At 38.7% G+C, this 123,198-nt stretch overlaps 2 protein-coding genes across 2 annotated transcripts; both read left to right on the forward strand.

Moving 5' to 3' along the window:
- Nucleotides 1–10,120: 10,120 nt before the first annotated feature.
- On the forward strand, nucleotides 10,121–12,242 carry LOC137260698 (THAP domain-containing protein 1-like). Its single transcript, XM_067798287.1, has 3 exons — nucleotides 10,121–10,267; nucleotides 10,676–10,866; nucleotides 11,161–12,242. The coding sequence occupies exons 1-3, from the start codon at nucleotides 10,121–10,123 to the stop codon at nucleotides 11,609–11,611; spliced, it is 789 nt and encodes a 262-aa protein (XP_067654388.1). The 3' UTR covers nucleotides 11,612–12,242.
- Nucleotides 12,243–45,473: 33,231 nt separating this feature from the next.
- On the forward strand, nucleotides 45,474–116,400 carry LOC137260630 (inactive phospholipase C-like protein 2). Its single transcript, XM_067798228.1, has 23 exons — nucleotides 45,474–45,552; nucleotides 47,114–47,259; nucleotides 52,133–52,199; nucleotides 59,433–59,526; nucleotides 76,061–76,178; nucleotides 82,926–83,011; nucleotides 85,617–85,737; nucleotides 95,473–95,641; nucleotides 99,786–99,881; nucleotides 100,914–101,016; nucleotides 102,263–102,442; nucleotides 103,685–103,863; nucleotides 104,310–104,448; nucleotides 104,899–105,045; nucleotides 105,434–105,531; nucleotides 106,193–106,291; nucleotides 106,901–107,083; nucleotides 109,806–109,874; nucleotides 110,040–110,093; nucleotides 111,013–111,105; nucleotides 114,410–114,505; nucleotides 115,039–115,145; nucleotides 116,265–116,400. Exons 3-22 carry the CDS (start codon nucleotides 52,155–52,157, stop codon nucleotides 115,138–115,140), a joined length of 2,271 nt encoding a protein of 756 aa, XP_067654329.1. The 5' UTR covers nucleotides 45,474–45,552; nucleotides 47,114–47,259; nucleotides 52,133–52,154; the 3' UTR covers nucleotides 115,141–115,145; nucleotides 116,265–116,400.
- The last annotated feature ends 6,798 nt before the right edge of the window (nucleotides 116,401–123,198 follow it).

Consider the following 123,198-nt stretch of genomic DNA (forward strand, 5'->3'; position numbering starts at 1 on the left):
AGAGGAATACTGACGGTGAAGGGCAAATAATACTGAAATTGATAATAGTAATTGACTCCAGACTGTCTACCGACTTCCCGCACAGTCCCTATGGCCACCATTTCCGGTACATCAGCTGGAGCGTCTATTACAGTGTGTTTGTGACAGGAATAGGTAGAAAGTGAAAAAAATAGTTAAAACCCGTGAACAAGCCTCCAGCAACCCGGCCATGCTTTCCGTGAAAGGCGATTATGCCATGTAAGAGGCGATCGACTGGGGATCGGATGGTCAGACTGGCTGACTTTGTTGACACGTCATCTGTTCCTATCAAATCGATGCTCCTTCTGTTGATCGACTTGATTCTCTGGTCCTCGATTATTTACAGGCCGCTGCCATATTGCTGGAATATTGCTGAGTGTGGCGTGAAACTAAACTCACGCACTCACTCACCCACCCACCCACCCACTCACTCACTCACTCACTCACTCACTTACTCACTCACTCACTCACTCACTCACTGCTGACGCCCTAATTTGGCGCTAATGAAATACTGTCGTAATGCCTGTCTTTGTGTAGTAGTTGTGAGGGGATTTTTCATATTTACATAAAAACGATAATAGGAAGCAAAACTGTTCCCATTGAATTATTTACAGTTTAATACCTTACAAAATGAAAACCATTATTTCGCAGAGCTTTGACAAATCAACGAACCCTACGAAAATGCGACCTCAGTGCAAGTATAGCTACAATCATTGCAAAGTGTTTTAACTTGTGTCTTAACATAACTGGCAGGAGACAAGTTAAATCTATTTTCATATTAACAACATTCAATAATGTGCTTTAATCCATGTCAAAGTTACTTCTCGTATGTTTGTTTATCTGGGGACAAAGTCTGACGCTAGATCAATACATTTTCTGCAAACAATCGACAAATATCAAAGATTGAATGAGGTTTCATCCAGCTTGTAGCAATATTTCAGTAATACCAGGGTAGGGGACACCATTGTAGCCATGCAGGGAATCGAGCCCGGGTCTTGGGCGTGACAAGCGAATGCCTTAACCACTAGGCCACCCTTACCACCCCAGATAATAAAGATCGTTAATCAGGACATTTGATAATCAGCATGGTTGAAAATTCATCGCAAGAGTCTGTATTAGCGGGTTTTTTTTATCAAATATACTTCCTTAAAGCAACGTTATTCACATGTGTATGGTTTATTGCATATTAAAACAGAAACTGATACTCACATGAGCAGACATATTTAAACAGTTGGAGTACATGATCATTTATATCTATTTTAAACCTGTACAAAACTTGGTACATTACAAGATCAGTGTGTAAGAAGGTATCAACTGGCCTTCGTATAAGATGACCTCGAGGTATATGTATAAATATACATCCAAATATTATTAATACGAGCTTAAGTATGGAATAAATATGTAAATTTCAAAGTGGCCCGTTAGTGAAAGAGAACGATAACCATGTAAAAGACATGTCAAAATGGTGTATTTCGTTTTGAGGTGAAAGATATTATATCTATATGAACATACACAGACACCTAGTCAATGGACGAGCAACTGATATACATACCCGGCTGTCGACAAATACCCTTCGGGGTGTCCAAAGATCGCTTACATGCCTGTGATGGAGCGATGCAGTTAAAAAAATTCCACGTGTTTTTCATTCTTCCATGGGGTCCTACGGCGTGAGTATGGACTGCGTTGCATTTAACCAGATAGCTATCCTGTCAGTGAGCGAGTGGCTGTCTGTCTGTAACAGAAACGTGCACAAACAATAGAAGAGCGAGTGAGTGAGTGAGTGAGTGAGTGAGTGAGTGAGTGCTATTATCAACCTGCTCAGCCATGTTATTGGTACTGCTCTGTTACAGAAGCTTCACTCCAGTCTTAAATAGAGTGAGTGAGTTCCCACTACAGGCGATGCTCTGCTACAGAACCTTGTTCAGACAATACAGTGGTTGATATAATGAGTGAAAATATTTCACCATAATCAACAGGATTGTGTGTACTGTAATTCTTCCATGGGGTATCACGGCGAGAGTATGGACTGCGATGCATTTAACTAGATAGCTATCCTGCCAGTGAGCAAGTGGCTGTCTGTCTGTAACAGTAACGTGCACAAACAATACAAGAGCGAGTGAGTGAGTGAGTGCTATTAACAACCTGTTCAGCCATGTTATTGGTACTGCTCTGTTACAGAAGCTTTAGTCCAGTCTTAAATAGAGTGAGTGAGTGAGTGAGTGATTGAGTTCCCGCTTATACCTTATACAAACAACAACGTGGTCGAGTGTGTGAGTGAGTTAGTGTTTCTGATATTCTGCAGCGTTATAGGCGATGCTCTGCTACAGAACCTTGTTCAGACAATACAGTGGTTGATATAATGAGTGAAAGTTTTTTACCATAATCAACAAGATTGTGTGTACTGTAAGAGTTTATGTATCAAACCAGTTATCAGTCGCTATCTTTCTTCTTTCGTGTAAACCACCGCCTCCTTGGTGTAGTGGTTAGAGCGGCCGCGTCAGATCCAAAGATGTTAAAACGTGGTACTTGTTGTTTCCTGCCTGCTGAAAACTATTTTTCCACAGTGTTAAAGGAAAGTTAACCTAAGTAAAATGCCAAATAAACATGGACGTAACTACAAACGATATAACTGAAATAACATTTGTACTTTCATATCCTAATCAAAACTTTGATTTAAAAAGTATGTGTCCAAGATGCATGTATACCACTGTACAAGTATGAGGAAGAAAATAAATGTAGAACATCTATAAAAAGTGTTAAGGCAGCACCATGCTGTTGTAAACTACATTTATGGCTAAGTCAATCAATACTTTCTACGAAAATAGACTTATGGCTCAGTCTTCTTGTGTCATTCATGCGTCAACTGAATTCGTTGCCGGCTGGCCGTGGCAAGTACATTTTATTTTGGACTTGCAGTTTCAAGTTTGTATGGTCTTAATATCCTGGATCAACGTCTGTTTTTATTCCTCGATACCTCTTATCTACCCTGAAACGTTTGTACAAGTCTAGCAATACTATCATATTGCAAGTATGAAACAACAGCTCAGTTAAACTTCACTACCTCTGTCTTTGCTGGACACCTCTGATCGATGTAGGCTCAAGAAATAATTAAAGTGTTTCTGAATACAGATAGTTAAAATATTATGTATATTTCAAAACACATTTCAAGTCTATGTATACTGGACAAAGTAAGTCAGGGATATTGGTATTTTACCAGTGTGTTAATGAGTAAATAGATCATTGTACAAATTTTCAAAATTTGCCTATATCCCTAACTAGTTTTGTCCAGTATATATCACAAGTGATTCAAAACAATACTAAAAATAGTTGATTTTCCAATCAATAGGGAAAACAGACCCTGTTAAAAAGCCCAACACAATTATGTGAAAAGTCTAAATCTTTCTTGAACCTTACCCCAGATTTCAACATTGAGGGCAAGAGAGAAAACAATGAAATAGCCTCTGAATCTGATGTCCCACATCAGTTATGAGTCCTCTTCTTTCCCAGGCAAGCAGGCCAGATTTACTCCAGTCTAGTGCCAGCGGTTTCTGTAGTGAAACTGACCCGTGAAGGTCCCGGGGTAGAATAGGCCTTCAGCAACCCATGCTTGCCATAAAAGGTGACTATGCTTGTCGTAAGAGGCGACTAACGGGTTCGGGTGGTCAGCCTCGCTGACTTGGTTGACACATGTCATCGGTTCCCAAGTGCGCAGATCGATGCTCATGTTGTTGGTCACTGGATTGTCTGGTCCAGACTCGATTATTTACAGACCGCCGCCATATAGCTGGAATATTGCTGAGTGCGGCGTAAAACTAAACTCACTCACTCACTCACTCTGTAGTGAAACTAACTGCGTAAAAACGGACGTAAACAATATAGAGCTGCACCTACATGGAAACTGTCAGCAGCAAGATAAATTTCTCGTGTGTTTTGTACAACAACGGTGAAGTGCATATGGGACCACTATTTGGGAAGCGACTTTCCTAAAGTGGCTTTTAAGCAACATGAGTATGCAGGATATTAAAATGGAAACTTTTGATTGATTCAGGGGTCATATATATGTTTACAAAGGTAACACGAAAGTAATCAGAAACATCCCTAACAATCTGCGTGTTTGCGGGCTATGACACAGGCCACAATGTTCCGCATCTGTTCAGGGCATTAACATGATGATGATGATGATGATGATGGTGGTGGTGGTGGTGGTGGTGGTGGTGATGATAATGGTGATGGCGGTGATGCTGATGTGGTGATGCTGATGCCGATGCTGCTGCTGCTGCTGCTGCTGCTGATGATGATGATAGAGATGATATTGAGGTGACTGATGGTGCTGCTGATGGTGGTGATGATTATGATGATGACGATGATGGTGATGATGATGTGGTGATGGTGGTGGTGGTGATGGTGATGGTGATGACTGATAGTAATGATGATGGTAATGATGATGATGATGTTGGTGGTGGTCGTGATGATGATGATGGTACTGATGACGATCTTGATGACGATGATGGTGGTGATGATAAGGGATAGTGATAATGATGAGGATGATAATGGTGATGATGATGGTGGTAATGATGATCGTGGTGATGTGGATGATAATGATAGAGGGGATAGTGATGATGGTGGTGATGATGGTTTCAATGATGATGAGGAGGAGGAGGAGGAGGATAATGATGATAAGATCATGGTGATGATAATGATGGTAATGATCAGGATGATGATAATGGTGGTGGTGGTGATGTGGAAGGTGATGATGACGACGACGACGACGATGATGATGATGATGATTGATAATTTGATGTTTCACTGCTCACCGATTCACATTATGAAGCGATACATCTGAAACATCTCGAGTGAGTGGGCATCTCGTCGTTAAGTACGTAAAGGAAGTTGACCTTCATCATAACTGTATTTATGCATTGTGAATGATATGGCAATGCCAAAATTGTGTACTCTAGCCCAGAGGAGCTATTCCAGCTATATGGCGGCGGTCTGTACAGAAATCGCCAAAACCCACCCACAGGACTCCCCCACGTAAGACAACGGTACACATATGCTTAGCAAAAACACTAAAAAATAGCAATGGCGAAAATTCTCGAGCACTCTGAACACAACGGAAAGCAATTCTAAAGCCACGTGGAACAATCTAAATCAAAAACTAAATAAAAATCAACACACATCCATGTGACTATGACAAATTAAAAGCACAACCGTTAGCCAAGCACTTTTAAGAACAGATGTTGTAATCACCTTGCTTCGCTACAACAGAAAATACTCACTACAGCAGTTTATAACATACAGCCGCCCCAAGCCCATAGATCCGACACTGCATCTCTAGCAATACAGAAACATTAGCCCAACACGCCATCATCACCAAGACACAAAAAGTCTCATATATCCAGACCACAGCAAGTTCCCACCAAACAGAACACTAGATCACATCACTGGAATGAATGACACTTATCACCTCCACCTTGTCAACTAGTAATAGTCGCCTTATGTGGCGCTTATATCCAAGCACATTGCCTGCTCACAGCACTACGTAAATTTACATTTCTGTTCCGGGTCATAGGGCACTATCGTACTGTCTGATACTTTTTTCAACTTTCGGGGAATTTGAAACAAACATCACATAAATATAACACCAAACGAAAGGTCCCGAGGCAGAATACCCATGCTTGCCATAAGAGGCACCTGGGCTTGTCGGAAGATGCGACTATAACGGGATCGGGTGGTCAGGCTCGCTGACTTGGCCGACACGTCATCGGTTCCCAATTGCGAAGATCGATGCGCATGTTGTTGATCACTGATTGTCTGGATTACTTACAGACCACCGCGATATAGCTGGAATATTGCTGAGTGTGGCGTAACGCTAAATTCACTCACTCACTCACTCACTCACTCACTCACTCACAACACCCACAACACAAGCAGACCTAACTACTACATCAGCACTCATCCCAGTAACCTTTCTACATGTCCCGAAGGAAAATACGGCGATATCTACCTTTTACAGTCTGCCTTCAAAATGGCAGAAACAACCAAACAGAACAGGCTTGTAGTCATCAAAGACTCGCTCAGCGAATTACAATCCATCAAAAATTTCACAAACAGGCCACATATACTATATTGAATGCAACACTCAACCAAAACACTACAAATCCAAATATACGATAGATATAGTACTCTTTATCACATTTCGGCATCACGGGCAACGAAGACATAGACCAGACGACTATAACAAGTCAGGCTATAACTACCTATTAACACACCGCAAACACAAGCCTGTCATACTTCCCCCTGTCACTTGAACGTATAAAACAGTAAGCTAACACACCTGCTGAAGACACGAGAGTACTGACTGTATGTCAGTGATGTACCGACTGCATGCCAGTGATGTGCTGGCTGTATGTCAGTGATGTACCGACTGTATGCCAGTCATGTACTGACTGTATGTCTGTCATGTACTGACTGTATGTCAGTGATGCACTGACTGTATGCCAGTGATGTACTGACTCTGTGTCGGTGAAGTACTGACTATGCCAGTCATGTACTGATTGTATGTCAGTCATGTACTGACTGTATGTCAGTGATGCACTGACTGTATGCCAGTGATGTACTGACTCTGTGTCGGTGAAGTACTGACTATGTCAGTGATGCACTGACTGTATGCCAGTGATGTACTGACTCTGTGTCGGTGAAGTACTGACTATGTCTGTGACATCCAAGAACATCTAAGAAGTACTTTTGTGACGTGCTTTTGGTGGACCTCCTAATTGGGCTTCAATGTCAGATGGAGTTGAATGGGGTTTGACAGAGGCGAATATGTAGGTCTACGCCCGCTGACTGCCTGACTGCAGTGAGAGTGATCTGTGGCTGGGGCGACCTGTGGCCATGACGTCGGGGTTGATTTTACAGCTGAAAGCTGTTTAACTGTTGGAAACAGACTAACTCTGACTAACTGTCACGACCGCAGACAACGATCCCCTCCCTGTCCAGCGAGCTCTTGCAGATTGGAACAATGGGTTTCACTGCTCATATATGTGAACTTATGTTTCAATGTAATACTAAGTGCATGTAACGGATACTATTACGTTGAAATAACTAATCTATTGACGTATGGAAAGAAACACGTATGTTCTTGCACGTACATGTATTCCCGTCCACACGATGTCAGTTTGAAGTAACAATAATATCCAACTACAGTTGTTTACAGTTTTCACTATACCTCCCTCCCTACACCCCAGCCATCACTAAAACCACTGACTCAACCACATGTTCATTACGGCTTCCTAACATCAAGCGAATAGGTTAGGCGATTTGGGCGGTCATTTCTTTTTCCAATTTTGAAGGTCAAAAACATTTTTTCCAAGTTATTATCCTATGATTTCGTGATCAGCACCTTTTAAAAAGATAGAATTGTCTGACTACCACATCGTACTGAAAAACGCCTCAACTCTTTTCAAGTGAGCCTTTTCCCATTAGCGGCCAAGTCAACTATGTGCAGACGTGTTGTCGGGTACAGAGGCTATGACGTCAGCATCGCCAAATATGACGTCACGCCAGCAAGCCTATCAAGCTGGCTGAGAGAGATGACGTGTCGTCGTGAGGCCTGTGAGGATGGACATGGTATAGCACGTATCTGTGCATGTTGATCTTCAGGCATTACGTCAAGGTAGATGTCATGTTTCATGGTCATGACAGTCTGAAAATGTTTGTTTATATGAAAAGTGTCTTTGAGTCGTTTTAGAAAGCTTATATTTTTAAAATACTTTTTACAAAATGATCTATGCATAGTTAAATTCTTTAAAACCTCTATGAACCATACGAAATCACGTGGTCGTGTTTAGAAGACAGTGACGTAGCACAGTTTGTTTTTGTTTTACTGTGTTGCTTCATGGGGGCTCATTTCCCTTCCATAGTAACCAGGGATGTGATGACTTATTGGCGGTCGGATTTCATAACCCGGGGGTTATATTTATTAGGTTTAGAACAAGTAACTGAGGAAAGTAACTGGCTACATTTACACTAGTGAGTCTAAACTTTTGATGAGTAATATATCAACAACCTCATTAGTGGACGGGCAGACATGCAGTCAAGCACCGATTCTATACTCTGACTGTGGATGAACCCTTCTCTTTCTTAGAGGATCACTGGGGCAGGGCAGGGCAGGGCAGGGCAGGGCAGGGCAGGGCAGGGCAGGGCAGGGCAGGGCAGGGCTGTACTGAAGGTGTTCGAGCCGACTTCACACTTGTCGGATCAACCAATAGGGGTGGGGGTGGCGGGTTGGGGGGACTGTGTGCCCAACTCTCTACCACCCAAACAACAACTGTAGCATTCAACAACATCGAGGAAACAAACGAAACATAATTTTAATATCATCAGACAAAAGTTATCGCAATCAGATCTAGTCAGATTTGAAGGTCTAATCCTACACCAGCACTTGACTTGGAATAAACACACTCCAGTTACGCCTCCCATTTATATCTCCCTTAAAAAGAAAGAATAAGCTCATTTTTTACTCTTTTTACCACTACATATGAAAGACTTCTAGTTAGTCATAAACGGAACACCATTTTGTTGGGTTTTTTTAAAAAAAAAACAACCAACAAACTTGTGGTTAATTAATACCAAGCCCTAAAAGTTGCTAAAAAGCTTCTCTGACGCCCGCAAAAGAAACCAGAGACACGTTACGTAACTCTGTCGCCAGAGCCCTGCAGTGATGTCAGAGAAGGACCTATTTTCACTCAGTTGAATAGAAAATGTGTCGGAAGCTCGTCATTTTGCTGATTTCACGGCGTCACCAAAGACATGCCGAATCGTTATGTTGCCGTCAATTGCTCCATGGGATCGGATGTTGGTGTCACTATGCACAGATTTCCACCGGACCCCATAGTTGTGTTTCGCCCCCTTCCACGCTTCCAAGACAGAACATGGGGTTCAAGTTTCATCGAGTTTATAAAATGAAGACTGCTTACTACACATTGCTGACCAAAAGTATTTTGCATGAACATAAATATAACGCTTTCTTCTTCGGAAGTGACAATATTATCGTAAGTAATATTTTATCGACCCCCGCCTGGCTTCCAATGGTGAAATTGTTATAAGCAATGTCATGTAAAATGTCCATCAATAAAATACATAATTTACAACCAGTGAAAAGTAATTTTGATGTTGTAAGTCGATGAAAACAAACTGAAATAGCATTTATCCTCAGACAGGGCGCCGCCATTTTTGGAAATCGTGATTTGAATTAATGAGATTATGGTTTGTTTTCATCAAGTTAGGAAATCAAAACTACATTTTACTAATAGTTAAATGTGCATTTGAATCATGGCCAAAAGGAGTTTGTATGACACAGCCTGTAACATAACATAAGCGAGGTCGGGTTCGAAGTGAAAATACTGCGCGATAAATTTCTTCGCTTGCCAAATTTACTTGGTTTGTAAACGTTCACTCACTAGTTTGTAGCAAATATTAAAATTAACACAAATTAAAGTTATAGGAGCAATGTAATGCTATTACCTTATTCGAGGAATGTATCCATCAAAAAACGAGTGGTATATAATTCATCTGCAGAGTTCTCAAGTGATGTGTCTTTCAACAATCTAATGTACGAAATGTATCGTGTCAGGTTTTTCACATTGCTGTATAGTTTTATTGGTCACCTAAGATAGCACACCTGGCAACTAATTGCATAATGTGGGTCATTAACACACAGCCAATGTAACACTTAGTGTCACAGAGGCCATGAGAGACCATGACGTCCGAATGGCCAGCTATGACGTCACGCCGCCAACAGAGTCAATCTTGCCGCTGCGTCCGGCTGGGGGAGAGAGACGTTTCCTCTCTAGGCCAACAGTACCGAACGGTGGACGTTGTATCTAGAAGCGTTTGGGGGATGAGGTGTGTGTAGTTTGGTCTCATTAGACGGACATTATTTTGTCATACTGTAATCCTAACGTTTCGATTTATGTTACCTACCGAACTGGCGGCTAATTACCGAACACAATTCCAGAACTTTAGAAAAATCTATAGCCGATTCTTAATATTTATGCATGTGACCTTTGACCGATTCCAAAACGAGGTTATACCCGCAACGATGGCTGCTGACCATTTTTGTGTACCTCTGTGTACATCCGTTGCACGAAACGACGGTTCACTGTCATTTCACACGTTTCCAAAGCCCGAAGCTCTTCGAAAGAGGTGGAAAGTTGCTATTCGACGAGACGAAGGACCCTTCTTTACGGTAGGCTATAATTTTCATTCAGAATTTTCTGAATTAAATCTCGAGTTATTTGAGGCGCCAAATTCAAACTGCAATCAATCTATCGGAGGTGCAGCTGTCAAGCAGCGCATACAACAGAAAAATAATATTTATTCCTTAACAACATGTCATGGTGCCTAAACGATAAATTAAGTTAATTAACAACACATGGTAACGATTGCTCAGTGTGGTGCTGTAATTGAAAAAGTTCAAAAAGTAGCAGATGGACCGCAAGAACAATGATTATATACTCAAAGAAGCAAGTGTGTTGCGTGCGCGAGGTTACAACTATTTATTGTAATCATTCGAAAAAAGACTTGCTTCTTTTTAAAGCTTTGATTTAAATATTTAAAATGGCAATGGGTTCATTTTAACTTCACTTGTATTTAGATAACAAGGAAGAGTGTTGTATGCTCGAAGCATTTCCGGCCCGAGGACTACAAGTACACACCAGTAAGGAGGACCCTCAAGCAAGGATCTGTGCCATCCATATTTCCTTGGACCTTGGAAAATATGAAGTCGAGGAAAGCACCAGCCATCCGTCATCCACTTATGCCGAAAAATTCAAATTCATCAGAAAGGTCGGTTTAAAGTTAGAAACATGTTTGTAGATGAGAAAACATTCTTATTTTAAGCTCTACTTCAGTTCAAATGCTCTTCAAACCAAAGTCTGTTTTTTTAGTAGCATTGTTTAATTTTAAAGCATTAAATCTGATTAGTATCTGCAACACCTCATTGATAATCATAATCATTGATTCCTTTGAAAGAAACATTAATCCGACGTCTGTGTTTCATGATATTCAGAAATGAGCAAACACATAAACATGCACACACACATTTCTTGATTTCCACTGTAAAATTCTTTATTTTTCCAGTCCTACAAGCTCCCTGTTAGACTGTGACCCCCATGAAGAAGAGGAGGACAGTTTGTCAGCTCAGACCCAGACAGATGTCAGCCTGCCAGATACACAGCATCTTCTAAAAAGAATTCTGGAGCTGGAGAAGGAGAAAGATTTGTTAAAACAACAGCTCACCATTGAGAGATTTGGATTAGAAAGATTCGCTGGAAATGATGATCTCATCCAGTACTACACATCATTTCGTTCTTATAAATTGTTCAGACAGTTTTTTGAATTTGTAAAGCCAAGTGCCTCCAATATGTGCAGTATGTATTACGCATGTGCAAATGCCATTTCTCTTGCAGGTAGGCCAAGAAACATGGCCCTTATTGATGAAATGTTCATGTTTTTTGTACGTCTGAGGCTTGGCTTACCAGAGCAGGATCTTGCTGTTCGTTTTAATTGCCACATTTCGACTGCTAGTTGAAAAATTATCACCTGGGCAAATTTTCTGTATTTTGTTCTAGGATCAATTCCTATCTGGCCCTCCAGAGTGCCAGTAGACAGATACATGCCTCCTGAGTTTCAGATAACATACCCATCTACTAGAGTCATTTTAGACTGTACGGAGCTCAGGATCCAAATTCCCTCAGCTTTGGTGTTAAATTCCATGTTTTATTCCCATTACAAAAGCTCCTGCACTCTGAAAGGCTTGATTGGCATTGCTCCAAATGGTGCTATTACCTTTGTATCTAATCTATACACAAGTGTCATGTCAGATGTTGAAATAACAAAATTGTCTGGCATTCTAGATTTGCTGGAGCCAGGGGACAGTGTTATGACTGACAAAGGTTTTACTATTGCCAGTATACTGAGTGAGAGAGGTGTTGGTCTTAACATTCCTCCATTTCTGTATTCCTCTGGGCAGTTCACACCTAGTGAAGTAGAGGAGACCCATTGCATCACTTAGGATTCATGTGGAAAGACTGATCAGAAGAGTTAAAGAGAATCACCTGTTTGATTCTACAGTATCTCTTGCAGAGCTGGGCAGCATCAATCAGCTGTGGACTGTAGCTTGCATTACTTCAAGTTTTCAAGGACCATTGATAAAAAAGAAATGAATGAAAACTGATTGAGTGTTCATGTTCATTAATAGAAATGTGCAATTTATTTTTATGAGATCATAAAATATACATCATATTTACATTAATGCTATAAGAGAGTATTTATGTACAGTGTTAGTTTTCATCAGTCTGTAATAGATTCAGTGCACATAATGAAACTGTAGTGACAGTGGAAATTCTAAACAGAAATTTGTACTTACAGATGATATGCTGTGGTTTTTCATATCTTTTTTCAAACCTTAAAATATGTCATAATTACATTTCATTGAATCAGTGCTGCAGCAATAAAAGAAATTTTTTTTGACAAATGGTGAAATATGTAATATTCATGAAATGTAAAATTTCTGAATATACAGATCTATTAAATTTTATAGGCTTATAGGTGTCGGTATTTTGTACTGGAAACAGAAGATGGAAAAGTAAGGATTGCAACGGATACTCTAAGTGCTGAATATGACATGTATCACAACTATTTGGTAACAAATTATTATTCATGAATGCAATAATTTAGTTAAGCAGGGCTCTAGAAAACTTTTCGGTGTGTGTGTGTAATTACCCCTCATGCTGCAAGTGGAAGTGTACTGAGAGGTTTGAAAGAGTATTGGTATATTTTTGAGTCGGCAAGCCGGAGAAATAGTTTGTTATTTATAATATTAAACAACTTTTCATCTTAAACTTTATTAAACTTCATTTATGTTTGACGTAGAAAGGTATTTATGTGCATACATGATACACTTGAAATCTTATATTATGTCGTATGTCATTGAGTTTTAGGCGTACGTACATTACGCATGTACGCTCCTTATCTGTAGCCCTGATTAAGTGATTAATGAATAATACGGAACCCCAATAGTAATAACCAGTGATCTGACATAGTCCACAGTACTAAGTGCAACAACTGCAAACCAACATAACTTGCACTTCTGCAAGGCTAGTACATATTACATTTTTGCATATTTCACTTTGAAAATAGACATAAGGGCTCAAGTAACACATGCTCCATTAAAACAAATGTAAATCATTCATATTTGGTACTGGGGACTATATAATGAACTGAATTCATGAAAGGCTATGGTTCAATTCACCGGATATGCGAATGCATCATAACAGCTTCAGTAAAAATTCACAAAATTATTTCCTGGAACTGTGATTATCTCCCCTTAGCCCATACCATACTATTGTAAGGTTTTGTTTCAAAAAGGATAAATTACAATATAAATATGAAAAGGTAATATGTCTTATGTATATGTGACATGCTTACCTCAATTAAACAATGAAAGAGGTTTACCTTTGTTGTATTTTTCTGAATGCATTAAACATGATCTAATTTCATCTGTCTTGATGTTGAGAATAATGCTGATTATATAGGTAATTAATAGACAGAGAAATGACTGGTAACAGAGTGATACAGACCCTAAGAGAGAATGTAATCAAAGTAGAATTTATCTGCCTTGTCTTTCACACTTTGCCAACTCTCAGGACAAAAGTCAATTCTCTCAAGATGGTGTTGCCTTTCAGACCATACAAACAAATCACACCACTTCAAACCAGTCACTGCCAGCTGCATCTGGATCTGATGATAGTAGTTTGATGTTATCTTAAGAGCAAGCTGGCCATTGTCTTTCCGGCTGAGGTAGGGCAGATCATGGAGGTCCTTGTTCCGCAGGTCTGGACACTTCACCTCCAGTAGGCCAAAAGGAGGGTTGGACCTGGGGTCTAGCACCTTTCGGTCTGGAGAAGCAGCCATCCATGCTGCTCTGGGATAATTTAACTTGCGAGATGACAAAAACGGTTACAACGGTGCAAGGGCAGACCTAATGGGGTTGTAGAGGGTTGATTTCACAGGCCGGTCCTCTCCATCATTCTTGTAACCAGACACCTTTATCTCTGGTACTGACATACCGGCTATTTTATCCAGCCTAGGGATGTGCCATGTCTGTGGCATGGAGGTCTTGGCAACATCCCGTGGGATGGACTTCAATCCTCGCTGCTTATAGTGGGCCATCAGGTATAAAACACCTGTGGAAGAAAAAACATATTTTCAAACAATAGGAATGACAGAATCAGATCCTGAGTTAAAAATACCCAGACATATATTAATATTATACATAGAACACGAAAGGAAACAGGAGGACCTGATTTCCGTGGAAAATTGCCATCCCTGATAGAAATAGGCGGCTCATGACATATCTGTCACATGACCACAGCACTGGCTCTGACCTGTAGCACAGTTCCAGCTGGTACTGACCACTCTGACCACTGGACTGATCTCTAAGGTGACCTGCATTTAATAGTACATGTACTTGTATGAAATGAATCAACTAGGCTCTAGGCTATCACAATTAATAAACACAAGTGAGACATTTAACAAAATATGCATTCCTAACAATATACATATATAAATATATGTTTTGTTTCCAGACAATATCATGTACCCAACTTACAGTTACTTTATGTGGCGATTCATTTTTCTTCATGGAACGGTGACAGCCAGCTGTTATTACACAAGATGTGTCATCACATGATGCTGCAAGAAAACGATTACAAGTGAAAAAAGATACAAGACAAGAAAATAGAAATTACTTGGAATAATTTTATATGAATTTAACATAATATGATCTGACAATTACTACCTTGATTATTGACATGCTTGAATGTAGGTCACAGTGACATGTGAACATTGTAAATGTCTGTCATTAATCTAACTAAAAGAAGTCACAAAAGAGCTTCTGCGTTGCACATCATAATAATTAGCGTGTCCCGTATTTATATGATAACATGTTATGTGAAAATAAAAACATCTTCAGTCATAAATCGGCAATGACATAATGACATTGACAGCCAGTGCGATAGTTACCATTTACAGATGGAAATTGATGAATGAAACTTACTTCGCAAATTGAAAATGAAACCTTCACTGTAATATTTGAAGCCTTTGTTCAGTTGGGAAGTACCGGCACTTCTGCTGTTCATCTGAATATAAGTCTCCACGAAGGAAAACGTGAGAGACGGTACAGCTGTCAGATCGCTTCCAGATTTCGTCGCCATCACGATTCGCAGATTTCGCGGGTATAACCTCGTTTTGATATCGGTCAAAGGTCACATGCATAAAAATTAAGAATGGTCTATTAAACTGGTTGCCATGATCACAACACGACTGATGTTTCCTTCTCTAAACCACTTATGTGACTCATATAACAGTTTACAAACACAAAGTTTAGGTCCACATGACGTGGATAACACACAACTACACATGTACAAAGGTTGTGCCCCGTTCACACAACTACACGTGACTGTACGTGAACAAAGGGTTTTCACCGTACATCTACTGCACGTGTACAGACGTTCTGCCACGTACACAACTACATGTGTACAGAGGTTGTGAACCCTACACACAACTACACGTGTACAGATGTTCTGCCACGTACACACAACTACACGTGTACAGAAGTACTGTCCGTACACACAACTATACACATGTTCAGAAGTACTGTCCGTACACACAACTACACATGTTCATAGGTTCTGTCCCTTATACAGAACTACATGTACACGTCCAGTATGTGTACATGTAGTTCTGTATAAGGGACAGAAGTTTTTTCCCGTACACATACTGCTCGTGTACAGAGGTTTTCCCCGTACACATACTGAACGTGAATAGAGGTTTTTCCCGAGTTTCAGCCCCGAACACCAACTACACTTTCCTCGTAAACACTTCTACACGATCTTAATTTACTGAATGAGTGGATGAATGAGTTTAGGTTTATGCCGCTTTGAGCAATACTTAAGCACCAAGGGAGATACCAGAAATGGGATTCGGAGATTGTACTCATGTGGGTAATCCAGGTTTTTGGCGTTACGAGTGAGCGCTTTAACCACTAGGCTACCCCACTGCCCCATAATCTACTGAGTCCAGTCAGTATATCACTTGTGGAGAGGCAGACCTCATTGTTCAGTATGTGCTACATCTTAAAACATGTTATATCGGGTTTATCAGAAGTTTTCTAGGAGACCTGGCGGACGGACGGACTGACGGACGGACGGACGGAGGGAGGGAGGGAGGGACTGACGAACGGACGGACGGGCGGACGGACGGACGGAGGGAGGGACGGAAGGACTGGCTGGCAGCGGTTGTGCATCTAATTCTGTTATGCTCTCCACCCATTGAATGAATGTGCAGCTGGTACTCTGCAGTATAGAGGTGTCCAGGATGTGCAGATATTCTGTAGTTATACATTAGAAATATAGGACTAAATCTGGTACACCGGCGCACTGTACAGAAAACCTTAGGAAACAAACGGACCTAAGAAAACAGCTGTTGTTTTAACCCCCTGGATGCCACAGGGACATATATGTCCTTCTTCTACATACCTCACTTGGAAGTCCAATAAAATGCTAAATATACCACGCATATATAAATACTTCACAGTTTTGAATTCTGCGGAAAATTCCCAGTTTCTTGATACCATCCACTATTACATCAGACCAAGCTAAAGTGCTTAAAATCGCCTTTCAAAATAGGCTTCATCGTAAATGTCGCCATTTTCCAAACTGTACAAAATCGAGATTCACAGCGTTATTTGCAGTATGTTTTGAAATGTGAAAATCGGATAATTACTGGGAGTAATGACTTTCAAAAACAGCATATTAATGATTTTCAAACCTTACGAAAATGTGCGCCTGAAAAAAAACTCGGCATCCAGGAGGTTAATCATTATGACACCCACAGTAGGGGTGTATGGATCTGTATCCATTATGACACCTGCAGTAGGGAGGCAATGCATGTATCTGTATCCGTATCCACCATCACATCCACGTGTATGCGACGTGGTCACACGTACCCGGTTTAACGCACCTGCGAACAAACGCTTGCTAGTGGTCATTACAGCTCGGTATGGTTGCAACTACTTTCCAGTACGTGGTTTTCTGCACACATTGTGTAAGTTAAGCCAAACCCTGTGAAAACTGGGAAACCCTGGGCACATTTATTGTATTTTGATAATTAATAAATATGCAATAACTCGATCTAAAACTCGCAAAATGTTATAAGAATTGTTTAAACGTTCGATGTTATTGAGTTTATGTTTTGGTGGTATAAAATGGAAATACCTTTCACCAAATCACCAAGCAATGTGCTACCAGGTGACATTATTACAATATGTATGTATGTATGTATGTATGTATGTATGTATGTATGTATGTATGTATGTATGTATGTATGTATGTATGTATGTATGTATGTATGTATGTATGTATGTATGTATGTATGTATGTATGTATGTATGCATGCATGCATGCATGTATGTATGTGTGTGTGCAATTGGGTGTGGATAATTTCAATCAAAAACTGAAGTTACAGATGAAGTTATAATTGGTCAGGCTTCGACTCGCTACACGTCTAAACATACGTTTGCAGTTTTGTTTAGTTTATACAGTTTGCTTGCACTGATTGTGTTGCTACGCGCTCCTTTTGAGTGATTGCTTACAGGTACAGGAACTATAGGTGTCTCCAAAAAATGAACTGACAATTAGAGAAGTAGAAGGTTTGTTGCCACTGACGGGCAAACTTGAATGTGTGACCATAAGTCTCAAAGCTGTCCATATATAAAGGTGAAACAACAAGGTGGCGAACTTAGTAGTGACACCCCGGACTCACCAAATGAGTTCCTGGGGTTCCTTGATTGGCCAAGTCGGCCAGGTTCGGCACATGGTGGCATGACACGACACGACACGACACGACACGACACGACACGACACGACACGACACGACACGACACGACACGACACGACACGACACGACACGACACGGCGTGGCGTGGCGTGGCGTGGCATGGCGTGGCGTGGCTAAGGTTCCATTCCTGGGGCTTAGTGTCATGTTTGGGTCTCGCGTTTGGGTTATGGCTCTGACTGAGCACGTGAGGTGTGAGAGAGTTATGGTTCGATGTTGGTGTATACACTTGAATGAGTGAGGGTTATCGGGCATGGGTTAGATGTTGGTGTATACAGCTGAATGAGTGAGGGTTATCGGGCATGGGTTAGATGTTGGTGTATACACTTGAATGAGTGAGAGTTATCCGACATGGGTTAGATGTTGGTGTATACACTTGAATGAGTGAGGGTTATCGGGCATGGGTTAGATGTTGGTGTATACACTTGAATGAGTGAGGGTTATCGGGCATGGGTTAGATGTTGGTGTATACACTTGAATGAGTGAGAGTTATCCGACATGGGTTAGATGTTGGTGTATACACTTGAATGAGTGAGAGTTATCCGACATGGGTTAGATGTTGGTGTATACACTTGAATGAGTGAGAGTTATCGGGCATGGGTTAGATGTTGGTGTATACACTTGAATGAGTGAGAGTTATCCGACATGGGTTAGATGTTGGTGTATACAGCTGAATGAGTGAGGGTTATCGGGCATGGGTTAGATGTTGGTGTATACAGCTGAATGAGTGAGGGTTATCGGGCATGGGTTAGATGTTGGTGTATACACTTGAATGAGTGAGAGTTATCCGACATGGGTTAGATGTTGGTGTATACACTTGAATGAGTGAGGGTTGTCCGACATGGGTTAGATGTTGGTGTATACACTTGAATGAATGAGGGTTATCGGGCATGGGTTAGATGTTGGTGTATACACTTGAATGAGTGAGAGTTATCCGACATGGGTTAGATGTTGGTGTATACACTTGAATGAGTGAGGGTTATCCGACATGGGTTAGATGTTGGTGTATACAGCTGAATGAGTGAGGGTTATCGGGCATGGGTTAGATGTTGGTGTATACAGCTGAATGAGTGAGGGTTATCGGGCATGGGTTAGATGTTGGTGTATACACTTGAATGAGTGAGAGTTATCCGACATGGGTTAGATGTTGGTGTATACACTTGAATGAGTGAGGGTTATCGGGCATGGGTTAGATGTTGGTGTATACACTTGAATGAGTGAGGGTTATCGGGCATGGGTTAGATGTTGGTGTATACACTTGAATGAGTGAGAGTTATCCGACATGGGTTAGATGTTGGTGTATACACTTGAATGAGTGAGAGTTATCCGACATGGGTTAGATGTTGGTGTATACACTTGAATGAGTGAGAGTTATCGGGCATGGGTTAGATGTTGGTGTATACACTTGAATGAGTGAGAGTTATCCGACATGGGTTAGATGTTGGTGTATACACTTGAATGAGTGAGAGTTATCCGACATGGGTTAGATGTTGGTGTATACAGCTGAATGAGTGAGGGTTATCGGGCATGGGTTAGATGTTGGTGTATACAGCTGAATGAGTGAGGGTTATCGGGCATGGGTTAGATGTTGGTGTATACACTTGAATGAGTGAGGGTTGTCCGACATGGGTTAGATGTTGGTGTATACACTTGAATGAGTGAGGGTTATCGGGCATGGGTTAGATGTTGGTGTATACACTTGAATGAGTGAGAGTTATCCGACATGGGTTAGATGTTGGTGTATACACTTGAATGAGTGAGGGTTATCGGGCATGGGTTAGATGTTGGTGTATACAGCTGAATGAGTGAGGGTTATCGGGCATGGGTTAGATGTTGGTGTATACACTTGAATGAGTGAGGGTTGTCGAACGTGTCCTTGTGCCTCATTGTCCCTCATTGTGCCTCATTTTAACAACTACCCGCTCTCGTCACTACACTTTTGCTACTGGTAGTAGGAGAAAAGTAATCCGTTTAGCACAGACAATAGCATTCCTAAGAGAACAAAAGCATTCCAGACGAATACAATAGCATTCCAGACGCATACAATAGACATTCCACAGGATTACTCCTTAAAATCCTTAAACTATTCAGGATTGATCCTCCCACAATGCATTCCAGAGCTCAATAACATTCCTGAGCACGCCTCCCTATGAGCACAAAGCATTCCAGAGCACAATAACATTCCTGAGCACAAGACGTCACGGGTGAACAAACATTCCAGAGGAATGAGTCAAAGCATTCAATAGAATACAAAAACATTCCAGAAGACACGAATAAGCATTCTAGTGACGTGTTTCTTAAAGCTTCTGAAAGCATTTAATCTATTGATGTCACGGTGAACAAACATGAATAAAATATTCCACTGATGTAGAGGGTCAACCAACCAAACTGCATGCGCACTACTCTACATCCAATCAGCGCCTACACGCACCTTTAGTATAAGACATTTCAAATCAGTTTCATCGTCATTATCAAGCGAACAAGTTTCAGAAAAACACCTCCGCTCGCAATCCATATGGCACAGAAGATGTTTCACCTTCAACATGTGGACTTTTCAACAGAGCAGTTGCTCTCGAGTATGTTTCAAGAAATGAAGGATATTCTTAACACTCAGCTCCATTTGCACGAAACGATGATGCGAACAAGTGAGTTGTATAAAACCACATACACAGAGATGTTCCAGAGAATGAAGACTCTAGAACAGAAATTCCCCTCGCTATCGCCAGCTCTCATGAGCTTGATGCTGGATTATTCAAAAATTGCTGCCACCTCTGAGGATAGAAATTCAAGTAACAGAAAACGTCAATCACCCAACAAACGTCTTGCTAAGGCTAAGAAGCCAAGGAAAGTGAAGGAACAGAAAAGAGGTCAGAAGCAGAAATCCACTCCTATGCAACCAAAGTAAGCGAATAGTTTATCACTGTGAATATCATTTGGAATAGCTTTTCATTTATGTATATACGTGTTACTGTGTTTGCAGTTCTACATTCTCCAATCTTATTTGTCATGTTCAGGAACAGGGGAGAAGATCATGAAGCAGTGTCAACTCCATCCCTCACGAATCAGTCCATAACACCTACCACAGAACCTACCACAGAACCTACTATAGATGACTGGTGGTTGGATTACACTCAACTCATGGAGGACATAGAACGAAAAGAGAAACAAACCACAGACATAACAGCTGTTGATTCATCCAGTGGAATCACGGACGATCTCTATCAGGAAGACAAACTTACTCCTCTTCAGAAACGTTGCAGTGTATGCCGTTACAACAATAGGTTGCGTTACATGAGCTGTAATAGTGGACAAATTCAGTGTCATGTGTGTTGTATGGATCTCATGAACTGTATGTGCTACTACGATGAAGAGGGAATGATGGAAGACATGGTATCACAGGACTTTGAAGGTCATATTCTATCAGTGTAAAATACAGTAGTGCTTTCATCATGACAGTTATCATTATGTATGGTAACAAACTTTAGTGAATGTTCAAATAAAATGAATAAACCAATGCTGTTTCATGTTATATATTTCTTAGCCAGCCACAGTTTCCACAGTGCAACATGAGTTCGCAGAAGAAGAACAGCATGTTAAAGCAAGAAAAAGCCATAGAAAAGTATTATTTCAATGCTGAAAATCCTGGAGCCAATTTTGGTCCATCAAAACTACGTGATGAATTGAAGAAAAACAGAAAACAACAACATATCAGGTTGAGGAATGTGAAACGATTTGCGAAGAATCAAGACGCCTATAGTTTACATAGACCAGTCAAGCATAGATTTAAAAGGTTAAAAGTAAGGGTGAATTATATGAATGAAATGTTTGATGTGGATCTGGCCGACCTCTCTCGTTATAGCAAAGAGAATGATGGTGTCAGATATTTGCTGGTGGCTATTGATATCTTGAGCAGATATGCTTTTGTGCTACCTTTAGAAAACAAGAAACCTGAATCAGTGTTGAAAGCCTTCAAAGAAATACTGAAAACTAGACAACCAAAGAAGGTTCGCACAGATGCTGGATCAGAATTTCGAGCAGGCTTTGAGTCATATTTGAAAAAGAAAAACATCACTCACACCATTACGCGGAATGAAAACATCAAAAGTAATTATGTAGAACGTTTCAACAGAACACTAAAATCATTGATTACACGCTACATCACTCACAACAATACCAAACATTACATCAATGTTTTACCTAAACTTGTGCACAACTACAATCATACGTTGCATTCCTCTCTACCTAATTTATCACCTGCACAAGTGAATAAGGACAATGAATTGAAAGTTTGGCAACATGTGTATGTCAAACCTTTGTTGAAACACCTCAAAAGCCTGCACCCTAGGAAGAAGTTCAAATATAAAGTAGGAGATCTTGTTCGCATTCCATATCTGAAGAGACCTTTCAACAAAGAACTTGACTTGAAGTGGACACAAGAACTGTTCAAAATAGCTCATCGTTTTAAAAGACAGGAAATTCCACTGTACAAAGTCAAAGATTTTCATGATGAAATGATCCAAGGTACTTTTTATACCAGTGAATTGCAGAAGGTCAGTAAAGCAGAAGATATTGAGTGGCAGGTGGAAAAGATCTTAAAGAAGAAACGTATGAATGGAAAGACTTATGCTTTGGTTCGATGGTTAGGATGGCCCAGTTCCTTTGATTCTTATGTGGAGGAAAGTCAATTGAAAAATCTGTAATGGAGACCTATGTGTTTCTGAAGTCTTCAGACTCGAGGAAAGATTACTTCAAAGGCAACACCCCGTATCATTTTCGTGTGAAACTGAATCAAAGGTTGGTGTTTGATGGCTTCTGGGTAGTCAGCTTGACAGAATTAAACTTTGGAAAGGTGGATCTCACTCATATGAATGATCCTTACATAGATGTGTTGTGTAACCTATGCGACAGTTCATTGGTAGGACAGACTCAATTACCATTGTTGAGACGCATAGACCTGAGGGAGGGACCTAACTTTACATTTGCTAATGAATACAATATCCATGTGATGGTGAAAGAATCTCCTGACATAGAAATTAGTATAAAAGCAAGCGATGGAACTTCACTGTCATTCTTGAAAGAGGAGACTCACCTAACACTTCACTTCAGACGTTACCCTTTTGTTGCCTAAGATGGAGACGTTACCTTTGTATGTACCCGATTACAACAAATGGCAGATTTTTTTCAAAAAACACATGGCAGGTAGTTCTCAACTGGTGAATGGAAAACCACAACCTAAGCTCATTTCATCTGATCAACCTGAGGAAGCATCAAAAGAAGTTAAAGTCAAACTGCAGGTCACTTCCGAACCTCAAAGTGTGGTGGAAAGAGCAGATGCTAAAGAGAAGAGACAGAAATCATTAAAAAGAGCTGCAGGGGAACGAGTGGCCACAACCAAGAGGATACGTCTAACGAGCAACACCCCCTCCAAGACAGCTCGTGTGTTCAAGAGCACACCAGTGAACGAAAACGATATCTTTGGTTAACACCATGTCGCTGCTCACCAGTAAACACTTCGATGAGATAATTCCAGAATCCTTGAATTTGTTCTCACTGCCACCATTTCAGACATGTGTTCAACAACATTACTATGAAAATGTACGTCCAGTGAGTCAAATCAACGACGAAGCGCCTTTGGAATTCAGTATTTCTAACACAGGTAGTGACTACCTTGATTTGAAGAGGACAAGATTGCACGTGAAACTCAAGGTCACTCACAATGATGGGAGCATATTGCTTTCCAAGGAACACGTGGCTCCAGTCAACTTGTTTCTTCAGTCGCTTTTTAGTCAGGTTTCAGTTTATTTGAATGACACACTGGTCTCTTCCACAAACAATCATTATGCTTACAAGAGCATGATGAAAGCATTACTGAATTTTGGAGCCGATGCAAAGACTACTCAGTTAACCTCTCAGTTGTTTTATAAAGATGTAGGACAATCGAACAGTGATATAGAATCAACGGATACAGAAACAGGAAGCAACACGGGCTTGATGGCACGGGGAGCGTTCATTAAATTGAGTCAAGAGATGACCATGTCTGGAAACTTATTTGAAGATGTGTTTGAGATGAATAGATACATGATTAATGGTGTACCTATGACTTTGAAATTGTACAGATCCTCTCCCACCTTCTGTCTCATGAGTGGTGTGGCCAACAAAAAATTCACTATAACACTTCTGGATGCTTATCTCAAAATCTGCAGACTGAATGTCAACCCAGCCCTGATTATAGCTCACAATACTTTGTTTGAGAACAACTCTAATGCCCTCTATCCATTCGTCAAGTCTGAGGTGAAGGTCACTAGCATTCCCGTCTCTCAGTTAACACATACCATTGACAATGTCTCCAATCCCATTGCTAATCGATATATCGTAGCATTTGTTGATAGCAGCAGTTTTAATGGGAAATATGATGGGAATCCTTTCAACTTTCAATCGGGCATGATTAAAACGATCAACCTGTATGTGAATGGAGTCAGTGTCCCAGGGAGAGCTACAAGTGCAGACGATGCAGACACCTATCTCAACCTGTTTGATAGCCAGAAACTTTGGTGTCAAAACCAGGGCAATGGTATTTCAAGACAGGACTTTTTGCTTGGCAGTGCTCTTTTTGTTTACCAACTGGATGAAGTAGATGTCGATTATCTCAATCTTGTGAAATCGGGAAATGTGAGACTTGAAATTGAATTCAAATCTGCTTTGACTAAGACATTGAGTTGTGTTATCATGAGTGAAAGAAATTCCATCATAGAAATTGATAAAGCGCGAAATGTGTACATCAAGTAAAACATGAAAGCTTCGGAATTGAAGTGCTCCATACAGTGCGATCCTGTCTTACAGTGTCACGTCCTGGGAGTGTATGCTAAAGACACTTTGCCTGTACTGACATCTTCCATGATAAGAAGGGGAGTTGGACTAATTGTAAATACAGACTGTAGTCAAAAGAAAGGTCGTCACTGGGTTGCTATGTATTTCAAAGGAAATAGAGCAGAATTGTTTGACAGCCTATCAGAACCCATTGATGCTGTATTTGATAGGTACCTAAAGTCCTATGTTAGATCTTACTTGCACAACAGTGAACAGATACAATCTGTAGATACCAATGTGTGTGGGTTCTATTGTTTGTATTATCTGTTATGTACATTGAAAGCTCACTGGAGTTTTCAGCGTATTGTTCATCAGTTTGATGTAAGGAACTTCCTATGGAATGATACTTTTGTATCACAGTATATATGCAACTATTTCAAATACTGTACTCCTTCCTGTTTTAATTGACAATGATGTACAATGTTTTTTTCCATGTAGAATAAAAAAATAAAAAAATAAATAATTAGATTTAGTTCAAATGATGTTTTGTTATGTATAAATACCCTCTGTGTTGGTGAGTAAGTTCAGTTTCATACTGAACAGCAGACCAAGATACATCATGGATGAAAGTGCTTGTCTGTTGCCTTTTAAAACGCCTACAACCATATCCGTAATAGGTGGATCGTCAAGTGGTAAAACCTTTTGGGTTTCACATCTGTTAAGACATGCCAATGTCATGTTTGATCCTGCACCCAAATTGATTATTTACTGCTATGCTGTGTGGCAGGATGTCTATAGTGAACTCAAGAGAATCATTCCCAATATTCGTTTTCAAGATGTCCTTCCCACAGAACAGGAGTTAAATTCATATTCTTTAGAATCGGATAAACATTGTCTCCTGGTAGTAGATGACTTCATGCAACAAGTGTGTAAAAGTCAGCTGTTTTTACACCTATATACCACATTATCCCACCATCTGGGAATTTCTGTTATCAACATTCTACAATCAGCGTATCCAAAGGGGGAATGTAACAGAACTATGTCACTGAACACACATTATTTTGTGTTATTGTCTAACCCTCGTTCGGCACATGAGTATAAAATTTTAGCATCACAAATATTTCCAGGACAGGCTAAATATTTCACCGAATCTTTTCAAGATGCTGTAAGTAGAAAGAAATATGGTTATCTGGTCATGGATACCTCGCCCTATGCAGATGAACAGTATGGTCGTTTGCGTACAGGTATATTCTCTGATGAGGTGTGTACAGTGTATCTGCCACAGATATAGAGTGACATAACTAAGGTAATATACAGCCACGTCTCATCCTTTTCACTTTCATACCGAACAGAGCCATGGATGTGTGCGGACCGTTTGATAACCTAGTGGCAGACTGTATTGAAATACCATGCAATAATATTAGGTTTGGACAAAAGTTTAGTGACAGACTGAAGTCTTTCAACAGTTGGCCAGTACAAATGAAGCAGCCACCAAAAGTCATGGCAGAAGCAGGATTTATCTATACGGGACAATCTGACAAGGTCTACTGTTTCCAATGCGCACTGAGAGTGCATTCGTGGATAGCCGAAGATGATCCATTAGCAGAACATTTTAGACTGTCTCCACATTGTGCTTATATCCACATGGTGTCTGAACCCAAAACCAACAAGGAAGGTTAGAACACATACAACTTTGAATTAATTTATATAGTCAATATAACAGTCAGTTCACTTCACTTCACTCATTCTACAGTCAGCTCTCTTTGAACGTGGAACAGCTACCCTACAACATCAACATGAGCGGTCTGCTGCAAAAGCATTGGGCTTTTCTTATGATGTTAGAACAAGCTAATTCTGCACAGAGAAAAGCTATGTTGACGCATGCTTCATCTGAACAGTTTAAGTCAGTGATTACACTAGTGTATAATATCCTTGTTGGAAAGATACCACTCACACCAGGTGACAAAAACCGTCTGTCACGTCATAAGTCTGTCATTCGAATCTTAGGCAGTAAGAGTGTCAGCAGACACAGGAAACGTGAGCTCATCGCTGCCTACCATTCAATTGTACCTATTTGCATAAGGAACTACCAAGCCTACTTGTCCTCAGTTCAAAATGAGCAAGCCCATGATTCTTCTGACGAGAGAGAATTATCAGAGATTGATGTCCAAACAAGAAGAAAAAGAAAAGACAGCTCAACAGACAGCTCATCAGACAGCTCTTCAGACAGCTCAGTCACAGAAAGTGAATGAGATAGTTGATGATGATGATGATTCACAAGGGATAGCTAACTCGGAACAACCGGCTGATAATCCTGTATGCAACAAGAAGACAGAACTCCTGTTTCAAGTTCCCGACCAGTTAATCAAGGACATTTCTTCTACCAAAACCATTGGGAAATTGATGTCAATGTGGCTGTTTGTGAAAAACAACATTAAAAAAGGACAATTGTGTGTAGATGAACATTTACAACTTGTGGGAAACAATAATAATGTGCTGCAAAACTCAAACATTGTCAACTTGATTCGTTTTTTTATCCTGTCACCGCGAAGTAGGCGTTCACCAGTGGGTTATAAACAGTTTCTTAAACTATTAAAGCGTTTACATTTGCCCAAACATTTCAGGAAATGTATTGGAAGAAAAAAGAAAGACAAAACCAAGATACATAGAAATGTTTTATTTGTGAAACGTAAAGCTGCCAAAGGTGTTCCAGGGTTGGCAACATTAGAATCGTTTTATTGAAACCTCAAACTCTATGTACTCTATGTATAGTTTGTGACAATAAACAATGTGAGCACAATAGTGTTTATGTTTGTTCTCCTTTTAGTCTTGAAGCAGTCACACATTGTGTTCACTTTGTAGTCTTGAGGCAGTCACACATAGTGTTCACTTTGTAGTCTTGAAGAAGTCACACATAGTGTTCACTTTGTAGTCTTGAAGTAACCACTCATAGTGTTCATGTTTTGCTCTTGCAGCAAAACATAGGATACATTCAGCTCGTCGAAACATAGGATACATTCAGCCAGTCGCTGTCTTGTCAAGTGTAAGTTTGACTTCTGTTAGTCATTATGATGAGTCATTATGATGAATCTTCCCACAAGTGCAAGCATGGGCTGTCTTCAGTTTTGCCTTCCTGACCACACATTTGCCAGTATGCGTCAGGAACCTATGATACGTATATTTTAATTTGGTACCACAGTATACGCAGGTAAAGAGACCCGATCGGTCTTCACCATTTGCGTCCACAGGTAGAAAGCCATCGCAGCTTGTACACATGTAGGCTGGTTTGCTCATCCTGTAAAAATAAATAGAAAATAAATAAAATCAAACACGTCTAGTATTAAAACAAACATAATGACATGACTATACATTTTAAATTTCAATGCGATTCTAAATTTTAATAAAAATTTTTTTTTTCATAATAATCATATAGCTTACCTGTTAGGACTTGTAAAAATCCATATTTCGTGCAGATGCAGTGAGTGAGTAACTATACAGTTGATGAATAACCATAAGGTACACTATGAATCCCATCCTCTAGCACATAACGCTTGTTGTCTATAGAGGTCAAAGCCACTTTGTTTTGTTTCTGTGTGTACAAGACGTTATTGAAAGAGCGAATGAGATGAAAAGAACATGACACAGCTGTTTTGTCAAAAAGACACTCCCTAAACATCTTATGTCTGAGAAATTTCTTGATGACTGTTTTTTTAATACCTTTGGCTGTCTTTTTCTCAATAAGATCCTTATCCGTTTTCATCAAGAAGGAATACATTTTACTTTTTAGTCCACAGAATTCAAGTATGATGTTTCCACCTGCTTCATCCTTCATCTTGCCTGTCACCTTCCTGTTTTGATCGGAATAGAGCCCCTTTGGGTCATTGGGAGCATAATTGGAAGTGTCAAATAAATGGAGATTCTGTTTCATAAACACATAGGGGTCCTGGAGGGGTTTATGTGGAGGGGCATGGACTTGCATAAAGAGACTGTCAGTGTCTGTCATGAGCAAATCTAAATGTTCATGTCCATATTCCTTTTGCATCACATTGTAGTAAAAGTCATAAATTTCATATTTTGCCAAATCCAAAATGCTAAAACCGACAGCAATGGGTTGATCTAAATGCACACTTAAATTTTCCAATTCAACCGCAACCACGTCCTTTGAATAAATTTTAACCTGTTTGAAATTGGTTTTTGAGGCCAGTTTTTGAAGTTTGGGTCTGTGTGTCACCAAGTGTACTCTTATGTGTTTGCGTTTATTCATACAGAAACGACCAAACACACAGTTGTTCATCAATTTGTAACGGTCTTTGTCACAATCATCCTTTGCATTTTTGCGATTTTTCAAGTTGAGTTCCACATAGGATTTTAACCACGGACCCTGGCTAAACTTTAGCACTCTGTGTATGCGATTCAACACTAAACCATGTTTCAAATACAACTGCAAGGTTTTAAAATGAACCACATAATGCGTACGATCTTTCAAGGTACAAAAAAGTTTTCTACCGGATGATTTCTTTGGAAGTTTATCTATGGGTCGATTGTTAAAATGAGCGAGAAGCTCTTTGTGTGTAGGGGATAACTCCTCAAATGGGATATCATCATGCGTTGGAGCCATAGGGAAAGCTGCATGAACGTGGTGCAAATGACTGGGATATAACAAATCGACTTCCAGAATGTACCCATACTCTCCCCCTACCTCGATGCTTGTCCAGTCTATGGTGGTGAACTCTGCAGGTTCAATGAAGTGATAATTTCCTATAGGAAGCGGTTGTAACATGACAGTAGCATACAGCGAGTTCACATCAAAGTAGAGTAGAGTGGACGTGTCTTTCTCTGGAGCATAGTCACTCATATGTTCATTGTTGCTTTCTGCATATTTTTTACCAATGACAGACACACCACCACGAATAGAATGTTCAATAAAATTGTAAGTGTCTACATCTGTGAATAGGTCCAATTTAGCCCCTGTGATTTTCATAGCAGCATCCAAACAGAAACCAGGCATGGAATAGTAGTGACAAATGTCAAGTCCATAGTCAGCTAAACAACCAGTTCTAAAGGTTTCAATAACATCAGTTAACAGCAACACATCTACTGTCACATACAATCTCATGAAGTCGCTCATGGATTGGCATTGAAATGTTTGCCATAACTGATGGGCAAATGCATAGTCATCCTCACTTACACCCTGCTCAGTCAAGGAACTGTAGAATGCTTCCTTTGAAGGCAAACATGTCTCGCTTAGCGTTTCCCAGGAATCCATATGTTCATAGGGAAATGGTAGTTTTCGTGTTAACAAATCTACATGCTGAGGAAATTGCTCTTTCAAATACACAAAAGAATCCGCACCTTTTTTCAACAGATTTTGTGTCAGTGCATCCAAAGAACTTTGTAAAAATTTGTAGGAATCCAAAAACACTAATCTATGGTCTACTGTGAAGGACAGAAATTGCTCAGTGGTATGAGGTATCACTGTGATCTCACGATCGTCAAACTGTTGTGCTACTTCTAACAAAAGATGAGCATCATAATGTTCTAGATTGTGAAACATCACAACTACCTTCTTGCTGAACTGAAAATTTAGGTTACATTTGTTATGCAAGACTTGACGGAACTTCCCCGACAAGTGGTCATGATCCAATACACTGTCTGTTCCTAAGGGCTTTCCACACAACCCACAATGTTCTGTATTAGCTATGACAATTTTATCTTGGTTAGTGAGTTGCATGGGTTTGACAGAATCAAACAGGCACATGATGGCATCATATTCTTCCAAAATGCTGTTGATGAAATGTTCTGCTGCGTTTTCACCTATATAGGTTTGAATGGGTTTGGAATACTGTTCATCGGTACACACCACCTTGTAGGCATAGCCGCATGGGACATGGCGGTTTAAACGTGAAGAATCACCATCTTTAGTCACTAACAAGCTTTCAAAATCGGCTACAATCAAAAACTTGGCTCTTTCAGTTTTGCTTTGTGATCTTAAACCGAATTCATACACTGCTTCCTCTGGTTTAGGTAAAATGACTCTTTGTGCTTTCTTAAAACAATAGTCTTTGTGAGCTTCCAACCTTTCCCGAGATGAGTAAGACCACAAACATTTTCTACAAACAAAACACATGTTTGTGTTACCTTTTCTGTTTCTAACTAATCTGTTCAAGTTGTTAATGAGACAATAATGTGTGTTGGGTATCTTGTCTACATCCATGGCTTCCTCGTGATCTTCTAACCCCAAGACTCCCTCAAAATCATCTGGTTGACTTTCTTGTGACAATAACAATAAATCTACGCACCTATGTTCCTCCACGTTCGACTCATTACTGATGTACATAGGGTACAAGGTACCATCTTCAAAACCGTACACATTGATGCTCAACTGGTTAAGCCGTTCAAAACGAGGAATGTGTTTCAATGTCATAGGAAAAGAAAACCCTTCTAAATTGAGCCTATTCAAATAGGGGAGGTAATGTGTTTCTCTTTCCTTGTTTGATGTGGCTGGGTACAATTTGGCAAGAATGGAGAGAGCAAAACATAAATCATTGTCTTTGTTTTGAATATTTAAAATACAGTGCGCATGTTTAGCCAGAGCTGGAGGAAGTGGAATGTAAGTACCACCGTTCAATGGAGCGAACTTCACCACAGTCAGTTTCAAAAGGACAATGTCAGAAACATTTAATCCTGAATGAACCCCTTCATAATCGTCTAGTGTTTGCAACATTTTGTTCATGGAGGCCAAATATTGTTCAATCAAATCACTCCCTTCCATGGCTATCTGCATGCTGCTTCTAAAGTAGGCTTCGTGATAATTTGAATGAGCATCTTCGCTTGGTTTCTCCATTTTAATGTGTAAACATAAAGACCATTTAATTGCCTTTTCTCACCTATTTCTGATTCAAGGGTTGAAATGACATTACTCTGTTCTCGGACTAGAAATTCTAATGCGTCAGTAGACGTTTGTCCTTCAAAATCATACTCCCTCACATCACCATGTAAAGCCTGACTAGAACATGCCTTTGAATGATCTTTGGGTTGACTAGGATGGCGAGGCGAAGCGGGAGGAGCAGTGGAAACAGGAGGTGAATCAGGGGGTGCTACAGACACTGTTGCTGGCTTAGACTTTGTCTTAGTCCTGCCTTTACCATGCCCTATCATATCATGACCTGATTGACTTTTGTGCAGTCTGAATGCTTTTGAGGTAGGAAAGGATTGGTGACAGGTTCGACAAGTGAGACCAGGAGCTCTACTTGATGCACAGTGATGGTTTAGATAATCAGATTCATTTTGAAAATGTTGAATGCAATGCAGACATTGACGACGATAGGTCACTTTTTGTCGACAGGATTTAGCATGCTGATTCAAATTATCTTTTCGGTTGAAAGTCTTCTGACAAAATTGACAAGAATATAAAGTGTCTACTCTACCACAATGTCTTTGGTGACGTAGTAAATTATGTTTAAGACCAAAGGTTTGCTGACAACGATCACAAACAAACACCGGGCAGGTGCTGAAATTACTCATGGCTAACTAGTGTTAGGCTAACAACAATGTGTAGAACCATTGGCTATTCATCAATTTCTAAGTTACACCCCTTGACGATCTGTAGAGAGAGGAAAAAAATAATAAAAAGTCTCATAGCTCACTCTCAGCATAACGCTCATTTATATTGGCCACAATGTTTCTCTTACTCTACTTATAAACGATCAAGGTAATACAGGAAGTTATAGAAACATTTGCAAATAATGTATAATATCGCATGCAACACGAGCTTATACTTAAAAAAGAACAGACAAAACTATTCAATAAAGTCAGTGAAAATGCTTACCGTTCTGTTGTATGCAAGAACGGATGAAGAATCCTCGGTGTGACAAGGCTAGGCTTTTCACGAATGTGTATGCTTGCCTGATGTCGTGTGAGTGAATGATAGGACAGTCAGATCTTTTTATAGATGAAATATTTTTGCAATATCATGCTCCTTTCACTAAGCACTAGCGGTGTCTGTAAGAGATAAAGAGTTCTATGAAAGTGCCAGGACATTGCAATATCAAATCGTGAGAAATTTCTCTTTGGCAGGTTTCATTTGTCTACATTTTACATTAGATTATAAAAGATGGAGAGAGTCGGCACATTCTTTTGACTTGGGCTGGGTCGCAACGTGATACAGCACTGAATCGGAAAGAAATGATCAATCGGACAGATTACTATGTAGCATGAATAGGTACCAGGATGTCTTTTGGCACATGGGTGTTTCAGGAAGGTGGTGGTGAACACGTAGCGATCGGCTCTGTTCATAATTTTTTTTTACTAATATAACCGGTTATCTCCACAGACGTGGTAAATAACTTAACAGTGAAACTAATTTATGTTTGACATAAAATAATGGTAGTATGAACCAAAAAAAAATGATAAAAGTTGTTTCGTCATTTCCTGATTTGATCTAAAGTAGTTATGAAAATGGAATGGTATGTTCATAAAGAGAAATTTGATGGTTAGGAATAACCAATAAATAATCAAAGCCAAATGTTGCAGGTGAAATCAATAGAACAGGCATGACACTTATAGTCAGAGACCATATAATAAATTTATTAAATGGTCTCTGTTATAATGCATGGGTATTTTTCGTCTTACATACTAAACCTATTGCAAAATCCTGTCCGTGACATTTTGAACAGTACATTTTATTGAAGTTTGTAGTAGAAGTCGTGATATTTGTTGTATAACGCTTATGCGTGTCCGACATTATGGCAAAAACGTGTGATACATTAGTTTATCGGTTAGTATAAAATGCGCAGGGTAGAGGTCGGTTTGTGATAACGGTTACTGCATAAAGCCTGTTGTTTCGGCGAAAGGCTGAAGCAAACGATAAAACCGACCATGCGTGAGATGTCTTATGGTTTTTCACCAGTTGAACCCTGAGTGCGATTCCGCTGAAACGATTTGTAAAACTACTCCACTCACTTCAATCGTGCTCCGAGGGCATCACAGTATTTGAACAATTTGTTTGTATAACTGCTACATGACGCCAAGAAGAAATCTCACTATGTATGTAGCTGATGACTGATATGAAAACTATTTGCGACTTAACGTGTTGAAATGTGTGGGATTGATATCTTAATGACACTTTCTCATGAAAAACGGACTTTTGGTGATTTATAGCGGAAAAACACCTGTTGATTTATTCCAATGGAAATATTGTACCAATCTAAAACTGTAATGTGAATGTGAAACCTGTCCTGAAAAGTGATGTGAAAATTGTGTTTAAAGACCGAATGTTCAGTGAAACTGGAAAGACTAACACTGGAATTAGTTTTATATAAAAAAGAAAGCATCACTGATATGAAAACGGCAGAGTGTGTATGCAAACCCGTTTTTGTTCGAATTTTAGGTAAGTTTTATTCATTTATTTGTTTTGCTGTGAGTAATATGTCTTACATGCGAGGACAAAATGTACCATCACACTTAAAGGTGTTGAACTTTGCTATGATGCGATGTTATTTATGCATTACAATTCCATTTCATAGACCATGAACTGGAAATATTCGCTCGAACGCAACTGCTAATGCATTATGAGGCCAAACCGAACGCCTGACTTCTCCTGTTTCTGCGTTTTGGCGTTCAATTTCGAGAGCGTACGGGAACATTGATTCTCTGCGTATATGCTTCAGCGAGCATGACAAGTTTTTCAAAGCAACGTCTCGTTCATTCATTCATTTATTTGAAAACACATTCCAAACGCCATGAATGAGCACGTTTCATAGAGTTAACCCTTTATCTCCTATCATAGATCTGAATAGTGACAGAAGATTACAAACTTATACAAAAGGATTCCTTTATAAGCTAACAAACTTGTTGGCATGTTTTTTGTCACTAGTGAGAGCTGTGAAACACACGTGTATATAGAACGCTTACGATACTAACCGGATCGAGCTATTCAAGGGTTAATGTATAACTTGTTTGTTCACCATATATCGTTTTCAACGGTTTCAATTGATTCGGGATGCATCTGTGAAATGCTATCATTAAATAGTTTACATACTTTCCGTTAAAGAGCGCTTTGTGGAATGCTGAGGTTAAATAGTTTGCCTAGTTTTAAGGGCGTGAATTGAATTCTCTCGTACAACGAAAAAGGATAACTATAATTTTGATGTTCCACAAGTTTTGAAAAAATAAATCCAAAGGTATCAATCAAATTCTCGAACGAAATAGAACAAAAAGATATACTATGGTTTGCTTTAACTATAGCGAAATCGTATCCCGAAACAGAAGGTGAAATACTTAGATAAGCCATACCGTTTGATTAGTATAAGTTTATACCATCTTATATATATCGCACAGTCGCAGCTTTGAAAACGAGAATCGTGACATAGATTTCAACAAAAACTACAAGTCATGATGGGTGTATTCTTAAAGACAAAAAAGAAATTGTCCACGTTTCAAGAGGTTAGGTACATTCACATAAGCGATATCAAATCTTGCTGACGTTGGCATGACAAATATCAAAACCTTGGTCATGGACGGCTACCACACTTTGTTAACCTAGCTCACGTTCTTTTTGGCAAAGAAGTCCTCCCCTCCGCCCATAAACTCAACCCTCAAATTAACCACAAGGTAGATTGAAATATTTTCAATAGAACACTGTTTTGGTAAATACTGAGTCAAAGACGATGTGAGTGTGTGATGAATATTCTGTACGTTTGGACAGTTTACTGCTGGTATGATGGAAGATTTTTTTTAACGTTCTAGCACACGTGTATATAGAACGCTTACGATACTAACCGGATCGAGCTATTCAAGGGTTAATGTATAACTTGTTTGTTCACCATATATCGTTTTCAACGGTTTCAATTGATTCGGGATGCATCTGTGAAATGCTATCATTAAATAGTTTACATACTTTCCGTTAAAGAGCGCTTTGTGGAATGCTGAGGTTAAATAGTTTGCCTAGTTTTAAGGGCGTGAATTGAATTCTCTCGTACAACGAAAAAGGATAACTATAATTTTGATGTTCCACAAGTTTTGAAAAAATAAATCCAAAGGTATCAATCAAATTCTCGAACGAAATAGAACAAAAAGATATACTATGGTTTGCTTTAACTATAGCGAAATCGTATCCCGAAACAGAAGGTGAAATACTTAGATAAGCCATACCGTTTGATTAGTATAAGTTTATACCATCTTATATATATCGCACAGTCGCAGCTTTGAAAACGAGAATCGTGACATAGATTTCAACAAAAACTACAAGTCATGATGGGTGTATTCTTAAAGACAAAAAAGAAATTGTCCACGTTTCAAGAAGTTAGGTACATTCACATAAGCGATATCAAATCTTGCTGACGTTGGCATGACAAATATCAAAACCTTGGTCATGGACGGCTACCACACTTTGTTAACCTAGCTCACGTTCTTTTTGGCAAAGAAGTCCTCCCCTCCGCCCATAAACTCAACCCTCAAATTAACCACAAGGTAGATTGAAATATTTTCAATAGAACACTGTTTTGGTAAATACTGAGTCAAAGACGATGTGAGTGTGTGATGAATATTCTGTACGTTTGGACAGTTTACTGCTGGTATGATGGAAGATTTTTTTTAACGTTCTAGGATTAAGGAAAGTAAACCAAACATTTACCAAAAAACAGACTCCTACTTTGTTGGATCGTCAAATAGAAATACTAGAAAATCAACCAATAATTAAGGCTTACTGCGAAAAGTTCAAGAGAGAACAGAAACTGAAAAGACTGAAAGAGATAAGACAGAGAGTGAAAGCAATTACGAAAGAACAGAAGACATTGGAAGAGAAAACAATTAAGCAAAGGAGAAAGAAAGAGAAGATAGTGAAGAGGAAGAGAGGAGAGGACAATCTGGAAATATTTAAGGACACAACTAGGAAGAGACCGTGTTTAAATATCAAGTGTATGGTGGAACTACAGGTGTTAACGCTACCATTTTTGAAAAAAAAAATGAACATGACCTGTCTAAAGACGATAACGGAGTGCATCTGCAAACCCTGTTATGTTAAACTTTAGGTAAGTTTCATTCATTTATTGTGTTCCATTGAGTAACAAGTGTTACATGGGTGAACAAAATGTGTCATCACACTTAAATGTGTTGTACTTTACTATGATGCGATGTTATTGATGCATTACAATTCCATTTCATAGACCATGAACCGTAAAACATTCACTCGAACGCAACTGCCAAGGCGTTATGAGGTCAAACCGAACGCGTTACTTCGCCTGTTTCTGCGTTTTGGCGATCAATTTCGAGAGCGTACGGGAACATTGATTCTCTGTGTATATGTCTCAGCGAGCATTTCAAGTTTTTCAAAGCAACGTCTGGTTTATTCATTCATTATTTGATACATTCCGAACTCTATGAATGTTCACGTTTCATAAAGTTAACCTTTACCTTCTATCATAGATCTGAAAAAAATAAAATAAAAAATAAAAAATAAAATAAAAAACAAAAAAACAAAAAAATAAAATAAAAAAACAAACAAACAAAAAAACAACAAAACAAAACAAAACAAAGCAAAAAAAAAAACAAAAAAAAAACCCCTAAAAACAAACACTCTATATAAGCTAACGAGCTGCTCAAAGGTTAATGTATAACTTGGTTGTTCACCGCATATCGTTTGAACGGTTTCAGTTGACTCAGGATGTATCTGTCTAATGCCATCGTTAAATAGTTTGCATACTTTGCGTTAAAGAGCACTTTGTGAAATGCCAAGGTTAAATAGTTTGCCTAGTTTTAAGAGTGTTAAGAGTCGTTCTTGTGGAATGCTATTGTATTTAGGATACATATGTGGAATGATATCGTTAAATAGTTTAAATAGTTTGATTCATCCCTCTGGAATGCTTGTGCTCATAGGGAGGTGTGTTCAGGAATGTCTATTGTTGTGCTCTGGAATGCTTTGTTCTCGAAGGGAGGAGTAATCCTGAATAGTTTAAGGATTTTAAGGAGTAATCCTGTGGAATGTCTATTGTATTCGTTTGGAATGCTATTGTATTCGTCTGGAATGCTTTTGTTCTCTTAGGAATGCTATTGTCTGTGCTAAACGGATTACTTTTCTCCTACTACTGGTTCAGCAACATGAGGATTAAGCATTGTATGACGTGCAACAAAAGATGAAAATAAATAAACCAAATGTATGTCAAATGTGTATAATAGACTGCTACTCAACGCGTTCTGAAATGATAGATCTGGGTAGCTCAAATTTGAATCTGACGAAAAGTGTTTGCTCAAGAGAGTTCACATTGCTGTGATGCCCTGGTCCGACCGAGTGTTGAGCCATTCCTCAATGCAGATTTTGCTTTTGACTCATACGTGCATGTTCATGATTTGTCGCCATAAACCTGGTAGATTCTCTGAAGTGTACATAGAGAAGCTAGGTGTTGGTGCATAATGACTTGGATTGTCATCAGATCAGACAGTGTTTTGATGTCCGTGCTATTGGGTCACGTGAGTCACATGCATGTGTATGTCATTATGCATAGGAATGATTGCACCACTACTGGGCCTGTTCTAAGTACCATATAAATTAATTGCCGAATCCGCAGCCTCAAAGGCATGCCTCACTGTGACTGTGACTGTGACTGTGACTGTGACTCGAACTGACTGTGACTGTGACTGTAACTGTAACTGTGACTGTGACTCGAACTGACTGTGACTGTGACTGTGACTGTGACTCGAACTGACTGTGACTATGACTGTGATTGTGACTCGAACTGACTGTGACTATGACTGTGACGATTACTGTGACTATGACTGTGACTGTGACTGTGACTCGAACTGACTGTGACTGTGACTGTGACTCGAACTGACTGTGACTGTGACTGTGACTGTGACTCGAACTGACTGTGACTGTGACTGTAACTGTAACTGTGACTGTGACTCGAACTGACTGTGACTGTGACTGTGACTGTGACTCGAACTGACTGTGACTATGACTGTGATTGTGACTCGAACTGACTGTGACTATGACTGTGACTGTGACTGTGACTCGAACTGACTGTGACTGTGACTGTGACTCGAACTGACTGTGACTGTGACTATGACTGTGACGCGAACTAACTGTGACAATGACTGTAGCTGTGACTCGAGGTGGAGGTGTAGGTGTAGGTGGAGCTAGAGGTTGATGTAGAGCTAGAGCTGGAGCTAGTATTAGGTTGAGTTTAGGGTTATGGTGAGGTTGAGGGATACATTTATTTTAGGTTTAGGGATTAGTTGTTAAGGATTAAGGGCTTTGACATTTGGAAGTAGGCATCAAAGTTTAGGGTTTAAAGTTAGGAATAATATGTGGTACCAAATTGAGGCCTAAGGCTGGGGGTTATAATTTATTAGGTTAGGTTAGGTTAGGTTAGGTTAGGTTAGGTTAGGTTAGGTTAGGTTAGGTTAGGTTAGGTTAGGTTAGGTTAGGTTAGGGCTAGGGTTAGGGTTAGGGATAGGGATAGGGTGAGGGTTAGGGTTAGGATTTAGGTTTAGGTATAGGTATAGGATTAGGATTTAGGTTTAGAGTTAGGTTTAGGTTTAGAGTTAGGTTTAGGTTAGGGTTAGGGTTAGGGATAGGATTTAGGTTTAGGTATAGGTATAGGATTAGGATTTAGGTTTAGGTTTAGGTTTAGGTTTAGGTTTTAAGGTAAGTTTAGGTTTAGATTGAGGTTTAGGGTTAGGGTTGGGGTTAGATTGGGGTCTAGGATTAGGATATAGGTTTAGGTTTAGGTTTAGAATTATTGTTAGGGTTAGGGTTAGGTTAGGGTTAGGGTTTAGGGTTTAGGATTTAGGATTTAGGATTTAGAATTTAGGATTTAGGTTTAGGTTTAGGTTTATTTTTAGGTTTAGGTTTAGGTTTAGGTTTAGGTTTAGGTTTAGGGTTAGGGTTAGTATTTAGGTTGAGGTTTAGGGTTAAGTTTAGGGTTAGATTGGGGTGTAGGATTAGGATATAGGTTTAGGTTTAGGTTTAGAATTATTGTTAGGGCTAGGATTTAGGATTTAGGATTTAGGATTTAGGACTTAGGTTTAGGTTTATGTTTAGGTTTTAAGGTAGGTTTAGGTTTAGGTTTAGGGTTAGGGTTAGTGTTAGGGTTAGGGTTAGGGTTAGGGTTAGGGTTAGGTTGAGGTCTAGTATTAGGATATAGGTTTAAGATTAGGATTAGGATTAGGACTAGGATTAGGATAAGGATTTAGGTTTAGGTATAGGTTTATATTTAGGCTAAGGTTTAGGGTTATGATATAGGGTTAGGGTTAGGGTTAGGGTTAGGTCTAGGTCTGGGATTAGGACAGAGGTTTAGGTTTAGGTTTCGATTTAGTATTATTGTTAGGCTTAGGGTTAGGATTTAGGATTAGGATTAGGATTAGGATTTAGGATTTAGCATTTAGGATTTAGGTTTAGGTTTAGGTTTAGGTTTATTTTTAGGTTTAGGTTTAGGTTTAGGTTTAGGGTTAGTGTTAGTATTTAGGTTGAGGTTTAGGGTTAAGTTTAGGGTTAGATTGGGGTGTAGGACTAGGATATAGGTTTAGGTTTAGGTTTAGAATTATTGTTAGGATTTAGGATTTAGGATTTAGGATTTAGGATTTAGGATTTAGGTTTAGGGTTAGGGTTAGGGTTAGGGTTAGGGTTAGGTTGAGGTCTAGTATTAGGATATAGGTTTAAGATTAGGATTAGGATTAGGATTAGGATTTAGGTTTAGGTATAGGTTTAGATTTAGGCTTAGGTTTAGGGTTATGATATAGGGTTAGGGTTAGGGTTAGGGTTAGGGTTAGGTCTAGGTCTGGGATTAGGACAGAGGTTTAGGTTTAGGTTTCGATTTAGAATTATTGTTAGGCTTAGGGTTAGGATTTAGGATTAGGATTAGGATTAGGATTAGGATTTAGGATTTAGGATTTAGGATTTAGGATTTAGGTTTAGGTTTAGGTTTATTTTTAGGTTTAGGTTTAGGTTTAGGGTTAGGGTTAGTATTTAGGTTGAGGTTTAGGGTTAAGTTTAGGGTTAGATTGGGGTGTAGGATTAGGATATAGGTTTAGGTTTAGGTTTAGAATTATTGTTAGGGTTAGGGTTAGGGTTAGGATTTAGGATTTAGGATTTAGGATTTAGGATTTAGGCTTAGGCTTAGGGTTAGGGTTAGTATTTAGGTTGAGGTCTAGGATTAGGATGTAAGTTTAGGTTTAGGTTTAGGGTTAGGGGTTATTGTTTAGGGGGCTATTGATTGAGACTTAGGCATTTTAGATTAGGGTTTACAGGTTAGGGATTATTGCGGGGGGTGACGACATTTCTGCACATGACAGAGTTTAAGGCTCTGCGGGAGAACGCGTTATTTCTATCTACTGGCCAGCCACTAACATGAATCAAATCAACCACGCATACTGCAATATTTTGGAGCCAGCCATAAAAACCAAAAATGAAACCCCATCATGAATCGTTATCCAGGATACCTCATATTCTCTGGCCTGTAACCGCTTAATCAACAGCAAATACCAGTATTCCACCCATTCCTCGTTTGCCTATCTGGCTTCCACGCTATCTTTTGTGCAATGTAATCAGAGCCAATCACTCTGTACACTAACTTCTGCTCAAATCACTGATTAAGTATTCAATGTACACAAAAAATCTTATCAGTGTACGACTTTCTGTATATATAAACTCTTGTTTCAGCTCTTTGTATCACTTGCTTGGTAGCGGTGTTACCAAGAAGATCATTGCAATGAAAGAAAGTTGACTATTATATATCCATAGAACTTGCAGGTTTCCCTTCATCGCTTATTCACATGAGGTCCATTAAGTACAGGCAGATGCGGCATTTATCCAGATGACAATTTACTGCAGTAAGCGTGGGTGTGCCATTTACAAGTGAAGCATAAAGAGAATGGCCATCGGAGTTTATACTAGCTGACATATCAATGCTGAGTTTCTGAAAACATTTAATCCTGCCTGAAGCAAGTTGCTAGATGTGAAATGAAAAGGGGTGGAATATTCATGAGCTAATAACATCTGTTACAAGAGTCGTGGGCATTACCACTAAATCTTCCTTGTAAGTTGATCTCTAATCATTTTGGGTGTCAGGTTGTCGTAGGGGTTCAAGTGCGTCAGGGACCCTAGTGACACCATCCCCTCTATTTACTAAACCGTACTGCTAAGGATCTGTTTATATATGGTCACTTCAAACAAATATACCTACACTTCCCCGATGAAGATTACACCCTGTTTCTAAGGCCTCGTATTAGATGCATTTTCACAGTTCAAACATATCGTGTATAACTGGGTCGCAGGCTCTCTAGCCTCTACAGGCTCTTTACTTTCCCTGTGCATTCTAAATGTACAACACATAAAAAAGGAAAAAGAAGTTGCTTGTTGCTTTGGAGTTGACTTACAGGGTTCAGTAAAACCGTCGCTTTACAAATTTCCTAAAACATAATTATCGAGAAAGTGCTTGGTAAAACCATAGAGGTCTATGGGAGGTACTTGGTCAGAGTAAAATGTCAGTATTTAGTGTGATCGCCACCTGGTGACCCAGAGAAAAAAGGAGACGGCAAAGCTCTTGAGGAATGCTTTAGCATTTATTCAGAAGTGCTGTGTGCAATTTTGGTGTAGTGCATTGCACTGGGACAAGCGTCGCTCAAGAGCATCATATAATCGAGAAGGTCAAGCACTTCAATTGCAACTCGTGTAAGGATGAAAATCGCACGCACGCACGCACGCACGCACGCACGCATAAAACACTCATAAACACAAAGAATACACTGGCCGTATTTTCACATGTGATATGTATTTTGATAAATGTCGTGCACCTTCAAGCAGGTCAATTCCACTTCGCCTGGCATGTTTCACACTGTTCCAGGTAGTACAGCGGCACATTTGTCGCATGTATGAGATAGTTAGCAAATGCTTGTCATAAGAGGCCACTGACAGGATCGAATGGTCACGTTGACAGGTATCATCGTATCCCAACAGCGTAAATGAATGTCCATGCTCTTTATGACAGCTTTTCCGTCTTTTCAAAACTCCATTACTTACAGTCCGCTGCGTAGGCCTATCGAAGTATATAGCTGTAATGTTGCTGAGTGCGGCATTTAAGGGTAATCGTTGTACAATGGGAGCGTAGCCGTCACTTCCATTAATGGCGACGAGGTTCATTCTGAAAACACCCTTCTCATACATTATCACCATAGAGTTATGAATAATGATCTATTTATTGATTGACAATCTGATGAAATATCAGTTCTGAAACTACTAATTTCCCTCAGTTATTTCATCCCGTATATTTCCAATGGTGCTCAGTCAATATATACTGGCACACCATCTGATACATAGCTTATTGGAAATACCGAGGCAAAACAGAGAACAGTCATTTCACCTGGAACGTGTGAGCTTCAGATTACTAAAAGTGTACACTCTACCCCACAGCCACAGATGCTTTCTTACATGTAAGTGCAATTTGCATTTATTCATATTTCATCATGGCGTTTTTACAAAACCTTCATCTCTCGAGGCACTTCCCTTCGGCTTCAATGCAGTCGTTGTTAAAAATACTAGTCATGTTGTGCCTCGTAGAATATGGCTAATATCTACACTAATTACCTATAAATTCCGAAATGATTATATTTTACAGAAGTATATATTAAGATCTAATTAAAAGGAAGATCCCATACACATTCTATTTTTTTTTCTGAAAACAGCGATATTCTTTCGGCTACGTGGCCTAGACTTGCTTGGGCTTAAGCTCACATTTGCGTTCCACTGACTTAGCTGTTACATTTAAGTCGTCATGGTGTATATTTTAGTAGATCTGAGAGGAATTTTGTCTGCTGTTACCACACGTACGAAGGTGGCTCCTGAGCTCACTTTTGTTGCCGTTGAAGAAACGACACCTTGCCTCGTTATCTAAGAACAAAACTGCATTCCAATCAAAATAGTTTGCTTAATTTTGCTAGTTCACACACTGAACATTTTAAAATTACAGGTACATAGCCTCATACCTAAACTTTAAGTGTTTAGAATTGCAATACATGTGTCATTATTATGGCTTATTCACCCTCCGTCAGAAAGTAAGTTTCAGTATTAACTTTTACATGTGTCCTCTTGGCTACATTGCTTGCAATAGGGTGGACGTGATAAAGAAGCAGGCGTGTCCTCTCTCTTAAACTGGTGAATCCTGCAGAGTCCTGGGTGGTGGTAATGGCTTCTCAACATCTGACAGACCAGAATCACCAAAGCCTGCCCATACGAAACCAAACTCAACTTCATTTTCACATGAAAACAGTTTACGTAATTTGACCATTTAGTACATGCACATGTAACATGTTTAACTACATGCCACAGAATTCCTTCACATATTTGTATGGTATGAATATCTATACTCATGACATTGTTGTGGTTTATTTAACCATCTTGCACAGTCATGTTCTACGTCATTCACAACATGAAGCTATATGGAGTGACCAATGCAAAGGAAACGTTGTTTAGAAATCCCATGTGATGGCAGGCTGCTTTCAACCAAGGAATGAAATGGAATGGAATGGCACATTTTGATCGCCCTGAACTATAAACGTGTTCTATTTGAAAAATAATTAATAATATAAATACCATCTCCCCCTCCCTCCCCCTCCCTTCAGAATGTGTTTCTCAATTTTCTGACAATCCAAATTAGCACTAAAATTATATTTTCGGAAAATGGGAGGTTTCCCTGTATGGGTTTTTATATCCACTGGTCACTATGCAGTAATAGGTCAGCGTTCATTCACCAAATTCACCCGGAAGCAGTCCTTTTTACCACCGATTCCACTGGGTGACTGCGCTTTCCCCTACCACATATCGAGGTCCAATAATACCATAATTCGAAATCCTGGCCAAAGGCTAGGAGAGATCGCCAGATTGGCATCTACGAATACAGCCATCCAGACTGGACACAGGAGGTGTCGAAATTGGTGCCACATCGGGTCTTTTTGAAAGAACTTCATCACCCCACTCTACACCCTTCCTCGTCGCATGGCTCAAACTACCAATCGCATTCCTTGCTAACCAAGCCTTGCGCCACACATCACCACTTCTTCGCACCAACCATCTTCTTTAATCTTTCCCAGCCAACCAAAACCAACCAGCTATACCAAAACCACAGTCACAGTCACATCAGGCACCAAAGGCTACACAAACAACAAAAACTACAAAAACATCCAAATTGATATATGAACAAACCACCCCATCCCTACATGCGTGTCGGTGTCGCTTTAATTCAGCTTCCATATATGGTCATGTTGTACTACGATACACCTCCATGTGGTCGCCTTATCCTATGCTCTGTACACCTCCATCAAGCCCTGCCCATGCAGTCAATGGCATGTTTTCACAACCTTCACCAAGTACGAGGCCAAAAACTTAACAGGCATATTTACCATTAAATCTGCGCATCTGCACCTCAAAATGATTTCATTTGCATTATTTTTTATTTTTTATTTTCATTAAAACCGTGTATATTTCAGGGGCTCAAGGAGCTCACTTTCCTTGTGGGCGTGGGCGTGGCAATAGCATGTATGCAATTCTCGTCTGAGACTCCATTCTTACAAGAACGGAAAAACCGCCATCAGCCACAGTGCTGCTTTGGCCTTTACGCCATATTTCCTCTCGCCACCCTCATTCTTTTCACCAAACTGGATAGGGAGAGAGCTGTTTTGGTGTGGGACCACAGTGCAGCACGGTTTCCGGGTCACGTGGGCCCGCCATGCAGCTTGTCATTTCAAACAGCTTATAGCTCTTTCCCAACCTCGCTCGACCAGGTAAGTCACCCTTAGGTCTTGTATGGAACGTTTCTAATAGCAATTTACACCAACAAATCTTCCACCATTGGCTTGTACCACTGACACTGCCGTCACAGTCAGGCAAGGCTGTCTTTACGTGCAGCTGCCAGCCTGTCTTTGACTGGCTCTGTATACCATGTCGGCCCAAAACAAGACGTATGTCATTATCATGCTTCTCTACCTGTTTTGTAAAGAGTTCTGCCCTTACCCCGCTTCTTTTTTTTAAAGTAAGAATAGCAATCCCGGTGATTTATTCCCCGATGTAATATTTCAAAAAGGGGCGCTGGTATAAATTTGGGGGTGGGGGAGGGGGGCGGGGGGTGGTTGGGGTGCTTAAGCGTTTAATCGTTTAATGGGGTTTTGTTTAGATGTTTGGGGATAATATTCAAAAAGTGAGGGGAGGGGCAGTGAGAAAACATTGAATGCCTTTCTCCTTCCACTTTGTCTCCTTATTTCTTCATCCAACTCTGCTTCGTCTGCCTCTTCTCGTCACCTGCAACTTCCTGTGAATTAACATGCTACTTTCATGCATCTAATGTTAGCATGGTTAGTGGTGTAAGCATTCAAGTGAACAACATAACTAACAATTTTAACTACGAATCTAACTAAGTCTGAAAGAAATGACGTCGCTTCTGGGAACCGAACCCGGGTGGTCTGGTCAAGAGTCCTCCGTCTTACCTGTACTACTGATATTGGTGACCAACTGAGCGGAACTTATTGTATTTAGCCGTTGGTTTTTAGGCTTACGCTTGGGTTGTATTATATTAATTAACTAGCTCATTGCAATGCAATTCATTGATACTGAGGTGCAGTTCGTAATTAATGGCTTGTGTGTCTTTGTTGTTATTGAGTGAGGCGAGGCAGAAAGTGGATTTTATATCTTAAAAAAAAAGAAAAATCTTCCCAAACGTGCAATGTGAGTGGTAATCTGCCCTCTTACCTCTCTGTCAAGTACCCTTTTAGCATTCTGGTGATTACTGTTAGTAGTCTTTTGAGAGAGAGTAGAGAGAGAAGATATCCATTATTAAGTACATAACAGGCAAAGTACCCTTTTAAATTTACTTTTTTTCATATATATTTGTTGGCATTGGCACACCCCCAGGGTGTCTCTCTACCAGTTGAAATGTAGTCAGAGATTTAAATGTTCGTTTAATCAAAGAAATTTGCTTTCCTCATTTCATTGATGCAGTTCAGGGCTTGCTTGAGCTGATGGTGATTCTGTTTCCCCCTGCCTGCCGTGGTCTGTGACAAGGTGTTGCTGCCATCACTTGGCCCTCTACCCTACTCTTGATTGTTGCATTTGGTTTATAAGTTGGCTGTATCATCAACATTTCTTTTTCTTATATGCCGTCTGTCATAACATGAAACATATTACAATGTTGATATATCTCTTAATTATATATGTGCTTCATATTAAAGTTATTCTGTTTGTAAATACTCACCCCTGTAAGTATCAGAATAATGTTCTTTCAAGTGTTAGAATAAGCCTCTTGCACTCTCAGCCAAATTACATGCACTTAGTAAACAGCCATTGTTGCAGTTTTCACCACCATAATCATGGTTGGAGGCAGGTGCTCCAAGACCACTGCAACATGTGTGCCAACATGTATGGAGTCAGACTCCAACACCGACGGCTCCAACATCATCCGTGCAGACAATCATGACTGACAGCAGGCTGTGACTCAGGTAAGTTTATTTCTGTCAATACACACCTGCAGTCTGTGCCAGAAGTCCCCTGCCCCAACAAGGGACCATCTTCGGTGTTAGAGGTAGATGACATCTGATTTACCCTCTAATGAGAACGCCAGTCAGAAATCCCACCACTACCTTTCAACAATCCCATAATGAGCAACCTTATATAAATCGCCATCAATATCTGTGATCCTAATTGCGGATATCCGCTGCGAAACAGAATTAAACTACCGAGGAAGTTATGAAATATCTTTCGTAATCGGAAGGCTTCATTTGTGCTCATGCTAAGGTTGAGTCCATATGACTCTCCCACCAGCAGTCTGTAGCCGATCAAATTATGTTCTTATGGTAATAGCTCCCACAGGAAATCTGACCACAAGGAGGGGATGAGATTCTATGACCCATGGCCTCAATCAACCAATTATTCAGTCAAAGTGTTTCTGATTTGACTTCATTCAGCTGAAAGACTCATATGGCCTGAGACAATTGTTTTCTTTGGTGATCATTACAAGGAAACTGTTACGAAATATCTGATTGAAAACAAATCAAATCAATTGAAAATCCAAACCAAATTAAAGAAAAATTCTTTAAGAAGAGAATTCTTTGAGTGTCTGATATTCAGTGCCCTGAATATCCAAACCAAATTAAAGAAGAAATCATTAAGAAGAGAATTTTTTGGGTGTCTAATATTCAGTGCCCTGTCCATAAACGCCCAAATGCATAGAATCCCATCTGATTATAGTTATTATAAACTGGGTAGCATGTAATCCATTCTCATCTAGGTACTGCATCAGTTATTGTGCTCTTTCTCTCTTTCTCCTTCTCCCTCTTTCTCACACCCCACCCCCTACAAGTGATGGGCACATGGAATTTACAAGTTCTTGCAGCTTCAGAATGTCGAGACATGAAGGTTGTAACTCACGCATAATCTTGCCACTGAAGACACACAGCAGTGGTTGCTGCAGACAGATGTGTGACTAGTCACCTGATATGTTTGCTAATTGTCTTGTCCAGATTATATATATATATATATATATATATATAGACGAAAGACATCTGTAAGGAGTTGTCGAAGGGTATTGTCAGTATCAGATCACTAAAGTCTGTGATTGGATTGGCAACATGCCAGTGCTCTTCACAATGTTCACAGTAAAAAGTTAAATGGCATTGTACCAATGAAAAGATTTACCTTACCCTAAGAATAATATTATGATGAGGCTTAATTCCCCCACCTTGCACCAGTTACCAGCATGTTTTTGCAGTTGAAGAGTAGATTTACCTTAAACTATCGCCTCTTATTCATATATTCCTACCATCCTACTAGATTTCTGATGGGTTTATTCTCATATCTAGACTAAAGCTAGTCTCTGAATATATTTGATTTTGATAGTAACAAATGACCCGTGACATGATAGATTCTGAACCTGTGGAAACCTGGACTTTCTTCATTTTGATCTTTAGCATTGCAGGGAGGGCAAGTTAGTAGGTGAAAATATGTGGCTCAGGGACTGTGAGACAGACTAACCTACATCCAGCCACAGTCAAAGATGGAGGATGAGGCTAAGGAGGTAGACAGACAATAGGTTCAGCAATAATGAAAATAATAATTCTGTTTATAATGTGCTAGATTCCATTCATCATGTGAATGGTGTTGCACTAGTGTTATCGAGTCTTTGCATCGGTGTGTGATTTGTCTATCAACAAAAAGGACCAATGGGTGAGAAATTTATTCCCTTATTATCCCCCTGCCATGTGATGCGGGGGGATATAGTCGATGCCTCCCTCGTCTGTCTGTCTGTCTGTCTGTCTGTCCATCCGTCCGTCCGTCCGTCCGTCCGTCATCATTTTGTTTCCGGAGCATAACTCAGAAATCGTTCAATATTTTTAGATCAAACTTGATAGATATAATGATCTCAACCTATGGTTGTGCCTTTTGCTATTTACAGAGTTTTGGGCACTTTTATTATTTTTGGTTTTCCATGGAACATTTGGGTGTTAGTCTAATGGTGGGGTGGGCTTCGTTTCCGTTTCAAAAACCGTTAAATATTTTTCTGCAAAACTTTCTAGATATACCAAGGAGAACCTAAAGTGGTGCCTTATGCTGTTTACAGGTTATTGTGATTTATTATTTTTTCGTTTTCCATGGAAACGTTTCAGTCTTAGTCTCAAACGTGAGAGGTGTGTTTCGTTTCTGGAGCACAGCTCAAAAACTTCCCAATATGTGTCAGCAAAACCTGGTAGATATGTGTTGCACACCCTACAGTGGTGCCTTTTGCTATTTCCAGGTTTTTGTGATATATCATTTTCTGGGTTTCCATGGAAACGCTTCGGACTTAGTCTGAAATTGGAGGGATGGGTTTCGTTTCCACAGCAGAACTAAAAAACTTCTTAATATCTTTAGGCAAAGCTTGCCAGATATTTGAGGCAGACCTTAAAGTGGTGCCTTTTGCTGTTTGCAGATTTTTGTGATTTATCATTTTCCCATTTTCCATGGCAATGATTCTGACTTCTATATCTTGGCAGATATATGAGACAGATCTTGAAGTGGTGCCTTTTGATTTTTACAGATATATGGCATTTATATTTTTCATGATTTCCATGGAAACGATTCAAACTTAGTCTGAAAAAATAAACGTTAAGTAACTGTCAGATCATTTGTCCTTTCAAATATTTTGGGAGCCAGGGGGATATGTCATCTTCTGATGACTCCAATTGGTTGAGTCCAATCCAGGATTCGAACTTGCACCCTCAGAGTCTTGCACCTAATCGCCAGCAGGGTTTGAATCCCAGATGGGACTCAACCAAAAAAGTACTAGAAGTTGTACTTTACTAAGAAAGTGAAATCCCAAATATGACATATCTTGCATTTGACCGCTTTCTAAATGGCATTGTGTAGTTGTGCCTATTTGATATAGAGTGAGTGTTTTTAGAACATATTTCAAACAGTATACCCATATGAACAATCATTTTAGAATACAAATGAAGTTCAGTAGAGGATCAGGTAGCGCTGGGGTTGATTGGCTATAGTAATTCTTTAATTTTGGTATCATTGTGGTATTGCTGAAATATCATGTGTGGCAGCTTGTTGCCTCCCCTGCACAGCCTTGAAATATAACAAGCAGTTTCATGGTGATAATCATTTTAATCCACTGAAATACTTTTCATGTTGTTGGATTGACTGGTTAGTTGGTGTTGAGTGAGATTACTCATTTCCCTGGAGGGAAATGTTTTTGAAATATGTTAATGTTGGTTGAAATTTGATTTTTTAAATGTTCCTAATTTGGAAAATTTGGATAAAATGGGATTTTTAAATTCAAGGAAGGAATTTACAGTTTCATATGCTGTAGACTTAAGATCAGCAGATACCATCGTAATAACGTCGTCAGAGTTGTCCTAGGTAAATCCTTTTGGGGATGATCATTTACTGATGGGCCATCTAATTTTGAGTGAGTGGGTTTAGTTTTTCACTGCTATCAGCAAAATTCCAACAGTATCTTTGATATGTTGTGGCATATGCCATATTTCTTTTATTGTGGAAGGGAAGGCTAAACTGGCAGGTCATACATACCAACAGACCAAAGATCATAGTATTTTTCAACCAATGTCAGCAGATCCTGGCATGGCTAGGGAGAGTAATTCTGTACAGTGAATTGTAGTGCCAAATGGGACATTCTTGCACACACAGGAATAGAGAGAGAATGAAAGTGTTGGTTTAATGAGATCACTTTTGGACCAGTGTTGCCATGGAATCACTTTTAGTTGCTTTCACTAGAAACATCAATGACATGGAATTTAACAGATTCACAAAATGACACATTCTGATCCAAAATTCTCAAAATCAACATCATCGTTTCATCGTGCTCAAGCCATGGCTTTGGGAGAATTATGTTTACAGTAAAGTGTTGTAAGTGTAGAGTTGCGAGATATATTTTAAACTGAAGCTTCATTTTTGCTTCATTTAAGTTTGTTTATGAATTCTTTGATTTGTACGGCAGCTGTCTCATGTGTTGAGATAATTGAGTTAAAGAAAATATTTTTTTGTCATGATTTGAGCTTTTTCAGCAGTGTGACCATCACAATTTCTTTGGTGTTAATGTATATACCCAGCTCTGCCAGAAGGCTGTGTAATGAAATGTGGATTATATTCTTGATCAGTCTGTGATTGATTGTTGTAGAGAAAAAACTTTTTCTTTATTACTTGGTTTATGGATTGTTTTCACAACACCGCAGGGTTGATGGTTGACATTGAAATAAAGTAAGATTCGAATAATGTCTCTTCAAAGAAATGTTCGTTTGATGTTAAAAAGAAAGAAGACAAATCTTTTTTTTTTTCGGTATGGAGTCAAAGCCTTCCATCACATTACTTCCCCAAACCGGTTCACTTTTTCCATGATCTAACTGAAAGTCAAGCCAACATTGGTTACAGACTGTGTCCAGTGTAAACAACTCAAAGTAAGTTGTTGAGTGGGTGAAGGAGTTTGATTTTACGCATCTGTTAGCAATATATCAGCAATATCAACGTGGGTGACACCAGAAATGGACTTCACACATTGTACTTTGTGGTGAATTGAACCTAGGTCTTCAGTGAAAACAAGTAACAAGTAAAAGCTTTATCCACGCGGCTGTAACAACCCCAGCTGATGTATGCCATTGCAACCTAGTTGTGTAGATCAGTTACCATGATGTCAACTGGAATCTTCTTCAGACTCAATCATTTACATTCCACCTTCTTATAGCTAGAATATTGCTGTATGCTGCTGAAACAAGGAATCCTGGAATGGTGATTGTTGTCAAACCCCGTGATTAGTGGGATGCATTTGTGTAATATCAGCTGATGTGGAGTAATAATCGCTCTGTTTGTTTTCAGGTATGCAAGCAATGCAGATTACATGTCTACTGATGACCTGTTGCTATTTTTAGAAGCCGAACAAGGGGTAAGTATTTGTCCTGCTATCAGGTCAATGGCCTGGGCCCCTTTTCACAAAACTAGCGTAGCACTTTAACCGTCGTAACTCGTATACATGGCCCCATCTCAAAAAACGATCATTGCTCTAAGGTCATCACAGCCCCTATACTTCGATATGGACTTGTGACAGTTGTAATACTACGATCACTTTGTGAAATGTGCTCAAAATCCCTTAAAGCTATTGTAAGCCTATGTTAGAGTATGGGAAGTCTGATTGCCATTGAGATAGCTTTGTGTAGCAGGGCCCAGTTGTTTGAGTGTGGAGTCATGATGGTCTCTACTGCTGACCACAATGCCATTGGGGCTGTTCCAGAAGCATGGGGGGGCATATTGAAGAATTTCACCAATGTGGCTGAAGTTCTGGACAGTACTGAGCTGACACCTGCATCATCCTGTAAGTGGTCTCTGGCGAACCAGAGCCGGACCTGCTCACTGTGTGTGTGATCTGGCATTAGTGTGTTGCATTGTGTGATGACACCATGTTATTGTCCACAAGGCATGGTCACAATTCCAGTGTACAACTGGGTGGATCAACAACAAGTTACACCTTTTGCTTTGTTTGACAGAAGACATGAAAGTTTGCACCAAATTGCATACAATAAGTTCAGATTCATGCAGGAATTGTTAACATCAGCAATCTCACCAAATGGCCAGCCTGAATCATGCTCATGCAACTTATTGTACAACAATACCGAGATGAAATTTGGAGATCCATGCTGCCTGTACATCTGTGTGTAAACTTATAACTCATAAATGATTTCATTCTCTTTGGATCTCTGCAGAATATCTATACAGGTCATGTGCATGCAGTATGTGGATACAAAAACATTTTCAAAAAAAAGGAAGTATACATTAAGGGAATAATATTTTTTGTTCTCCAAAAGTAAACATGTGTAGGAACTGTATAATTCCGATAGCCAATCAATACTTCTTGAGACAGCTCCCTATTTAACCAGGAACTTGCTGTAGGCATGCGGAGCTGCCAACAGTTCACCACCGTTTGTGTCCAACAGAGTAGTTTTTTTGTAGGAAACCCTCGTTTGGCTGTCTAATGCTGTTTTGAGCTGAGAGACAAACCATGAAACAGAGGAATGTGTTGGGCAGCAGTTACCAGATTATGAATGAAATGAGAAACTACATTTTACCTGTGTTCTTGAGAGTCAGAGACTAAGTCCAAAGTTGTGAGCTTAAGAAATAGTCAGCATTTCATTAAAATGTGAACAGTTGCTGATTTGACACTTTGAGGTGTTTGTGTTTATAGTCAGCCGTTGTTTTTAGCTCTTTGATGTACAGGTTTTATTAATTGAAGGTGTTCCTTCACTACTTCCATAGTTTTCTTTAACATGAATCAGCCATTTATTTTTATTTCCGAGTATGCTCTTCATTGGTTAGTAAGAAAATAATTTTCAGCTATGAGCGAGGACCTTTCAAGGCTGTATTTCCTCTGTGAGTTTCAAGACTACTAAAACATGGCAACTTCCATGCCACTCTTGGCCATACATCATCCACATAACAGAATCTGTATCTCTCATACTACAGTGTATTGATACTTCTTGAAAATGGAATTTGTGAATTAGTGATGTAGTGATTGTCATTTTGCCACCTTAAACAGAATAGATGCTACGCCTCTAACAAATATGGTTTTAATGGAACAAATTTACCATGAATTGCTTTACACATCATGGAATTTGGTCATATGAGGCCCAGTCTTCATCAGCTGAATAATGTCAATAAGTACGACTTTCATTCAGTCCTTGAACGTTTCCTTTTTCTGGATGCTGTTGGAAGTTTACTCATGAAATGCATTCGACCAAGAGAAATATTATTGAATCCATCATGAACCACTATGCCGTGCAGCTATGTGTATCCAAGACTTACTTGTGTACTGTTCCACTCCAACAATCATATCAACCATATTTCTTAAATGAACTCAAGTTTGACATCCTGCATTAGCTGCATCGTCTCCCATCTGATCACTTACAGGACCAAGTGTATTGGAACGTTGTCGGGTAGACCCAATAACTCATTCGTTGTGCAAGTCAGACAAACTGACTGAGCTGTATTGGTTCTTCAGATCAAAGTCTTGCATGTCCTGCAGTCTTCGGTAATACACTTGAGCTGGATAGCTTTAATCAAGGACATGGTTTGGGAGAATAGCTTCCTTCAAACTGGTCACAATCTGCTCATCTTGAGGGCATATTACTTGTACTGTTGGCTTTCATCATCACGCAGACTCATCACTTCTTTTAGTGGAGGAATCTGGAAATTAAACGCCTTGAGTATGTCAAGAATCTTTGAAAATGAAGAGAAATACTTGAAATACGAACTAGTTTGTCGTATGTCTATCATCTATACAATTCTTTTGAGTTTGAGGTGGGGGAGGAAGGGGTCCTGAGAGTAGTTTCTTTGCTGTCCACAGATTATGTCCAAGTGCATTTGCACTATGAATCTAGTGTGACAGTGTGATGTAGAGATACTGGGTTGGAAATAGCTTCAGGAAGTCACGATTGGTGATAGAACATGATTCCAGCAGTGATAATGTGCCTTCGTTTTTGGTAGATGTGTACTTTTGTTTGCTCCAGTTATGCATGTTTTGCATTTGCCAGATGATTCATGAACTGTCATAAAAATTGGATGCATGTGTTTTTCCCATTATTTCAGAATAATTGAAAGACAGGCATACTGCGTTTTCAACACTCACATAGACTACCTGATAACTTAACTGAATTGAACACTTGAGACCTTCCACCTGCATGCAGTTTTAAATGTTTAATTTACTCTACATGTAATCTTGAAATACACTGAAAACACTCCATTCTGCCATGTCTAAATGAACTCACAGGAGTGAAGTGGTTTGTTAAGTGTGGGTGGTTCTGAAATGGTCTGTTTTTCCTCACATGGCTGTACTGTTCCACAGATACAACAAACCATGAAAGTGTTTACTATTCTAATTTTTCAAACGTTTATAAAGAGACGTCAAATGCATCGCTGGAAGGTTTTGTAAAGTGCTCTATGTCACTTTTATGATGTCATGTCACTACTATGACGTCGGGCTGGTGGGGTAGCCTAATGGTTAAGGTGTTAGCTTGGTATGCCGAAGACCCATGTTGATTCCCATCATGGGCACAAGTTGTGAAGACCATTTTTGGTGTGCTCCCACAGTGTTTTGGTGCCTTTTGCTATGTTCAGGTTTTTGCCATATATAATTTTCTGGGTTTCCATGGAAACATTTCGGACTTAGTCTCAAAATGGAGGGATGGGCTTCGTTTCTGGAGCACAACTCAAAACCTTCTAAATATCTTTCTGCAAAACTTGGCAGATATGTAGGGGAGACCCTAAAGTGGTGCCTTTTACTATTTACTGACTTTTGTCTTCACTTTCCAAGTTTCCATGGAAACGATTTTGACTTAGTCTCAAAATGGAGTGATGGACTTTGCTTCAGGAGCACAACTCGAAAACTATTCAATATCTTACAGCAAAACTTGGCAGATATGCAAGGCAGACCACAAAGTGGTGCCTTTTGCTATTTACAATATTTTGGCACTTACATTTTTCCATGTTTCCATGAAACCAATTCTGACTTAGTCTCAAAATGGAGGGATGGGCTTCATTTCCAGAGCACAACTCGAAAACCATTTGATATCTTTCAACAGATCTTGGCAGATATATGAGACAGATCTTGAAGTGGTGCCTATTGCTGTACATCAAGTAACTGTCAGATGATTTGTCCTTTCAAATATGTGGGGGCCGGGGTGATATGCCATCTTCTGATGACTCTTGAGTTCAGTGGATTTATGTGGACCCAATTATGTGTAAATCCTTCAAAGCTGACTCAACGTGAACTGACCGGGTTGACCATTCACTCCAAGGTGGGACTGTCTGCCCACAATAACCAGCTTCACGCAACTGAACAGTCATGCCAATTAATATTGAGAGAGCAGCAAACACGCATGATATTAAAACCTTCTGCAGACATCACCCTTCACTGTTTGATGTCAGCTTTAGCTTCATGTTTTACCAGCAGATATTATTGCAGGAAAACACTGCTGCATTTTAGGGCCAGAAAATACATTGAGGATATATTTAGAAAATCAATTATGAAGCAATGTAGATGAGCTTCATTGAAGACGTCAGTTTTATCTACTTGCAGATGTAGCATGGTGATTAATATAAATGTCGATTCTTCGAATGTCAGGTGATGGAAAAGAGGATCATTTTGTGCTTCTTTACTTTGGCCACAATAAATCACTTGGTAGATTTTCATCCAGTTTGTAGGCATGAGCCCTCATGTTTTTTATGTTTTGCCGTTTTTAAACAAGGTGTTCCCTGTTTCTTTGGACAGTAAGGATGTGATTCGGATACATCTGGAATATTTGATGGTTTTGTTGTCAGGTATGGTGGTTATTAAATTGTGTGAGGTAGAGTGTTTGATAGTCAGGCAGATGAGGATTATTACCATAGTCATCACTGTAATTGCCGTCCACTTGAAAAACATCCACCTGGTGTAGTTTTCCTGTGTTATACCTCAGGTTAACGATAAGTTTAATGTTTCTATATTTATCAAGTAGGAATTTTTTTCAGGATTGACTCTGTCTTACTTAAAAGTAGCAGTAACTTCTCTTATTGAGCAAGATTCTGAGCATCATAGGTCATTGAATCGTATCTGACTTGACTGCCTCCATGGTGTAGTGATTAATAGTCTGTCCGGAGAGGAAGATTGCAGGTTCAGTCCCCAGCCACATGATATCAAAAGATGTTAAAATATGGTACTTGTTGTTTCCTGCTTAGCGCTTGGCATTTATGGATAAAACAAAGTCGGCTCAGTGTCAGCATAATGTGTCTTGAGTGGAATATCCATGTGTAACTGTGGCATGGTTTGTTAGTGATCTAGTGCACGCACACAGACACACACACACAGACACACACACACGCACACACACACACGCACACACACACACACAGCTGAAGTCCTGCCTAGGAGAAAAAGCCACACATATACACATGCATGCATGTTGTCATGTGAGTAAAACATATTCTTAAGTACGATGTTAAACCCCATCAGTCTTTGATGTACTTTGTATAGATTACTTTAGCGATTTAGGAAAAAGAAACAACTAGGAAACTATAGCTAAAGCTCATAGTTCACTTTAAACTATATATTTGTTGAAGACATTGTATACTTTTAAGTCTTCTGTGAACACCTTTCTTTTATATCAGACATCTGTTAACATATTGAATATCTTGAACTTAAAGTAGATCTTTTTACCCTCTTACTTGACTGAACTAAGCAGCCATGTTATTAATGAAATGTAACTATAAATTATGTTGGATATTTTTATCACTTTACCAAAACATTTACTGCTAGTGAAAATCTGTAAGCTATAAATTTGATTGGACTTCAAAGTGAGGGTTGAAGAGAAAGGACATATATGTCCCTGTGGCATCCGGGGGTTCAGCAACACACATTCAACAAAACAAGCAGAACAGCTCTAACTGGACCAAGTATAGGTTTGTCTTGGACCATGTCTCTTTGAAAATACCTTCATTTGTTCTTTGTTGTTAGAGTCCTGAAGATATTTTGATGTTTTGTATAGTGATCCCTAAAATCTCTGTCATTATTTAGGGTGCTGTGATAAGTACTTTTATGCTGAATTTAGGTCACTATGGCGATTTTGAAAATCTTTGAAATATCCAACTGTGTAAAATGGTCAATCTGATTTTTCCAATCACACAAAGTAACCATTTGAAATTCATTCCATTTGTTGGATCGTGATAAATGGAAGCAACCTGCCAAATCTGAAACATTTATCAACTTCGTGATGAGGGTGTAATTTGTTTTTCAATTCACGAACAAAATCTACAGCTGCAGCATCAGCTTCAGTTGATAATGGTCGGTACTCAATATGCCAGTGCTTTGTATTTTAATCCAGAATCGAGGTGTTCCTTAACATTGATGATATGTAAATCAAGAATGTAATTAAGTGTGGCTAGTTTTTATAGCAGCCAAACCCTGTGGTGATAAATAATGCATACAATTAATTGTGTGACTCTGAAATCCTGAAGTGCCATAAAGTGAGAAATGTGCTGGAGAGAATATTTACATTAATGTCTGGCTTAATAGGCAAGGGAAATCATTCTGTTTAATGGGGGTTAATCCCTTGTACTGGCCTCCAAAACCCTTCATAGTTGCTGAAGAATTAATCAGGGCTATTTAAGAAGCAATAAATCACTGGCTTGTAGAAGGTTTAAATTTGATCACAGTGATAGTGTCTGTGTAAAGTCTTTACCATACATTATGTTTTATTTTAGTCATAATTAATGTATTATTGTATCAGTTACACTCATTTCATTTACTATGGCATTTGACATCTTGGGAAGATAGAAGGCAGAGTGGAAGTTTCTGTTCATAATTGGGACATGAGGTAGCCTAGTGGTTCACGTCTTTGCTCTTCATGCCAAAGACCCAGGTTTTATTCCCCTCCCATGGACAGAGTATCAAGCCCATTTCTAGTGTCTCCTGGCATGATATCGCTGGTATCTAAAAGTGGCATAAAATGCAGTTGAGAGTTTCTTTCCATGTTGCCAGGAACTGCTATTCCTGGATGGAATCTGGGTTTGGCCTTGTTTTTGGTCTTTCTGTTTGTCACACCATACACATGTTAAACGGTTTCCTTATGATGATAAACAGCTAAGAGCTGCATCAATTTGATATTTCCTCCCATTTTAATCTTGTGAAATGAGTGAAGTATTGTTTAAAGTGGTGTAGTAACCAAGTGAGTCACTTGCATGTTTCCAGTGAGTCAAAATAGAAAAGGTCTAAGGTCAGAGAAAGAATGCAACTTAACCGGAAACTTAACTAACCCAGATCTTATGGCGAGAAAGAACACTTCCTATTTTGCCAGAAATTCTGCATCCCTTTTTCAAAGCTGGTGTTGTAGTCGAGTGATTAAAGTGTTTGTATCGCTATAGACCCAGGTTCGATGCCCACATGGATGCTATGTGTTAAGCCCATTTCTGGTGTCAGTGTCCCTCACTGTCAAACGCTTATGCTCTGATATCATAAGTTGTATGCCTCTCATGAAGGTTATACGATCTGATGTATGTCTTTTTGTTGCCGTGTTACCGGAGTAGGTAGGTGAGAGATGGTCTTGTAACTCAAGAGCTCTTACACCGACTAAATTTTGTTTTTTTCTTGTTACAGATGCAAAGAGTTACCAAAGATAAATGTCTGGATATCATCAACAAATTTGAACCTTCAAAAGAAGGACGAAGGAAAGGCCAACTTGGCATTGATGGTAAGTCCATTTTCTGATCAGAGTTAGTAGTGATGTGTGGTCCCTGGTATATTGAGACTTCTGAACACATAGCTCAGAAACATCATTTCATCCATCCATCCACACAGACACATCCCACCACCACCACCAATACCACTACACCCTATACTAATAGTCCCAGTAGTTTCTCTCGATGTGTTGTATGGCCACTTTTTGTCAATAAATATTCACAAAGTGGCCAACCATTCCCTAGTTTTTACCAGCATGTTTTCCTTCCACTTGTTGCTAACACAGTCCACACCACCTCCTTGACTCCAGAACCTTGAAGATAATTCTTGCTATGTCACTGCATCAGTTTCACTTCCAACTGAAATAAGATCTGGCAACTTAGCAAGAGACAGTGGCCTTCGCGTTACACAACCAGGGACATTTCTCAGTCCAGGTTATTGCTTCAACCTTTAATGCTACCTTTGCACATTATTTATGGCTGGATCCTGATTCAGTATTTCCTGCGGAATTTAAAACAGTTGTCTTGTACTTGCATCAGAAACTCGCCCCCATAAAGAGAGAGAACAATTGTTCTAGATTCTATGATTCTATGACATGGATGAAGAAGAAAGATTACACAACTTTTTGTTACATGATTCAAATTGTATCTGCCTGTATCTACATCTGTTAATACTGACAAAGTTATGTCACCATTGTTTGTTATCTGTGTAAACGCATTGTGTAAGTCTACGAGCTGATGATCTGTGATAGCTTTGAGCTGTTGGTGATGACAAATTATCACCCTGTAACTGGGTTGCCTCAGTTGGTGATGGCAACATTGTCACTTAGAAGGTCACTGTTGACAGAGCCATGGTGTTCCAAGTGGATGTAGGTGACATTGAGCGACAAGTTGATGTCTTTTTACCAGCCCTTGGTGCCAGAGCTAATTTCAAATGACGTGATGGTGGTATTTTATTGATTCTCTCAGCTAATTTCAGATGCTGAATTATGGTGTTGAGTAGGGTTAGCATTCAGTTGGCGATGATGAAGTTGATATTGAAGGAGATGTAGTCGTCATGGTTGCTGATTTTGGTACCCCACTTTTTTAATATCATAGGTATCTTCTGCAGATTCGCATGTCTGCTTGTATCTGTAATCATCATGTTTTAAGAAAGTTTCTTCAGACTTTATAACTCACATTTACAGTTTATCTTGTCTGCAATTATGTTGGGAGAGAAATTTATTCATTCCAAATTGTTCGTGATCTCTTATCTCAAGTGGCATGCGGTACTAGAAGGACTGGAAATGCTTATCCTTTTGAAGGATTGGGATAGAAAACTTTGACAATGGCCATTTTCAGGATTATTCACCGTTTTTCTGAATATGGCATGGGCCACTGCCCATGTATCAATAGTAAACTTCAGAATTTGAACGGGCCATTTCTTATTCTAATGTGCAAAATGGCCCATGGACCCTGCCTATCCCAATTCCTGCATTCATCTAATTTTCACTTCTCTTTTGCCCTATTGTATTCCCAGTGGATCTGTTTTGCAGGATAAAAGACACTCGGCATTCTCTGGTGTTCTTTTGTGTTTAATATTTTGTTATTCAGATGTATTTAATAATCCTGAAGCCCATTTCTGGTGTCCTTCACTGTGATATTGCTAAAATCGGCATAAAGCCAAACTCGCTCACGTTTAGGAATCTCTTAGAAATATCTGCCAAACGAGCTCCTCTGCCACATCACATCATATTCTCACAGTGATTCTCCTTTGTTCACACGGCTGTTGAACATTTTTCAGTGCCTGGGATAGTCTAGTTGAATGGGATGACATATTTTTGTCAACTTGTACATTTTTTCTCTCATACATATTGTGACAGTGCAAGTGTATGCTAATACTTCATTCAATAAAGCTTGTAGTATGTTATCTGGAACAATTTCAGTGAATCAGATCAATGAAAAAAAAGATATTTCAAGGTTTAGAGGTAGCAATAAGTACAAGACAGTCTGCATACTTTGTGTAAACAGATTTCAGCAAAGTGGGCAAGCCTTTTAAATTGTAAGTTCTGTAAATGCTGATACATTTTGAAGTATAAAAACGTCAACAATAACACATGTGCACAAGATGCCAATTATATATCTCAATAAATGCAAAAACACTTTCAAGTAAACTCCTGCTTGTAAATACTTCAACAATGATACGTCACTAATTTAATGCTTAACACCAGCTACATCATTAGTCGGCATAGCAAGCTTAAAAGCAACACAAAAAGCTTCGCGAGCTGATTAATTGCCTCAAAATTACTTGTGATATATTTGTGCCAGAATAACTGCAATTTTCAGCAATTGATATCAATATGGTTCCATCTACATACAATAACGGCGTCAATATAGGCATCATGTACATTAGTGCCACAACACATCTGAAATGTTTGAGTAAATTTGTTCCAAATGATAACCTCAATCATCTTTAATAAGCTGATGCAGCCGGTGGTGTGCTTACTCTACCTCCTTCACTGGGAAGATGCATCTGATGCATCATCAAATGGATGTTTGATTTCTGTATAGAAAGGGCAAACAACCCAAGAAAGGGCAGTCCACTTTTTCTCTACACCGTCTCTGGTAGAAGCCGCCAATTGAAGACCCATGTGGCTGTCATGATTAGTTCTGTGATGGGATATTGCCATAGGTTCGACATATTTGTGATGAAATGTGTGCTGATATTGGAGCAGGGGTAAATACATCTCAAATAGGTCGTAACAGTCCTTGGAATTGATTTGATGTTGCTGGATGAAAGTTAATGTGCTGTAGATCTCACACTATTGGTTGAACTGTCGTGAAATGTATGAACCAGAGTGTGGAAAGATGGATGGCAGGAGAAGAAGAATCATAGATTGCTTTTCAAATAATTCAGTGGTTGTAATGAAAGGAAAGAACTGTAACGTGAGTTTAACTTTGTTTAGCCGGTGGTGTGGATAAGAGAGGTCCTATTTCTCGATGTGGAAAAGCTGTTCTTAGGTTGAACTTTTGTATGAATAAGAGAAGATGATTTGTGTATAGAAATTGATATGGTGTACATATTTGAACGGGTGCATGACACTCCAAATACACTAAATTTTGTATCCATTTGATAGAAAGAAATTGCAGGATTAAAGTTTTGCGGTAATTGATTTTAGTCAAGAACACTACAGTTCATAAGTCATTAATAGATAGCATGAATGATGTGACTGACAGGGGTTTCGTAATGGCTGAAAACATCAGTTTCAGCTTCAAAGGAACTAATCAACATCAGTTAACCCACATCAGAAAGGTCACTGGGACCAATCATTGTGTGCTGTGACCAAGCCAGACTTCCGGGTAGTGACCAGAATATTCATGAAGCAGGTTTCACGGTTGATGCCATGGTCTGTCTGTTACTGTGGGGAAAGAATGTGTGTGACCTTTGTACTAATCATAAACAATGAAGATTGGTGACATGAAGTTTGTTCTCAACTCTTGTTGCCTCTACCTATGTTGGCTTGTTGAAAGCTTGTTGTCTGCAGGTTTTGGAAATTTATGAAACAGCAGAATTTATAGATCCATTTGGGCAAGTGTGAAAAGTTTGAAGGTAGGAATGTTTTATGTAGAAGGGCATCTGCCTGATGATTTTGATAAGTTAATAGCTGTGCTGGACATGTCCAACATCCCAGATTTCATTTGTGTGGACCGACAACCAGACAGAGCAGTGTAGGACTGGCAGCTGTCAGATATTCGTATCATGTACATGATTGTTGCTGACCCGTTAGAATCACCTGTCTGCCTGGTGCCAGTCTCACTGCTCATGATGTCATGGTCTATCAATATATCTGTTTATTAGGATATGAAGATATGTGTGGTTTGGCATCTTGTGTAAAGGATAAGAGACAGCAAAATATGTGATGTTGATAAATTTCTAAATTTGAACAAGTAAGCTAAATCTTGTCAAACATTAATCCTCAGTGACTGATTAAATTCTAATCCATGTACAGTGAAAAGCACTTCAGTCAGTTACTATTCTCCATGAAAATGTCCAGTTTAAGAAATGTATGGATGTAGCCTGTCATCATGGAAGACAGTGAGGATTCCTGATGAACGGGATTCTGCTGTACGTGTTTCAGTCTGCTGTGTGAGTCCAAGTCTCTCTTGTAGACAGGGTGGTATGTAAGAGTAGCCTAGTGGTTACAGGGATCGCTCATCATGTTGAAGATCCTGTTTAGATTCTCCACGTGGGTACAACATGTGAAATCCATTTTGGTGTCTCCTTCCATGATATTGCTTGAATATTGCAACAAGTGGGATAAAACCATACTCACCCACTTTCTTTGACCACAGAACGTATATTTACAGAGACATTCATTTCAAAAGCAACCCATCTTTCCACTTGTCTGAAATTAGGCAGAGTCTCGTTGTAGTGATCAAAGCTTACAATGCCAGCATGATAATACTGTGCTTACTATAACATAGACGTAAACAATGCTAGTGCTATGATAGCCTTGTGGAAAGTGTCTGATTTAGTCTAACCAGATAAACCAAGCATCTTAATACAGACATCAATCTGCCCAAAGCAGCCCAAATATGAAAAAATGTCTCTGCAGAATCCTAAGAATGTATGTATAATTTTAACACTTAGCACACACCAAACTGTTAATCCAATGTTTTTTCAATGATCGTCAGCTTGAATTCAGGTTTCAGTAGTATGTCAAGTGAGCCCCCACTATCTACACAAGCCAGGCCTCCTGGGAGCCCTGTCAAGGATCAATATGTGATAATTTACTGGACCTCTTCTACAAAATAGGTGACAGCATCTTTTTATAAACTAGCATTCTGTGAGTTCCCAGTGCTACCCCCCTTTCATTCAGCATCCCCCTTGTATAGCATCCCCTCAGTCAATCCTAAACCCAGTTTGCTTTAGGGTTCAGCCTAAGAAAAGGTGAGATCAATAGAGAGTTTGTTGTCAGCCAAATCCAAACGACAAGGAAAATCATCAGGCCCTGCTGTATTTATTGTTTAATGAGACTGGAAATGGTGAAAACTGAAATAGACTTGCCTGCTTTCATATTCAGGTCCTTTGGTAATGCAGTGAGTTTCCATTGCGTGACAGTGCCAAATGGATGCAATTGGAGAGATTGGCATGAAGATTTAATGGACAAGTTGATGCATGCTTGACTAGATGAATGGACAAATGTATGGGTGGAATAAGTGTGAATAACCGAATAGATAAATGAATGGGTGAATGAATAACTAAACTCTGGCAAAGCAAGATTTCATTACCAAACGGACATGGGAAGATTTCTCTGTTAGATACACACTGTATTCATGAGCTGTATTGACTTTATGGTAGTTAAAACTTGATTAAGATGAATATTCACCCTTAGTTTTATAGACAGATGAACCCAGGAGTTCATATGCAAAATAGAACCCCATGTGAGCCTATTAGTATTGTAAAAAGTCAACTAAAACACGGATCAGGGGCTTTATTCTCAAAACGTTCATAGCCCTAAGAATTCTTAACTTTGGTCGTAGCCAATGTGTTAAGAATGGGCTTAAGAACTTCGAAGGGCTACCAACGTTTCGAGAATTGCTAGCCTGGCTGTCACAGTTGCAGCAATAAGGTACAATTACATGATGAAAGTTCCTACTTATTGTGATGGATGATCATTGGTATATGTTTTTGGTCCATGTGGGGATTCTGAGAGCGGTCGGTTTCACTATGTGACCCTGCTGGTGATGGTTTATCTTGGCTAGATTGCATAGATCCATGATGGTTTGGCTGGCTCAGATTTGAGTGTTTAAAGGTTGTTGTGTCATTTTGTCCTGATGACGCTTACATATTGTTGTTTTTTCACGCAAAGAATATGTATATCAAACTCTGCCTGTCTGTAACATCTATACTAGAAAACACAAAAGTGTTGGGCACAGTGCGCTACATTAGGTTTAGTTTTTCTATTTCTCTGCTTTTTCCCTTGGCTGTAATTTTTCAGTTTCTACAGTTCACATTGGCTTTCTCTGACATAGTTGTCTAACTCAGTTTCATTTTGACATCTCTTACTAAAAATCCTTTTAAAAAAACAAAACAAAACAAACAAACAGAAACACTGCCAGATGATCTTTTGTTGTGTAAGAAGTTTCTCCAGTTTTTATCGACTGTGCAGACATTTTCCCTTTAGGAAAGAGAGGAGACCTATCTGGCTATCTCCTGCCTCATAGCTCTGTGTATTCAGTTACATTTACATATTCAAGTGTAGGTTTTAAGGGGCTTCTATCATGGGATCAAGAGCTTTGCCTCCTAATGGCTTTGGGAAGATCCAGTTAACAACGCAGATGAATCATTACCAAATAAGATAACTGTTATCAGTAGTTATCAGAGACAGTTAAGCATTCACAATCAGGCAGGTAGAGCTTCTAAATACAAGACTGTCTCGACTGTGGAGACTTCCACCATAGAAAATGGACTAGTCTTGATAGAGGCATTGGAATAAATACTGGCCAGGATTTTCGTTAGTGGTAGCTATCGTTACAGATCATAGAGAAAGATAATCGTTGACTAAATAGCCATTGTTTGTCCATAACAGTAACTGTTAGCAATAATAAAAAAAATAAAAGCACATACACACAAAAAAAAACCAAACCAAAAACACTGCATGTGTTAACAAGAACCTGAATTTGTGTATTGTTTTAGTTAATCTAAACTTTATCCTATCACCAAAGTGTGTGAACGTCATTGAACGATATTATCAGTGACATTATTTTCATGTCGGTTATCATTCATGGTTTTTGCAGACAGTGATATTTCAAATTATCGATCTTATCAGTCCTAGTTTTGATAATGTTAAAGGTATCCTCTCTGTTGAATACAGTTCCAAACAAGGAATCATTTTGGTTCGCACAGTCAAAGTGAAGACAGTTAAGGAAAGATATCAGAATAGCAAAACATTTCAAGTCATTATATAGATGATGAGGTGTGTTGATCAGAAATGGAATTAGATTTGGCTCCTTTTAATACTGAAGTGTTTAAGATGTATCCGTAAATGTGCCAAACTGTCTGATTTTTGTGTTTTCATGAGGTGTCCTCTATATGTTCTATATCAAAGCATGCACCAATAGGAGTAGGTCCAAGGGCGCAGGTATGCTGAGTGAGTTTGCTTTTCGGCTGCTTTTGGCAAAAAAATGGCAGGGGCGCCAGAAATTACATTTTGTACCCATGTGGGGAATCGAACCAGGATCCTTAGCATGACAAGTGAAGGCTTTAACTACTAGGCTACCGCATGTATGCTGAAATGCTAGTACTAGAGATACAGATGCCACCTGTTGAATGTGTAAGGTTTGCCAGTACCTCTACATGCAGGTATCAACAGCAACTTTGAGGCTGTAGCTATTTCAAACACTAAACATATTGCTCTCCTATTGTCCGTAGCCTCTAATGAACTGATCCACATTATTTGGGTTTAGCTGTTTAAGGTTTGCTGTTGGGAAAATTGGTATTGTATGTTTGTTATACCAAGAAGTCAGTAAGCTGTGCATATTGGCACACTAATGATCGATGAGAACATTTTGTGTGGGGCAATGAACTAAATGACTAAATGGTCCAGAATATACTGAGAGGCAGCCTTGCAGGACTAGAAAAGGCATTATCTCTGTGGCAGGAATGGTTAAGGAACAACCATGAAGTATATGGCTTTGCTGCACTAGACAAGGTCAGGGAACAACTCTGTAAATCTTGGCTTGCCATTCAGAATTCTGTGGTTCAGGGCTATTTCATTGAAAGTTACGTGAGGGAGACTATTTGTGTTGTACGTATTGGTCTGTCTCTGTCTAATTTGGCATTAATTACATAGGGGCCCGAAGGTGCTGTAACTCTGGTCCCACTGAGGCTATGCAGATTATCAGTCAGTCCAGCTGAGTCACTGGATGTAGAATATGGATTTGCAAACCTGAACTTGTTAGACTACATCTTGTATGAACTAGGTGGGGTTGACAAAAACTTAATGTACACAGGTTTGGTGGACCAACACCTTTTGTTTTTTAGTTACATAGGTACGATGGCAGTGTTCATTGAAGGTGAGTCAAAGAAACATGACACTGGGCCCTGTAAGTTTCAGATGTCTGCCTGAAAATTCACAGGACCCACAGAATAAAAGTTCAACACACATTTCAGATTTAGCATTTCTTGTCACTGGCATTGAAATTATAAAGAAACATAAAATTTATAAACAGCAATCAAATGTCATATATCACATACAACAACATCAAAGTCATTGTGAAACAGACTGTCGGATACTGGGTTTGATGGAAGAGAATGTGATGGACCAGGGTATGATGTAACAGGGCAGAAGTAACCATGGTGATGGATGAGGGTGTGAAGGACCAGGATTAGATTGATCAGGGTGTGATGGACCAGGATTAAATTGATCAGGGTTGGATTGGATCGATCAGGGTGTGATGGACAGGGTTGAATCAACCAGGGTGTGATGGAACATGGTTTGATAAGATTCCTGATAAAGGATTAACATGCAGTAGTAGTAAATTTCTTTATACACATTGTATTGCATAAAGTAACACTACTTGTTACACAGACCGGTTCAAAACAGCTCTCTATTTTTGCATGATACAACGATAACAGTGTAACACATCAGACTTTTAACAACAGAAATAATCCAACAATGCCAGAAGTAACTAGTTGCTATAGAAGTGGCGGTTGACCTTTATCGATATTTGAATTGGCAGTGCAGACAGGAAGGACTTCAGTCGAGCATAGACGATGTCACAGTGAAGTGAGATTGTTGCTTATCTTGGACAGACCAGCTTGTCTGGCCTGTGTCACACATGAATGGCAGGGTCAGGAAGGATTGTGCAGCATCTTCAGTCAATAGAGCGTATTCATTAAAAGATGAATTGTAAAAATTGAGGGCTAAATTATTTTTGTTGATATGAAATAAGTTGTCAAATTTTCAATGGAAATATATGATGATGACAATAAGAGGATGGTGGCTAATGAGGCAACAACTGATGGATGAGTCACTCTTGATATTTATGAAGCAATGGGAACACGTTCATAGAAAAATTGATGTAGGATAGATTCCTTGAATTGCTAGGAGATGAATTCAGACCAGGATGCTGGACTTCTTGTGTTAGCATTGGGCTATTTCAGTTGGCCTCACACCACATCGTTATCACTATTAATGTAGATCCTTCTCAGTCTTAACGAAGTACTGTCTGATCAGCCATGTTGGACAACTGACCAGAATTGGAGGAACAAGCTGTCTGGACGAAGGACGTTGCCACTCCATCACTGAATAATGTCACTTCAATGAGAGGACGGCATCTTGGACATCTTGAAAATTGTGAATCTAAAGAGTTCAGTGATGCGATTATGCACTTAAATCAAGTTTATGATCGCGGGAATGTAGTGAGGTTAGGTCAGCGATTTGAATATTCTTGTCTGTTCAATGTGGATAATTTACAACTGCCCTATTTACAGTGACATTGATTTTCTCAAACGATGGGAATCCCATCAATCATTCTCAGCTGTGTAAGGAGGTAACACCGTAGAAAGAGATTTGATAAGAAGTTTCTTGAATTAAACTTTCTAATGTAAGAACCTGGATGTAATTTGTCCGCCTTAATTGTGACAGAGACTTATGTCTCTTCTTGTCTTCCTGTTAGGTTACATTAAAGGATGATGTAATCTGCCTGCTTCATCTTCTCCTTCAGGATCAACCTGAAATATAAAATACGCTTTTAGAGTAATTAACTTCTTTAATGTACTGTGCATGAAGTGTTTGAAGGTTGTTTAATAATTCCAGTCAAACTCCATAGGGACCTAATGCTCTTTTCATTTTCCATCTTTAATGGTACGATTAAATTTCTTCCACAGGGAAACAACAGCATTGGCTTATGTAGCTCTTGGCTGTATCCTAATCCTGTAGCATAGGTCAGTCTTGACCCAGAAATTTATAATACAAGTATGCTTATGTGAATAGTGATTGTGTCTTTGCTACATCAATAACAGGATTTGTTTGTCTGCTTACAATACATGGCTGGGATTTTTTTTTTTTTTGGAAGAGGACAGTTCGTGTACCAAGGCAATGAAGGTCCCCAGGACCATATTCTGTATCCTAGGGCTAGTAGATCTCCTGCACCCAGTGAGACCTCAGTGGGTATGCTGATGCACAGGAAGTGTATATGTTAAGAGAGACTGCAGTTGGCTTTTAAAGGTGGCCCCCTGTCCCATATTCTTGTTCAAAGAGCCTTTTGGGGATATTCCCAATGCTGTGCAGGTCCAAACTATCCATGGTTGGTTGACTGCAGTAGGGATCTGGGTGTAGAGCAGGTGCCATGTGTTCATCCATGCCAGAAGACACCACAGTGGGTATCCCATAGCAGAGTATGTCTACAGTTCCCTATGCTTATTATATGAGACTTCATTTGATGTCTAAGGGCAGATTGGTCCCCAGTGTCACTCGCTTAGAAGAAACTTGATCTTAAGCCTCCCTGAACAGATCAGATGGTGAAGTTCGGATGATTTAGAGTTCTCTTACCCAGATGACATCATCATATCGATCAGTAGACAGTCTTGTCCAGATTTGTCTGTATTTAACCTAGAATATAAAATGCAATGTAACACACAAAGCTGCAGTCACAAGATTTCAGTGACTGACTTCAGCAACCCCTGACATTGTCATTGCTCAAGCTGCCAGTCAGTGATGTGGGCCCAGATGCCTCAACAGGCCTCTGTGATAGAGCTGCAAACAGGTATTCATCCTTGCACTTAGTGAACTGAATTCATCATTCCATCTGCCAATATTTGTGTTAGAAAACATTCTGTTTTTGTGTATCTACTGACTCGCTGGATAATGGAAGATGTTCCTCTCTGCCAAGCTCATAGAACTGGTCAGGTCTTGTGCTTGTGGCAGTTATCAGCAACATTGTACTTTTTCTCATTGTTGTATATGAAATGTGGTATTGGTTCATTTCCTAGAGCTTCCTTGTTCTATGTAAAACAAGTATTGATATTTCTGATGATGGGAAGTCAGTACATACAAAAAGATTGACATCCAACAGCAAGTGCAGTACAAGGGCAGACATCAAAACTGCCTGGCTTTGTTGAAAAACAAACCTATCGCATAAGTGTCTCCCCTTATGTGTGGGGTCTTGGGTGGCTGAATCGTCTGAGGCGCAGCTGTTCACTGTACCCCTGGACAAGGGAGAAACTTGTGATTGCTGATGGTATTCCTGGTTAGCCCAAGTCATGTTTCTGTCAGAACCACCCCTTTTCTCATGGGTTTCAATAAAGTGGTAAACATCTGAGACGGTCACTTCAAGCTTTTCTCCCTCATTATACATCCTTTCCATGATGTGTCTAGAATACTGTTAAAATCAGCTTTACAACCAAACACTCTTCCTAGCAGTACTTGTAAGCAGCAGTCTCTGTGTATTTGTTGGCTGCAAAAGACAAGCTGTTCTTACTTGCATGTTGGTACCGTACATAAAACCTGTTTCTGATGTTGCCTCATTAAAGTTATGATTACATAATGCCATAAGGAAGTGTTTGAAGGTTCTTTTAAAAAATCCAGTCAGATTCTAAAGGGACCTAATACTCTTTTTTCATGCCAGGGGGAATATAGTCTGTCTGTTCAATATTTTTAGACCAATTTTGACAGATATAACAATCTGAACCTATGTTTGTGCCTTTTGCTATTTACAACGTTTTGGCATTTATATTTTTTTGTTTTTCCATGGAACATTTTGGTGTTAGTCTAAGGGTAGCGTGGGCTTCATTTCCGGAGCAGAACTCAAAAACCTTTGAATATTTTCTGCCAAACTTGGTAGATATATCAATCAGAAACTAAAGTCGTGCCTTTTGCTGTGTACAGGGTTTTGTGATTTACGACTTTCTTGGTTTCCATGGAAACGTTTTTGACTTAGTCTCAAAAATGAAAGGTGTGTTTCGTTTCGGGAGCAGAATTCAAAACTTCTCAGTATCTGTCAGTAGAACTTAGATATGTGTGGCAGACCCTAAAATGGTGCCTTTTGCTATTTATGGGTATTTGTGTTTTATTACTTCCTCAGCTTCCATGGAAACGTTTCGGACTTCGTCTAAAAACGGAGTTATGGGCTTCGTTTCCGGAGTAGAATTCAAAAACCTTTCAATATTTTTCTGTAAGACTTGTTAGACTCTAAAGTGTTACCTTTTGTGATTTATTATTTTCTCGGTTTCCATGGAAACGTTTCAGACTTAGTCTAAAAATGGAGTTATGGGCTTCATTTGGAGCACAACTCGAAAACTTTCAGCAAAACCTGGCAGATATGTGAGGCAGACCACAAAGTGGTGCCTTTTGCTATTTACAAAGTTGTGGCATTTCTATTTTTCCTGATTTCCATGGAAACAATTCGGACTTGGCTTCATTTCCAGAGCACAACTCGAAAACCATCTGATATCTTTCAACAGATTTTAGCAGATATATGAGACAGATCTTGAAGTGGTGCCTTTGGCTGTTTACAGATATATGGAATTTATATTTTTAATGATTTCCATGGAAACGCTTCAAACTTAGTCTAAAAAAGTATCAGGTAACCTTCAGATGATTTGTCCTGTCACTTATGTGGGGGATGGGGATATATGTCATCTTCTGATGACTCTTGTTTTCTGTTACCATATTTAATGGTTACTCATTACCATTGCTGAAATTTTGAAAAAGCGGCCATAAAACCTCATGACCAATCTTGGACATCATGATAAGTCAAGGTCAACTGCTGCAGAAGGAAACCCCATTGATAGTGTTCGTGGCATACTAGCACTCTTTGTATCATAGTTTCGTTATCAATTTCCTATAGCTATGAGAGATCTATTCCTCCTTCCTAAAGTGACTTCATGCACAACTCAGCTAAGGCACCACAATTTGCTATGAGTAACATCCCTTGGACTTGTCACTTATGTGGGGGATGGGGATATATGTCATCTTCTGATGACTCTTGTTTTCTGTTACCATATTTAATGGTTACTCATTACCATTGCTGAAATTTTGAAAAAGGGGCCATAAAACCTCATGACCAATCTTGGACATCATGATAAGTCAAGGTCAACTGCTGCAGAAGGAAACCCCATTGATAGTGTTCGTGGCATACTAGCACTCTTTGTATCATAGTTTCGTTATCGATTTCCTATAGCTATGAGAGATCTATTCCTCCTTCCTAAAGTGACTTCATGGACAACTCAGCTAAGGCACCACAATTTGCTGTAAGTAACATCCCTTGGACTTCTTGAATGGTTGGTCCATCTGCTCCATGCCTTGTTTTTCGTCTTCAATAAGGAGGTAAATGTGAACTGAGACATCCATCTGTTTACTTCCCGTAGTGATCTAACAGTGATACGGCAGGATTATCCTTCAAATCAGTTTACGGTACAGATTTTCCGTCCTTAGTGATACAGCCTTTAGCTCATTGTCGGTTTCAGAACCAGATTGACAGTATTCATGACCATTGGTTTGTCAGCTCAATACATATGCTCACAAGCATCAACAATGTGGGTAATGTCATACATATGCTTCATTTTGATTCGTCCAGGTTACGAGAAGTCAATGATGTAACAGAAATATTGTTCAGAATGTCAGGAAATGATTCTTTACCATCTTTCCAACTGAATAACTTCCTGAACATAGTCCAGTTATTGATAGCCCCCGGTGAAGATTCTGAGATAGAATCTGTGGTAGTGATGAAAACAATACATCACATTATTCATGCTGAGACATGGTTGAGTATACAATTAGAGCACCCATACTGTATCCGTCATTGCTCACATTCTGAATCATGGTTTGTATGGTCCAAAACATTATCCAGTAAGTAGTTGGAAAAGTGCTGAGTGCAGCCTTGAACAAGAAAACAATCTGTCTGGTCCGTATCTGCCTTATTCTGCGATGGATCCCAATTGTGTGAAGAGGTCTGGAGTGTAGGGGACTACTTGAGAAGCGTATCACACACCCACAGGCTATGCTGACCAGGGGTTCATCAGTGACTGTCTGGACAGAATTGGTCATGAATGTATTGCCCAGGACACTTGCTTCTGCATTGTGCAGCAGTCAGATGGAGGTATATACCCCACAGATCATTGTGGCATCCCAGACATCACTGTATCAATCTGACTGACTAATGTAATGCATATACTCTTGCTATTTTGGGACATGTAAGGCAAAGTGGCAATCAGTGTTCAGTCTGTGGGTAGGGCTGTGTGGTACATGTGCAGACCATGATGGAATTTGTGTTTCGATCTTTCTTTGGCATGGCAATGATGCTTGCATATATATTAGGAATGACATACCATTGCAAATGAACAATATATCACTGACAGGTTTCATTGTTTTTGAAGATTACTGGCTACTCTACTGAGAATATTTTGTAGGGCCATGGTGACTTGATGACCAGACTCGCATGGTAAATTAGGCAGAATATTCTTATTTCAATCAGACTGTAATTTGAACATCATTGCAATCCTTGAAATACTGACATCAGCCCAAACATTATAATCATTTCAGGCTGTAAATATCCACACTGGCTTCGTGCTTAGTGTTGGGATGTCTGTATGTTAATACGGTCTTACAGTTCTCTTTATTTCAGACTATGAATATTAACACTGATCTTTAAGAAAACTCTGATGATCCTGGTTGACCGGTCGGATGTTGTATTTGAGATTACAAGGGCCTGTCTCAAGTGCCATCATAGTGGGGTTCAGTCTCACTTGGAAAGGACACTAGCAGGCTGACATTTACTAGTAGGCTGAAATGTGGAAATAGACCGATCTGGCATGTGTCTTTGGCTGCGATATCTTTCTGTTTTTGATACCTGAGTTAGTATTTCTTTAGTGTATTCTAAGACTTCATTTCCTGTCATCTTAAATGCCATCTGTTACTCTGATATCCCAAATGGCATATGTTACTCTGAAATCCCAAATGGCGTCTGAAATCCAAAATGTTTGTTTATCCGAAATCTAAAATGTTGTATGTTGTTTGCTGATTGATATGGCACATACCACTCAACATTTGCTAAGGATCAAAACAGTGATGTTTAGTGAAAGCTGTTTACTTTATACATGCTGGGTTTTAGTTAATTTGATCCTATGGGTGTCTGTTATGCAACAGCCTTTCCCATGCCACAGCAGTATGTGAGTTCATATCAATTATCACTCTTTAAAGCTGTCTTGCATACTCAGTGAACGTGACTTTATCTTTCAAAAACAAAACCCACGAAAGTTTCATTGGCTACAGAGCTTTATTTAGAGATTGGCCTCAATCATTTATCAATATTCCATGACTTTTGCATGGATTTCAACAACATACAGCAACTATTGTTTTGCGAAACACCCTCCACTCTGAGGCTGATAATGGGCTACAAATAAGCAGCTGATGTCAGTAAAATTTGCATGAAAGCATTTGCTATTCATGCTGTTGTTCTTTTAACTTATGTAAAGTTTTTGTACCTAGTGACTTCTGACTTTTGAAATAATGAATAACTGGCAGACACTTTAACCCTAAGTTTTACAATTCTGCATTTAGGAATCTTAAAATGAATCCAATTTAGAAAAGGAAATGATGACTGGCATCCTATATGCTTCTGTTTTAGAATCATACACAGATCCTGGCACTATATGTATACATTGTGAACAGATGGATAGTTACGTTGCCAGAAGGTTGCTTTCTTTGTACTGCGAGTTAGTATGATTAGTCTCATTTGAGATGAATGATGGTGGTGTGGTCTTAATTTCCCGGCATCAGTCTCAGTCTCTGGTCACTGACCTTAATGAGGCTAATGAGGTGACATTGGATATGTCGGTGTCCATGTGTATGTTCTCATTGGTAACGTGAAAGATGTTTTCTTGTATTACAATGGTACCGAGATTCTGCAGAATCTATTAATTGGCAGTATCTCAGTGACACTGCCTTGATGTGTGGTGTCATGTACAGGTTAATCTGAACATTTCTTCTTCCAACTGGGAGGCCAGGGTGCAAGTTATAGCAGTTACCCATCAGGCTTATTTAGTCCAGGCTGTGCGTGATGTGCATGTATATTTCAACTTTCTGTAAGCCATCTTATACACTAATCAACTAAAAACACTGTATCTTGTATCACATTAGGCATATCATGATTCATCAGTACAATAATTATGTACCAAAGTGACATGATGCATAACACATACCTTCTTGTGTCAGTCATGTTTTATCCTATATATTGTATCTCCCTTGAACTAATTCATTCGTATTAAACTTAATTATGGATGCATATAGCTGTGGTGTGAACATTTGCTGCTGTGTTTAATCATGCAAACTACTTTCCTTGCTGCTCCTGTTTCATCTCAAAAGTATGACTGATTGAAAAGCGACATTTTAAGATATTTTAAAGAAAGATGATGCCAGACAGAAAGGGACATAAAACAATATTCTTTCATGATAGGAACGAGTGTGTGTAACAAGGCATTTTAAGGTATTAGGGATAAGTTTGTATCTCTGCAGTCTTTGTTAATGTCTCTTATTTATTTATTTTATTTTTTTTGTCTTTCAGGTTTCACGGAATACCTCCTGTCTGACGAATGTGATATTTTTGACCCAATGCATAAAAAAGTCTGCCACGACATGACACAGCCTCTAAGTCATTATTTCATTGCCAGTTCGCATAACACGTGAGTATTTTGGGCCAAAACGACTTAATGTTCTGTGTATATTGCTTGGTCTGAATTAATTTTCACTATAACATGTCTGTGTAAATGACAGTAAGCTGGTCACTATGTTCTGACTGACTTAGCCCACCGTGACCACCATAGTGACCCTTGTCAAATCAAACCTGCTGCAGCTGGTGGCCTTGTCATGCAGGGAAAACATAAATGCCTGAAACAGTGTCATCAACATTTGTCAGCAGTTAATCAAGTCTGGACCCGACTTTCCACTGATGGAAATCGTATACACCAGAAACACTGTCACAAACAGTGGTTGTTAGTGGACTAACACCACACTGAACAATATTACATTATTGACTGCTGTAAATAATCATATTTGGACCAGATTATCCAGTGATGGAAATCATATACACCAGAAACACTGTCATGAACAATGGTTGTTGGTGGATTAACACCACACTGAACAATATTACATTATTGACTGCTGCAAATAATCAGATTTGGACCAGACTATCCAGTGATGGAAATCATATACACCAGAAACACTGTCATGAACAATGGTTGTTGGTGGATTAACACCACACTGAACGATATTACGTTATTGACTGCTGTAAATAATCAGATTTGGACCAGATTATCCAGTGATGGAAATCATATACACCAGAAACACTCATCAGTAGTGGTTGTTGGTGGATTAATGTTACACTTAAACATCTGTCATATTGACTGCAGTTGCAAACAACACTATTACAAATTTGTAAATGCAGTTTTAACCAGATAGTCAGGCCAAGTCTGGACCAGACTGTCCAGTGATTGCATCTTGCACACATATATCAACAACAGTTATTTTTGTGTGCAGATAATCAAGTCCCGACAATCCAGTGATGGTTACAGGCTCTTTATCTGGTCAATAGGACTGACCAGTGATCTTTCACACATTCTGACCTGCATAGTTAAGATCCTATTTGAAATGCCATGGGAATACACTGAGGCTCTATTATTACTGAATGTGCATGTGGGCAACAGGTTGCATGCATGTCTGCCACAAAATAATGGGTGACTTGTTACATATTGATTAAGGTTTCTGTGTCACTTCTAATCAGTGCAGGGACATGTATTAATGCCACAAATGACAACCGTACCCTGCTTCTCATGGCAGATGTAGAAGATGCTGCATTGATTGCAAGATTCGATCAGAATAGGTTTGACATATCAAAATTAGGAATGGATGCATAAAAATTTCCACTACAAGTCACATGTGGTGTACAAGCCATCATTACAGTTCGTTATGGTGTTGTAGAGATAAAGTGTTGTTCATTATGTTCAGTAATGTAAGGGTTGACATTTTTCAGCAGGGAGTTGCTGTAGCTGGTAAAGTAGTAACCCCAAGTGATCCCTGGCCTTGTCATGCACCTCAGTTGTCATGGCTAGAACCTCCATTGCCATGGTTAGGACTTCAGTTACGTCTGTACAGTCACGTCTGAAACCCCTTGCTGTCATATCTTGCACTTTATTGTCATGTCTTGGAACCCTCATTATCATGTCTGTGACTGGTCAACTCATTGTGAACATCGCTGTCAACATCCTTCAGCGTGGAACTAAATATATGAACCATATGACAAACACCTATTTGCAACAAGGCACTGTTTCATGAGCATGTTAAATACTCTCATAATTCATCCCCTGGTAAATATTCTATATCTTTGAAAGGATTAGGAAATAGCTAGAGATAAAATGTTGTGAAATAATTAGTGTTCCGAAACAGGCCAATGTTACACTCCTCTTCAACATTGTGTTTGTGCTGGAGGATGCTGTGCTTCGAGGGTGAGTCTAGTGAGGACCAAGTTTGCCCAGGATAATGGAATCAGCAGGCTCCTCTATATATTCTATGTTGGGTAAATTCAATCAGACTGCTTGATATTGACTGGTGACTGAAAGGACACCATTGTGTCAAGAAGAATCAATTTTAAAATGTCAACGGTGTTTGGAGATGAAAGGCTTGTCAAATCTGATCTAATTTATCTCTTAGGAGGAATAGAGGTGTGAGATTGTGTCCTCTTGACCTGTCTTTATCAAGAAGCCTTCATAATTCCATCAATTATCAAGACTTAGCACAGCTGAAGTATTGAATAGATCAGTCAGTCGTCATATGGTTAGGTTGTGCAGTCATTTAGGAAAATAGTTTGTTGTCAGCAGAGCCTTGCAGGATCTGTTTGCTATGAGTCTGTATGACAGAGTTTTGTCCAGTTATGATCTATTCCCAACCCTTTTTGTTTGAGACTCATCATTTTCAGTCTAAAACAAGGACTGCTAGACATGAATTTGAAGTCAGTATACAGTGATGGCATGTTTTGTCAGTGACCTAGTACTATGAAACCATTGTTAGTCCAGGCTTGAAAAATTAGATTCATACACCCATACATTCAGGCATGAAGCTGTAAAGTGCAATGCTCTTAAAAGCTAAGCCTAACCATATCTCTCTTGATACACTTAGGCTTTCCTGACACAATAGGTCATCTCATTTTGCACTATTGTTCAAAGTGGCACTCATGCTAATTCACACACTACTGTCCAAATAGGACAACAGGATATGAAATCCAGCACATTTACCTGTGTAGCTGTGAAAGCAACTGAAGAAGGAAACACTTACAAATGAGGAAGGAAGGTGTGATATCCAAGTGTACACCTTGCTTTTCATTACATGTATGCCCCTCCCTACCAGAAAAGTGTTGACAGGACTTTCATCAGTGTTTGTACAAGTATAAGGAGTGTAGTAACACATTCATGCTCCTCCTCCACAAGGGGCTGCAGGTATTGACTTCCTATCCTATGCATGTCAGGAATAGTGCTGTGCTGCACCCATCGGATGCTGTCTCAATATTTGATGCATTTTCCTTCAGAAACCCTTTTATACTTGAGGTGGAGTGTACTTTAGCCATTCAAACTTTAGTTCAGTCCTTTTGATTGTAATGTGGTGGGATCTATGTCATCTGTTGCACAGATAACATACATGGTTTAATGGAGAGAAATAATTGTATCTCCTTGTTCAAAGTTTGATTCAGTTCCGTGGATGTTAATAGGTTAAACCTTTGTTGTCTCTTGTACATATCAGCCTACATTATTTTGTGGACCTGGCCAGGCCAGATTTAGTTGATGCAGTTTTTCAGAGGCAACTTGAGGACATTGTTTCTACAAACAACAGTCTCTCATACCTGATGCCTTCCTAAAGAACATGCTGAAAGCCAACATATTGTAACATGGTGATTTTGCAGTTGCTTTCTGATCCATGCTTCAGAGACACTGAACACTACAAAGATGCGTGTAGAATGAGTACCATTTTTATGGATATACAACTGCTTTATTTTGTATAGGCGACGTTTCGACATAGATTCTAATGTCATTATCAAGCACGTGATGATAATATACATAAGGGATTGCAGCCAGATGGAAGTGATGTACATACGTGTTTACATAGCTGATGAAGTACTGTTGGGAAGTAAGTAGTGACACTTGCTCGACTACAACATTATGTCAAAACGTCGCCTGTACAGAATAAAGAAGTTGTATATCCATAAAAATAGTGCTCATCCTTCATCTACCCAACTTCTAGAATGCCAATCGAAGAAAGATGCATGTGTCAGGAGAAATAGAACCTCTAAAGCTTATGTTTGTAAACTAGGAAGAGATTTAACTCTGTGTGTGTAATTTGCTACACTTAAAACCTAAGTACGCGTCAGTAATGTTTTTTAAATAGCATTTAGATATTCTTTTCCCTTGCTGTTTCTTCAAGTTTGTTGAAGAAGACTCTCTGAGCCTCTCTCTCTGCGTGTATCGACTGGAGGTAATGGACCACGAAAAAATGGAATTGATTTGTGCAATTGCCTTGGGCATTGCGCAAACACTGGTAACAAATCTACCAATCTCATTGCTAATTCATTGAAGCACAATTTCAAGTAATGAAGCATTTGTCACAGGAAACTGTTCTAGCAGTTTGAAAGCAACATTGCAAACTGACACATTTCTCAATGTCTTCTACAGCAACTTGTTTAAGTGTTCGTTAAGCATAGAAAGCATATCTGTATTTCCTATGAAGTATTTTAGAACTTGTATTTTGCTATTAGTTCAAGATTTCTTTGTTTTTCTATACCAAAAAGCATACTGGGCACATCATCAGTGCTGTTGCCAATCTAATGAACCATCATCCTGAATTCACTACAGCGTTATTACACTCACTCATTCTGCTTCTTGTTTTGTTTGATGTGATGTCGTTTGAGATTAAGTTTTGTTTTAAGACAGGAAACATTTACTCTAAAGTTTTAAAATGTAGGAAGTTTAGTATTTTTGAGCAGCGTGACATATGCATCTGTCTTCTAATTTGTGTCATCTACAGTGCTGCAATTTGTTGTAACCTAAGTTGTCATCGTATAATCATCCTTTATCTGTTAGCATGACATCGGTTTCACCGAAGTGATAAATGTCACTCAACTCCCACACAAGATGACTTGCTGTGATATAAGTGAAAAACTGTTCAAAGCTGTGAAAAAACATCTCTCCAGCTCCATAGGCAGTTGTATGGATTAATAAGAGACTTTATTAAATTACAGGATTGACACTCTGTTTGATTATAAGATGTTGGAGATCTTATAGTGAAGGTAGTTTTTTTACTCAGTAATCATCTGGAGTTGTTTTGCTGCTTGTGTGTCCTTGTGTGCATGAATTACTTGTATGGAACGGTTAAGAAACAGCTTTGAACATGTCCTGACCTATGAGCTCACTTCACAGAAGCACAGATGTAAAATTTCTGGAAGATGTCAGTCTTGCAGGACATTCAGCTATGGCATTTGATTTCGAATCACCTGCTGTGTCAGTGATCATCATTACAGCCATTTTCTTAAAGAGAAGATTTTCAGTTTTGTCCCCAGTAGGCCAAAGTACTCTGTGTGCATTGTGCAAAACACCACAATAAAACCACCATTTTCAGTCTTGTGCAAATGTTCATTAAACAGAATGGGTCAATTGTGGTCAATCATTTCTGAATGGGTCAGTTGTCAGAGAGTTGTGTCCCTTCCATTGAGAAGTTTTTGTGAAGTTATGTGTTATTGTTGCTTTTGGAGTAGTTGCCACAAAAAAGGATACCTCTTCATCTCTGTTGGATACAGATAGCCCTAATAAAGTTATATTTGTCATAACTGAGACAAGGAATTTTTTTTATCTCTTCCCCCCCACCCCACCCAACATTGTTTACAGGGGTGCATTAAAATGCACCCTGTCCATGCACATTTATCTTTTCCGGAGCAGAACTCTAAAACCGTTCAGAATTTTTTCATTAAACTTGACACATACAATGGTCTAGTGGTGTACTGGTGCCTTTTGATAGTTTTGGAATTCTGAACAAAATATTTTTGGCATTTCCATGGCAACAGGTGTGATGCAGACTGCAATTGGAGGCAATGTGGGTATATATTGATGACTGTGTTTTCTTCTTGTTTTTGTTTTATTATTAGAAAAAGCACGAGTTATATGAAGAGCTGAACTTTGTAGCACTGTCCATGGCTAGGCCATGGTCAAGCACCAAAAACAATGTAATCAACAAACTAAATCTACTTTTGCTTTGTTTGGAGAATTATCATATGGCTAGTTTAGATTAAGTGTTAATGCTTTGAAGAATGTGTCATCACAAACTCATTCACAAAACTTTCACAGCATATTTTCTCCTTTCCACTAAATTGAGTCTGTTTCTGAAGATATGCAGGACAGGGTATTCTTTTGCATGAAATCGATATTCATGGTGCCTATCACTGGACTGTCTGGTCTAGACTGTTTCTGACAACTGTCATTTTGCTAAAATATTGCTTTTTTGAAGCCTTAAAACATAACAAAAAAAACTGTTACAGGGTAAACAAACTATTTAGCTACTGATATCTGCAACATGGCTGATGTGATAGTATGTTGAATTATTGTCCATAGGGTGAAACATAGCCAGTGTCGTATATGTCAAGTGTGCACATATCACTTATATCTAGCAACCATTATTTCTGTATTTCGTCACACTTGCTAATCTCAAATATACATACATAACAGAATTCAAACTATGAAGTGATATGAGATATTTGCTTGTGCAATCGACTCTATTTAAGCAACAACTCTCTTGCCAATATCTATCGGTACTAAGGCTTGAAAATGTGTCCAGGCTTTAGAGGTCAGCCTTTTATTTCAGGCAGCAGCATTTTGTGGTCGTGTATTCACAAAGCTGTCTAAAAACAAACTTGTAAAGTTTTTGTTGCTTCTAAAATTGTAGCCAAGTGTATTCCACCACAAAGTAGCTTGATGTCTTTCAGCTAACCTTCATGTTGGAAGTATAAGATACTGTTATGACAACTTGAAGGTGGGTTAATGGTAAGATTTGTTGAAAGGTGCTTACATTGTCAAAGCTAAGCTGGCTGGTCCTTACTGACTGCCAGACAGCTAATAATTTGCATACCCCTTATAGTCTGTGGATAATTCAGACATATAGCGTTAGGTTACAAACACTTCTCAAACCTATCAAAGCCACACAGTGGTTCAATCTCCTTTATTTCAACTGCCTATTTGTGGCAGACTTTTTCAGCTTGAAGAGGACTTGCAACAAACCAGACATGTAGAATATGCAGATGGCCACTGTTGAATTAGAACTTTTTTGCCAGGACGAAAGCAGAATGTAAAGCGTAATGAATTAGTAGCTTGATACTGATGCTTTTCTACATGTTGTTGCAGGTATCTATTAGAAGATCAGCTGAAGGGACCCTCAAGCGTGGAGGGATATATCCGAGCTTTGGAGAAAGGCTGTCGATGTATTGAACGTAAGTACATTAACAAGATAGATGGGGAAAAAAGGGTGAAATCCAGATGTCCTCTTTCTAGACTGGCGTGATGCTTGTAGAAACTGAGTGAGTGTTGGGTTTGTTTTTTTCTTATATGTCGCTTATAGCAATATTCCACGACAGGGGACACTGGAAATGGGCTTCACACATTTTAACCATTTGTGAAATCGAATCTGGGTCTTCGGTGTGATGAGCGAACACTTTAACCTCCTGCTACCCCCTCTTGAAGAAGCTGAAACATGACAGTCATAGGATACCAGCGTGACCTCTGGACCCTGTACCAGAAACCTATCTGTGCACTAAGATGATCATAATGCGCTTACTTTATCAGAGGTTTACCATAATTGTATCACAACAATCACTTTGAAGGAAGAGGCCTCATGATTGTGAAACACTGACCCCAGTTGTTTTGTTGGGGTTTTTTTTGAGAGATGCTCAGGCTGTCAAACCCTGGTTTTCCCAGTCCAGACTTAATTATTCACAGATTGGTACATTGTAGCAGGTGTCTGCATGTATCCCTGTTACAGTGCATTACAGTCCAAGAGGATTTCGTGTAGAAAGTTCCCAACATGCTTGGTTTGTAATGTCAGTGTATGTTTGTGCAATTAACGCCACAGTATTTCGGTTATATCATGGCATGTGGGCTGAATGTGGGAGGAATGCCCACAGTGATGCAGATCTTATAGATACGTTTGTCACTTTGGTTAGAGGAAATCAATGTGAATAGTGATTGGAAAATATGGTCATGTTTTCACACATCTTATAAGCGTAACTTTGAACAGCAAATCTATGTCTTTCATGATTGGATGACCCATGTCTCTAGTGCGGTCTGTTCTGGCACGGTATCTTGATAGTGTTTGAAGTTTGCCGACAACAGACATAGTGTAAAACAACATTGTACAAGCAGATCATTTGATTTTTGTGCAACAGCGTCTCACCTGTACTGATACAAATATGTTGTGACTGAGCTGATCCAGTGTTTGTGCAGGTCTGTTATGTTTTCATAGGCCAGGTTTTATAGGGAAGGCCCTTGGGAAATAGCCCAAGGAATATTGTGTCATGAAGCCATGAAGTGGTGTCACTGGGGTCAGTGAGCCAAGTCAGTTTATCAACCAAAATATTACATGATTGTGCACGTTAATTTGTGACATTGTCAACTGTTGCAACATGACAAAACTATGTCAAAGAATACCTCTTTATACATCTAGATAAAGATAATGCCATCTGGATATTGTGTTTCCATATAGATATTTGTTTTCATGTACCTATATTTGTAATACATATTACTTTTGTCTCGTAGTGTATTCTTTGAGGCCTGTGAGGTTAATGTTGAGCATCTTGCACTGTTCATTACCAATAAGGCTATGTACACAGGGTGAATGATCTTTCTCCAGCTGCTACTGTGTGTAGAAGCTTCGTCTACAATGTACTGACAAGCTAGCCACAGATAGCAGTGGGACACACAGCATCTATTTTCAGAACAAGAGAGGAAAATGTACTGCATTGTCCAATGCTGAAGAATCACTGTTCAGATTAAATTCAAAGGATGTAAATATCAGCTGTCTGAAAACTGCAGTTCTTAACACGGAAGTTCCCATGTGTGTATCACTGGTATTTGGCATTATCCATTCTGGTCTTTGTGTCATTGTCTAGTGATGTTTACTTAGGAAAGACTGGAGACATTTCATATGTCTTGGCTAGGGAGGGTGTTGTGTCAGGATCGATTAAATTAGAGAGGTGTGTTGTAAAGATGTAGAGCAATGACCATATATTGGGTTTAGGGGGGGAGGGAATCAGTTTTTACCTTCTTGCCATGGTGCAAAGTTTTCAGGGTAATATTATGTTTATATTGACAGTATGCATTAGCGATGAATTGAGATATATATAGTCAGGACTGGAAACAGTGTCTTTTATGTAAAAATTGTTTGCATGTAGAACATTCCCCAGTTTAGATTTTGATATTTTTCTTAAAGTGCTTTTTGCATTTTATATCTTTCTGAAAAAGAGAAGAATAAAATGGTTGAAAAACAATTTAGTCAAAAACATTTTTCTGCTTTGATTTTTGGGAGAGTTGTTACATGACAGAAACATTGTTTTTATTATATTGCACCAGTTTTTGACCATATTGTAAATTGTCTTTGAATGTATTTACATGACATTGTTTCCGGTTTAAGCTTGATATAAGTTGCATCATAATTAAGGTCTTTGGTGGTAGTAGATGTTTTTTACAGTCAGCTGTAAAGTACTAACTTGACAAACATTTCTGTCTGTGTGTCTGTGTGTGTGCACAACCATGAGTGTATGCTCTACAAAGTGGCCAGAGTGATACAACAATAGTACAATAGTAAGCTAATGTTAAGCAATGGTCTTCTTACCACTATGACCAGTTGGTGTCAACATCACCACCTGCACCTAAGAGTTCTTCCGCATTGTTGATGTGGGACAGTGGAGTAGTAAGATGGTGAAGTTTTGCTCATCACACCAAAGACCTGGGTTTGATTCAACACATGGGTACAATGTGGAAATTTAAGTGGCGTAATAATTAAACTCACTCTATCACATGTTGTACTGATGTTGTTTCCAGTTGATTGCTGGGATGGTCCAAACGATGAACCTGTCATCTACCATGGACACACTCTCACTTCCAAGATCTCCTTCAAGGCCGTCATAGAGGCAATACGAGACTACGCATTTGTTAAGTCTGAGTGAGTACTATATTAATGCCCATTTCACTGCACAAACTCAGTGACTTGTGAAACCTTGTAACATCACCGAAGACATGATGGTCCAAAATATCAGTGTTCCCATTCTCTGGTAATTACCAGGTTTTTACCGATAAAAATTGTGATGATCCGTATTTTCATTTGCTGTCTGTAGCTGCTGGTACATTTTGCCTTTCAAAGGTATATTTAATAAAATTGCAGTTAAAAACGTCTTGGCACATCTAAATATAGACTCTAGTACACTGCACATATGCAGATCAAGCCATGCCATGTAATTACCTGATACAGATATTCGCACACTGCCATGCCCTGTTAACTCTTTGTACCCGTAGCACGTGGTAATCATTGGGTGCATAGGGAAAAAAAATGGCTTCCAGTAGTAAAAAATAACAGCATACACTGACAGGGTTCTTTTTGGGGACAAATAAGCAAATATAAGTGAAACATCTAATCCAGTGGTTAAGGATACAGAAAATATGGCGATGTGCTTCCATTTGTGACATGTCTTAATATCCCTGTTCTTTTATATTTTGTCATATTAATGTAATCAGAAAATTATGATTAAAAAGATGCCTTAAATAATATGTATGGTGGCCCATTTTACAATATCGGTGGCTTTCCACTCACTAACATAACACAATAATGGAAAATACCTCCATTTTTTAAGCTTCTTATGAATAACATGTAAGGCGATAGCAGGTATCGTTCAGAAGCTCTGAACATCAACAATATTACTGTACCCTTGCTGAGTATAATTTGACAATTGTAAGAAGCATTTTTTTTATATAAGAATTGGTTTCTAATGAAACTTTTTCGACACAGTCTGCTATAGGAATTTTGATTGGCCAAAAGTAATGGATACTGTCCTCGTAAATGAAAACTTTCAGATTTAGACAAAAGTTTGGGGTGAGATAATGTTATTGTGAACACATTAAGCAAGAAATCACTATCTATTTGTAAATTATTGGACTTATTGGAAGTATTGTGCTATCTTATGACCTGTCACAAATATGCTACATGCATGTTTTTGCATTAAACATCTTGTCTGATAAAGATTGATGTGACAAAAGGCAACATGTCATTTGTCAGTGACTTGACTTACATTACATGATCACACAAAAGTGTGGACATAGTAATTTATATGTACGTTTGACAACTTTTATGAATACTGTTAATGTTATGCATCAGTTTATTCAATTAATTTAATGACATTCTGAACACATTTATTGAATGTAGCTGGACTGCTTGAAATTGTATTTTGATTGTCTCAGCATGGCACCAAATCGAATCAATAATTGTAATGTAGATCCCATGAACATATTCTTGAAAAACAAGCAACACGCAGCACACTTTGCAGCACATTTATTGACAGTATTTCGTCATGAATACTGATTACTTTGTCCGTGTCTAAAAACTAATCCCTCTATAATTTTCGGACTAAGTCGTATAAGCCGCTGGTAAATTTCAAAACCACCAGGAACACTGAATATGTTATGTTGATGAAACCAGATCCTGATAGCTATAGCGCCTCATATTCTGTAGTAACAGTCATTTACTTAGGTATAAACCTGTGTTTTGAAATTCGAGTAAACCTGTTACCTCAGACTCAGTACCTCTTTATTATAACCTGGAACTAAGCTCTTTAGCTTTTTTCATGTATTTTACAATAATTACATCTGAATATATGCAAACAGAATATCAAGCTTTCACCCTCTTGGCCTTCACCACCCTCTCTCTCTATTTGGGTTCATTATGCAACTTCACACTTGTTTTATTCTTTTTGTGTTCATCAGTCATTCATTTAATTTCTACCCATGGAAATCTAGATTACAGTTCTTTTTCAGCCACTCAATTTTGAAAGGTGACTAACGTGATTGGTTGACTTGGCATGCAGACTTGGTTGATGCATGTCATCATATCAACATCGAATAATGCTCGATGCAAATCACTGGACTGACTGACCCAGAACTGTTTATTTACAAAACATCACTTGAGTGTAGCTAGAATACCAGTGCCACATTGATTAACAATGGCAACAAACATTTCAAGTTGCCATTGACAATTATATATTCCTATTACCATTAGGGTACTCTCAGAACTCTGCGCACTAGTCAACAAATATCTACAGTATACATCATATTCAAAAGAAAATATGACACATCTACATTTCACGAGTATGTTAAAGGTTACCATGACATTTTACTTCAATGTGAGTTACCTGAAGAATCGGTTAATGTAAAGTTTCATGACTGAAGAGGAAAGGAAAGCAATCCTCGGTCACAGACTTGACAGTGTTTTCCAAAAAGCTGAACAATGACCATAACTTTAGAGTAACTTTAATTGTATATTTAGAAAAAGTATCTAACAAATTTAATGACAGTGCATCAGTGTATTTCAGGAATTTGTAACCATATGTAACACTTTTTCTGTCTTGTGACATTGACCGTTGATCTTTCCATGATTTATGTAGAATCTAACAGAGCTATGTGGAAGATTTGTGCATAATGTCAGTAGCCTTGGGGTTGTTAGATTCATGAAAACATTTCACAGTTGGGGAAAAGAAAGAACAGTGCTTTCATTACAACTGTTAGATGTCATGACTACAAAATTCAATTACTATCATTTACATTATGTAAACATATGACTCACAGAATTATGTAGGTTCCTATTGAAACATACATGGTGTCTAGTTTGTGTATTTCTGTCACAGTCACTGATCGGTTCTCTCTCTCTCTCTTTCGCGCACGCACGTACGCTCACACACACACACACACACACAGAGAGTTTCATTACTGGAAGATTGCGAAATGTGACATATTAAATGAAAACCTTTGAGTAAAATACCAGATAACCAAGAGCTATCAAAAGCTCTGGATACTGAAAGTTGTCATGGTTGTTCTCTTATGGTTCTCATCAATCAGAAATTAGATTTTGCAATAATGTGGATTTTGGAGATGAAAACGTGGAATTTTGATTATTTCCTATCATTATTGATCTCCAGAATTTACACTCCATGAGAATCCTGCCCGACTTAGTACACCCAGCTGATCTGAAGAATTTACTAGTGGCCAGATTGCGTTACATCCCTCCAAGGCTTGTTCTTGTTGGGAGCAACGTCAATTTCCTTATTTTTCACACCAAAATGAGCAAATTAGTCCTTTTGATGTGACATGGATGCTATGTCATAGCTGCCATTTTGGTTTGATGCCTCTCTTCTGCTAATCAATTCCATTCAGAATTTGTAGAACGTTCCCTACTCCTAAATGCAATTTCTACCTCTCTTGGCAGGATTGGAGCAGACTGCCCAGTTTTTGTTCGATAGTGCAGGCTCATGTGGCTGGTATTTTCAGATGCTGTTCTTTTTAAATAAAAAGAAAGCTAGAAAAAAAGGGAAATTGAACAAATTCCAGCATTATTGAAATGAAAAAAAAGCTTTAATCATTCAAACATGTTTGGGACTCGGAGAATGATTAAGTGTACTATTTTTCATTAAATATTTTAAAATTACGTTGGTGAAGCAGATGGCTTTTTGTTGAAGAGCGAAAAGGATTAATATGTCTCCAGAACTCTTTCCTTTCCAAGAACTTGTCTTCATTAAAACACCTGAATAGGGAGGTACAATGGGTGACAAGTGGTTAAAGCATTTTCTCATCATGCCGAAGATCATTTCTAGTGTCACCTGCTACTATAGCTGGAATGTGCCAAAGGTGGCATTAAACTAAACTCAGTCACTAGCTCTGAATATTAACTGATGTGTGCTAGGTAATATGAGTAAGATGACTTTTAGTGGTAGTGGAATGTGCCAAAGGTGGCGTTAAACTAAACTCAATCACTCGCTCTGAATATTAACTGATGTGTGGTAGGTAATATGAGTAAGATGACTTTTAGTGGTAGTGGAATGTGCCAAAGGTGGCGTTAAACTAAACTCAGTCACTCGCTCTGAGTATTAACTGATGTGTGCTAGGTAATATGAGTAAGATGACTTTTAGTGGTAGTGGCGTCATGATGAATATTGACAGAAATTAAGTATGAAGTGGTTTGAACAGTAATCCAGTTGTACCACTGTATGTCAGAATGTGTGATGACAGACTGAAATGAGAGCATGCAGTGTCTCAGACATTTACCACTTTTGCAAGTGCAGTGTGAGTACAGTCGTATTGCAGACAGACCATGAAGTACCAGTAGGCAAATGGGATTCAAACTCATAATTGTTAGTGCCTGCCAAAAGCATGTAATTCTTCACAGCAAACTGCAGTGCCTTTGATGACCAGGTAGAAACAAATCTACCCAATGTAGCCCATGCAAGTGTAGAATGTATGGCAGATGTATTTGATTATACATACCTGAAACAAATCTACCCAATGTAGCCCATGCAAGTGTAGAATGTATGGCAGGTGTATTTGATTATACATACCCTGAAACAAATCTACCCAATGTAGGTAGTCCATACAAGTCTAGAATGTTTGGCAAGTCTAGTCGGTTATACAAACCCTGAAACAAATCTACCCAATGTAGTCCATGCAAGTCTAGTCACTTGTACAGACCCTGAAACAAATCTACCCAATGTAGTCCATGCAAGTCTAGAATGTTTGGAAAGTCTAGTTGGTGATACAAACCCTGAAACAAATCTACCCAATGTAGTCCATGCAAGTCTAGAATGTTTGGCAAGTCTAGTCGGTTATACAAACCCTGAAACAAATCAACCCAATGTAGTCCATGCAACTCTAGAATGTTTGGCAAGTCTAGTCAGTTATACAAACCCTGAAACAAATCTACCCAATTTAGTCCATGCAAGTCTAGAATGTGGCAAGTTTAGTCAGTTATACAGACCCTGAAACAAATATACCCAATGTGTAGTCCATGCAAGTCTAGAATGTTTGGAAAGTCTAGTCAGTTATACAAACCCTGAAACAAATCTACCCAATGTAGCCCACGCACGTGTAGAATGTTTGGCAAGTCTAGTCAGTTATACAAACCCTGAAACAAATCTACCCAATGTAGTCCATGCAACTCTAGAATGTTTGGCAAGTTATACAGACCCTGACACAAATCTTCCCAATGTGTAGTCCATGCAAGTTAGGAATATGTGTTAAGTCTATTCGGTGATACAAACCCCGAAACAAATCAACCTATGTAAGTATAAAATGTTTGGCAGGTCTAGATTACCACAGTCTCTGAAAATGAAGAAAGTTTCAGGGCTTCTTTTTGTTGTATTTTATGTTAATTAAAAACAATTTTGATAGCGTAACTGTTAGTCAGATGGCCTAGATTTTCGAAGCTCTCTTAGCGCTATGATAGTCAAAACCATGTTAATGTATGGCACTTACGACTGTCTTAGCATTAAAAGAGCTTAAAAAACTACGTCCAGGCTACCTTTTCCCCACTGATATTAAGTTCTGTGTTTGAAATCAATTTTTTACCTGAATAAATGAAGACTGACTGCATGTTTGAGGAAGCTTGATGTGCACATCCGGTCTACGAGTCTGTCGTACAGACCCTGAAGTATAAATATCCAAGAAAGCCCACGCAAGTCTAGAAAATGTGGCAAGTCTAGATTTCCAAATGAAGAAAGTCTCAGGGCTCCATTTCATTATATTATTTTTTTACACTATGGACGTTTTTTCAGTAAAATATGTTCATTTCAGAGACTAGCTGTTAGTCTACCAGTCTACTTGATTGTAGAAGACATTATAGTCTTGCCGTCAGAATACAATGTTAGAGATGAAGCCTTTTCATCTAACTGAATCTGTCCCTTTTTGAAGCCACATGTTTTTGGCTAGATATTACTGTTCTCGACAATGTGAGGGGATTTTTTTTAATCTCTGCGTGTGTGGAAAACAAAATGGGAGAAAAGTTTCCCAGCACTGATGCTACACAAACTCAACACAGACAATGAAACTTATCCCAATAATGTTCAAACTTATCCATATGTAGTGTTGTCACATTTATCTTAACAGAATGTGCAGTTCTGTCCCAGTAGTGTTCACACTTACCAGAATAGTGTTAGAATAAGACGTGCCTCAATAATGTGCAGACTTATCCCATTAAAGTGTTCCGATTTCATAGACTAGTGTGCAGACTTGTCCCAATTGAGTTCAGACTTACCAGAATAGTTTTCACACTTATCGCAATAAAGTGATATATCAGAATAGGGTGTTCAGACATCTCCGTATAGAGTATTTAGATCTATTCAATTGTGTTCAGTTTTCCCAACACCATGTGCTGACTTATCCCAGTAGTGCCCAGACTTATCAAGCTGTTGTGTTCAGATGTATCCCAGTAGAGTGTTCAGATTTATTCTAATAGTTTCAGATTTATCCTGATGTAGTGTTCACGCATGTCCCAGTAGAATGTATAGACGTCTCCCAGTAGTGTTGATTTACCTAGTAATGTTGAAACTTATCAGAATAGAGTGTTTCTACATATCTCATTGTGGTGTTCAGACTTATCCCAGTAAAATGTTCAGAATCTTTTATCCTAGTGTAGTGTTCAGGTTCATTCAAATATTACTGAATTAATATGACCCCATTCTCGAAACAAACTGAAGTCTGAGTTTTGCGCAAATTTTAGCAAAATCAGGAACATACATTTTCCAGAATGAGTGGAAATCGGTATCAAACTTTAACTACGTAAACGATCAGAGTTTGTTCCACAGATTTCTATATTTGCTGTTTGGACTTTTATATTTTAAAAAATGTAGTTGAGTTAAAAATTCAGCAGTTTCAAATTGTCAAACTCAGTTTGAGATTTGAGTAATAACTGAAGTTTGTTTCGAGAAATCAGGGCCTGAGTCTTAGACTCAGGCAACCATTCCCCCACATGATGTGATTCAGCATGGACTGTTTTGTGTCAGCTATTTCCATAATATTCAAATTGTTCCTATGTCAAGTTTCTTCTCTTTTATTTTTTTGAGAGGATATTTCTCAAGGATTTTCCCTTCCCCAGTTCAGATTTTCCGATTTCAGTTTTCTGATCTCTAATATTTTTTCCATGCCATTTCAGAATGCTGCTGCATTTATGTTTTTTTGTACAGGTTTCCTCTTTGTAGGTGGTACCGCAATTACAAACCTACCTCTTTCAATGATTTCCATTTTCTTGGCATTGAAGATTTTCCTTAGATTATTATCACCAAGAATGGCGAGTGTAGTGTCGAATAACATTGACTTCATTCATGCTATGACGCCACGTAACAATTAAACAATCAAACCTGCCACAAATTAGGAAACGTGCCACAGATCTGAGTCCTACATATATGTTGATGACAAATTCATTAGTTTGAGACAAAACAAGCAGTTCCTAATTATGACATATAAAGAGTTGTATAAAGCCAGCAATTGAATGTTATTACATAATTCAAAGGTATATATCCCCCATATTCCTGAAATGACTTGTTCATTTTTTTGAGGATTAGAAATGTTTTCCAGTAAAACAAGGTGGAAACCTACTAGTTCACTGCTTTGTCCATCTGCTCAAGAATGGTTAGCAGTGATTAGATGTGACGTTTTATTATGCCAAGTCAGCAGGTATAAGTTGTATTGCTATTTGATATTGGTGGTGTCATAAAGACTGCCTCAGGAATCAGCCCCCAGACTTCTCTATTATATACTTTGTCAGGCTCACCACCAGTCAAAATACATTCTTGTCTTTTATGTGACCACACAGTATTCTGAAGGATTAGATCAGGCACCTAGATTGCTTTTGGGTCCCAATAATCCCCTATTAATCATCCTATCAGCACCTTCAGCTTTTAAGGACGATAATTTAACAGGGTCAATAAGATCGGTGAAAAGATGAAGCTGTAACAGGTTTCAGGTTGATGTGCACGACATGTGCAGCATAAAATGTGTTTGGAATAATGAGTGTTGCTGATGGCTTGTGAAGAGGTGTGGCCTTTATGGAACTGGCTGACCTGATGGGGCCAGTATCTGTAGTATTTCTTAACCTTTGAGGGGAGCTGGGAGAAGAGTAGGGCATGCCCTTCTATAACCTGTATAGCCTCTATTGTAGTAGAAGTATGCTTCAGTGTTTGTTGGACAATCTATAAATAGCAGAACCAGCAGGAGCCTGCAAGTGAAGAACTGCATATAGTCACGGACTTCACATATATTGGTTTAAGCTTGTGTTGTCGTAGTCATATTTAAGTACTGAAACCTGTGATGGTTTGGGTTAGAATTGATCATCAGCAACCCATGCTTGTCATAAGAGGCAACTAAGTGGATCAGATGGTCAGACTCACTGACTTGACACATGTCATCGTATCCCAATTGAATGCTCATGATCCATATGAAGTGTACAATCCAATATCTATGCTTCAAACAGTTCAAAATTAAAATTAAGGTGTTTGGTAAGTTCAATAAGTTGTTCAATGGTCCATCGGGGTCCATGGTTGATGTACCCTCATGACCAGTGAGCAACTTATTTTGTTCTGGTTACTTCGTGGCTGTTGTAACCCAGGATATAGAACATTTGTTTCACAGAACCAACTTTGTCCATAGTTTGCCCATCCTTGTGATCTTGGCATTGATATTTATGTAACCTAATTCCTGTAACAGAAGAGTTGTAATGAAACAGAAGTAAAGGAATAGGATCTACTATTAAGTTGTATTCTTAGAGGAATATTGATGACACATCATTTTGATCATCTCTTCTTGTAATCCAAAACATGCATCTGTTTTTGTTTTTTGTTCATCTGATGTCACCTTTGAGGATGGAATGATGTCTAATTATCGAGGACAATGAAGAGTCTATAGGGTTTTTTTGTTAGCCTTAGTAATGAACACTGGGAAGATGTAATGAGGACATGATGGACTCAGCTGTAGAGTTTCTCCGTGGCATTGCAATCTGAGGGGAACTAGATTATTGACCATGCTCTATCATGCCCTCCAGTCTCCACATTAAAACAGAGTCTCTAGGAGCATTGACACAAAGAATATACCTCAATCTACACAGCAACATTTTGATTGATATTTGCCAAGGATAAATGAATTCTTGGCAAAACTGACAAGAATACATGCTTCAAAGTGTTTTCATGCTTCAGAGAGAAAACATAGGATCGTGCTTCCCACTTTTCTTCAAAGAAATTGCTTTACTAAGCAGAAATATAGCAAGGATGTATTCAACAAACTTTGATGGTTGAACATAGAAAATGGATTGTTATATATGGATATCTTTGTGGGTGACATTTCGTGTTTTACAACTGAAAAGGTTTAAGGACCTCAAGATTGTGTATATTCTTACAATTAATCTGGTAAGCATTACGGTATAGTAGGGTTAGGAAGAACCTTCAAAGGGGCCTCTTATTTTGGTTCATTATAATGGTAGTGTGTTCAACACATTTTAGCTTGAATGTGAAGCAGGTGTCAGTGACAAAAAACCCAACAGTTCCTTGTATCTGTTAGTTCAGTGTGAGTGTATTCATTATGTATGTTGTTGATTGTATGTATATATGTTGGTTGCTTATTTCTTAAATGCATGAACAAAGATGATTTCAAAGTTTATTTACATACTGAATTCTGTTGATTGAAGAGAGGATAATTATGTTTAGATGTGTATAGATCTTCAGCAATTCTACTTTTATTGATCAAGCATGTTTGCTGCCTGTAAAGTGAAACATCCATGCTCGCTATGATATAACTTGTATTTCAGGTACCCTGTGATATTATCAATAGAAACGACTGCACTGTCAAACAGCTCAATATGATATAACTTGTATTTCAGGTACCCTGTGATATTGTCAATAGAAAACCACTGTACTGTCAAGCAACAGCAAGCTATTGCCCATTACATGAAAACTATACTTGGGGACACGTTGTACACAGAGGCTGCCGATGAAAATCTCGAGCATTTACCTTCACCTGAATTCTTCAAAGGCAAAGTTCTTATCAAAGTAAGTGTGTTAATTATCACTTGGTGGATTTTCTTGAAAGTATATCTGAGGAAAATTACATACTAGTTTCCATTCTGGTATATGTTGGGAAAAAAAATCGAACAGGATATTGTTGATATGTCTCAAGCACATAAGTGCTTCAAAAGAAACTGTAGGAAAAACATCAGTTGAAACTAACTGTGAGAATCCTTCTTTACTTTTTGTGAGCACATAGCATATGGTGATTATGGTCAAGGGTAAGATGCACTGCAACTGTTTGGAGCTGTTGACGTTTATGGGTAATGCGAAACCTCTATTTGGAAACACTTAAACTGTACCTAGATAATCCTGAGGGTCACATTTAGAAAGAGATGTAATTTTAGGATATCCACTGTCTATTTGCTTTGGTGTGGGAAGAGAAATGCCTTGCCTTGAACAGTCCCTGCTTTAGTCGCATCAGCTTCCACTATAGGGCCTTCCTGTATTGGGCCTTGCACTGTAGGGCCTTATGGTATGAAATGTAGGTGGAAAACATGTAAAAGTCTGTCAGCAGTTTCAACCATATGGCCTTGTACTACGAGGCCTTACATTTATATATCATCTGCAGGAGGAAAGTTGTTGATAGGTCTCTTGTTAGCTTCCTCGATAAAGCCTATCACTATTGGGTCTTCCACTGTTGGGTCTTACTCTATGAGGATTGGCACATACCATGAAAAGGTCTGTCATCACTTTCCATGGTCCTTGTACTAAAGGGACTTACATTTACAATCTCTAGAAGGATACCTTTGGACAGACCTCTTCTATAGGCCATTTCACTATAAGGATTTACAAGTACCTTTTGGTACACACCCGGAATAGGCCTCTATCAAATATTTCTAATGTAATAAACTTTATGTCAAGTGCTGACATAACTTGCCATTTTTATGATGGGGGTGGACAGTCACTCATCGTCTTGTTGTATGCATCTATAAATGTGTTTAAATGTGTTGACACATACAGAACTTATGGATGGATGATCGAGAAAATGGTTGTAGCTGTGTATGATTAGTGAAGGGTTAAGATGGTTTAAACATTTAAATGAGTCCCAAGTGTATTTAATCTTTATGGACAAGAGAGCTAACATACATTATTCTTTGTTTCAGTCAGCAGAAATAATCTTGGCATGACACATAAGAAAAACACAAAATATTTAGGGTATTTATACTGGACAGGTTGAATTTATAGTAAAAATTAGACTTTGAAAGTAGCCAGATCCATTGTTCATGTTATCCAAATGAAGGTGAACAGGTGTTCATGAAGCATTAACGCAGGTGATCCTGGCAACAGTACTATAACAAATTATGACACAAGAACCCCTTGTTGTCATTGAGGTTGCAACGTGAAAAATGCATGCCAGCAGGATGTGACCAGTGGGTCACACCGATAAACATGGTGTCACAAATGCCAAAAGACAGAGAGTTGCCAGGGTATTTTTTACGATTCTTATGAATACATTACCTGTCTTACGTCAGTATAGATATGGTGTGATTCAGTTGTCATTACACTAAAATATATGCTGTAAGATTTTGAACAATAGTTAATGTTTCATTGTTGCCCTAAATCCTGCATCCTGCTGCTATCACACTCTACGGTCTTCAGATTTTCAACTGAAGTCCTCTTCATTGTTGGCAATCCATAATAAGTTGTTTCAGTAAAGGTATCTTGCTACCCACAACTCATAAAGATTGTTGGAGGTGGCAAAAAACTCCTGTGTGTGCTGGTGTCAGCAGCAACAACATTCTAGTTTGTCAAGCGCATTAGTTCAGTTGTTGTTACACCATAATTGTACTGTTAGTATAAACACGTACTTGTGTTTCTAGCTATTATTTTGCGGTCTGACTGAAAAAGAATAACATTCTACTGGCATCCATGACATAATTGCCCTGAAACAACATTCACACCTCCATGTCAGCTGAGTTATAAGGCATAAAGATTATATTTTCTTATCACCTCGGTTTACTGCCCATGGAGTAAGCCTGATTTAGCTGTCACCGTTCAAAGTGAATTGTGATCACAATCAATTGGATCCTCTGATTGTGTAATTCATCACATCCACTACAGATATTTATCATTGTAAAACAAGTCGGAAACAGAAGGTTTGAACATCATCTCATCTGTAGCAGGAAGGCTCAAGATCAATATTGCTGGCCAAAAATTACGTTACGACAAAAGTCAGTCTGTAAGTTTTATGTTTAATATACGGTGGATAATTACTTGCTTGTCATCTATGAGGAATTTGCAAATTTGTTTTATGAGCTATTTTTGGCAAGTGCATTCTCATCTTTTCTGTGGTGAGTGATCAGGCTGTGTTGTCAATGTCGTACAGAGGAATGTTCAATCAATATTGGAGGATAAGCGAGAGACACTTCAGACTTGTTGAGAAAATTTATTCATTTCTTTGGATATTGATCAGATATTGTGAGTGTACCTTTCACCTCAGCCAGTCATATTTTGGCTCCTAAAATTGAATTTGAGGGAGATGAAGTGTGTTGATAAGTTTGTTAAGTTATTAGCCAAATGTGCAATTTTAGCCTTCAAAGATCTTTAATTGCATTTTTGGAGACTGAAGACTACGAAGTCTAAAAATCCTTGTGAATCTAAACTACTGAACCATGATGTGCCACACGTGTTTATTAAAGAAGAATTCATTTTATGATTTCAGGTCATTTCTATGTTCCTGACGTACATGTCAACAGGTCCAAAATGTTTGTGTTTGATATGAAACTTTAAACATGAAAATACAGTCATTTGCTTAGTTTGTGTGAATAATCTGCCAAGTTAGGATAAAAATGTAAGTACTAATTTTCATGGACATAATGAACAGCTAATCACTGGGCTCAAATCAATGCCAGTTGGAGTTCCAGAGGTGTTGCTTATACCCATGTTGGTGGATTTCCTCATATAAAAAAGTTCAATGACAAGCATTGCTTTTGCAAATATCTGACATGCAGTGATTTCCCAAACAAACAAATCTGTTGCTATCAATGAAACCATCTCACTCACAAGAAAGACCCTTCATCAGCTCAGGTTTGCATGTCCCATACATCATTACACATGAGGCAGCTATGAAGTATATCCAACTGTCAGGAACTGATCTGGTTCTAACTTTCTTGGTTCTGCCATTGATTATAGTCATGTCCTAGTACCACTTGTGTGGGTGAAATAGGCATGTCCTGATACTTACAGCTGAAGGATATGATTATACAACTATATGTGCCTAGGTCAGGATGCATATTATAAGTTGTTCACTATTTTCAAGGGGGCCATGGGCTCATGTACCCTCAAGGTTTGTTTATGTTCCTTGAGCCCAAGGGACCAGTGAACAATGTATTTATCATGCCGAACATCAGAATTTTGCCATTTTGCAGACGACACAAGATAAACAGATTTAGAGTTATCTCCCTTCCATCAATTTTTAATCACAAGGCATCAGTAATTTCCGTGCTTCATGTGTGATTCAATGTTATTCGAGACAAAGAAGTACAACCATGAACCAGAAGAGTTTGGAATTCACAGCAGTGTACATTGAAAATAATACATCGCCAGTAAGCGGGGTACACGGAAAATAATTAAATAGTGCTTAGCCAATCAGAAAGCGACATTCATGTGTGAGGTAAGATAATAGTGCTTACAGCCTGGTCAGGAGCTCAATACAACTCCAACACCACCCGTGTGGGTGAAATACAGGTATGTCCTGATACCTCCAACTGAAGGATTTAGTTTACCAGAAATAGGTTCAAATTTCTTATAGACTTTGCATATTTATGTTTCCCAATCGTATCATTATTTATTGGCATGAATGGTTTAAGTGTTTGGAAATGAAATTGAGTCACTTCAATAGATGTACCAGTAACTGAAATATAACAGCTATGCTATGACCTGACCTGTCAATGACTATTGTAACATCACAGTGAGTTTGATGCCCAGTGGAGTCTGTTTTGGAGTATGTTTGAGACTGGTTATTCTCTGGCATGGTTTTTGTATACTATATGCTGTGTTGGTGTGGACTTTATGACCTGGCTGGCTTCTGACATCGTCCCCTATCTGGACCCCAGATTAACCTCACCTTGCTGGTATCAGTAGATCTAGTTGCCTTGTTCACATGCTTAACTCATGCTTATTGCAGGGTAAAAAACTGCCAATCTCAAGCAGCTCAGTTGAGGGCTATGTCACTGATGAGGATGAAGGTGCCGAACCTGACAAGAAGAAAAATAGTAAACGGGTAAGGTCAAGGTTAAAGATCAGTGTCAAGGAGACGTGGTGAATCCTAGGTAAAAGTTCAAGTTTCAAAGGACTCGGTTATAGTCTGTGACTTAAGCCACCAGTCTGGCAATAGTGTATTGTTAAATGTCACTCAGTGTACAAGAAAATCCTATTTGATAACTCTGAAACATAGTGAAATTGAAGCTTTTCGCCACCTTCAGGCTTGTTGACTGGAATGTTTCTTTTTGCAAAGAGTTTGAGAAAACAAAAAAAAAACATGAAAAAACAACAATATTTTGTTGTCAGTGAGATCTTGCTAAAAGATTTGAATGTTATTTAGTTTCTTTCATATAGTGAAAATTATTATTGTAATAAATCTAGTTTGAATTTAAGTGGTTGTAATGCCATATGTGTAAGCTTTTGGAATCCTGAAAACATAGATTTGTGAGATACTTCTATTTATTTGGAGACAATTGCCCATTGCTGTTTGATAAGTGTGTACCTGTTAAGTAGTCACAAGATTCACTTGTGGTGTTTTTGGTCCTTGTCCATGCCAGGATTGGTCTTTAGCAGCCTTGCCACAAACACCATTTTCCATAATGTACAAAATGAAGAACACTAGCATACTGGTAAATAAAGTCAGGGATTGCATTGTTCCCACATGCAGAAATGGCTGAAGTTTAGTGGTTTTTGCCTAGCTTTGTATACTGTGTGAATTCAGCCAGTGAAACATGCAGAGGGACCTACCTGCCTTATGTCAAGTCGCATGCTTCTTCTGCTGTATCATGGAGACTGAAAGGAAAAAGGAACTGCACTGCTTTTGCCAAATTTTGCAACCGATTGACTGAACGGCCATGTCTATCTATTGGGCATGCATTTGTTTACCTTGATGGCATTCAGAACATGGCCTGTTGGTAGAAAAATGCATCTTTTCATGGCTGTTTCAATTTTCAGACATGTATGTGTTAGAGCTTTCTCAATCTGTTGGCTGTATGTAGTTGTCTGTGTTTTGGTTATTAGACTGCAGAATCCTTGGATGTTGGTGTTTCAGGAAGGGTCGGTTAAGAAACACAAACTGGTTAAGGAGCTGTCGGACATGGTTGTGTATTGTGTGTCCAAGAGATTTGAAGACTTTCAGGCGTCCCAGCAGAACCGTAAGTACACAAAAGATGTCCTAGAAGGGCCCGGGGTTACAATTGCCCCCAGCTACCTATGTTGGTTGTAAGAAGTGACCAAAAGCACTTGGTGACTCAGGCGAGTGTGTCCTTTTGTACCCTGATGTACACAATATTCAGCCTGTCATATTGCTTGTAGGGCTATGTATTGGCAAATAGATAGCATTGCAATATACTGTCTGTACTATGATATATTGTGAGCCAAGTGTGTGACTGTGATTGACGCTTATTGTACATGCAGATCCTGTTTTCTACATACTAAGGCCCTGAAATAATTATGGCTCTGATTAACATTTATTGTACATGCAGATTCTTTCATATATTTTTTACCCAGTATACCAGTTCTCAGAGTGGTCTGACATGTGTCACTAGAAAAGCATGTTGTGCTCTTCTGGTGTAACAGGTATACGGTAAGGCCCATCATAGGATGAATATTAGAAACCAAACAAGAGCTCAGTGATACCTTTTCCACTAGACAATAGGAAGTAGATGTATTAAACCTTGTTCTCACAATGAACTGTACTATTTTCCCTTTCCCAAGGCCTTTACCTGCTATATGCTACAGATTTCGGAGTCTTAAGTGTTAGTTAAATAGTTCACTTAACTAAGACATGCAGAACTTTAAGAGTCCATGTCCTTCCTGTCGTGACTGCTCTAAACATGTCATATTAATCGGGTCATGATAATCTACATAGTATGATGCATTGACACATTACACGTCAGGGCTACTGAGGCCTTCCACAAACTATGAAGAAGTTTTTATCCACAGTATCTTCAAATGTCATCATGTTATGCCAACATCTACATGTGTAACACCACGGAACATGATACTTTGACTTGTAGCAGTATATTATGCTATAGTAGATAGTATTCCTCTGCAAATGGAATGGATAATTCTCTTTTGAAATGGCTCACAGAGTATAGTACAGTTCTACTCAGCGAGTCATGGCAATGCTTGTGAACATGACTATTGCTGCTTTGCAGAAAGATGAAGTCTATATCAGTTTTCACAAATAAATCAACGGCATGTGGATGACTATGTATTTCATATTAATATGGGCAGGTTTTGTGCACAGGTGTGTTGGAAATAAATGAAATACAGCTCACCTCCTTCCACAGTTCTGGACAAGTAGTGGTGTAACACATTTATTCTAATAATTCTCAATCAGATTACAGATTTAATAACATGATTCTTTGAAAATGTCATATGTAATTTATTTTTCAGAGAAGTGCTGGGAGATTTGCTCATACAGCGAATCCCAGGCTCTGAAGTTGGCAATGTCCTCACCAGAGGAATATGTCAACCACAACAAGCGGTTCCTGTCACGCATCTACCCCAACGGCATGCGTATCGACTCCAGCAACTACAACCCCCAAGATCTCTGGAACTGTGGCTGCCAAATGGGTAAGGGCACTCCCATACAAGCTGTGCATGTGTTATACGTTGTTATGGATAAATGGTGGTAAAGTTGGAGGTACAGTATGCAGCTATTGCTCTTTATTCTTGTACTCCTATAAAAAGAGATCAGTTTGCACAAACATTACTTCCAACTCTCCACTCAGCGCCCAACACCAGGGCCTCAAGGACAAGGTGTTTGTGTTAATCATGCAGTACATGCAGCTGAAGAAGTGCTGTTGTATGAAGGTTGTTGGTTGGCATACATTATCAGGGTGTTTCTGCTCTGAGACTCTGTTAAGTCTCACTGGGTCACCATCTTTGGTTGCTCTCTTGAGGAGAGACATACGCTCAAATCTCAGTGAGTTGAATTGCTGACCAAGTGATAAATTCGACCTCTTGATATATTCGTGACATTGGTATGTCTATGATGGTAGAAGAAATGGTTGGGGTCGATAGGTACGTTTACTTATACATAAGAATCAAGACACTGGCAATCAACATTCATGATTTGACTGTACAGTAAAAGCTGTCAAAACCAGCATCTGTCCAATCCAGCAAGTTCTCAACATGGGCATAAAATTTCAGTCCTGTCAGTGGGTTGTACATCCATCATCAGCTGTACAATCCAGCATGTTGTCTGAACTGAATTATTGCTTTGGTCCCAGTGAGTGCTGGTTTAGACAGCTTCCACTGTATTGCAGTAATTACTTTTACTCTGTAGCCTTTATTGATGATTTTTGAACCATTTACTAATTATTACAACATTTTGAATTTGTTTACATGTACAACTGTGGAGACTTGAAGGAAAATAGAATTAAGAACCAAGTGGCTCAAAGGGACCAACTAAAGTGTTTGTTGTATGGTAAATTAACACACATAGACTGTACCTCATGATTGCAGACATGCATGTACTCATGAAGATGCGGGTCAGAATTGGTCCTCAACAACCGATCTAGGGCTGAGTCAGAATTGATGTTCAGGAACCCATGCTTGTCATAAGGGGACACTGACATGATTGGGTGGTCAGACTCGCTGACTTGGTTGACAGATGTCATCGTATCCCAAGTACTCATGATATTGATCACTGTATTGTCTGGCCCAGACCTGATTATTTACTGACTGCCCCCCTGTAGCTGGAATGTTGCTGAGTGTAGCATTAAGCAGCAAACAAACAAACAATTCAAACACTCGCCTCTCCTGAGAATATTTTGATGTATGACATACATAATGTCTGTCTTTCCTCCCCAGTTGCCCTGAACTACCAGACGGCAGGTCTCATGATGGATCTCTATAACGGCTGGTTCCACAAGAATGGAGGCTGTGGCTTTGTACTGAAACCAGCCATCATGCGAGAAGAGATCTCATACTTCAGTGCAAACACCAGGGAGGTCATTCCAGGGGTGTCCCCACAAATACTTCATATAAAGGTGATTATGGTGTCATTACAAGTATTCAGTGTAAAGATGAATAAAGTGACTGAACAAATATCCCGTGTACAGGTCAGTATGGTGACTGAACAAATGATCAGTATGAAGGTAAACTTTGTATCCCTCCAAAATTGTCTTCAAAATGATAAATGTTGTGTCTAAACAAATATTTTGTATAAGATGATACCCACACTGATACTATGGAATGTTTTTATCAAGATGAATACTACTTAGAGAGGTCTTAACAAATATTTCCCCTCAAACTCTTCGGCAAGTATATATATTTTTCATGCTAGTGTTTTGCAATGGTAATTTGACATTAGACAGTAACTAAAAATTTTGCTGCTGATTTAATAATTCAGTAACTGACTTGCAGACACCACACAATAAATCCTTTTTATCGAGACAAATGTGAAAATGACTTCTTCTTTTTTTGTTTCTTCCAGATTATTAGCGGTCAGAACTTCCCCAAGCCTAAGGGTTCTGCAGCTAAAGGGGAGGTGACTGATCCCTATGTTACTATTGAAGTGTTCGGCATTCCGTCGGACTGTGCCGAAGAGAGGACAAAAACTATGCCGCATAATGGTAAGTCTGAACACTTAGTCTCCACTGTTTTTGTGTTTTGTGTACCTAGGTCAATTATAGGTGGAAGTGGGTTGATGACAGATTTCAGTAATGGGAACTGAAATGTGCAACAGACATTAAAATATTGAATTCTTAGATTGTGAATGGTACGAACGTACATGACGTAGTTATTTCAGCATACAGGTACCTATACCAAATCTGTGATAAATCATTTGATATTTTTTATCCCACCTCACTTGCAAGTTTGGGGTGAAATCCACCTTTTGCTGTGAGAGAAGTCATTTTGAACTTGCCGTCTGCACTGAATATTCACTGCAGGATAGCAATTGTTAGAATGAATTTCTTAAACTGTAAATTAGTCATGTCATGTTTAATTTATACCAGAAAATGGTTTTAAATAAATATCAACCTAATATATGCTTTTGTATGTGTTATTTTGATTGTTTCCAGGGTATAATCCAATCTTTGATGAAAGCTTCGAGTTCCAGATTAACTTGCCAGAGCTGGCTTTGGTGAGATTCACTGTTCTGGATGATGACTATATTGGAGATGAATTCATTGGACAGTTCACAATACCATTTGAGTGCATGCAAACAGGTAAATGTCTTATGTTGAAACATTGCATAGGGATACTATAACCTGCAGGAGGACAGTAACTTAGTGAAAAGTATCTGAGAAAATAATGTGTTTGTTTTTTCATCCCACTTCATGTCCAAAGATATGATGGATTTATTGCCATTTGTTAGAAACCAGACTGAATATGAACCTAAAGGTGTAGAAGTTAACAACGTTTAAGTGCCATTCTCAATCTAAGGGCAACAACTCTTCCCTTGTTCCTGATCACAGCAGAAGGGAGATTTCCATTTAGGTTGTGGGTTCTCTTTTGTGACATATCTTGCAACATTCTGTAGCTAGAATAAAAATGTATAATGGTTTTCTAATTGTCAGTTTCTTATTTTTGATTGTTATCCATTCTTTTTCACAGGTTACCGACATATCCAGCTTTTGTCAAACACGGGGTACCCCATTGAAAACTGTACATTATTTGTACATGTAGCAATAACAAACAAGAGAGGTGGTGGGGTGAGTTTGTTTGAGGACCTGGGCTTAATTTTCTAAGCTCTCTAAGCTCTTTAATAGTGGTAAGTGCCTTTCATTAGTGTTAAGAGAGCTTCGAAAATCTGGACCCTTATTATCTGCTATGATATACCCAAACTACTGCTGCCTTCAATAGGGTTACCAGTCACTAACTCACTCTTTGGCTTAAAACAGTATTTACTCACTCACTGTGGTGTGAAACATACACTATCAGCAGTGTGAGTATGCATTAAAACAGCATTCACTCATTTCTGTTTAATGTTTCTTTAACTCACACAGTAACCCATGAAGATGCTTGCCATAAGAGGCAACTATGCTTGTCATAAGAGGTGTCTTACAGGATTAGGTTGTCACGCTCACTGGCATGATTGACACACTTCATCGGTTCCTGATAGTGTAGATGGATGTTCATGCTGTTGAACTGGATTGTCCGGTCCAGATTTGATTTGACTGCTGCCATATAGCTGGAATATTGCTGATTGTGGCCTGAAACGAAACGAAACGAAACTCACTCACTCACTCACTCACTCACTCACTCATATATAGCAACAACTCACTCACCCACATATAAGGCAACAAGCACATATGTCCAAAGCAATAATTTAACAACTTTCCTTGTGGACTAAATGTATCTGGTCTACCACAGGCATACAAACGAGGCTTATCTGTGAAGAAAACAAAACGATATCGGGACTACACCAGCATGAAGTCAGTCGGAGTGAAAAACATAGATGAAACATTCAAGGTAGGTTATGGAAATATTATGAAAGGTAATGTGGGTTCATCAAAAACTGCTTAATAATGAAGTAACAGTCCAACATAATACCAGTGAAGGAAGGGATGAAGATTGCAATGATTACTGTTTAACAGATTCAAAAGACACCTGAATATCCATCTCCCGTTTCTGTTGTAGAAGGAAAAGTGATGGTTCATGTGTTCTTGATTTAACAAATCATATGAGTGTCTTACTGTGTGAAACGTCTGTGTGTAGACTCTACTGGACTGTAATGTAATTATAGGAAGTGTCTGTAAAATATCTTAACTTTTGCACCTTTATTACAATATGATAGTGTTTTCATTGACATTGTCGCTGAATTGGACACCACCCAACAGACTACTAGAATCTACACTTTACTGAGAAAGTGTAGACCCAAATATAACAAAACTTACATTTGAGCAGTTTCTAAATGGCATTGAATATTTATGAACAGCTAACAGAAATACATGTAATTTGAAAATTCAATGCTCCCGGTAAGTTTTTAATTGGTGATATATCTCAAAGGTGAGCACCAGGAAATTATTCAGCCCTATTGACACTGACTGCTTGCTCAACAGCCATTGGTCCTATCTTCAGGTTGCAATCCAGCCTTTGCGGGATGGCACCGACCTACGAGACAACGTGCAACTAGCCCTGAGTGGCTTCAAGGAGACGTGTGGCCTGCCACCCATCGCCAACATTAAGCAGTGTATCCGACTCTTGTCCACCAGAATCACCAACTCAGGAGACCAGAGTCTCACATATGTTATGAAAGGCGAGGTGAGTCTGGCATTGTCTTTATAGGTAAGGTGAGTCTGTTGCGTCATGAGAGGCGAGGTGAGTCTGTTATGTCAGAGAAGTGAGTCTGACAGGGTCATGAGAGGGGAGCTGAATCTGAAAATGTCATGAAAGGTGTGTCTGACACTATCATGAGAGGTGAGTCTGACGGTGTCATGAGAAGTTAGTCTGTTATGTCATGAAAGGTGAGGGGAGGGGAGTCTGACAGTGTTATGAGAAGTGAGTCTAATGTCATGAAGGTGATATATGCCAAGACTGATGAGGTGAGTCTGATATTTGTTCTTTGCTCTCTGCAAGCTATAGTCTTGATGGCCACCCCATTTACCCTTATGAATTTTTAATGGTAGAAGTCTTCATCATAAATCATCTATGTGTTTGTAGGGTAGTACTAAGTCTTGATACTCATGATGTTAATCACTGGATTGTATGGACCAGACTTGACTATTTGTACTATGTTGTCACGTCGCTGGAAACTTGCTCAGCGCTGTGTTTATGACCAAGCAAACAAATTCAAGTGTAAGACTTTCAGACAACATCAGCTTTAAAGGGGCACTAATGCGGAGCAATTTCCGTGGACTGGTGTAAACTTTTGTTATTGTTTTTCTCCCGCGAGTACCCGGATGATATCCCAGAATTCGTGACTGGTTCGTGACCTCTGCTGCGCAGTCCGTAGGCGCAACTGATAGTTTAATTATAGACAGATCAACTGAGGTGAAGTCATTTTTTACTTCATTACAAATGTATTATGAAAACAAATGAAACACTTTGAAGGTTAATCATCTGCCAGTGGTAGAAATGGTAAAAAACTATTAGGACGGAAAAATAACGAAGCCAATGTACGTCTCTATATTTTGCCTCATAACCCTAATTAGTTTATTGTCATATTTGTATGATTCTGAAAATTAATAAAAGAACACACGATCTGCTTATACTCATAGTAAATATCTAACATAACAGCAACATTTATACATTGTATAGATTGCCAATGTGGATCCTATTTCACACACATACGCGATCTAGTGTGTGTTTTCTGTCATATAGATTCTGCTGAATGCTACAATAAATAAATTAAAACAAAATGCAAATAATGAATGTAAAACAGACTAATTTTATAGCAACAATGTCAGGCTACTACCTTATTCAGGGGTGTATCCATCAATATCCACGTAAAAGAAATCGTATTCCATTCATCTGCAGCTGGTAAATCATCCTGCTCTGTGTCGCGTGTCTTACAACTGTCTCATTTGCGAAAAAGTAACACATCGTTTCACGTCTTTCGTTGGTGAAAACCAGATAAACCTCTCATTGGTCTCCCAAGATAGCACACCTGGCAACTAATTGTATGATGTCCACTATTCTAAGTAATTTAGTTAACCAATAATGAGCAATCAATCAATCAACGCAAGGGTGGTTAATTCTTTGAAGGGAGGATGTTGTTTTTGCACTCACACTTTACGACAGGGTGTAGTCATCTACACACTCTGCCTTTTGACAAATCCGCTAGAAGATAAAAGTAATTAATCAATCAGTGTGTTATCGGTTAATCCTTTGATCGATGTTTGCTTTTGTAACTCAGCTGATAAAACCTCTTGCATCACTTACATGCCCACATTACATAACATACAATACATTTGCCATTACAGACCTTAATTTATAATGTTGAGTATTTACTCCAGATAGGAGAAATGCCAAATGGGAACCTTTGTTGAGTAACCGAAGTGGTGTTACTACTAATTATACCTGATAAAAAATCATTAATTGACCATCCAGGGAATGATGACAAATAACACGTGTATTTACACCATCAAGCGCGAGTTACAGCAAGGAAGGTGTAATCTCTGTGTCGCATGCAGCCTGAAAACACTTATGGGCCGAAACTGTTTTGAGGATACCAACGGAATTTCGTTACATAAGGAATACACACTGGCATTTGCTGTGTACTTTGGTAAATAGGTGAAATAAGGGGTTATTTACGTAAGAAATTTTTCAGATTTCTCCACCAAAGGCAAAGCCATCGTTTTTTGTTTACGAATTCAAATAAATCAACTGTGTGTTTTTATTATCATAAATAAGAAACCATTGTAGCTACCATAGCTACCAAAATTTACGTATGATATTTGCTATCACAGCTCAACCAACACTCAAAACTACCTAAATATAAAGCTTTGCAATCTTCCGTACTGAAACAAATGGCTTGCTACGTTCCCGTAGACATCATATTTTGATGTAACATGATTAAATATTGAGGTTAAAAACGCAGAAATAGGATCAAATTGGATCAGTAACTATACCATCCAAGCATCCTAAAAGTACTACACTGCTGGGATATTTGGTTACGATCGGACAAGGAATACCATGGATATTTTGAAACAAATGGCATATAATGGGCATCCGGCCTCCTGACTGTTTAGGTGTAAAAATTCTGCTAATATGGACAGGAGCCCAGTTCCTTTGTCCGTCACGGTCGAAGGAGCGGGCGCTGACCAAATTGCGGTTTGGTTTCGTAATTAGACCGTTGGCGAGAAACATTATTCGCTCCGCATCAGTGCCCCTTTAATCATTTTGTCTCTAATTGTCCTTCAGCTGCTGTCAGTCAATTATACCTGTCATATTATATGCATCCTATGTTGCTTGCTCAAACTGAGACTTAAATTTGTTGATGACATCAGTATTTGTTTGTATGTATTGATTATCGGTTTTGCAGTACCCATCTTTAGAAGCACAAGGGAACTTGCCGGATATACTGAAAAAAGCTCTCCTGTCATTTGATGATGTGAGTAGTAGCTGGAATTAAACCATAGCTCACCAGTGAAAGACCAACATATGAGTATAGCTCACTTATGAAACTGGAACTTCTGCTAAAAGTAAGAAAAGTCTAATTATCTGAAATCATGATATATGACTGAACAATTTGATAGATGTTTATATTGGTTTTCAGCTGATCACCGAGTGCAGAAACCTTATAGAATGTGCAGATAGTGTGTATGAGAAGGTGAGCCATGTTTTTTACTGAACAATCCAAACTTATAGCATGGATGTTTTGAGTTTCACTGGTAATTTGCTTGACCCCATGGGTACTTGTGGTAGAAAGTGTCCTGAGCCACCAATGCTGTTAGAGGGGAATGCACTTGGTGACTTGTTTTAATCCCATAGCCCTGTGCTTGCATTGTTGGTCATAATATCAATCACTAAAATTTGGAATCAATCACTAGAATGGTGACTTGTTTCAATCCCATAGCCCCATGCTTGCATTATTGGACATAATATCAATCACTAGAATGGTGACTTATTGTAATGTCATAGTCCCGTGCTGTGGTTTGTTGGTCATAACATCAATCACTAGAATGTGAAATCAATCACAAGAATGGTGACTTATTGTAATGTCATAGCCCCGTACTTGCATTGTTGGTCATAACATCAATCACTAGAATGTGAAATCAATCACAAGAATGGTGACTTGTTGTAATGTCATAGCCCCGTACTTGCATTGGTCATAATAATATCAATCACTACAATGTAGAATATGAATCAGATGGTGCCATGTAGCTGGAATTTTGCTTAATGCTGTGTTGAAGAACAAACTGATCAACCAGTCAGATTACATGTATTAGGAGCTGACTAGTGTTGGTTGGGTGGCTCAAACTGATTGCATATCATCCTGTCCTTAGAATACTGATCAGTGTGTCCCAAGGGAGTTGATGTTTGGTCAGAGTATCTAACTCTGGTTTGCTGGGCCCAAATTCAGAACATATCAGCCAAGATCACACAGTAGAAATATTCTATCTGAGGTGTAAAACTCTACTCACTCATCAAAAAATGTACATGGTAACTCTGTGAGACTTACATAGAATTGTCCTAGAACATGACTTAGCAAGTCTGCTGCTGAGATGAACCTGGTGTTGTTGTTGTAGTTGCTGCATTGTCAGAGAGCTGGGATGGAATGGCATGAGGACCTAGAGAATGTATGTGTACAAGCTGGACTGAAGAGCAAGAAGTTGACCAAGGTGAGTCAGTTGCTGCTTGTTTGTTTTTTGTTGATAGCATATATGTTGTGAAATTTGCTGAACAGAGTTGCAGCCCCTTGGCATGCCAGAATCCGTTTTTTAATGGTTTCGATTCCTGGTGTGTCAACACGCACAAACTGTTTGTCGTTTTATTTACGAAGGTGGTGAACATCTGAGATGTAACTTCCAATGTTTGTTTCACAATAAGCTGATAGAACTTGCAGATTTCTAAATCTTGGAGAGATGGTTGCAGCACAAAACATGCACCAGTACCCGATATGACTAGTAGCTCTATTTTATGTACTATTTAAACATTCCTCAAGATTAAAATTTATTTAGTATCCTCATTTTCCTAAGCTTAAAGGGGCACTGATGTGGAGCGATGATTCTCGCCAGCGGTCTAATTATGAAACCAAACTGCAAATTTGTCAGCTCCCGCTCCCTCGACTGTGACGGACAAAGGGACTGGGGCTCCTGTCCATATTAGCAGAATTTCTTCACCTAAACAGTCAGGAGGTCGGATGCCCATCATATGCCATTATTTTAAAATATCCATGGTATTCCTTGTCTGATCGTAACAAGATATCCCAGCAGTGTAGTTTTTTTCGGATGCTTGGATGGTATAGTGTCTGATCCAACTTGTTCCTATTTCTGTGTTTTTAACCTCGATATTTAATCATGTTGCGTGAAAATATGATGTCTACAAACACGTGGCAAGTCATATGTTCCAGTCTGAAAGATTACAACGCTTTATATTCAGGTAGTTTTCAGTGTTGGTTCAGCTGTGATAGCAAATATCGTACGTAAATTTTGGTATGTATGGATAATTACCCTGGTTAATTATTTATGATAATGAAAACACACCGTTGATTTATTTGACTTCGTAAACAAAAGATGATGACTTTGCCTTTGGTGGAGAAATCTGAAAGTTTTCTTACGTAAAAAAAACAAACTTATTACACCTATTTACCCAAGTACACAGCAAATGCCTGTACGTATTCCTTACGTAACGAAGTTCCGTTGGTATCCTCAAACCGGTTCGGCCCATAAGTGTTTTCAGGCTGCATGTGACATAGAGATTGCATCTTCCTTGCTGAAACTCGCAATCTCTTCCTTGCTGTAACTCGCAGTTGATGGTGTAAACCTACACATGTTATTTGTCATCATTCTCTGGATGGTCAGTTAATGAATTTATAACAGGTATAATAAGTCGTAACACCACTTCGGTTACTCAACAAAGGTTCCCATTTGGCATTTCGCCTGTCTGGAGTAAATACTAAACATTATAAATTAAGGTCTATAATGGCAAATGTATTGTATGTTATGTAATATGTGCATGTAAGTGATGCAAGAGGGTTTATTAGCTGAGTTACAAAAACAAACATCGATCAAAGGATTAACCGATAACACCCTGATTGATTAATTACTTTTATCTTCTAGCAGGTTTCTTTTATGTGGATATTGATGGATACATTCCTGAACAAGGTAGTAGCCTGACATTGTTGCTGAAAAATTAGTCTGGTTTACATTCATTATTCGCATTTTGTTTTAATTTATTTGTTGTAGCATTCAGCAGAATCTATATGACAGAAAACACACACTTGATCGCGTATGTGTGTGAAATAGGATCCACATTGGCAATCTATACAACGTATAAATGTTGCTGTAGTGTTAGAAATTTATTATAAGTATAAGCAGACCATGTGTTCTTTTATTAATTTTCAAAATCATACAAATATGACAATAAACTAATTAGGGTTATGAGGCAAAATATAGAGACGTACATTGACTTCGTTTTCTTTCCGTCCTAATATTTTTTTACCATTTCTACCACTGGCAGATGATTAACCTTCAAAATGTTTCATTTGTTTTCATAATGCATTTGTAATGAAGTAAAAATGACTTCGCCTTACTTGATCTGTCTATAATTAAACTATCAGTTGCGCATACGGACTGCGCAGCAGAGGTCACGAATTCTGGGATATCATCCGGGTACTCACAGGAGAAAAACAATAACAAAAGTTTCGTCCAGTCCATGGAAATTGGTCCTCATCAGTGCCCCTTTAAGAATTGCAAAAATGTTTTAATTCAGTTTCAAATTTTGGCAGTCACTTATTGCAAACAAACATCAACCTCGGGGCTACTTTCAATAAATCCCTGATACTTGCTGTATTGCTCTTTTGTAAATGAACCTGTCATCTTGCTACTGGCCAGTGCGACATCGTTTTTTGTTGGTTACCCAGTCATGTTGGCATTTTCGGGAACACAATGGCTGATTTTACAGCCAAGCCAGCACCCAACAAATCTATGACGGCACTTCTTATTCCATACTCTGGTTACAAAGTTTGCATGAGAACCTACATTCATGATCAGATGCAGAACTGGGAGACCCAAGTAGGTATTAATAAGTTACATGAAATAAAACACTATATCAGTTACACCTGCTTGGGCTGTTAGTCAAGATATGATGAGGTCATCTTGCTATATGTCGCATTGGTCATACAAGATATACTCACGAATATTCATTGAAAGGCAAAATCCTCAGTTCTGTATCCCTTGTGATGCAAGAATCTCAGTGAATCATGTCCTGTTTGACTGTTGAATATTTCATCACAAGGGAAACCTATTTCAAATCATGAACTATGAAGGATCTTTTTACTAGTAACAGTTCTCATTTAATTGTTGCATTTTAAAAGCATTAGATTCGTGAAATGATTTGTACATAGGTAAATATTTTATTGTTGATAGTTTAGATTAGTGACTGAGTTTGTTTGTGGCTGTACACTCAAATGATGTTGAAGTATTTTAAAATTGTAGCCCTCCTGAGAGGGTAAGCAAGTCCCAAAACATTCAACAGATATTTAAATTTATCAGCTGTTATAAACATATTTTTGTGATTTTAATTTGAGCTAAATTTGACCATAGTCACCAGCAGCTGAAGAGTCGATATATATCCAGCTAGGTCCATTGCAGGTAGTAAAAGTACTGTCAGTCCCCATGATCCCTAGTATAGTGATGTACCTTCAGCTGTTGGTGATCTGTACCCAGTTTTTACATTGTACTGTCCAAATAGTGTTATTAGTTTTAACTTTCTATACTAGTTTTAGTTGTAACTGTGATATTGTAGTTGTTTCACTGTCCTTTGACCACAGGTTTTTATAGTATACACATATTTGATTTCAATATTGCATGTGTTCTTGTCACAATATGGCTGAAATATTGCTTATGTGATGTTAAATCTTAACTTACTCACTTTTTGTAAATGCACCAAACATGAGAAAATATTTTCAAACTTCCTACACAGGCAACAGAGAACTTTGCATGGAACATCCGAGTGTTGAAAGGTCAGGCTGACCTGGTGATGCAGGCCAAGAAGGACTGCCAAGAGTACATCAGACAGGTAGGTACCAAGATTCTCACTCCCTCAGCCGTATATGATTCTGTTTATTGCTGGTAATGTAGGGGTTCCCAAAGACTACACTGTTTGCTGTATGAAGTTTCTCACTCCCTCAGCAGGATATGATTCTGTCTATTGCTGTAATATAGGGGTTCCCAAAAACTACACTGTTTGCTGTATGAAGTTTCAAGTTGGGACCAGACAACCCAATGATTAACAGCATGAGCATCAGTCTAAGTAATTTGGGATAGGATTACATGTGTCAAGCGAGTCATTGAGCCTGACCCACCTGATCGTGTTTGCCACATCTTTCCACCCAAGTTGTGGGGAGCTGGTACTGATAGTTAGTGTGTTTGAGGTTCCAGTTACCTAGTTCAGACATTACTGCTACAGAATTAAAATGAACCAGAGTTGTTTTCACAAATGGTTACATGTACAGTGTACGTTGTTCTATATCATAAATATTTGTGTAAATCCAAACTTAGTGACTCGCTACCAAGATGGCAGATACTGAAGATTTTCTATTTCCTCTTCAGATTAAGGAGGCTGCCGTTTCAACAGGTCTGTCGAAGGAGTCAGCGAGAGCTGACGTCTGCAACAACCATCAGCCAGAAAACCCGGTAATCTCGGATGGATGATTCAGGTGAATATTGCTGAAGGTCATGCAAGGTGGGTTATTGGGAAACAGAAGCTGGCAGTTAGCTGGAGTGGTCAGATCTGGAATCTGTTTGCCATCCAGTTGTTTAAACCATTTTGCACCAATACACGACAGTTCAGATCTGTCAGCTGTAAACCAGGTCGGCCTATTGAGGAAGGGCATATTCAGTGATCATAAATATTGCTTCTAACAAGCTTTATATTTAAAATGGATAGAAATATCATTAAAACGCTCACACATTTTCAGAAATGACACTGTAACTTGATAATGCCTGCAAAATGCTTGCAGACAAGCCATTATCAAGCCCGTTGTTAGATGACATAATAACAAGCTGAGCTGTGGAAGTACAATCACCAAGGGTTCTTTTGAACTTGGGTTCACTTTTGACGATATATCTGGCTCACATTCGTCACATGTACCTGCGCCAGTATGTACTTTCTTCCCAGTGCCAACCATAACAATTGTACCATAAATTACAACATACAGTAATGAAAATATCCACTTGAAGTCTAACGTTGCTGAGCACAGAATACAATGGCAGCTGGTAGTATGGGCAATGGTCAAGGTCTGTGTCATCACTCTCAATGATGACATCATCTGTGTTGTTCTATGACATGTCTATATTTGTAAAAAGTGTGTCAGTGACCTCCATCATTTGTTCTTAACAGTAAATGCTTCAAAATCGATGCCATTGTTTTTATTCTTATTTTATTAAAAATTCTATTCATTTCAGCTATAATAATGGGCTCCTGCAAATGATAATGCCCTGAAAAATAACGTTAAACTTATAATAAAGAACACCCAATTCTGTCATTTTTATATCGTTGATCAGATAGGCCATGACAGTCATGAACATGTGTAACATTTGTCATCTTTGGGATTACACTTTCTTGGTAAAGTACAAATTCTAGACAAATTGCTAAACAGTGGGGAAATAATGTGGTTCAGGGACTTTGAGACGGTCTAACAGAACCACATGCTACCTTCATTTTGAATTGCCAGTACTGGTAATTGACTAATGCCTGGTCTCCCTTGTAACTGACACCATGATATGACAGCGTTAACAGAACTCATTCAAAATATTTGTTTTTCGTTTTGTTTCAGCAGCCCTCAATTCTACTGACCGGAGTTTACACCAAATAAGCTGCCTTACGCTCTTTGTTTGACAAGCATGGAGTAAAACAGACCCCAATAGTCCCAACCAGGAAAGAAATGGAATACCTCAGCTAACCAAAACAAAGACAGAACCAGCCTGGCAGGGGCTTTATAATCTGTGAATACAAAGAATATATACATTTATTTGTTAAGTGTGATGCAGGTTAATGTGTATGTCAGGTCAGATTAGAGGTGTGGTATTGAAATGGAATATACATGATATTGACATGGCAGATGTATCATAATGACACGGGATATATATGATGTTGGAGTGGAATATGCATGTAGTTTCATGAATTTGATGTGATCAACATTTTGTATACATGATATCGGTGTGTTATATCATGGTATGTGATAGAGGGATCTATCATATCTGGACATTGTGCAGGGATTATAAATAAGATATTGATATGCTATGAAAATGACCATGAGTTATGAGCAGTTATTGCAGACATGTGTATGGCCAATGAGTTGATCATCTTCTACATTGTATTAATGTACAATATTCGCATGTAAAATACATGACATCGACATCCTATGTACATGGTTTTAAGAACAAACACTCTTCTGCTTTATATTAATGTACATTTCTGTCATGTAATATACTTGATATTGACATGTTGTTGACATGATAAACATGGTACACTGTTATATATTGTATTATGTACAATACAAACTTGAAATATACATACTATTTACATGCAGTCTTAAGTAAACTTAGTCTCAGTGTATTTCGTTTCACTCCACCACAGAGTCTAACAAAACCTAGTAGAAGAAGGTCGCGTCAGGTAACCTTTGAGCAACCAATGACAGTCCAATCAAATGCGAGACTGTTAAATAGATTTAACCAATCAGACAACGGCTACTATTTAGGGATCAGAGGGACTTTCAAAATATTCAGGTCACCGACTCAGATCTCTTCACAAACACAGATCAGCATATAACACAGTTATTTGACCTGCAGTATATACACTTTGGGGTTTCTGTTGGCATGGTTACCATTAGCCAATATTTCCACAAGATAACATCCTTGAATATTGTCAAAAACACTATTTTCAGCAACTGTTTACTCAGCCTTGTCATGGCTGTACGTACACCGCGTGCATCACCCGGAAGTGATCGTATGCTACATAGCATTTGGAATCATTCGAGTACGAACCTTTTCGAGATAAAAAGTTCAAAAGGGATGTGCGAATGTGTACTTTCGCGATTTGGTAAGCTGTGTTTTGATTGGTCAATCTCAAAGGTTACTTGACGCAACCTCCCATAAGGTTTTGTTAGACTCAGTGGTGGAGTGTAACGAAAAGTACTGACGATATGTTTACTTAAACTGTATTTATATGATAACATGTCTGTCCAAACTGGAGACAGGAATGTGTATCCATACCCTCAATAGCCCCTTTTTCCCACATTTATTGCAGTGCCCATTTCAGGTAGTTGAATTAATCGTGTGACATGACATTGCTAATTCATGACTAGCAGTGATATGAATGATGTATATATATATATCTGTATCTATATATATATATATATTTAATTTCTCTGCCATGTGGCATCAATTTCAAATGTAGGAAATGTTTGTTTTTGATGTAAAAACGCAATTTAAGATTATCATACTGTATAGTTAAGTGGTATCATTACGGAACGAGGCCATGCCTGCTTATGCCTACCTATTCCTGTGGTTACTTAATCTTATCAATTAATTCATCTGCAAATTACCGTTTGAAATGGAATCTCTCAAAAGACATTTTCTTACATATATCAGATTGCCTTATCCACTTACTTGCTGCAGTTAATCTGCTGTTCAAAGATGACTGATGCAAAATTTGCACTAACCACATTGGTGCCATTCAGCAAAGCAGAGTTTGCACTGCACTGAACATAAGCCTGTGTTTAAGTATGGGCAGCTTGATATTCGCGTGTACAATGGGCCAGTAGTTTATACAGATGTCTAAGTTAATACTAATTGGAGGTAACTACAGACTGCCAATTTCAGGAGTTTGAAGTTCAGAAAACTATTTACTCTTGTTCAGTTTGTCACAGTAAATTCTATAGTCTGGTTATTGAATGACGGAGGAAATATTACACTGTTAGACATTATGGAAAATTTAGACTGTTTTCTCTTGTTTTATGTTTGTGAATATTGTTGTATATGTAAACAATACACAGGAATCTGGCTAGCTCACTGCATTTGCTAGCTGCAAAATGTAAATATCCATGAAACATTAAAGCTGACTGAATTCATCATTTTGCTATTTCTAGAGTACCAGTGTGTTTGTTCATTGTACATAGTCATTGGCAGTTGTGTATATACTGAGCCTCAGTCGAGGTGAAATCAGTACCTTAGTAGCAAGTTAGATGACCTGCTAGAGTTCGGGCAGTGCAATCAACTGGATGCCATACGAAGTCTTTCTGTTTGTTTCCAACTGAATAAGTTGTTAGGGATTTATCACAATGATATGTAAAAGTTGGTAGTTTTGTCAGTCCATCTGCAATTAAAAGGGTGATGGAATATTAGTAAAGTTGAATTCATGTACACAGCAGTGTTATTTGAATGCAGATATAAGAGTTGATGCAAGTCTTTTTATTAAGGTTCTGAGATATTTCTTGTGTCTCAACAAAATATGAAAGGTTTACTTTTAAGTGTCTAACTTGCATCGAACTTGAGTCCCAGTTACACTTTTCTTATATTGTCCCAGAGTTTTGTTTCTCTAAAAATACTTCTACCTTACTTCACCCTAGTAGCATCTCAAATATGTTATTTAATCATGACAGTTAAAACCATGTCGATCTCAGTTTGTCTACTAACTTAATTTATGTTGAAATTGCCTAATAAAGAGTCTCTGTTCTTGTTGAGAAAGATCAAATGAAGTATGTTTATACATCAATAAACTTAAAAGTCAGTGTCAGACATTTTATTAACTTCAGAAACTGATTCCATACTGATTAACATAGCCAAGTTATTTTGAAAATTATTTGAATGGAAATTGAATTTGAATGTTTATGCATGTATGCTGTCATTGTTTTGCAAATCGATCTGCAAGCATTCTCTATGATGAGGAATTTGTTTCTTCTTTAATATATATGCTCACAGCGTGTCAAAGTTCCTTCTTACTCTTTCAATCACAGGAAGAAGTAATAATGTCCTGTTTAACAAATAAACAAGTTGAACTTGATGTCCCAAATATCTTATGCTCATGTCCATTGCTTTTAATGCCCTTCAAAAAAACAAATCCAAGAGTCACCAAGTCATGATTTAGTAAGTCTATCGAAAACATGGACAGAAAGTGCACACCCTAGTCATACCCAAAGTGGCAGACAAGTTCAAAGTACAATATGAAGGAGAATGTAGTATTAAAGGAAGCCGGTGATGCCTAACTTCTTTTGAGTAATATAAATACCCAACATTAATAAATTGCTTTGTCATAAGGCTAATGTATGCATACTGGTTGTTGGTCTGTTTCACAAGTGGAAGGAAACATGAGTGAAGATGCTCCAATGCTGCCGTTGCCAATATCATGCAAGGGAAGACTAGGAATGAGTTTCAAACATTGTACCAATGTGGGGAACTGATTGCACGTCTCCAGCTTGACGAATGTGCAACGATCAGCTGTAGATATATGCATACCATAAACACACCCTGACAGCTGAGGGACTGGATTGGCTTTACTAGAGGGAAGATCACTATGAAGAAAAGTTAGCATATATCTGAGAATCTTATGAAATAGAATGATAGTGTTATGTTAATAATTGTGATGTACTTGGGAAAATAAAGCCAATGGAAAACAAGGAGAAAACAAACAAAACATTTAGGAACACAAGGAAACATGAAGCCAATCTTCTAGTTATGTGATTGACTACTGCCTAGCAACCTTTACAACCAGGATCCCTGAGAGGTTTTGTACAGAATAGTATGTATTGCCCAAGCAGATCCAAGTCCAATTAAATAAGAAGCTTTTTTGCAAATAAATTGTTAAGTTTCTTTTATCCGTCCTTATAACTTAACAATTGTATAGAAGTTCAGTGTTAAGCAATTGTTAAGGAATGAATATTTAAAGAGGTTATGGCAGTGATGTTTTGGGTGAATACTTGGACATAATATTCTCCAGGAAAGTAGTGTCAGTCATTACCTGAAAATACCATTTATTGTGCTAATGTCATTTCAGTGTGCTATTTTCCTGTAACTTTCTTTGTATATGATGGCTTCACAGAGATGTGAATTTTCCATCTTAATTGTGATAACAAATGTTTTGGAATACTTAGTATGTCAATTGATCAAAGTGTGATGTTTAATACAAATACTGGCTCAAGATAACATCAGATATTGTCTTTGCTACAGTAGTTGTTTATTAATAATTATGGTACAGGAGAATGAACTCCACTAATTTACCTACCTCCAGCATAGGAGGACTGATATTGTGTTTGGTCTTGTAGCTGTATGCTTCTTAACATTTTTGCCTAATTATAGTTTTAGTTGCATTCCTTGAAATGACTTTTGGATTTGAAACTCATGGCCAGAGGAGTGTAATGCTTTCTCAAACGTAATGCTTTCCAGCAAGATGTCTTTTATTTAGGTTTTGTGCTGTTCTGTTTAATCAACATATTTAATGTTAAGTTACAAGTCCAAAGCTTAAGGGCACTGGTTCATGTACAGCCAACATTTACACATCTAAAAGTGTTTTAGCTGTTTATGGCATTGAGAAGTGGGATGATATGCTGCAATATGTTGTCAGGCAGTCCTTACGACAAATTGGGACAGAGTTAGTTTGTTTTGATTATTTTGTTATCGCATTGTTTGTCAGTTCTTGTCTTAAAGCAATGAAACAAAGCTGTCCTGAGTGTGTTTATATGAAGTGATTTATGATGAAGACCAGTTAGAAAGCTGTTTGAAAAATTGTTTTAGGCAGATACAGCCTTTCATTTGAAGAAACAATGCTTTGATATAGAATAACAAAGAAATTTGATATATTGTATGTTTCCAGTGAAGAACTTTGTGTTATGAACTGCACAAAAGAACATGATTTCTTGACTTTTCAACAATCGGTTAAGAACGTGTGAATTTTTATTTAGAAATGGTATATTTTTTTTCATTATACTATTGCTGTTATGCTGATATGTAGTGATTTAGCTCAAGAAATCAAGGTAGTGCACTTTGAGTATGCAAGCTATATTTCTTAATTGGATTTTGTTGACTTTATATAGTATATTTCTTGTTTTATTTGTCACTTTCAGTTGTTGAAAGTTCCCCTTGCTTAATCTGAAGTGAACAGGAGCTATTCTCTTGACAAGCTTCTGGTATTGTATACTGGTATATAAAACTGTTACTAAGAAACCAGAATGTTGTCTGAAAGCCCACTATCTATATCACTATTATGTCAACCTGTGCCCTAAGTATTAATCCAAGAAAACAGGATGTACAGCTGAGTTCATTGTTTGTTTCTTGTATTAAAGAAATATCTATTTATATTTCCTTGTTATCATGTATCAAAATTTATTAGAACCTCATAAGATCTTGGTCATGTTCCACAATACACAGTAATGTATTCCTTGTATTTTTAGCAAGTCCTGTATTTTAAGCCTGACATCAGTTTAAATAATGCTGAATCTAATTGACTGATCTCTCGACACAATGCTTCTAACTCTCCAGGTTTGCTCAATTTGATAACATTCATACCGTACTGTATGTGATTCTTCAAAGGCATTTAGAAGTTGGTGTAGCAATACAGGACAAATTTTATGGATAGCAACTTCTTGAGTTTATTTTCACGACGTTTCGGGGCTTATCCTAGCCCCCTCATCAGGTTGAGCTGAACTGAACAGCAAGGCTAACTGTTAACTCTGCCCATGACCCCACAATGCTTATGACGTCACAATCATAGCATAGCAGTCGTGAAAATAAACTTAAGAAGTTGCTATCCATAAAATTTGTCCTGTATTAATACCCTACTGTAGTTATCCAAGAAATGATTGAAATATACTGTTTATGTATGTCTGCCAGTCTTGACTTTTGGGCATGGTTCCGCTCTGCAAGATGTGTTTAAGAGAACTGTTGACAATGTGCTTTTATCTTCTTTACCTCATCCTCTGCTAATGTTTTTCTTGTTTAAGTAAACAATGCTACCAATGTCTTTGTCACACTTGGTCAGTGCTTATGTAAGTTGCAAGAAGTCAGTCTCCGCTTTTGATAAGCATTCAACTTAGCATTACCTTGAATGATCCTAATATTTCCTGCACGCATTTCTGTTTGAGTAGTTCCTGTCCACAACTGAAGCCTCATCATCAGCATCTTCCATCACATCTTTGAAAGTTTACGTTTGGTTATTTTGTGTATCACCAGTGTTGAATCCAAGTATTTGGTGAGATTATAGGATGAGAGCAGCTTGGAGTGTATAGCCTTGCTGGAGTTTGAAATCTTTGATGTCCCACAAAAAAGAGATTTCTTTATATATTGCCGTTTTTAATAAAATTGCTTTAGACAAACGAAGAATATGAACCTGATGGCAAAGAGGAAGGTTGTAATAAGACGAACAATGGGCATTATTGGAATAGTCAAAGACTGTAAATGTTCATTCATTGTGCTCTCTTGATGAATTCATCAGTAGACATGCTTTTTAGGGTCTTGAAGTCTTAAGCCTTTGATACCAGAAAATTATCTACGTCAAAAATGCCTTGATGTGCAAGTGCTTAACATGATTAGACCAGACCCAATTTTTTTCTTGTTTTGCAGATCCACCTGCTGTATTTTTTTAAAGAGAATTAGGAAAACAAATAGAAGGGAATTTTCCCACACTAAAAATAAAATCCTAATGTTTTCATTGGCCAAAATTGTAAACTGACAAGAAAATCTTTTTTTTTTTTAGATTATTTTAGAATTGATTGGTGG

Source organism: Haliotis asinina, chromosome 14, assembly GCF_037392515.1.
Source record: "Haliotis asinina isolate JCU_RB_2024 chromosome 14, JCU_Hal_asi_v2, whole genome shotgun sequence".
In the NCBI taxonomy this organism is placed as follows: Eukaryota; Metazoa; Mollusca; class Gastropoda; order Lepetellida; family Haliotidae; genus Haliotis; species Haliotis asinina.

Bases quoted from the DNA above. Each gene is read 5' to 3' on its own strand.
- LOC137260698 (XM_067798287.1), top strand. From the start codon at position 10,121: ATGGCTGCTGACCATTTTTGTGTACCTCTGTGTACATCCGTTGCACGA. The intron at 10,268-10,675 runs GTAGGCTATAAT...ACTTGTATTTAG, and splicing joins ACGAAGGACCCTTCTTTACG to ATAACAAGGAAGAGTGTTGT. The intron at 10,867-11,160 runs GTCGGTTTAAAG...TTATTTTTCCAG, and splicing joins AATTCAAATTCATCAGAAAG to TCCTACAAGCTCCCTGTTAG.
- LOC137260630 (XM_067798228.1), top strand. From the start codon at position 52,155: ATGTCTACTGATGACCTGTTGCTATTTTTAGAAGCCGAACAAGGG. The intron at 107,084-109,805 runs GTGAGTCTGGCA...TCGGTTTTGCAG, and splicing joins CATATGTTATGAAAGGCGAG to TACCCATCTTTAGAAGCACA. The intron at 111,106-114,409 runs GTGAGTCAGTTG...CTTCCTACACAG, and splicing joins AGAGCAAGAAGTTGACCAAG to GCAACAGAGAACTTTGCATG.